The sequence below is a fragment of the Mauremys mutica genome, chromosome 10 (assembly GCF_020497125.1).
Source record: "Mauremys mutica isolate MM-2020 ecotype Southern chromosome 10, ASM2049712v1, whole genome shotgun sequence".
Taxonomy (NCBI): domain Eukaryota; kingdom Metazoa; phylum Chordata; order Testudines; family Geoemydidae; genus Mauremys; species Mauremys mutica.
In genome coordinates this window covers 44,888,279-45,032,457 of record NC_059081.1, presented here as the reverse complement: position 1 = coordinate 45,032,457, position 144,179 = coordinate 44,888,279, and the positions used below count along the sequence as shown (strand labels likewise).

The 144,179-nt window shown below is 41.3% G+C and overlaps 1 protein-coding gene and 1 long non-coding RNA gene across 6 annotated transcripts; one reads left to right on the top strand and one right to left on the bottom strand.

Moving 5' to 3' along the window:
• The first annotated feature begins 38,070 nt into the window (after window positions 1–38,070).
• On the top strand, window positions 38,071–53,849 carry LOC123378659. Its single transcript, XR_006582694.1, has 3 exons — window positions 38,071–38,630; window positions 41,844–41,960; window positions 53,531–53,849. It is a non-coding gene; the product is annotated as an uncharacterized LOC123378659 (long non-coding RNA).
• UBE2E3 (ubiquitin conjugating enzyme E2 E3) lies at window positions 48,117–133,013 on the bottom strand. 5 transcript variants are annotated; one of them, XM_045032727.1, is made up of 6 exons: window positions 132,934–133,013; window positions 131,127–131,329; window positions 128,466–128,516; window positions 52,240–52,372; window positions 50,492–50,639; window positions 48,117–48,757 (listed from the first exon to the last, which is right to left on the bottom strand). In XM_045032727.1, exons 2-6 carry the CDS (start codon window positions 131,318–131,320, stop codon window positions 48,660–48,662), a joined length of 624 nt encoding a protein of 207 aa, XP_044888662.1. In that variant the 5' UTR covers window positions 131,321–131,329; window positions 132,934–133,013; the 3' UTR covers window positions 48,117–48,659. The 5 variants fall into 5 exon arrangements, with proteins under 5 accessions (XP_044888662.1, XP_044888660.1, XP_044888659.1 ...); XM_045032725.1 differs by lacking the exon at window positions 132,934–133,013 and adding an exon at window positions 132,426–132,826; XM_045032724.1 differs by lacking the exon at window positions 132,934–133,013 and adding an exon at window positions 131,929–132,278.
• Between the last annotated feature and the right edge of the window lie 11,166 nt (window positions 133,014–144,179).

The following is a 144,179-nucleotide window of genomic DNA, read 5'->3' as shown; positions in this document are numbered from 1 at the left end:
AGGGTGACCAGATGTCCTGATTTTATAGGGACAGTCCCGATTTTTGGGTCTTTCTCTTATATGGGTTCCTATTACCCCCCCTCAACCCCCATTCTGATTTTTGCTGTCTGGTCACCCTACTGAAGTCAGTTAGAGCCTTGTGTGATTTAACACCCCCATGACTATGGCAAAATGACTATAACTGGAATGCCCATAGTTATTTAAATAATAATTGATTTGAGGGCTTTGGTTCAACTCTTTCTCAAACTGGTTCAATAGTAGGTGCCCCTTATCTACATCCAAGTATTATTTTCACCATAATAAACTACACATTTTGGGCCCTGATCCTGCAAACATTCATATATATGAGTATCCCCACTGAGCTCAGTAGGAATACTTATCTGCATAAAGTTACTCCCAAGAGTACCAGATCACAACCTTAATTTGCATCTAACATCATGTGAGATTAACTTGTTCTTTACAGAAACATCTTATGCTAACGTTTTTCCTTGCAACTTTGACTCACGTATTTCCGCTCCTACCCTGGTTTATAATTAATGGTTTTCAAAAGCCATTTTCAAACAGCTCAGAAGAATCTCCAGATGGAATAAACACCAAGAGGGAAACCACAGGAATTTTTAATGGTTTAAAAATATTCCAACAATCTATAGCTAGTGACCTAAAGCAAATTATGGCAGACAATAAATAAATGGAGTTCTTAATGAGCCAAAAACCTCAGCTGGCGTAAATCAACAAATTGAAGGGATGGCCCATTATCTTCAGTTTAAACTATTGGCTTATTAGCAAAGGAAAAAACTGTAGAACACTGTGGAACTGTGAATCATGGTCTTAGTACTGGACACACTGTTTATTGCTGTAAAAATGCAATTTCAAAATTCCTTATCACTTATGTCTGTACAATGAAGGAAATATAGCTCATCATATAGCTGAGAATGTGCTTACTTTTCTCCAAGGCATTATTTCCTCATTTAAGAAAAATAGTTGTGTTTTTTGACAGACCTGAATAATATCAAACTGTTTTTTCAACCTCATGAATGAAACTGTCTATCTCTCTGCTCCCTTGGCACTTCCTGTTGTTCATATCAATAGCAGCAGGAGGTTGTACAATAGAATCAGCGTGTCTGTGTTTAGACTGTTAACCTTAGTCCTGGTCTAAAAATGTGACAATCTCTATTATTTCTCTTACATATTTTCCCCTAAATGCTGCAATGAAATGTGGAAGCTCTCAGTGTGCAGGACCAGGGCCGCCCAGAGGATTCAGGGGGCCTGGGGCAAAGCAATTTCAGGGGCCCCTTCCATAAAAAAAAAGTTGCAATACTATAGAATACTGTATTCTCATGGGGGGCCTCTGCGGGGCCAAAGGCCTGGGGCAAATTGCCCCACTTGCCCCCACACACACACACACCTCTGGGCAGCCCTGTGCATGACAGAAAAATATTGATAGTTTTGGAGACGTCAGATGCAAGCACAATGCTGGGGTGGAGGCAGCTTTCCCACAGAATTCTGCTTGAGTGAGCTATCTGATTAGGAGCAAATATTGCCAGTTTCCAAATCCTTTCACTTGCTACTGAATTCAAATTTGGACCTCAATGACTAAATGGGGGAAGGACAGTGTGATAAATCACTCTTTCATCAATTACACTCTCCCTCTTCAAAACTGAGGGAAAACTTACAAAAAAAAAATAATAATGTAGACATTCTAGATAAATTTTACTAATAAGCAAGTAAAATGAATCCACACATTAGAAAAGCATAGAAAGGTTTATACGGTTGGTATTTAAAATCAATAACCACCCTGAAAATGTGGGAGTGTTCAGATCCGGAGCTTTGTTTTGGGTCCATTTCTATTTTAAAATGAGAGACTAATAAGGCATTACAGTCATATAGCACCATTCATCTAAGGGCCTCCATTTTGGTAACTCTTAGTTACAGAGAGGGCTAAAGATTCGAGTCCAGACCATGCCCATATTTAGTTTCTCCTACTACAGGGTGGAAGTTCACTAAGTAATTTCAAGAGTCAGAAAGAGCACTATGGGCTAGTCTACACTTACCGTCCGGGTCGACGCGGTGAGTTCGACTTCTCGGAGTTCGAACTATCGCGTCTGATCTAGACGCGATAGTTCGAACTCCGGAAGCGCCGCGGTCGACTCCGGTACTCCACCACTGCAAACGGCAGTGGTGGAGTCGACGGGGGAGCCGCGGAGTTCGACCCCGCCGCGTCTGGACGGGTGAGTAGTTCGAATTAGGGTACTTCGAATTCAGCTACGCTATTCACGTAGCTGAATTTGCGTACCCTAATTCGAACCCCCTTTTTAGTGTAGACCAGGCCTAAGAAAATGTTCTTTTGATATAACTCTTTTGCTGTCTATCTTGTTCAGTATTCCTAATCATGCAGATTCATTACTCTACTCACATAAGCAATCTCCTGGGACTCAAGTTAAACACACACATCAATATTTGCAAGGTCACAGACTTGAAATTTGTCAATTACTCTTCTGAAGTTTTTTTACTGTATAAAGTAGTAGAATACGTGCTGCAAACTCCACCTATAATTGGCAGCCTACCATGCACGCTGGGTTAGTTTCAACTCTGAAGTTTCTTTAGCATTAATGGGAATTTTGGATACATATCAAAGGAAGTCTCTTAACTACCTCTGAGTATTTACATGTTTACCTATGAGAATAAAAATGAAATATCTTTACATTTTTAACACATTGTGATACATACATCATATTACATCTGGATTTGTCAGATTGCTTTATGTCACGTGATGCTCTGTAACGTGATGTATCTAAATGCATATCCCAAGTCATACCCAAGACTTTAATTTTTTTATTTATTTTTTTTAAACTCCAGCTGCCAATTTGGGGAACCTGGCAGAATTTGTTCTGTCAATTTTCTATTGAAACAGATCAATTCTGCTCACTTAGCGTTCTGTTAACTGAAAACAATTCTGTAAGTTATTTTGTCCTGCTCACATCTGACCCCTGTAGGGTCTAGATTTAAATTTAATTAGATGCAAAAAAGTACAAAAGAACACTCAGGAAATGCAGCAGTTCATAATGCATCTCTAACCTGACTATCTTGTACATACCATATGTATCTGTATGTATTTGCAGTTATTTCTTTTCTGTCACTTTATATTAGGCTAGAAATTTATCTGTATTAATGTTAAGTATATACCATGTAATAATATACAATATTAACATCCTTAACTTTTCTATTTCATTGCTTTCATACTGTTTTTAATGCGAAAACTATTTTTTTTTAGCTTTGTAAATAAAAAAAGAATTGCCTGGGCTTAATAATAGTTAAATGATCCCAGTAAGCTGCTGAGGTTCATACTTCTCTGAGATAAATGAAATGATGATGGTGATGGTGGTAGTGGTGTTACACTTTTGCTGCTGCAATTATTTAGCTGGAGACAGTGTTCTGAAAGGCTGAATTAACGGGGCAGAAGCACATAATGATACATTTTTACAGCAATATCATGGTTACTGAAAATGACAGAAATTGAAATCTGTTTTAAATTAAAGCTTAACGTAGCTGTAAGTATCCAGTATATATTACAAATTTTGGGGGAAACCTTAAAAACACAATATTCGCTTTTTTCACTCGTGACTTTATATGGATGATTTGAAAGCACTGGCTTTTGTTTTAGAAGACTGTGCTGCGTGTGTTTCTATGAGATTTTTGCAGTCTCCTGCATGCAGTTTGGCTCAGCAGCAAGCCCAAAGCCTGTCATTCTGAGGAGAGAAAACACGCATTGTGATGTCACAAAGGGGGCTTCACAGGGCTCTGATAAAAATCTCAGCAGATGAGCTGAGTGACTTTTTAAAAAATTCTCGATAACGTTTCTATTCGACTAATCTCTTTTCAGATCTAGCAGTGGGCATAATCCATAACAGCAGTACACATTTGTCAAGATTCAGGTGATACAGTTCAGCCATTTGTGAGTTACCTCTGAGAAAAGAAGTGCTGCAAACTCTTCCTGCAAAGTAGTATATCCCTTCCCTGCAGAACTAAGAAACAGTTTAATCTCTCAATTAAGACTAATCATGGAGAGCTGCAGTCCAAAAGACGTCTTTTTTTTTTCAAAAAGAAAAAAAAAGTAAATGAAAGTAGAGGGTTGTAACTGACACTGTTACACTACATTAACTCCGTTGTTTGCTACCAAATGTGCTAACTAGAATATATGAATTCAGCATGGATCAGGGTTAAGCAGCACAGGAAAAATGTGAAGATACAGAAAACATAAACCTGAGCTCCTAAACTTCTTTTCTGCTCTTAGTAAAATAGTCTCTAAAAAAAACGTGAGACAGAACGTGAACTTTTTCCTTCTCTGCACATAGGACATGGATTTCATTATCATGATGATTATGGTTCTCTTTATAGCTTTACTGATGTTTATGATAAAGAGTTGGTGATAATTCTGTGGTTGGGAAAGTGGTTTTCTGTTCCCTAACAGCAGTGCTGTCTGAGCAGGGTTCAAGATAATTCATCTGTCATGCTAAGACTGAGAAGACAAAGTAAGTTCTGCAGCAGGCAGGCAGAGCTTTCACCTACTTTACAGTGAGGACCTTATTCGGCTCTAGCCAGCACTGCGAGGATGAAGGACACTGACAGATGCATTATTTGCCCTGCCGGGAATCTTGCTATTCTGAACAAGTTTTCAGTGGGCAGGCCCGGGGAGTGCACCCTACAGGCACTCAGAAGAGGAACAACCGATGACCTGGCTAGAGCATGCTGACGACAGTATGAGTACTCTCCAAGGAGCCTGACAAGTCATTTAGCCCACCACATCTAGTGCAAAATTTCTGGGGGATGCCAGTGCCCTGCTCACCATGTTAGGGGAATATCCAGCAGCTTGTGCAGAGGATGGAGGTTTTCTGTATATCTGTACAGTTCCTCATCACCCTCTCACTTTGTCTATCAGCAAAATCAGATACACCAAAGTAACCGAGCAGAATTTGGCCCAAAGAATCTTAAGCAATGTACAGTTTGAAAATGTTTTCCCTGAGTGGAAATAGAAACCTCGTGATGATATTTGTGGGGCACTCAAAGTATTTTAGTTCCCAGAGCCTTACAATCGAATGTGTTCCAATGGGCTGCTCCTATATTCTTTAGATTTCCACTGTCTCCAGAATCATAATTACCAAGTTCTCAGGCTGTGTAAAGGCAGAACTTCACACTCCCAGCAAAATTCACACATATACTTCCCACTCATAACCTCCTCTCCTCACCTCCCCTCACAAAATCTTTCAACAGGATATAGACCCATATATTTTACTACTTAAGCACAATTCCATTTTGCCTATGTTGTGCTCATTTGCACCTCTAACAGGCCACGCTGCAACCATAATTTGCACCTTTTAAGAAAGGAAATTCAGCTGCAGTTGTACTTGGAGAACAGGAAAAGGTGTTACTGTTCAAAAGCTGTCAAAATATGAACATACTCAGGGAAATCTATATGAGCGGGACTGTGGGGCAGTGTGTGATGACAGCCTCTTGTTACAGTGCACAGCACGGGTCCCAGGGGTCACACTTCTGAGGCGGCTGAGACACACTTGCTGCATTCCAGGTGTCTGCACTAGGTAAAACAATCTCTTCATCATCCTGTTTTCTCCGCAATACAATCAAATCCATCATCTCTTTTGCTATTTCCTTTTTGTTTGCTTTGCCCCCTCCTCCCCGCAGTTATTTGCAAACTGAAAAAAAGGCAAGTGTTTCAAAAAACCATACACTCTTATCTGCTGGTGGTGAATCATGCTGACAGGTTGGAATTGTTTACATCAGACAAACTGTCGAAAGTGCTCAGTATCCAAACCGTAGAATGGAAGAGGCTTTCAAATACAACACAGATCGGATTGGAGCGTAGTTCATCATTTGCATATTTCATAGAAGTATTACATGTACATGACCATCCTGTTTACAAAGATATTTGGTATCTCAACAGCAGAAAGCTATTAAGAATAATGTAGATAATGGGGCATAGTGGATTCTTTAATTTCTTCTATCAGGTGAGATACCACAGGCTAAAGGATCTGCATTACATGCAGTGCAGTAAGTTCCATAAACATTGCTCCATATTGGTTTTTTTTTCCGTACAGCAATTTTTAGCGATGTTCTTGACAAAGGACCCAAAGGGGCTTTATGCCACCTGTATGCTTCCTTGGGCTGGCTATAGTTTCCAGAGCACAGCACACTCTGGCCATGCTCCCAATGTATCCCTTGTGCCAGAGGGGAAGAGTGGCATTGAGCTGTGTTGCACCCTCTAGGGACTTTACTTATTCACAAGTGTGATTAAGTTATTTCTATTCTACCTAGACAGCCAACAAAGATGGTGTGAACAGAACTTAGACTGACTCAGGTGAACGGTGCTCTGTAGTGCTCCATTTACTAAAGGAGCTGAGTTTCAGCTCAAGTGTTGCTATCTGACATGCCCTTGTAGTTGTTTGATGGGAGTGCTAACAAACAAATAAGTTTTGCTTATGTCAATCGTTTATTGTGTTTCTCATCCAAATACACAATACAGGAACTTTTTACAGTTGTGAAGATTCTCACAAGAGGCCAGTAGAACACAATGTGGGTGGGTGCTTACTTCATTAATTTGTATATTGCCTTCCATCTGAGGATATAAAAGCACTTTACAAACATCAGTGCATTAATCCTGTGCAGAAAATAAGAATTATTCACATTTTACAGAAGGAAGAACTGAAGCAGAGAAGGGTAAGGGACTTGAGCAAGATTAAATGGTGACTTAACAGAAGAGCCAGTAATAGAACCCAGCTCACTTGACTCCAAGTTCTGTACTTTAACTAATAGAAAAATACCTCTTACTCCATATCTAATGTATGTTTAAGAAAAAAATAGGCTAGGCCGTGTATTTATAGTTAAACAGTATCATTGCTACATTGCTGTTCTGAGCTGGACATCATGTGACCTTGGCTACTCTAGAAAGACAATAATCTGATAGAATTTCATTCCTTGGTTTTTCTTATTGGTTATTAATCCATTAACTTTGTGAGGATTTTGACATTGTTGTAACATTTCTAACATTCAAACAAAGTTCCCACAGTGTCTCATTTTGAACCACATCACCAGCCTTGTAAACAGCAGTGGAAAATTAATGTGACTAATATATTATTATTTTCACACTTCACTTTCACCTTATTGAAATGTTATCTCAACATGGTTTTTTTGCCATCAGCCATATTGAGTCATGCCTTGCCAGTGTGGGGGGTAGCGGTGCAGCAACTCACCAGCACGGAGCCTCCTGCTGGTTGTCTTGGGAATTAGCTCTCCAGCTCCAGAGCGCCCTCTGCTGGCCAATGTCCCGCTTGCCGCTGGTCCCCATTCCCTCATGGACCCCGGTTCCCCTTCCCTTGGGGTTCTTCTCTCTACAGTACCCCCACAGTCTCTGGGTCTTCCCCTCCCAGGGGAACCCCCAACCCTCTATCCCCATTTTGCCTCACAGGCTACTGCCAGTCATCATCTAGCCCCTGTTCCCTCCCAATTGAGCTATCCTGCAGGGCTGGGTTCTTCCAGGGCTGGGTTCTTCCAGCCCCAGAATCAGATGAACACACACACATTAACAGAGCGCATCTGGGCAGACCAGGTCAATCAGCACTCCCAAGCTGACCCCTTATATGTCCCTGGACTCAGTAGGCTGGGTCTGTCAGCACTTCCAAGCTGCTATCCTCATATACCCCAGGTTCAGCACGTCCCTATCCTCACTTTCATGTTACAGTTATTCTGGTAGTAACCCACATGACGAGCAAACCCCACTGGCTTTTTTGGGCGCTGCAGGGATCTTTAGCTTAGGTACGAGAAGCGTTGCTGCAGAGTGAATGGGGAAGCCAAAAAAACACCCCCAGGGGGAAAGAGAGAGAGAAGCAACCAGCTTAACCATGAAAGTTATTTATTGCCAGGTAATAACCATACAAGGGGAGCCAAACAAACAAAACAGTTATAATATTAAATCTAACTTAAATTTGATTATAAAAGTCAGGTTTAGAAAATAATCAGTTCCTATTGTCTAGCCTGAACAAGACAACTTTGGTATACTCCCTTGAGCCATCAGTTTACCTATAAACAAATCTAGTGTTCTCCCTTGAACCATTGTTCTTTCCCTACAAAACCCCCTACCCATGCACAAGTAAGTGCTCTGATACTTCGATCCAAAATCTGCATCAGTTCCATTGGGACTTCATCTTCTCCTGACTGATTGTGCTGGGAGCTCTGCCTGTCTCCAACACTCCGGACCCTTAGCTACTGCCACCACCTGGGACCCCTGATCAATTCAAGCTTCGCGGAATGGTGAGAACCCAGCTCTCTCTCTGTCTTTCTCAGTATAGCCTTCTGACCCAGATTTGTGTGATCAGTTATAGTTCCTAGCTATGGGCGGTGTACCTTCCAGGGAGCTCACAATGCAGTTAGGCAGCTTCAGTATTTTGGATATCAGTAAAGGATTTATTACTAGAATTGGTCTGATAACTGCTGAGCTTGATGTGTGCAGGTGTGGATTCATTAACCTCTGGAGCAGAGATTCCCCATCGTGCAGTGTTCCCCTGCAAATGAGGCTAGGGGAGTTTCCTTAATCCTGTCACCCTTGTCCGGAGGGGTTTAGGTGTTGTCTTCCACTGCCTTTTCATTGTTTTTTGTAAGTCTTTCTTCTGATCGACTTTGGTTGAAGCAGAGGCTGGGGTGGGGGGAAGGTCTTTTGGGAGTCAGACAGGCTGGGTACTGCGCCCTGGTTCCCCAAGAACACAGAGCTGATAGGTAACAACAGTAAATAGAGTTATTCTGGTTTTCAGCCCCTGACAATCTGGCCTCTTATATGGGCCCTCTGCACTGGGTTGAAATTCCTTTTTATGATTTAAATATGATCTCATATTACACTATTGTAAAGACAGCATAAGCCCCGAATGAGACACTGTGAGACTGATTCTCCACTGCTTTGCACCTTATTTAGCTATTTTGTTTTTGCAGTATTTTATACCCACTTTGCAATCATTCTCCAGAGGTGTAAAACACTACACAAGATGTAAGGCACTGGTGAATCAGTCCCTTTATAATTTTATGATGTTAGGTGTTATCTCAAATGTATTAAAAGCAAATATGCAATCGTTTTTTTCCCAGTATTATCCAAGATCATCTAAAATAAACAAACTTACAACAAATGTGTGCTGTTATCTCAAAACATAATAAAATTTATGTTGAAAAGTGTTTATTACAAATTGATACAGTGTAAAAGCTTCTCTCGGATCTTCTGTATGTAAATCCCAGTATACCCTACAATGCTTCAGGGAACCTGTAAGTTAAACAATGAAATCACAATGTTCTTTGAAATGTCAAACATAGAGAAAATATTCAGTCTCTATAGTCTGAAGCTTTAACTGCTCTGCATAGGTAGGAGCTACAGTAATGTTGCAATGCACATTGACACTTTTCTGCATGACACTAAACCCAGTCATTGATCCATCAACAATATTTTCTTAACAGTTCTTTGCAGATGACATTTAGTACTGTAAATAAATCGCCATATTGGTGATTTATTTAAAACAATAATCTGCAGTGAAAAAGTTTCTGAGGGTATTCTCTAAACTCGGTAAAGCAGTCCAGGCTATAGCTCTGGGCTCTATCTGTAACTGACTGAATCTGTCAATCAAAAAGGGCTGCAGGCTCTCTCTTGTCAGCTCTGGTCTGTGTAGCATGGCTTCATAGGTCTAGGATGTACTAAAGTGCCATCTACGCAAATAGATATATACACAACACTTGAAATATTAAAGATCTATTTGACTATATATTGGAAATAAAATTACCATAATTTTGTTCTCAGATTCAGAAAAGACTGTTAATATTTAGTGTTCATTTCACTATGTTTGTGTAATTGCTCCATTTTTTCTTTCATTATTAACAGACCATATGTGTAATTAATTAGGGCTGCAGTCTTTTTTTACAGGTCTTATTTGGGACTGCTGTGCACTTCTGCCTTTGGGACATCAAGATTGGGCAGCCCTTACACCATTGGGGTAGCAACACTCTTCCATAAATGAAAGTATTGGTTCCAACCAGCATGAGCTTGGTGCTGGGGAAATACACCAACAGCTGCCCCAGCTCCAGCTCCTGACAAACTACAATATCCAGCTGTTTTACCAGAATAATTCAGAGCTTGACAGTGATACTTGTGGGATAAAACAAGCAGCTCATAAAGAAAAAAATCCGATGTGGTGCCACTCACTTTCCAAGCACAGACCAGTACATGCTCAGTATCTGTCTAATCCTCTACTTTCTCACTTCCCTGTTTTCTAAGTCACTGGGGGCAAAATAGGTCTAATTTGTTTGGATTAGAGATTTTGTTTAGCTAATTGAGATTGCTGGTGCTGGAAGACAGAAGAGCAAAACTTTTCAGTAACCAACATAGGATGTTGAATGTGGTTTTCTGCTCATGTACGCATTCTAAGGCCACCATTTCCTTTATCTACAGTAAGCCCTTGGTCTCCTCCCCCACCTTTTATAAGGTAGCATTCCCCTTTGCAATGTTGCTATGGCAACCTTTGCTCTCCTGTTGAAGACAAAACATGCTGTTTCCTCACAGACCACCTTTGGTGCTGTTGTGTACAGGCAGGTAGGGGGAATGTTGGAAGATACAGGTCTAGATCTAGACAGAGAGAGCCTTTTTGGTTTCCATGATTGCTAATATCTCGTCTGTGACCCTGACAGCTCCATATACTGTGCGTAGACAAGTAACCCCAACTGGTATGTAAGTCTTCACATCTCTGGAAGCAGTTTACCAGCAATTAATCTACATCAGTAGTAAAAAAATCTCTTCAACAAGGCAAGACCATCAGAAATTTTGGGACAATAGCATCTTTATTAATCAGTCCGGGAGCTAATATTACCACCTTTCAACAAGCTCCTGCTCCCTTTTGGAGAGTCATTGGGGCTGAGGAAAATATGTCTTGCAGACTGCAGCAGTCTCTTCTTGGAGCATAAAAGCATCTGGAGAAATCATTTTTCTGCAAAGCAACTGAGATTTATTCAGTTTATCTGGTGTTTATTTCAGGCTGTTCTGCAGATCTGGTAGGAGTAGACAATATGCAAGAGTAGACATTTGAATAGTTATACCACTAGTAGCAACTTAACTTACCTTTTCTTGCAGGACTGTGTGAGGATTGTCCTGACTTGAATCAAGTTTGTCAATGCCTCCACCATGCACTGGCTAAGGTTTTCTTAGGCTGGAAAGGTGCTGAAGTTAGGACTCTGCTGACAAGATGCTAACCAATGCATCCATCACTTTTGAAAAGGAAGCCTCACTTAAAATTTGTCAATTAAGTAATTTTTGTTAAGTTTAATGAGGAATCATAAATGTACCTCTTAATACTGATATAAATCAAGTTAGAAACACTGAGAAGTTAATAGACTTATAAAGGAAAAATGAGCTTTTGTTGTACACATTAAAAAATCTGGACATCAGTAGAACATTTTGAGTACCCATTAATTATAATTAAATCGATGTCTATTGCCTAGTAAATACACCCATCAGACTATTTGCCTCTTTTATGTGTGATGGCTCAGCCAGTAGCACTTATATCCAGAAAGACTCCTGGGGTCACAAAGCCTATATCTACATTTGTGAGCCTTCCTGTCCACTTCAATACAGAATTATGGAGGTTTGTATGACTGCAGATGAAACCTGTGGATAAGATTAAAAATTGGGGTTATTAATACTATGGTGATAGGTCTCCAGGTAAAAGTCAAAGATCTCCTGGCAATTGCCTTGTGCAACTTTTTCCTCTTCTTTGAGTGATTGCACATGTCCATTCCAATGTAGGTATGTGTGCACCCTGAGCACAGTTGCTGTAAAATTTTCCCTCTGTGGTATCCATTGGAAGGATGCCAACAAAAAGCTCTGGTGTCATAATAATAGTGGCATCTCTGTGGGGAAGAACCAGAATGACTGTTTGCCTCCCTTCTCTTCTGGTATGTTTGCCAAAGCTCCTTTATTTTCATGTGGCACTGCTACATGTCCCTGGTGTGTCCCTTCTCCCCCATGCCCTGTGCAATCTTGGCATCGATGTCAGCATTTCTTCTGCTGTATCGGAGCTCTGCCTGCACAGACTCTTCTCCTCACACAGCAATAAGATCCACCACCTCCTGCGTACTTCATCCTGGAGCACATTTGCGGCCTTGAGTCTCCATGATCAGCTGTGCTGGCGAGCTCGCCAGGTTGATCAAACAGGAAATGAAAATTCAAAAGTTCCCAGGATTTTAACAGGGGAGCAGCTGTTTCCTGTGTACCTGGCTGTTGTGCAGTGGAGTTAAAAATGTTCTCCAGAGCTGTCACAGTGGAGCACTGTGGGAGCTCTTAGAGGCCAATTCATTCAAATTATACAACGCCATGTCTTCATTATCCCCATGTCGACTCGTGGATGTCAAATCAAGCACTATACCTCTTGCGGAGGTGGAGTACAGAAGTTGACTTTACAGGCCACTTAGGCAGAAGGGACTCGGTGCGTAGACACATACATTATTAGATTGACTTAACACGGCTTATGTCAACCTAAGTTTATAGTGTGTAGACCAGGCCTAAGAGCTGAATACAATAGACTAACCAGAGACATGAGACAAAAAGTGAAGAGAGATAGAAACAGTGGATAAGTGAACAGTGTAAAGAAGCAAAAGAAGACATTAACAGAAATGTAACATGGGGTTGTATCGCAGATAAGGTGAGTGGGACATACGAGTTCAAGATGTCAGGAATCAAAGAAAAGTTTGAAAAAATAATTGAAGATGAACAAACAAAGAATAAGCAATGGAAAGAATAATTACTTAATATTTATACAGTGTTTTAAACATGTAAAATGATACATAAATGCTAAACATTGGCAATTCAGTATGAGCAGGGTTAGGTTACACAGTGATAAAAGGGTTTGAACCTTCTCTACACCACAGCTTTCATCATTGTGACTAACAGATGTGAAAGTAGAATGAATTATATTGTAAAAATAAGAATGGATTAAAGAAATGTTGTATGTACCTTTAAGCAGAAATAAGAAATGTTGAAATACAGGTGCCAGGAAAAGAAACATTAGGCATAAAAAATGGTGCTAATGGCAAAACATTAACAGAAGGTCGGTAATAGTTAGTAAGGAAATAAGATATGCATGCCTAGCCCAGGTAAACTTATCAGATTCTGCTTCCTTTGTTATCTTGTTAAGTTCTCACCCTTTTATCTGTATAAATAAGATAGTTTGTGTCTTGCATGGTGCTCACATTTTTTGGGTGTTATTAGCAGAGTGCTGTGCTAATAAAACAGAGTGGCCTGACAAACTGTGAGTCCTGAGTCTAACTTTGACACAGAGGAGCCACTTGTTTTCCCTTGTTAGATTTGCAGGCTATTTCTATTTGTTTAAAAAAAAAAGGCTGAAAATTTACTGTGATTCTATTTTTCCCAACATTCTGAGAGGGCTCCTCTGGAAGCCAGTATTATCCCATCACTAATTTCTAGCCCCTTTTTCACTTGTCTTACACTGTTTTATGAGTAGTAGGATGGTACATTAATACCAGCTGAATCTACTCCTTAGTATTCAAAGTGCAACCACTGACATCTCAGCTTTGTTTCAGTCCTCTGAAATTTCTTCAACTAAAGGCGCATGCTAGGCCTGGAATAGCATTTACCTGCCATTAACTAAGGTGGGTGGGACAATGAAACACCTTTAACACAACCTAAATGCTAAATCCTACCTTCATAGACATGCTCTTCACTGCCACTGATATCAATGAGAATGACACATGAGGAGAAGGACTGCTGTTGGAGCATGTCAGTGTTAATATGTAATTAATGGGAAGGGTTCCTTTTGAAGCCACTGTGATTGGATGTATAACAACAGGACAGAAGGGCCCAGGTGGCTTCATTCCGCTGCACCTGTAGAGCCTGCTCCAATTAGAGGAGAAGATTAAATGAGAGACAGACAGTTCATAAGCAGGCAGACAGGTGAGAGACCTGTCTTGGGAGCTCCCAGTAGGAGTACTGGCTGCAGGAGAGAAGGCTACAAGCAGCAGCTACCCCAAATACTGGAGGAGGGACTAGCCTTTCCCTAGGACTAGGAAACCCTTCACTCTGACTGCAGGTGGATCATATAAAAGGCTTTTCACTATGCCCTGGACTAGGAAAGTAAGTGGAAGAAATGGCCTAGGGAGGCAGCCCTGAAACAAGCTGTGGTGTTTGCTATTACTGCCTCCCATAGAAGTCCTAACCCCAGCTCCAAGAAACCTACCCATGGGATCCCTAACCCTAGGCCGGGGAGCCCTACCCATGGGATCCCTAGCTCCAAGTACTCTCCTGTGATGGTGGGACTGGTGACCCAAGGGTTAAAGAACAGTTCTTGGCCAAGAGGCCATGCCCCCCATGCTTGCTGGGCATGCTCCCAGTAGAGGGAGCATTCAAAAGGGAGCAGCTCAGCTCAGTCTGAGCTGACTGAGCAGGAGAGTGGTTGAATACAACAACCCCTGCTGGAAAGCTGCTGGGACCAGAAGCACCCGGATAGAGCCTCCTAGCTGCACCATAGGAAGCCAGCCAACCAGAGAAGCTGAGAGGGATGGCTTGCTGTTGCCAGCAGAGGCGCTGCTGGAGACAAAACAGAAGGTACACAAGAGATACCCCATGTCCAATCCCAGAGATATTGCCATAGTGACTGGGACAAGGGTAGGAAGCAACCAAGGTGCTTAAGGGTATTCGGACTTGAACCCTGTTTCAGGGTACCCTATTTTGAAGGACCTTGGGTCAGAAAATGGTGGAATAGGGTGTGTCTAGGTTCTCATTCCCTCCCCATCCTTGAGGCTAAATGAAGTGGCCCCTTGAACATTTGCTGCTAGGACACTCTATCCTAGGTAGTGCTGCTCAGTGACTCATACCCTTGAAACTCTCACCGGCAAGTATTACACCATGGAGTATCGCTATTAGGCAATCCTCTCAGCAAGGGAAACCCAGACAAACCCCGACACCTATTTGTACTAAACGTAACTGAGAATGCCAGCACCCTGCCTGTAGCAACCCTAGCCTGCTGGAGGGGAGGCGGGCCCGTAGCAACTCTAGCCCTAGCACCACGTGCCCTACCCATGGGAACCCTAACCCTATACAGGGGATCCCTACAGGTAGAAACCCTAATCCTAGCCAGGGGAACCATACCTATGGGAACCTAACCCTAGCTCCATGTTCCCTACCTGTGGGAACCCTAATGCTATCCAGGGGAGCCCTACCCGTGGGAACCCTAACCCTAGCTCCATGTTCCCTACCATGGGAACCCTAACACTAGGTCAGGGAGCCCTGCACGTAGGAACCCTAACACTAGGATGGGGAACTCTACCTGTAGGAACTCTAACCCTAGCTTGACGTGCCCTACCCATAGGAACCCTAACGCTAGGCTGGGGAGCCCTACTCATAGGAACCCTACCCTTAGGAAGCCTAACCCAAGACTGAGGCATAAGAATCCTACTTGTAGGAACCCTAACCCTAGTTCCACATGCCCTACCGTAGGAAGCCTAACCCTAGGCAGGGAGTCCTACCCATTGGGAACCCTAACCCTAGGCCAGAGATCCCTTCTCATAGGACTCCCTAACCCTAGCTCCATCTGCTCTATCCTTATGAACCCTAAGCTTAGGTCAGAGAGCCCTACCAGTGGGAACCCTAAGCCTAGCTCGTCATAGCCTTCCCATAGGAACCTTAAGCCTATGGCTGGGAGCCCTCACCATACACCCTAGCTTTAGGGTAAGGAGCCTTACCCAGGGGAACCATAACCTATGGGTAGGGTACTTGGAGATCAGGTTTCCTATCTCTAGCCTTAAATACCCTGTCCAGAGGAACCCTAACCCTGGGGTGGGGAGCCCTATTTATAGCAACCTTAACCTCAAATTCAAATTCCTTACCCATTGGAAACTTAACCCCAGCGTGGGGTGCCCTACCCATATCAACCCTAACCTGTGGCCAGGAGCCCTAACCATATGCATCCTAGCTGTAGCGTGAGGAGCCTCACCTACAGAAGCCATAACCTGTGGGTCATGTGCTTGGAGATCATGTTTCCTAGACACTAAGTACCCTGCCCATAGAAACCCTAACCCTAAACCCTAACCCTATCTGAAAGTACTCTACCAATAGGAACCCTAATCCTAGGTGCAAGATACTGGGTGAGCCTCAAGGGAGGGCCTGGGTTCCTCTACCAATTACTATCTTGTGAAGGAAGCACAAACTCCTTCCCTCCTCGAAGGGTGGGATAGCCACCTGAGTGCAAACCTGCCTAGACACCCTAGGTACATACTGGGTGACTTTTTGAAGCTGGTGCCCTGCTACCTCTGACTACCCTGCTATCTTTAGAGAGCTATCTCACATAGAGCTAGCATGTGTCTGTCTGTGTGTGCTAGGAATTGCAGGCCTAGCTGCAGTGTAGACATACCAGATGTCAGGAGTGGGGATAATGTGTTATAATCCACAGTGTATTTCATTTTGTCACAGTGGAACTGGAACCTGGGAAATCCCCTCTTCCCTAATATACAAGTTTTTTTAGAAAGCAGTTCAGCCATCTCTTTTAAGAAAAAGTTTGGAAACGAACTGTCTCTTTTTGGAAAGCTATTTTCACCATTTGGACAGAGTGTGCTGCCATTTTTATGTAGTGTTGAGTCATTGCCAATTAAAGCGGAGTTTAAAGGAAGAACCACACAATTAGTGTCCAATAGTTGGTTCTCATTTTGCTGAGTTCCACATGAAATTAATACAATAATAACCAGCATGTATTTCTTCATTTGTTTTCCCTGAGCTTACATTTTCCTTCCCACTCCCTCCGCAAGGAGACCAACTTAGAGTTCCAAAACCATTGTCCTAAATTAAGTAAATGAGAGAGATGCTTGGGATGAGGGACAGTTTAGAACCACAGCCTCGTTAACCCCTTTAAGTCCCCTTGTTGGTGACAATAGGAGTCAGAAATGCTGCATAGAAATTGCTCTGATGTGTGTAGAGGACACATTCAAAGGGAAATATAGGTTCCAAGCCTACAGTTTTTTCATGCATGTCCAATTGGCCATATAGGCACCACTTCTGTCAATATTACATATATGTATGTCCAAAAGGTCATATGAGTGATATGCTTGTGGATGTACCATAGAATCATAGTGATTATACTTGGAAAATATCTACTAATCCATCTCATGGGTTTTCCCTATTTTACAGTTACTAATAATTTGCTTCTATATTTTTTTAAAGCGCCAAAGAATGGGGCTTTAATCACCACCCATGTAGACTGCTCCAGAGCCTAATACAAGTAGAGCTTACTGTCAGGAAGGCTTTCCTAGCTTTCACTTCCTTTCCTTAATTTCGCCTTATTCCTAATTGTACCCACATATATGCCCCAATGACTAATTCCTCTTCGTCCTTAGACCTCTGATCCTGCATGTGCTTAACTTTATTATCAAGAGTAGTCCCACTCGAATCACAATAATAAAGCACATGCATAAATGTTAGCAGGAAAGAGGCCTTAGTGTTTACGTTCTTCAAATATCTGTAGATTCAGACTATTATAATCTCCTTTGGCATCACTTCACCAGGCTATACCAGGCTTACCTGGTTTAATCTCCCCTTCTAAAGCAATCCATCCAGAACCTTAATCATTTAGTCCCTCTTCTTTCCAACTTTCAGTATTTTTCTGGCAATTAGGTACGCACTGCTAATATTCCAGGTGTGGTTGCACCAGATCTGCACTAAAGGACAATATTAAGTAAGGCTCATTCATACCGATGATGATACATTCACCAATGTACTATTCATGTCTAAAGAGCTGTACAGACGTGGTTCCATAGTACATACCAGGCATACACAAAGGACTGCTAAAAATAAAAACAAACAATCAAGAAAACCATTCTCATGGGTGAATGCTACATGTCCATTTTCACATATACGCCACTGCGTAGATGTGCAGTGTTCCATAAAAGGAAACATAATCTCTTTATATTGCAATAAATCCATTTCATAGGGTATATTTGAAAGAGTAAGACAGTTTATATGAAATCATCTTCCATAGCGAAGAACTCAGAGTTTCTAAACAATGATGGTATTTCCATTGGTCTAAACCAGGGGTAGCCAGACTATAGCCTGCGAGCCATTTTAAGCCGGGAACTGCAGGGGCAGTGCCTGTGGATGAGGCAGCGTGCAGAGCTACCTGGCCGCGCCTCCGCATAGGAGCCAGAAAAGGGACATGCCGCTGCTTCCGGGAGCCGCTTGAGATAAGTGCCACTCAGACCCTGCACCACTAACCTCTCCCCATGCCCCAAAGCCCTGCCCCAGTCCTGATTCCCCTCCTGCCCTCCGAACCCTTTGGTCCCAGCCCAGAGCACCCTCCTACACCCTAAACTCCTCATCCCCAGCCCCACCCCAGAGCCTGCACCTCCAACCAGAGCCTTCACCCCTCCCACACCCCAACCCCAATTTTGTGAGCATTCATGGCCCACCATACAATTTCTATTCCCCAATGTGGCCCTCGGGCCAAAAAGTTTGCCCACCGCTAGTCTAAACTCTGAAATTTAATGTTTCAAATTAATCTTAACTTCATTTAAAATAAGAGCATTAGAGGAACCAGAGCTTCATGGTATTTCATTATGCAAAGAGGTAAGCAATAAATAAATAAGCAGTACATTAATATTAAATTAACAGCACAATAATTACTCATTGGGTGTAGGCAAAATTAAATCCTCAAATAAATACTTATTTAACCCTCATTTTTCACATATGCCTATTGCCTTTATCAAAAGTAGATGACTTGACATTACAATCCACACCAAAACCCAGACCAGCTACAAATTCAGGCACAAAATCTGTTGAGATCCCTGTTGTTTGGCTGAAATGTCACTGAGCAAAAGCACAAAACCCATCTTTGTGAGCTCTTGGCACTGGCTCAGGCCTTGCAAACTACAGTGTTCAGAATATCTGAATGCAAACCATTATTATTTTGCACATTATAATATACTTAAGTACTGTGCTAGCTCTTTAAACAGCCTCATCTAGATAATCAATGTAGCCATTCTACTGAAGTGCTATCTTCCTGCTGTGAGGAAGCACAATCCCCCTTACTGCCACAGCTCCCTGCTGACTTGTTTTACAACATTTAAGCAGGAAACTGTTAAACCTTATTTCTTTCTTTTTTTTCCTGTGCAGACCAAAATCTGCTTTCCTGCTGCTTTCTCACTTGTCCTGAAACTTGTTAAAAAGTCTCCTAGCTTCTACCCTCAGTGCTGCCCTTATTTTAACCCTAAGTAACGGTTATCTTATTTTTACTCAGATTTATAAAATGACTCATTGGATAAGACAAAGTGTGAAAGCATCTGGTAAAAGAACAGATTTCCAATGAGTCGAGGTGAAAAGGTCACTTGTGTCAAATTCCCCATAGAAGTAAGAAGCCAGCCACTTCAGTTCAGTCATTTATAAGCCAAAGCAAGTACATTTTGGGTATTTTCCTTTTACCATCAAGGGAGCTAAAAATAGAAAGGTCAGATCTTGAAATACTGTATTGTCATTTCAAGGCATTTCTATATGTTTTTTACTACCTCTCATCAACTGCACTTTTGGAAAAGCAAGAGAAAATGGTGATATGTAAAGTGAGGACAACCTAATCAAGCTGAATAAGTATCTTTAATAGACATTACATTTTACAGCTAAAAAGCTGATATGAGTATGTTTTTATGAGTCTTAAACTTTACTTTGACATAATGGGTAAAGTTAAAGCCTGGGGCTTTTACACTATTATCAGAGGCTCTGTCAGTGAGAGCTGTAACCTAATTAGTTTTGATGCTGCAAATCAAGAAAACCACTACTGGTTATGACCTCTGCCAAAAGCACTAGAGAGCCAGACAAATGAAGCTTAAGATGTTATTAGTCGTTCTGTTGCAAAGTTCCAGATAAAATATGACAGGATGTTGTTGCTTGACTTCGGCATCAGATCTCCAGATGGCACTCTGCATTGGCTTGTAGCAAGGCTCATAGGGATGCTGGCACATTTTCTCTGTCAAAATGAAAGTTTTCTAATTACAAAGAGATAATGTGAAGAGATGCAAACTTAATCTCTTGAACAAAAGGTTGCAAGCTGTGTAATAGCAGTTGAGGGGAGAGATTTCACATAGTTCAGTTGCTTTAAATACTGCAGTTCAGGAAAGCGTTGTTACCCTTCATAATAATAATAAAAAAAGAAATCAGATGCAATTGACCCTATTTATTAGAGTGTCTTCTGCAATATACACAGTGGTTCCATGTAATTTCTAATAGAATTAATGGACTTGATCCTTCTATCAGTTACATTGGTGTAAATCAGGACTAACTCCACTGAGTTAAAATAGTGTGAACTGGTGTGAAAGTAGAACTGAGGTCCCACCTGTGTTTTATATTAAATGGCTTAAATTCACTTGTCAGAAGACAGCAGAGTAACCATTGTTCTAGCCAGCTGGATGGTACCGCTAAGTAATAATAAGCAAAGAAAAAAGAATCTGTGAGAATGTAACACAAGTGGTGAGGCTACAGAACTGGATGCTGAGATTATGGTAGATTATCTTCATGGTTATAAGACATTATCAGGTAGGCTGGAGATGTCAAACTGCCACAGTGATGGAGAGATAATGGTGATGCTCTAATAACCAACAACACACAACCCTATTTAAAAATAATTATGTGATGACAACAGTAATGTAGGTACAGTGCTATAAACCCCAAGATAATTAAAGTACCCTCTGCTTGGCCAGTCTAAACAACACAGTCATTGCCAATCCCTTTCTGTCCATTTGTAGTCGAAAACTGATACAAATACATTATACCAAAGAAATGGAACAGATGTATGTCCTTTTTTGAAATGCCATTAGGGACAGTGCATAGGCTGAATTAGGCAAATGTCTTAAAGAATATCATTCCTGTAGATGCAACACAAAACTGTTCTATCAGTTAAATTTCAGATTCTCTAAAATACAAATGAAATCTAAATAAAAGTATTGTGGAGTACCAGATACCAAATGCCTTCCACACTAACACTGCATTTTTTTCTGGATTTATAGGAATATACTTTGGGCACTAGCATGCGACAATACAAGTACAGAAAAAGAAAAATTAGTTTCCACTCTAAAGAACTTTAAAATTCATAGGATAAAAATAAGGCTACTTTCAGAGATTCAAATAAAAAAATCCCAGAAATATTTCTAAACACAGAAACTGGAATTAAAATAAAAAGCTTATGTATGTTTAAAAAGGTGAAAGATCTGTAATAATCATTAACCATTTTAACCATATATATTTTGTTTACTAATGTAAAAAACAATGAATATTGTGATAGGGGTTGTTGAGAAGACTGAAAGGGCTTCTGTAGCTGTATTTCCAACATTTCCATGGAAACTCAGTTCGAAGTGTTTATTTCTGAAAAATCAGTCTCAACCATAAAGCAGGATTATATTTTCTCAAGCAGTCTAAATCAAAACATTTTAAGATGAGTAAATCATACAGAAAATGTAAGCAGGGCCTTCTGAGCACTCCCACAGCATCTTCTGAAGAGTTAACATTTTTTTCAAATAATGAGCATTTTAAAAAAGTCACAACATCAACATAAAATAGTGTGTAACAGCTGTTGTAATGCTCAACATCAATTTTATGTACACTCAACTACTAAATAGAAATCACAATGACATCCCTTAGGAAGCATGAAGGGACCCAAGTGTATAGCAATTTTGAAATTGAGGTACAAAACCAAACAAAGCCCTAACATGCAAAGTGCTTCTGGTTACATTCCTGCAGCACCATCTAGTGGTAAGACTGTTCCTAGCCTGACTTTCTCTGCAGAGACAAATGAGAATTTACTGAGCTAAAGATACCTTTTTGTTTACCAGGTTTGATTGTTTTGTTAGAATGACTTGATTGATTAATAGGTTTTATAACTGAGCAAATCCCATGAACGATGCTGTTAGAAAAAGTAAACTGAAATGTCAATGTGAATTACAGATCTTTAGTTTGCTCTTTATATAGCATGTGTTGTGCTACTAACAAAGGCATCGAAGTTACAATTCTATGAATACGTATGATTTTGTAAAGTACAATGAATACATATCCCTTATTACAGAATTGCAATATGTTATTTGAACTCTCACTCCCACATGAAGGACTATGTAATCTTTGCTGTATTCTAAAATGTAACGTATTCTTTTGTGTGAGCTGGGGGCAAGAAGCTGAAAGGATTGCAAAAAGGACAGCAAAAAGACCACCCACCCCCTCAGACTGCTGAATTTAAGTGCAGCAAGATAGGGGAGATGAGCCTTGAAGAGGTTGGGGGGGATGGACGATATAGTACTTGAAGAACAAGGCCTGCAGACACACCAGAGTCTGAAGATGGGTGGGAGAGCTTTGGGTTTGGGGTTAAAGAAGTCAGGGATCTGGGGGGCAGATGGAACATAGGAAGTGAAGGCTGATGAGGAAATAGGAGCCAAGGGACCAGCATTTTGGGGTAGATGCAAATCTGAGGGGGCTAGAGAGAGCAAAGCCTTTTATGAGAATTTGGGTGAGCTGTGGCTGTGCGGATTGAGAAAACAAGGCGTGGAGCCTTTGGAAAGCTAGAAACCATGGAATCCAGGAATCAGGGAGTTGAGTAATTTGAGAAGGGATAGCCTTGTTCCCTTCGCCTCACCTTGAGAAGCTGGAGCTGGGGGAAGAGAGGATAAGCCTCTGCCCTCTGCTTTTGGCAGCAGATGATGGTGTTCAGAAATAGGGGGGGAAGGAAGCTGCTAAAAGGGGAGGTAGAGACCAGGGACCTCAGAGAGCCAGGAGGGAAGTCTCTTCTCTCTCTCTCTCTTAGGTAACTGCAAGTGAAGCTAAGCAGTGACAATGAGTTATATGAGCCCTTGGCACCTGTGCTCCAGCTCCACCAATGTTCGAGGCCAGATCTCTCCCCTGCCCCCGCCTGCCGCCCCTCTTTGCCTCCCCCAGAGCATCCCTCCCGGAGCATCTCCTGGCCCCATTGGCCGCCCCAGTGCACCTTCCCCGGAGTGTCCCTGCCTGCGCCCTTGGCAGCAGGCGGCTGTCCTGCAGCTCTTTGCTGCGCTCCCTCGCTGGCCATTGCCGGCTACAAAAGGGAGCGGCGCTGGCAGCAGGCTGAGACGGTGGCCACAGCTGCCTCCTGCTGCGGAGAGGAGGTGCACATATGATGGCAGCCCTGCCCTCCCCTCCCCGCCCCGGCACCCACCACAGGGGAGGTGATGGGGCTTCCTGGACCTGAGAGGGGCCTGGCCCCTAAGAGCATGTGCAGGGATGGTGTCAGGTGAATGTGCTGCTGGGGGGGAGATGGCTGGGAGGACTGTGGAGTCCTCCTCTCTGGCCCCAACCCACGGCAGCCTGCCTGTACCCCAAACTCCTCATCCCCAGCCCTGCCCCACCCCAGAGCCTGCACCCCCAGCCAGAGCCCTCACCCTCCCGCACCTTAACCCTCTGCCTCAGCCCTGAGCCCCCTCCTGCACCGTGAACCCCTCAGTCCCACTCTGCAGCCCTCACCCCCGCACCCCAACCCTCTGCCCTATCTTGAGTCTCTCCCACACCCCAAACCCCTCATCCCCAGCCCCATCCCAGAGCCCTCTCCCCTCACCACACACCATACATTGTGCTATATAGGGAAACTGTTAAACCCTTACTGTTTCCAGTCCATTTTTATATTATTTTTAAAAATATATATCAGCTTACAAGGCAGGTATGGCTGGGGGGTGGGACTTGGACCTATTCTGGACACTACCAAAAATTCTACAAACCTGCCGCCCCTGAAGGTAAGAACAGGAGGAAAGGGGGCAGTGGGGTGAGGAAGGAGCCGAGTGCCTCACCAGCTAGGGATGCACCAAACCACGTCTGGAAAAGAACTTCTGTGCCTGTTCAGTCCAACCCAGCAACAAACTCAGAGACCTTTTATTTAAATCACCCCAAAACACATGTGGGGGATCAAAGGTGAGGTTCTGATTCAGGCCCATCTCTTGTTTCATTGTGGGGTATTGGCTGTGTACATGCAGGCTGCTCGTGCTGACTTTTCCAACATCCTTGTCATTACAATGTTTAAAAGAATCTATTGATTCTATTTTTTGATACACCAATAACTGCCATGAACACTAATGGGAATAACCCCTGCACATGAAGAGAAGAAGAAATCTCTCTGAGTGAGATGATGGGCATCATTTTGTAAATAAGTGTTAGAATGGGAAGGGATTATAAAATGTATATTCATAAAGGCTATGAGCAACATTGTTTTCTAGGATAGTTAGTAAAAGTCACTAATAATTTGCATCAGTATTCTGGCCTTCACTGCACAACCCTTATTCCCCCTGATTCTGAGGAGACTTTTGCCAGAATAAGAACTGCCACATCAGCCCCACTGTATGGAAAATAATTGGTTAAATAAAAGTAGCTCAAGTTCCACATTATTATATCTAGGATCTGATTCTGCAAGATGCTGCACACCTTTATTTCCCACTGACTCCAGTGAGAGCGGAGAGTTCTGGGTAACTCAAGGAGGCATCCAGCTTCTACCAGGCTTGGGCTCATAGTCTGTGCTGCCCAAAACTTGGGGTGGGTGGTGTTAATTTGAAGGGGTCTGTAAGAGCATGCTCACTTATTCAGAGTTACATTTGTTCAGCTATCTGAAGTTTATCCTTTGGGATTTCAGGTTTAAACCACAAACTGGTCCAGGTTCTCTTGGAATTCGGTCCAAGATAAATATGATGGTAGAGCAGGTACAAAGCAGTGTAGTAGCAATAGTATTTATTTGTATTGTAGTAGCACCTAGAGACTGGGACTCTACTCTTCTAGGCTCTGCATTCACACATAACTAAAAGATAGTGTCTGCCCCAAAGAGCTTCCATTGTAAGTATAAGAGGAGAGATAATAGGTGGATATGGGAAACAGACAGAGGGATCTCAAGATTAATGCTGTGACCATTATGATTATTATACTAAGTAGCAGCCACAGCATATCAACTCCCTAGCCACTACTGAGTATTTTGAGGCACCTCAGTATTGGTGAAGTTTCAGGAGAGAGTTGAAGGATAATGGATCCTATGGGCTTTTGCAGAGAGTTCCACGCATAAGGGGTGGCTTGGGAGAAAGCACGGAGCTGCTTGTTGGAAAATTTGCCAAACACACAAAGAAGAGACGAGTCAGGGGCTGAGAGTTCAATACAGTATAAGTGATAGGGTTAGGTCTACTGTAGAACATGTAGGGCCTTAAAAGTGAAGACAAGTATTTAATGCTTGAGGTCGTGGAAAAGGGGAACCAATGGAGGGATGCCAAGAGAGGATGACGTAGTCAAAGTGACAAGCCAGTAGACCATTTTTGTATCAAGTGTCATATTGCCTCAAACTGATAGTTTAAAAGGCAAACAGACAAGGACCTGGGGCTGCTCCTGTTGAGTGCCTATGGGGGCAAGATTGGGTGCACAGTCCGTGGGTTAGTGTTCTCTTTATTTCAAAGAGGCATTCCCCAAAGAACAGTTATTAATTTAAAATTACAGAAAAGGAGAAGGATATATTTCTCATTGCAACAGCAGGATGTGAAAGTCTCAGATACAATGGAAACAAGACAGAAAGGCAGGCACTAAGGGTATGAGTAAAGAAGTAGAAAAGCTGCAGAATTAGTGAGGAAACTCAAAAAGGGTGTGTCTGAGAAACTCCAAAATATCTAAAGCAGAACAGTATAGAGGAAGTGCTTCTAGTTTCATATAGATGTTTGTGAGAGCAAACTGGTGGTGGGAAAATATTGTTTAAGATGATACATTGAATGATATAATGATATGTTTATGTGCTGAATGGAAGCTTCCTCTTAGCAATTTTGGCCAGGCTTACAGAAAACTTTGCCTTTAGTCACCCCTCCCCACAAAATTTTCCAGACTCCTGCCTCACCTTCCCCAAACAAAACTTGATTCTTATTCACTCATCACAGGAGCTGGTTGAAAATTTTCTTGAAACCTTTCATGGGAATGAATTCATTTTGTCAGAAGTTTTCACATGAATTATTGAAACATTTAATTTCATCAGATCAAATCACTTTGTTTCAATGTTACCATTTTGACTTCTGTGTTATAATATATATAATCTATGTCAAAATGATAACACTGAAATAAAGCACTTCAACCTTATTGAAGCAAAACATTTAATAAGTCATCTGGATGTTTCCATAACACAATTTTTCTGAATTTTCTTTTCATGAGAAATATTGAAATTTAAACTTTTCATTTCAATCTGAGATGAAAGGACATTTTGATATGCCAGAATTTCCAGCAGAATAAAAATTCTGAATTTCAACCAGCTGTACTCAACATGCTATATTAACATGAATGAATAACACAGCCTCAGTAGTTGCAGAAAGGTCTATCATGAGATAATTGTCCATATAAATTGAGGAGTGGCAACAATTAACTCTCCAGCCTTTAGAGGGTTGTATGCATATTCTGGTGAGTTTTAGGAATTATATAGCACTTTACAAACATTTACTTTCTAATTGTCATACCCCCCATCCCCACTCCAAGAGTGTTGTTATCCCTGTATAGGAACTTGTCCCACCCCAGTCAGCAAGGAGTTAATGAGCTCTTCTGGGCACAAGTAGCTCCAACCCCATGCACCTGTGAGGCCTGCTACACTAGGAAAGGGCTGGCTCCTTAAAATGGAGGACCCAAGCCCAGTGAGGGGTAGCACCTAGAGGGAAGATCACTAAGTTCTCTGTGTCCATAGAGCAAAGGCTGCTGGCTATGAGAATTACTGGAGATTCACTGCTGTCTGTACCCTCTGGTTGAGTAGAGGGACCTTCTTAACTCCTCCTCCACCTTAGAGCCCAGGAAGCTCAGCCTGGGCCTCTTAAACTGATTAGCAAACCAACCCTATCTCAGAGATGATTCATGTGGTTGTCTTGCAAGGTGAGGTGAATGGGATAAACCTGGAATCTTTGTGGGCTGTAGGACTGTTCAGCTTTGCCTGTCTGGTTTGGACTACTGTCAGAAGGCAGAAAAGGAACTGTCTTGCTGATACTTGTAGCCAGAGGCACATAGGTCCTTCTCAGACTGACTATACAGCAGCCCTTGTGAAAAGAAAAAGGTGTTGGGGATGAAAGAAGCATGAAGGAAGTACCCAGAAGCCAGCCAAATGAGGTACGCTAGAAGAAAAGAACGTGACAATCTCCATTTACAGATGTGGAAACTGAGTCACAGAGAGGTTAACATTTTCATCATTTAGTTGTATAAATGTAAGCATCTAAATCCACAGCTAAAGTTTCTTCTGGCCACAGTGAGGGGCAACTCAATAGTATGAGAGGCAGTAAGGTGTACTGGTCTAGGCACAGAAGTGAGAACAAGAGACTCCTGACTTCTGATTCTGCCTCTGATACAGACTCCCATGCTGTGGGACACGTTGCTTAACTTTTTGCTGTAATTTCCCTAACTGCAAAATGAGGATGATAATATTTACCTACCTCACTGTGGATTGAGAGGGTAGTTAATGTTCGTAAAGCTTTAGTTATATGCTGACATTCACCAGAAAATGCACAGTAGCTGGGCTTGTTTATCTTGAAAAGAGTCATTTGGAAAACATTTTTCAGTGTGGTCTGTTTTAGGAGCATCCTAAAGTTTCTTCCCCTCCCTGAGTCAGCCCTGTGCATAGTAGTGTGAACTGGATTGACAGGAGGCAATGACCCTTGAGTAGTGAGGGAGGGTGAAAGAATTTTTCTCAGCCTCACCCCAAAGGACTAAATCCAACCCAGAAATCCCATTGTGTAATAAAAGCTACTTTTTTTTTGCAATGTTATAATGATATCATATTAATTCAGAATAATTATTAAAATTCCAAGTGTGCAGTAAAACCAACTGACAGTGCTTACCTTAATAGGGAGGATTTTAAAGTGACCAAGCCCTCATGTCAGAAAATGAGAAGCTTTTATGTGAATTAAACCCCAAACATCTGCATTAATCTAACATTAATGGTCTGATTTATAGATCAAAAAGCAAGGAAGTTCAGAGTTGCAGCTAAAACTACTAGCTGTCACTCTGGCTGTATTTTAATCTGTTGAGCCAGTGTATTAGGAACATGGTCACTGCTGTACTAAAATAGACTAGACATGGGCCTGAGCTACAAAGTTTAGATACATATCCAAACTTTTCTGAAGTCTGGGGAATTTTAGAGTTTCACCTCTGGTATTTGGGTCAAGCCCATTTCTGGAAGCAACCAGTTGCCCCTCTAGCTACATGCTGCTCATGGTGGATTGCAAAATGCCTATCTAGCCTTCCGACCTGTAGGAAAAGGCTAAACTCACCCAAGGTTTCTTTGGTAGAATGTCACACTAAATGTATAATCCAAATTATGGATTAAGTGCTGGCAATTTTTCACAAAAATCTTCCATTCATTTTTAATTATAATGACATTAAATGTACACGAGAGAATGTAAACTGTTACTTCCAGAGAGCTGACTCAACTGGATTATTATGAACATTCCTAAAACAAAACTAAAGAATATCAAAATTATTTGAGTATATTGAGGCCCAGAGATATTTATGCAGCCAGTCATTAAAAATATATCAATAAAATATAGATTTTATTATAGAATTTTTGATGAGACACATAGCTATTAACATCTTCATAACTAAATGATATACTTATGAAGAAGGATCACTAATTGATGGTATGGTATGTGCTTTCAAAATATCACACGTCTTGTGGTTGCAAAGTCCTCTGAAGCGTGAACAACAAAGTCAAACAGTGTTATGACAAAGAATGATGGGTAATCACTGTCTAGCATAAATCTATTCATTTAAAAACATCTACATTTTAAATACTTTTTTCCTCTCTTGAAAATATCCTTAAATGAAAACTTACCTGAGAGTTGTGCTTGATCCATAATCTTGTTAATGATCAAAATCAGAGTTTACAAAAAAATAATTAAAAACTACATCTATTTAGTCAGTGAGTCAGAAGGCAAATTAATGGAGAAAAATTAGTTTAAACGGCTCGCTAACACACACACTGACATAAATCATATGTAGTGGTGGTATTCATGTAATAAATTGCGTGCCCGTGTGGTAAACTATGGAATCATATGATACATTTTGTTTCATGCAACTTCAACCTTCTCACCTGCACTCTGCCCACAAAACTAGCTCCCCAGGATTATTTCTAGCATACCAAACCAGAGAGGAGCTTCAAATGGTTCCCATTTTTGTTTAATGACCTTCCAAAGATCTGTTTGCCTTCTAATTGTGGCATTTCCCACTAAAATGATCACCTGATCAAAGCCCAGGACAAGGAATTGTCTAATAGTTGAAACATTTACTGTACCAAGCAAGATTTGATTAGTATAAATATTCTATTGTAAAAGTGAAAACAAAATGTTCTATATAAACCATGTAATTATGTTAAATGAGTCTTTGCAGTACACTGTACCTTAGCAATACTTTCCAAAATGTTATGTCCTGATGATTCATAGCACTCATCGGTGACTGCTTTTGGAGCAGAGTGTATGCTTTAAGGGCTAGGTGAGCCTCAAAATATTCAGACGACTGGTTAGGAAAAGCATCCAAAAGTCTGGATATTTATCCAAATTAGCTGAATCTACTGGTACTGAAGTATTGGGCTAGAAGTCATTCTAGAGCAGATTCTCACATGAGATTTGTCAGGGAGTGCCAGGACCAGGAAGCAGTGTTCATTAGTTAAACTGAAATTTAAAAAAAGAGGGTGGGAAAAGAAATAAGCTGATTCAAATTCCAAAAAAGGCTTGATTTTTTTAAATTTTGGGGAAGGATCTGGGTTATACTTTATCTAAATCAGTTTGCCCACCCACAGGACTCAGTCCCGAAGTGAAATTCTGACTTGCACTCCCTGTCTGCCCATTTTTGCATGTTCCAGTTTCTATTGTTGCAGAACACACAGCACTTCACCTTTCAAACTGGAACACACAGGCTATGAGAGAATTTATCATAAAATACATAACAAAATTATAATGTAATGGGTTAAAAATGTCTCATAGCCTAATGTTGTACACATCTCTCCACATTTTAGTGGTGTATGTCAAAGAATGAAAGGCACAGAGCTGTATGTCCTGGTGCAAATGGAAAAATGTGTATAAAACAGCAAACAAAAGGTAGCCAAGACACAGAATATATTGACCTCCATTCATTGGAATCTGCTTTCCAGTTTCTGAAAGAGACTTGGGAACTCGATATTGAAAATACTGTGTACCCAAAGGCCAGGAACAGCTGGAAATAACATCTGTGCATGTGCTTCAGATACAAATCCAAATACACTTTTGAACTATAGAGAGACAAAGTTGACATAGACCAGAGACAATGTAGAATGATTTGCCGCAGACTACAGCACAGGTATAACACAAATGTATACAATGCTGTGAATGAATACACAATTCATACTCTAAAGAAAAGAAATTATAGTTGTTTCCACATAAATCCACTACCATGCTGGAGGAAAAACACACATGGTTTGTACATCCTAGCAATAAGTGCTGTTAGGTCTTTCTGTGTCTGGATAGGAATAAACATAACAGTACAAATACAGAAGCAATAAAGCATAACAAGATGTGCATTAATTGCAGGGGGTACAGAGGAGAGAATATGTAAATATGTACCTTGAGTGCATTTATGAGTTATGTAGTTTAAAAGCTGAGAGTTCAGCCACCAAGGACCATAATAAATTTAGCTTCAGAAATGCACAATCTGGCATGAGTTACTTCTAATAAAAAGCAGAAATGATATTTAACACAGGGAAAAAATGACCAACATGGTGCATTGAAAGAAGATCGTAGACATAAGAGTAGAAATTTGAGATGCTTGACAGCCAGTCAGGAGGATCTACCTGTGTCCAGGGTTCTAAAGATAACTTGTAATTTAATTGCATGCTATTAGGAAGCAATACAAATAGATAAGATACCTAATATAACTTCTTATAAGGAAACCATTATTTGCTATTTATATAGTACCAACTGTGTGCTAGATGCAGAGCAACATAATGTATGAAGACAAGGGCATAGATCCCTAGATTTCAATGGGAATTAGAGCCTAAATATCTTTGAGGATCTGGGCCAAGGTTCCTGTCCCAAAGATCTTACAGACCCCAAATGCAGGAAAGTACATAAGAATGTTCTTAAACTTTAGTGAGTATACAAGTGCTTTACTTAAGAGGGATGCTTAACTTTACAGGTGAGTAGTCCCATTTGAATTGAGTACCCCTTTTTTTTTTTAAGTACCACCTTTGAATTTATTTTAGCAGTGCAGGAAAACTAGTATATACTTTTTTGACTATTAGCACACATACTATGTAGTACTTCACACTACTTTGTTTCTACAAACTGTGCCTTGACTAGCCAAATAAATCTGGGGCATTCATTGCTTCCGGAGGTTGGTAATGGGCCTATGTGATGTCATTTCAAATTCTGCCCAGGTTGGTAATGTCTCTTTACCATGTGAAGATGAAAGGAACCTCTCAGTTCAGATCCTCAGCTGGCATAGTAGTAGTCTCAGCACCTTTGGTAGCACTCCCAGCACAGTGGAAAGAGTCTATAGGCATGGAGACTGATTGATCTCTCACTGCTACAGGAGACCCTTTGGGTCAGAGCCGAAGCACACTGGTGTCACTGTGCGGGAAAGGAAGCTTGCACTCTGGCTTGTGCTGTGCTTGTTCTGAAGTGAGCAAGAGGAATTCCGCCTCCAGGGTGGTCAATCAGCAGCTGTCAGCAGCACTAAGTTCAATTACATATTTTAAAGTGCTATGCATCAGTCTTTTTTAATGAGTGAATGTAGTGCTCGCTGAAAGAGCTATCGGACAGGCTAGACAACTGGAATCCTTGCTTTGTCCATACGAAAACCTACAGCATGGATGCTACAATGCAAGGTGTTCCACATTACCCCTGCCAAACACACTTCCATAGCTAGTCGTAATTCACTCTCTGTGTCCATTCTGTCCACTACATCTCTGCTCAAACTGCCTACTCAACAAGGCTCCTAGTTACTAGAACTGTGATGATGATGATACTTTGCACTGTTATAAATATCGTAGTGAGCCAAAGTCTTCACCTTTTGGCTCTTTGGTAATTAAATCAAAATGAACTGGTGATAGTCATTCAGCTTTTAGGGGACAAGTTTCCATCCTTATTTCAAAACTATGGTGTGTGCTTAGCAGGGCAGATGAGCAGGGCTGAGCGTGGGGGAAATCCCTACCTTTCAGTCTGGGTTTTTAAAATCATGTGGTCATGTACATCTGTCTTTTCTGGTTGGACACTGATTTTATATTACATGTTTTAAATGAAATGCTGAGGGGCCCCAATTCTCCACTCTGTTACCCCAGCCTAGCACCATGGATTTCAATGGAGCTCTGCTGGTGTGACAGAGACAAAGTAGGCCCATAAAGCATAATAGCACTCCCTGGCAGAGAAGAGCCTGTTTGTTTATTTGCTTATGAACACAGAGGGTGGAATCCTTTGTTTTCCTTTTCACCTCAATTTTTTTTTTTTTTGCTGAAAAGACGACAGTCACCAAAAACACCACGTTCATGTCTTATCACAGGAAGCATTTAGAAAATGTGCAGCAAGCAAAGCAATTACCTATTTATCAATAACAGATCTCTGCCCTGATCCCTGAAAGTTAAAGGGCCAAATTCTGTGGTGGTAATGACTTAATCAGAACTCCCACTGAAACTGATGGAACTTTTGCTTAAGTAAAGGCTGGGGAATTTTACAACCTAACCAAATCATGACATTATGAACAGAACAGCTACCTTTGCTAATATTTTAATGTTCTAAGATGTATTATTTTTCTGTCTTGTACAATTAGATCCATAGTACTGAGGCTGCCTGGCTCTAAAGAGTATGAAAGTGACAAATTAAACACTATAATATTTCAAAAATAGTTTGGTTTGTTTTTTTTAAAAAGACCCTGCTGCTTTGGTTGTAAAGGGTGTATTTGCACTATTTAGGAATGAACAAAGTCACCAAAACTCGGGTGTCTTTATAGCGTACCACATTGCATCATACCACCATTTATTTAATATAAATATATCCATATGTCATCCCATTCCTTAAAACAGGTTTCTTCACTTTTCAAAAGCTATTGATCCATCCTAAGTATTTTCAGGGCACCTATCAGCATATTAGCAATTAGTAATAAGCTTTGCTATGGAGATCTCCACTGTGCATTCATTACTGGGATCTACTCTGTGCCTGTTTAAGACTCCAGCACAAGCTGCAATTTCCATTGTCTCCCACACCTTTATCTGAAGGTACACTGAGTGACAATAGTCCACCCTGGAGGAGATGAGTGAAGGGATTGGTGTGGCTAGGTTCTCAGACAAGAGAAAGGAGGAGTAGGGTTCCTAGCAGGATGGAGGTGAAAGAAGGTATTTCCATTGTTCAAAATTTGGTTCTGAATCTAGTGAGCCCTAAAAGTGCAGTGGTAGAGGAAGATCAGTGTTTGCTAGCTTATGTTATACACCGTCTCACCAGCAACACTTCTGAGCCAGCTCTTAAGTCATCATGGTGTTAATATCTTTCAGGCATTGTAACATTTTTCTGACACTGCTGAGCACAACTGCAGGGCAGAAGACATACAGCTGCATGTCATCAGAGCTGTGTTGACAATGGAGCCTGATGTGTCTCAAACCTTTGACGCTGAATTATAAGCAGAAGATGAGAATAAACACCTGGATAAAAATGCACTGAGGTTCTTATAAAACCATTGATCCATATACAGAATGCCCAATGGAATCAATAGGGAAATATTTTGGCCAAAATTTCCAGACTTAGGTGTCAAAAGTTAAGCATGTAAATCTGTGTAAATATGTGGTCTCTTTCTAAGGGTTCTGAGCACACACATCTCCCATTACTGTCCTCTTGCAGACAAAGGGCCACATTTTGCTCTCAGATACATTGGTGTAAATCTGAACTGAATGGAATCCTGTTCCCTCTTGTATCTCTGCCCTCCCTTCTGTAGGAACTCAGGTAGGAAACAGAACCCACAACCCAAATATTTAGTCTAAGAAAGTCTATGACATGAAACTTAGGCCATGATTGTGATCCCACAGTGATTTAACTCCATTGATTGCAGTGGGGTTACTAGTGATTTAACATTTTGTAAGTAAGAAGAGAAACAGCCCCACAGGTCCAAAAAATCTAGTGTTACATTGTCATAAATCAGGCGTTACTCCATTGGTTTCAGCCTCACAGCAATGTAACTAGGAGAAAAATTTAGCCCATGAGGCTGCAAGCTAAGACTAAAGGTTATATGCTCTCATCACTGCTCATAAACAACTTCTACTGATGTGATGTGGGAGCATGGGTGGAGTAAGGCAGTAAATGGCCCATAATACTTATATGCTATATATTTGCATGATTATGAAGGCCTGATCCTGATCTCATTTAGAGTTTTTTAACATCAGTGTAACCCCATTGGCTCCTGAATTAGTCAGGTAGCAAAGCAGCAGAATTGGGCCATGAATTCAACGCAACTTTCAGACTATGGGCCAGATCCTTTGGCCCCACTTCCCCTGCCCTGAGCAGTGCCAAGCAGGTAGAAGATTCCCCAGGAAGAAGGAAATCCTCAGTGGCTTTGATTTAACTGTTTCAGTGCCATCCACTCCTGGTGTAGTGTGTGAGTAAGGGCAAAACTGACAGCATGAGGCACAGATGACTCATGCCTGCCAATAGTGAGGGGGCAGAGTGAGGGCAGCAGGCTTCAGCAGCGTTACTGAGCATGCTTAGTCCATGTACGCATGCTCAGGACAATCCAAGCAGCAAATCAGGGAGACGGGGCATGACACCATGACCCCTGCATGTCCCCCTCCCACATGTTGCCTCTGGCATGAGGATGATGGAGGAGAAGGGGGCCAGCAGGAGTGCACTGGGCTCCAGCTGATGCTGGCCAGTGTAATGCCCCCAACATAGGCGCTGACTCCATGAGTGCTCCAGGACTGGAGTGGGAACTCAGCACCCACCGGCAGCCAGCTCCTCCCCCTTTCCCCCCCCGCTGTGGATCAGCTGTTCAGTGGCATGCAAGAAGTGCTGGGGACAGGAAGAGGTGAGGGGAAAGGGCGGAGCGGGGGCAGGAAGGGGCAGGGGTGAGAGCTTGGGGGAAGTGGTGGGGTGGGAGTGGGGGTGGGACAGAGTGGGGGTCGAGAACCCCCTGGGATCTGAGTAAGTCAGCGCCTATAACGTAATGGTCCTCACCAGTGTTATGCCGGCTTGAATGGCACTCTAGGGGCCATAAGTTAGAGCCATCTTTGCTTCCCCCACCCATCAAATACCCTGAGCGTTGGCACTAAGCTCACATCAGCTGAATATCGAGCTCAAACTTTCACATTAGTCAGTTTCTCATAAAAACAGTTGGGGAAATAGCTTCCTCTTTCAATTTCTTAGAAAAAGGAAGAGGTAGAAAAGCAAAGGCACTACAAGATGAGCAACTTTTAGTTGTTGCTGTCTTCTGAGTCTGATCCATGCCAGCATTTAATACTTACGCTAAAGAGAGTTAAGTGTGCAGTATATGAAGTATCAAGGGTACTCTCATCTGATGTTTGCAGAGTGCTTGGCAGCTGTAGTAGTAACTTGAGCACACTTTTGAAGCAACAGCAGTTCCAATAGCTTGTGTCTCACCACAATCATCATAGTGTTGGAGAAGTATGGAAACTTCTGCTAGATTTAAGACACAAACAAAAGAGAGGCAAGGCCTTAACCTGTCTAATGACATTTGACTCCTACCCACCTCCCCAGTAATAAGAAGAAGAAGAAATCCCAAGCGACAAATAAGGTCCTTACAGCCAAAGTTAGTGCCAGGGACAATAAGTGAGCTGCTAATAGAGCATTTGCTATGATGGGCCCTGAACTTCTGCATTCCCTCTTCAAGGTCCAGAATACTTCCAGCCTCGTGAAACCCTGAAAAGTTAATCTCTTTCCCAGGGCAAGAGGAATTTTTGTGCCAAGAACTGGGTCTTGGGGACTGCAGTGGTTTTGGTTTCTTTTTCTGGCTTTGAGGAAGTTTCTAGGTTTATTTTTCTTTGCATTATCATGTGGCAAAGGTTCCCAGGGCTGAGAGTATGCATGTATTTAGTTGGTGATTATCCATTAATGTAATGGAGTTGTGTAAATCCAAATAAACAAACCTAGCATAGCGGCTTCCAAGGTGAGCAACTACTTTGATCTGCACAATTTTGGTTTAACCCAAAGATTGTTATCATGTTGTGCATCATTTGAAGGACAAAGAAAAAGTATCAACAGTGCCTTCTCAGACTGTTATTCTAAACCCAACCACACAGAGGAAGGGGAGAGAGGGGGAGGGAGGATGGATGGATATGCATTTGCTCAAGGCAATGGAATACCTTTTTAGGTCTTCCAGGATTGCCAAAAACAGTAAAGCATAATCCTATTTAATCATTATGCTGCAATGTTTGAAGGTGAGTATTACTTTACTAGGATCAATACATTCACAGCAAAAGGAGTTAAGATCAAGGAAAAAATTGAAGCCAAAAGAAACTAGCAACATAATCATAGCTGCACAACTGTGTTACCATGAGATGATCATTTGAAGCCTGCATTTAATCTCATGTATTGTTTTTTTTTTCAAAGTTGTGGCGTGCATGTTCCCACCAAGTGTCAGGACACAACGAAGCCTGAGCCACAGGTGCCTGCTATAGAATTCTGGCATTCGATAGATTTAGATCTAGTATGCCCTGGGGCATGCTCTGATTTAAAATAATTCATCTCCAAACAGAAATAAGGAACCAGGATCAAGTTGTAGATTACATGGCTCACTGCCCACCGGATTTCTCTTACAAATCCCTTGATACACTCTGTCTCGAGCAGGAGACTGTATGTGCCATAAGCTAGAAAGTCCTGGATCCCTGCAGTGCAATTTGTGGGACTTGGCAGTGATTCTGTAGGGATTCCAGCATTTTTGTAGAACTATGTTGGCTCTCGAGTGTAAATTTGAGCAATTTGCATAAATGTATAACCCTTTGCAGTTTGACTCTGTAATTGGCTTCAATAAAGGCCCTACCACAGGCAACACCTTAAGACATCTACAGTTTAATAGCTTCACGCCAGGTTCCTAATGTAAATGAATAGGGCAAAGAAAGCCTATACCTGTGCTGTGGTGATTACACAGGCCTCACTTTGAAGACTGCCTAAATCTGATGGTGCAAGACTTCCTTTACAAAGTGTGTGATTTACACTTTGAGGCCTGAAAAATCAATGGTCGCTTTAATCACTCAGTTAAAGCCTTTGCAAATCATTAGCAATTTGGTGTGTTTAAAATATTTAACCTTGCATCATAAGTCAATGTATTACGCTCTGGAATGGCTACTGGAGAAAAAGAGAGCCATATTAGTCCCTGATAGCTAAATAAGCAAATACACCTCTACCCCGATATAACACGAATTCAGATACAACACGGTAAAGCAGCGCTCCGGGTGGGGGTGGGGACTGTGCATTCCGGCGGATCAAAGCAAGTTCAATATAACGCGATTTCACCTATAACGCGGTAAGATTTTTTTGGCTCACGAGGACAGCGTTATATCGGGGTAGAGGAGTACATCATCAAAGTGGAAAGCCCCTTAGAAACCTACAAGTCACCTATGTCAGCTTTTCCTGATTTATAATGTTTAGCTGAGGTCACTCTTCTAGTAACAAAATATAAATCAAGTGCCAAGAAAATCCCTGTTCAGTTACACAGTAATAATTCACCATGACTTTCGCTGATTAGAATAAACTCTTCCAAGATTTGAGCATTGGAATGGAACATGGAGAGTAAGGCATAAAACAACTCCAGTGAAAGACAAATTGTTATTTAAAGCACCTTAACAGGACTTGGCTAATTTCCAGATGGCAGATATGCATGAATGTGTATTTAATCCAGGCAGTTTAATAGTTAATCTAGTAAAAAAATCAGGAAAAGATTTACTGAGAGCCAATCAGGGCTGAGATTGGAGACAGCCAATCAGGGCTCAGCTTGGCCATATATAAAGGCTGCCTGATGAGCAGGAGGCAGTCTGTCCCAGACCTTCATTGGGGAAGGTCTGTCTCCAGAGCAGGAGATTAGCACCTGGGACAGCGCAGTGCTGGGCAGGCTCCGGGGAGCAGAAGGGAACTCCAGCCCACTACCTGCCAGGCTGCAGACCCTGAGGGAAGAGCCTAGCTGGTGCAAAGGGGGCCAAAGGGGAAGTGGCCCAGGGACAGCTGGACAAGGAGAGAGAAGGAGGGCAGGGAAGCTGCCACTAAAGGGTTGGGACCCAGAGTAGTGGGAGGGCCTGCTTCCCCCTTGTACTGCACCTGGCCATGAAGTAGGGTGGCCGAAACAATCCAAATAAACTGCAACTGGCCCTTGAAACAAGGGGATAGACTTTGGAGGCTGTGGTTGGCTGCTGAGGCCAGTGCAAGGACTGTTGCTAAGCCCCGCCCCCCCAAAGGGGGTGAGGAAGGATTAGGGGGCACTGCCAGAGGGCAGTGTCCTGAAGAGGAAGACACCGGTGAGGAACAGATGACGGATGGGACAGCACCAGCAGAGGGCACTCCCCATGGACTGAGCTAATTCCTGGAGGTAACCAGCAGGAGGCGCCACAGTGGTGAGTCCCATCCCTGTCACAGCCTTCTTGGCAACAGGGGCCCACTGACTCATATCCAGCTTCTCGTCCACTGCTGTAACCCTTAGGTCCTTTTCTGCAGAACTGCTGCCCAGCCACTCAGTCCCTCGTCTGTAGCAGTGCATGGGATTCTTCCGTCCTAAGTGCAGGACTCTGCACTTGTTCTTGTTGAACTTCATCAGATTTTTTTTTGGCCCAATCCTCTAATTTGTCTAGGTCCCTCTGTGTCCTATCTCTACCCTCCAGTGTATCTACCATGCCTCCCAGTTTAGTGTCATCTGCAAACTTGCTGAGGGTGAAGATATTGAACAAAACCAGCCCCAGGACCGACCCTTGGGGCACTCCACTTGATACTGGCTGCCAACAAGACATGGAGCCATTGATCACTACCCATTGAGCCTGATAATCTAGTTAGTTTTCTATCTACCTTATAGTCCATTCATCCAGCCCATACTTCTGTAACTTGCTGGCAAGAATACTGTGGGAGACAGTATCAAAAGCTTTGCTAAAGTCAAGGAATAACACGTCCACTGCTTTCCCCTCATCCACAGACCCAGTTATCTCCTCATAGAAGGTAATTAGGTTAGTCAGGCATGACTTGCCCTTGATGAATCCATGCTGACTGTTCCTGATCACTTTCCTCTCCTCTAAGTGCTTCAAAATTGATTCCTTGAGGACCTGCTCCATGATTTTTCCAGGGACTGAGGTGAGGCTGACTGGCCTGTAGTTCCCCTGTCAAGGCAGGCCTACGCTATCCATCTGCAAAGCCTTGACCTGAATAAGATGATCAAAATTCTTCTCTCCTATATCCAGGTTTCCCTTCTCATCCATGCTTTGCCTTGGCTGTTGTTTCAAGGCAATTGTTTTTCAAACTAGACTATTTTTATTTGATATCATTGCATTTTTATTGGTACTGTAGCCAGCTGTCAATATTCCTGTGACAGGGTATGCCAGACACTCAGAGCTCCCTGCTGGAGGCCTCCTGGCCCTGCCACACCTTCCCCAGAAACGGCCGGGGAGAGGGTCCTCTAAACTGCCTAGAGTGGCTGTGTCCCACATAGCCAATCAGGGTCCAGCAGCTTAGTATAAGAAGAGCTGCTGGAGCTGGAGCATGGATGGTGTGTCTGGCTGATGGAGCTGCAGAACCCCACCCAGGCAGTGTTGCCAGAAGCTGTGGAGCATGAGAAGGAGTCCTGGTTGCTGGGACTCCATTAGGGCCAGGCCCTGAAGTAAGGGTGAAGATGGTGCATGGAAGTGGCCCAGCAAATTAGAGCACTGGTATGACACAGTAGATGGCTGCTACCTACAGGTTCCCTGGGCTGGGACCCGGAGTAGTGGGTAGGCCTGTGTCCCTCCTCGCCCCACCCATTAGCCACCGGGGGAAGTGATCTGGACATTGAGGTACCCCAGAGGGGGAACTGAACTGTAGTGGCCCATCTGGAGAGCTGTGACCAGAAAGGCCCCAACAGGCTGAAGACTTTGTTTCCAAGGAGGGAGCCCTCGGGCACTACTCTATCCTGGAGCAGGGGAAAACTGAGAGAGAGGGCAGGCATATGCATTTGGCCAAGGGGGTGCATGTGATAGGTGTGTGCACCCCGTTACAATTCCAAATATCGTCTCTCTTTTCTGGGATAAAGATATACCCAAAGCAGATGGGTGTACAGTGTTAGGTGGGATGGTCAGACCAGTACCCAAAATGTTTTGTTTTTCCCATCCTCTTGTATTTATAAGAATATTTTTACTAGTGTAGGTTTCAAACCTGTTTTATGAGAATGGGTGAGATGAGTATTGTGCTGAAGACCTCTATTTAATAAGGCTGTAGCAGGGTCTTCCCATTCTGAACAAATTAAAAAATACTTTTTAACTGAATTTAGTGCTTATGGAGGATGACAGACTGACAGCTGTGAAGAATAAAGCTTTCTGCTTACTAGGAGGCCAGGTAATGCAAAGGCAACAGGAGTGCAAGCTTCATCACACCATCCCATCAATAGGCCTCAACCTTGCTTTGGAGAGAGTCCCTCAGGAGCCATTCAGTTGCCACGCCCATGTAGGGTTACCAGATAGCAACTGTGAAAAAACAGGATGGGGGAGGGGTTATAGGTGCCTATGTAAGAAAAAGTCCCTTTAAAAACAGGACATCTGGTCACCCTATGCCCATGGCAAACTGGGCCTGTCTGCTGGCCCTGACAGCAATTGTGCTCTTATCCATGCCCACTAGGAACCCCACGAAGCTTGGCTATCACACAGCCAACATACGGAAACAATTTCCAGGCAGTGCTTACTAGGTATCATTGAACTGGTGACCTGGAGGTGAACCTTGCACTATCCCATTACAAATTACCTGAATCCCCAGCCTTCTACAGGCAGCTTTTCCTTCCAAAGTTATATTTTATATTCTATTTACAAAAAAGCATTTGGAAGGAAAGGCATGTAAGCTCAAGTACCTTGGCTTCTATAAAGCTCATTTCCAGGAGAGCCAGTGTGTTACATAACTTCAGGTGCTGTCAAGTATATGGCTCTAAACTGTGTTACGCTGACATCTAGTGGAGATTTATTTCATCTAACATGATAAAACTGCCAATTATTCTAAAAGAAAAGCTCTTACAACTTGATTAATCCCAACAATGGGGAATCTCCAGGGAAAGCCTGTTCTGAGCAAAGGCAAAACCTTCTAACCCTTTCCCCACCTCTGATAAATAACTAAGTAGCCAGAGATCTCTCTTTCTTCCTGACTCACAGAAACCAAGAGCAAATAGTAGGATTATCCCCCTCTCCCTCCTCCCACCTCTCCCCCATATTGTATGGGGAGTTTCTGGCTTTTCCCTTTCTCCCTTCATGTGCACTGGGGCCACAGGGCCTTCCTTCTCAGCCCTGCATCCCTAGCATATTTGGGGGTGGGGTGGAGAAGTGGACTTGGCCATTCAAATACTCCCTCAAACTGGGAATGTACAGACAGGTACTCTACCTATGACTGAAACACCACCGTCTATGATGCCAGTATGTGAACCTCTCAGTGCCCTTATTAACTAACCCCACCCCTCCCCAGCCCGCTCACTGATCAGGATGTACCTGACATGCCCCAGCATGTAATGTTATTGTAACCCCCACCCACATGCTCAAAAACCTCCAACCTGGTCTCTTAAAACAAAATGCTGTTTTGTTTTTAGATGGTAACTTATTTTTTACAATCCCCAGATCACTTCCTGGTGGAAGCCAGGAGATGCTTTGAAAGCTGATATCTACCTGGTAAAGCAGTGGACAAAGAGCTGATGGGACATTGCCAGAGTTCCTCACAATTCCTCAAGGAACCAGGTGAGGTGGAGGTAACAGAACTTCTCTTTCCCTTTCACAACCATGTGGAAATGAGGTGTTGGCAGGGGCAGGTGGCCATTTCTAAAGCACTTCACTAAAAGTGACAAGGGAAGAGCCTTCTCCTAAATGTGCCAGGAACAAGGTTCTTTCCCAGCCGGTAACAAGAAGCCAGACCCTCCAAAGGTGTTTAGGATACTCCCATCACAGCACCGAGGAAACAGGCCAGTCTGCAATTGCTACAGGAGTGTCCTAAGTCAGTTAGAAATCACCCTTTCAGCTGATTAAACAACTGTTGTTGAGGGGCTCTGATGAGAAGTCTCTTTCAGTCCTCATCACCTAGGCTGAAGCAATGAAATTGAACTATGTTGGGTTAAAAGAGAGGGCTTCTCAGGACTGTAGAGGGTCCCTGTCAGAAAATGAACTAAGCCTAGTGCCATTCAGAAAATCCAGCTTCAAGGCCAAAATGTTCAAATTGGGCTGTGTAAAATTCTGAATGGATGGCCTTATTTACGCACATCTCCCAATGAAGTTAGGTCTGAAACTTTGATATAAAACTCATTAATGAGAAACTTACAAAATATTTCATTTAGTTGTGCAACTTCCATGAAAGTTCAGGGGATCGACAGGACTATGAAGACCAATGTTTGATTTGTCCTAGCTTTACTTTTTAATGCAAAGTTCAGTGTATTTTTTTTTAATCATCATCACTTTTTTTCACATAATGGCCAGCTTCATATTATTATTTTTTGACTCATGTCAGTGAAAATCCATAGCAAAGCTAACAACCTTTGGATTTTGCTAGCTATCTAGTCAGTGTATTTGACTGCCTCTGACACCTTTCATGTTCAGGACTGCAAAGCAAGTAGTCTCCATATCTAAGTCAAAAATATATCTCAAGAAATATAGAAATCTGCCTAGTTTTGATCCCTCACTTAATACTACTTCCCTTAAAACAACAATCCATTTTCTGGTTTAATTTTCCTGAGCTATTTTAGAAATGCTTGGATCAAATATTATACTGCAGGCAATACAAAATTGTGGTATGTTCGGTGAAGGTAAATTAGTTGCTTATGTTATAGACCAAACTAGATAAACATCTTTGCAAAAGGTAACTCATAGCATAATCATCAAGGAAAACTGCTATGTAATTTTGATTTGTGCTCTAACATAAGGGAAATAATTCAAGTCATATTCCATTAAAATATCTACTAAAACTATTTGTGCATTTAAAAGGTAGATTATATGAATGTGTTTCTTAGTGCCATTAAATCCATAGTTATAAAACAGTTTAACTGGAAATCAACAATGGTACTACTGAATTAAAATAAAAATGTTGTTGCATATTTGTAACAAATAATTCTGATAATGAACAGTTAGCATATTTAGCTCCAGCAAAAAAACTGAAAAAAGAAACATAAAATAGCAAGTTGCAGTCTGATCCAAATTTTCATAAATATAAAGGACATCTAAAGTACTGGAATATACAAGTACAAAGACAGGCTGCTGCAATCACTGGCTGAAAATAATCCCACCACGCACAATTGTACTTCAGCAGTTTCATTTAGCTTCTATTTATTGTCCCTATATATCCTTTCCTACTGCTGCTGAGTGGTTCCTCAGATAAATCTTAGATCACTGATGTCTAACTCAACGGTTTGCTTTGGGGATATGTCCAGTTGGTGCATACCGGAAAATGGTCTCCCACAGGACTGAGGCTCACCCTTATTAGCTACCTATATCAGATCCCAAAAATCTCATCTATGATAGCTCATTCAGTAGAGCCTGGAATTTTTGCCATCTGGAGCTCCTCTTGAAATGATGACCTGCCGTTTATTCTGTAGAGAGAGACAAAGCCCAGATTGATGACATGAGCTGGCTGCTGTTTTCACCTGGGCCATGCAGAAGCGGGTTGATAACTTGCTATCAGGGACCCTTTCTGTGCAATGCAACCTTCCCAGCATATGTTGTTATTACTTTGTAAAGAACATATTACCCCTACAAACAGCCAGTACCAGAAAAATACAAAATCTCCCTTCTGGATTTCCTGGCGTTCCTTGGAGAGCTAATGCCCATTTGACAGACAACTGCCACTCAGTGGTGGATTAGCCACTGGGGCAACGGGGCCCAGGCCCCAATTGGAAAGGCTTGGTGCCCTGACCCGGTCCACCTGCCCACCCGCCCAGCGCTCCTGCACCCGCTTCCTGGCAGGAGTGCTGGGGGGCTGCAGGCAGAAGAGGTAGAGAGGAGCCCCCACTTGCTCTGGCCCAGGGCCCCACAAAAATGTAATCCATCTCTGCTGCCACTCAATTTTGTATCTGGAGTTAGGGATAATGACAACAGGCACAGTTGCAGGATGTGTTAGGGCCAACAATGGTCCAGCTCCTTGTTTACTGAAATTGCTGCACCTCAAGCACAAAAGTGCAGTACTACAAACATTCTAGCAATTATCACTCACCTCCACAGCTGGTCAGGGTATTCTGAGACCTCCAGCAAAGGTTGATAATGGCATTTTATATCTGCAACAGACAACTCCAAAAGCAACTCCAGAGATGCAACATTTTATAATATCTGATTTCCTATCTATGACAAAGGTTACATAAGTACTGTAGTATTTTTATAGATCAGTAGAATCCCATCTTTCTCCTACTACAATTACTGCTTTCAAAGCTGTTGTATTCTGTATGCATGGAATCCACTTCTCCCATATTCATCTCCAGTAGTCAGGCTGTATTGAGGACAAGCAGGTGGGTTGGAGATGTGCAATCCATCCTCCAACCCACAGCCAAGGTGTGGGGATGGGAGACAATGCTCTTAGCGAGAGGCAGAAGTAGCTGCTGCTTCCCCACACAAGTTGAGCCCAAGGGACTCTGGGGCCACAGGATTAATGTGAAGTGTAACTTCAGTTGCCAGCTCCTTGGCCCTCTCCCTTGCAGCTCTGTGGTGGCCTATGCAGGATCAGCAGGAAGCCCTTTGGAGCTGCAGAGATATGCAGGTAAATGTTTAGCTAAATCATAAATCCCTTGAACAAGTATGTCAATGCACCATTATAAGATGACTGTGAAGGGCAGGATTGTGACTTGTTCTGTACCCACCTCACAAGTCACAACATGGGGGAAGGGGGGAGACCCTCCTGGGGCTGCAGTTGTTCTCTTCTCCCCCCCTCCCCCAGGTAGGCTGGCAAAGGGCAGAGCCTTGACTCTACCCTGCATGATGCTCTCCCAACACAGCTGAGCCAGTGCAGAGTGAGAACAAATCTGCACCAGCTAACAGGCTAGCACAGACCTCTTCCTAGAGGGAGGAAGGAAGGGAGCAGATTGTGGCTGTGAGCTAATTCAGTCTCAGGCCTGCTTGTGGGGCAGTGCAGCTCCGGGCCGATTACATTCTCACAATCTAGCCTCAAGTGATGTATTTCTGATCATCACAGAGCATTATGGCCTACACTGTATTTGAGCACATTCCTTTTAGCTAGCTGATGTTTTACAAGGATAGATATCATAGACCAGGAAACTGCTGTCTTATGAATAATTCAGGAGCTTCTGTAAATATACAAATAAGGATATTTTAGTATATCAACAGCTTTCTGTTCCTTTAAATCTATCATTTTTTCATGGGAAACTGAATACTACAGTATTTCTGAAAATGCCCTGGGCATAATTTAGAGCAGCTCCAAAGCTGCTCTAAGTTATGTTGCCTGCAGGCAGAGGTGGTGACTGTAGTGGACAAGAAGCTGGCAGAGTGCAAATCTCCATTTGCCCTGGCATGCACCTTTCTTTCCCTCCCTGCCCTCCAACAAGCTCATGCTGAAAGGGGTGGCACAAAACTGCCTCTACTAGTTCCCTGTGTGAGGATTTCCTGTGATGGGGAATCCCTGACTGCCCCGTTAGGGTAGCTTTCCAAATGGTGCAAAAGAGCTGGAACTAGAGCGCTCGTTGAGCTCATTGTGTTTTACTTGCAAATCATGTAGATTCTGGAGAGGAAACAGAAGGTCCAGAAAAGGAGGAGGGGGAATTTTGAAATGTTAAATATGTTTTTTGCCAAAATGTCATTTGTGTTGACATTTTCCAGCCAGCACTCATAGCTGGGGATAGGAAATCAGAGAACTGGATTTTTAATAATAAAAGCATGCATAGCTACAGTGATTTGCCAGGAGAGATTATTAGCACTAGGAGAGCTAAGAAAATGGATTGTTATACACTTCAACTTCTCGTTTGATTTAGCATTTCAAATTGGCTGTAGCAGTTCTTGGATACCGTCAGGACTGGAGGAGATTTCTCCCCAACCCCAGGGAAACAGACACACGTGCTCATTTAACAACTAATTGATTTATTTAACAGTACAAATTTTCTTTCTACTGCTTGGTTTAGCAGAGAGAAGTTGAGAAACAAAATTAGCTTATTTTTAAAGTTTAAATGTTTACACAAAACCAACCTTTACTTCAGTAAATATAAAATTTACACACACAAACTACATTAAAAAGAACAGAATCATGACAAACCAACAAAAGGATGGGAATTCAGAGAAAAGGACCAAATGTCTAGGAAGGATAGAATGGGGCAATGTTAAGAAGGCATTCCACCTGTACACCTAGGTATTTGAAGTCTGATGTGTGATATGAAACCAAGTACATTAAAATAAGAATTACATCTCTTTTATAGCATATCTTTTGTGATTATAAATATCTGAATTCTGTAGGTCACATATTTAACATGAGAAATATATATTTTGCCCCTTATTGGAAATTCAGTGGAGTGTTGTACATGCATTCTTCTACGTACAGTGATCTTCAAGGTCTTTGAAGTCTCTCTCCAGAGTTTAGTTATCTTTTGTATGTAGCATCATTCCTTGGTTCTTAGAAGCATATTTCTTTGCCAATATGTATTATTTCTCACTACGTACAATGCTGTAGTGAGAAATTAAGGTTGCGTTCAGCAGTGATTCCCAGTACTTTGTTCACTTGCACTAGTTTATTACCACACTAAGATCTCCACTGTATTGGCCAGTTCCCTAACTCTTACTCCCTGTTGCCTTTCACAGCTCAAGCTCCAAATCCACCTCACAGCTCCTAAATATATCTAGTTAGAGATATATGGGATATATAGTCTTTTGAGCCACCTTGAGGAAACTGTACAAATATTTAGAGCAGAGCAAATGACACATGCTAAAGGCCACCTGACCCAAGAACAGGGATTTAACAGTGATAATTAACTTTAGATAATCTTTAAATTCTTCCACTGCTTTGATACTAAAACCTTGAAATTCTGCTTTCTATACATTTAATGTACAGAACATCTTAGTCATGGAAGAGCTACGTCTCCAAAAACACAAGGCCACATAGGAGAGAATTACTTTTAAAACAGGAGCCAATTCGTCAGTTAGTTTTAAAGGGATCAATGAGCACTTTAGCTGTACTCTATTACTCAAGGGTCATCACTACAGTGATCAACACCCTAAAGAGAAAATTAGTGACTGTACTTTTCAAACTGTATAGAACATACTTGCATTTTTGTTGCACACAAGATTTCCTGGTGAGAAGCCTAAGTCTCTTCTAACTTTCAGTTTCACTTGCAGTAATGCACTTCCCCACAAGTGTTTCCAATCTCTTATCATATCATATAATCCCTGCCTAAATCTCCTCTATTCCCTTTTTTCCCAGAGAGCTGACAAAGCATCCAAGTGGGCTTTGGAAGACTCTTTTCAATGGACAATAGCAGTTCTCTGGCTGGGCGAGCCACATTTTTGCCATTAAAATTAAGAAATGAAGCTTCAAGCTATCAAGAGCCTGGCCCTGCTCCAGTTGAACAAATTAATGGAAAGCTCAGATTGACTATTATGAGAGCACGATTGGGCCCATATAATGTATCCACAGTAACTGCCATAGCAACCTCTCACTAACTGCTCTCATTTTAACTTAAATAACCTTGTTAGTTTAAAAAAAAAAAACCAAAAAAACAGGAAAATATTTTCTGTTTAAAAAAAATCCACTGGAAAATGTTTACTTTTAAACAATCCATAGGTATACATTTAATAGCAAACCTTTGCTTGTGTATATTAATTTACCAGATGATCCATCGGGACCTGTGATACAATAGCTTTGCATCACTGTTATATTTAAATTCACTCCCATTCTAATTTAAATTAGGAAAACAAAGAAACTGCTCCTTGGGGAACATGTTTATTGTGTTTGAGATGATACACTGGGTGCTCTCTGAGCTACAAAGGGGAAAAGGAAATCCTTTCATTACAAACTGACAAAGGTGAAAGTTAAAACAGTTTTCACAACAGCATGTACCACATATTGGAAATAGATCTGGGTTTAATACAAATGACATAATTCCTAGTAATCTACAGCTACCTTTAATAACTTCATACAGATAATGAATTAGGCTAAAATGCACTATAATATTTGGTTGACTTCAGGAACAGTATCCTTAGTACATCACAAAATACATTTTGATATCCCAAAGAAGCAAGACTTGCAAGTAGGCTTTTTAAACATAACTAAACTACAGCTACAAAGTTCTACTCCTGATAGCATTTACCTTTTTTAGGGGGCAGAATCCCAGTCTTCAAAAGGATAAAAGCAGAGAGTAGAATCAGTATAACATATACACAGAAGTCCGTATTGTAAAGGCTATAAAGATTTGTTGCACACTGTAAAGTTGCCTCCTGCACCCTCACAGAGCACAAGTAGTTTGTCATTTATGTTGCATATCTCTTGGTCCACTGTCTGGCTATCCTGTCATGTTCTGCTCTGTTGGTCAGGTACTGAGTGGCTATGCTTCCGACCAGAGGATCAGCTGTAATGGTTTGGGGTAAAAGGAGAGGAAGATAGGGAAGAAAAACAACATCAGAAATCGTTCTATTAAAAAAGGAAACACTTTAAAAATTACTTGCTTCCCAGTACACTCTCTTTGTTAGGCCAGAAAATGCTAGGCTTTGTAGCGGAGGTCTTGACACACAAGCCATTTTCAAGAACAAACACCTAAAGCAGAATGAATAGGAAGGATTTTAATCTGTTTTGATTATCTGCAAGCGCCAACATTTAGTTTATTTAAAAGACAGACAGACATCTGTGTTAAAATGTTATAGCTTTTCATTTTAGCTGACTGTCTGAACAACAGCTACAGGCTAGGAGTTGTGTAGAACTAGAAGCAACCCATGAGCCATTTGTGTCTGGAACTGCTTGATATTATGCAATGTATATATAATTTCACACGTTTAAAATGTTAAACTTAAAAAAAGAAACTTCACATGCCACGGGAGGCCAAACTGCTCCTGTGCAGATTAACACATCACCAGTCAGAGGTGACAAAAGCATGGTCTGAAAGATTTCCTCATGACACCCTTAAAAGAACAGTTGGTTACTTCCAAGCTAAATTTTCATACAGTCGCACCAGACTCTACCGCCTCAACTGGAAGCCCATTCTCTGTAAAGAACCTCCTCACTGGTCCCTCAGAGTATGTCTACACTGCAAAAAAAACCAGACCCATGCAGCGAGGTGCAGGTATTCAGGCCCCAGCAGGGCAGCACCAGGGAAAGAGCTCTCCCCCAGTCTCATTCAATTTGAGCTCTGGCTCCCTGCCCCCGTCAACTCACTCCCAGCTCAACCCCTTTACCAACTTGAAATAAAAGAGAAGGAAAAGCAGGGGAGCTGAAATGTTGTTTGTTTACAGGGATAGGATACACCATTAACACTTCACCTTCTTTGCTTTCCCCTTTCCTTTATTTGAAAACGTCAGAGTGTAGCTTCAAATGAACAAACATGAAAACTTAGATATTTCATAGAGTAACTGTATGTACTAATTTACAGCATTTTTTTATGAATGCAAAGTGCTGGATGCATAGTGCTGTGTATAGTAATGAATTCAAGGCTCTTTCATGATAAAACCCTTGACCAAATCCTGCTCCCATTTAACCTAGTGTAAATCCAAAATAAATCCATTGATTTTAAAAGTATTGGGCCGTATTCCTTCCAGTTTCACGGTCTTGGAGTTGTTTGAAACAGTCACCTCTTACAAATTTTCATTTTATTCTCTTCCCCTTCCCTCCCCGCAAAATATATTTAAGGAGGCTGAACAGGAAGCTGTTTTTCATATAGTGGTCAAGTGGTTAAGGCAATGGACAGGGAGTCAGGAGATCTGGGTTCTGTTTCTGGATTGTCCACTAACCGGCTGTGTACGCTTGAGCAAGTCATGTCAACTCTCTGTAACCCCATTTCCTCCTTCTGTAAAATGGGATAATGCTATTTACCCTCCTTAAAGACGGATCAGTGAAAAGAGCCATATGAGAGCTAAGGGCTGAAGTGCAGATCTTGGCACTGCCTATGCAAAAGCTAGAAAATCTATTACAGGGAGCAATCTTGCCATGATACAAGTTTAGATGGATTTAAATAAAACAAGGGGTTTTAATCTCTAATCTCAAACATCTATTTTAAAAATGACAGAATTATTCAGTAGAGAATCATCTACTGAATTACTTTTTGCAGCAAATGAGCAAGAGTTCATGCTTGGTACATTTAGAATTTGCTTACCAGGATTGCAGTCTGTCAAGAGAGAACAAATAGACAGCAAAACCTTTGAAATAGTCAAAGCAGGGCTCCAGTTGTCTTTCAGAATATCCAGACAGATGACTCCCTGACTGTTGATGTTGCAGTGGTAGATTCTGGTACGGAAAGTAACCTAAAGTTACAGACAAAAATCATTAAATGCTATCTATGAATAGCCTGTCCCTAGCTTTTGGGTAGCAGAAGTTTTGAAGGATGCACTCTGAATGGAGCAGAACTTCTGCAGAGACCTTTCTCGTTCACTGCGTATTTTGTAAAATGCACTTATTAAAAAAGTGCACATTTTGCTTCATTCATTGTAACTCTGCGGGAGCCTTGGCCTCATTCACTGCACATCTGGTAGGTAAATCACTTTTATACAGACTCTTTGGCATGCACATAGTCATACATAGTACTACAAATACAGCGTGTATTCAGTATAAATATTATATTGTGTTTGAGTAACAGTTTGATCGTGAGCAAGACTATATTACAATTATTGCAATGCATACATATGAAAAAATGGCTTGCATGTGTAATCTTAGCTTTGTCTTTTCCTTAATTTTCTGTACCTAACTGTGCAACCTTAGTATCTATTTAAATATTGCTTTTTAGGGAATGTATAGCTATTGTCATCTTCAAAGCATTTTGCATACTAAATCATCATCACATCCCTGTTAGGCGGAATTACTATAACACATTTCTACTGCAGTAAGTGCCATCATCCTTCTGTTTTAATTGATTTCAGATTAATATTCGTATAGTATGAAAATGGTTTCTGTACAGAAACAAAATGAGTGAGAAATATTTCAATGCATTAGTTGCAGAAGGCACAGTTTATGCCAGAGATGAGTAAAACATCCATTTTCATTTTACTGTACTTTGGGGGAGACATCTCAATGTTTCATGAAACTCACTCAACTCACATAATAGTATAATCTTGATGTGGAATTAGAAATATTCTGCAAAAACTCTTCGTCATTCCATGAAAACAAACTTATGTCAAAGAACATTATGGTTTCTGTTTTGTGCTTTTTGGGAAGGCTGAGAATGCATTATTCTTTATGTTGTGCCCCAAGGAACCAACATACATAAATAAATAAAGATACTTCAATGTGCAGTGGCAGTCAAAAGGGCAGATCTAATCAGTTTCAGTTACACTGACATTTTTTAATAATGGATACTATCATAGGATTCTTAGCCAACTGGAAGGTACAATAACATTTTTTTTAGTTGAATTTATTCAGTTCTAATATCCTTACTTTTTGTTACTGATTGCTATGAAACTTATGTGTAAAGAGAAGATATCTTTTATTGGAATTAGTTTTTCACCTATTTCTAGGGCTACCAGATAGCAACTGTGAAAAAAGGGGACAGAGGTGGGGAGTAATAGGTGCCTATATAAGAAAAAGTCCCCCAAAACAGGACCGTACCTTTAAAAACGGGACATCTGGTCACCCTACCTATTACTCCTGACCAATTACTTTATAATTATCACTCAATTGACCACTAGGAAAGTTGGGGAAAAAACCAGTATGAATTGTGAAGCAGACATATTTCTTGAAATTGTTTGCCAAAATTTTCAAAGGTGGTTTTAGGGCATCTTTTAGGACATCTTAAAGGAGCCTGATTTTCAGAAAGTACTGAGCACTCATCTGAAAATCGAGGCCTTTCTCCAAAAATCACTAGTAATTTTTTAACATCTTGGTTACTATAAATAAAAACCTTACCCTTACCTTTGGTGGCTTGAATGGATAATCAGATGAAAATGTGATATCCAGGAAAAAAACACCGCCTTCATATACAGAACCTGGGGGTCCAAGTATAGTGGATCTCCATTCATAAATGTTATCTCCTTTAGGGCCAGCACTATTTTGAGAGAGAGAGAGAGAGACTCAATTGTACCTTTGTGAATAACATCTGCAGTGATTCACTTTTTACCAGTTATGTTTAATATCAATCATTTACATGACTTTAGCAGGTGCCAAGCTTCTCATTGACTTCAGTGGGGGATTATTGCTTAAAACTAGGCATTGTACATAGGTACCTAGCTGAATCAGGACCTTACTCCTTTTGAATGTTCTGGCAATGTGGTGGATTCATTGGACTATCACTGTATTAAACACAATTCCCATCTTTGTGTTTTGGAGTATTTAGCTGCAGTAGGCTTCTGTGTTCTGTCCTCCCAGTTACATGGAACATAAATATAAAAAAAATTATACCTCACACCCACTCACTGGCTCGGGGGCATTAGAAAAAAATTGTCACAATTTATATTAAGGGCACATTTATGAATAGTTTATAAAGGGTTAATATAATAAACAATTAATAGATGTTTTGATAAGTGGTTAATTGATTTAGAGATTGTTAGGCTCCAACAGGTGAACAGATTGTTTGTAACCATGGCTTACAGCCATCTGTAAACACCATCTATGGATGTGCTTATACCCAACTGTAAAATATACTACTCTAGTCTGTAATATCTATTAACCATTTATAAAATTATTTATAAAAGTACCTTAAAGTGTGATTAACAAGTGTAGTGTTGAGCTGTTACATGTTTACTGTCACTTGTTTAGGATAATATAGAGTAAAATTTTGTACTCCCTACACTGGAAAGTTTAAGGTTCTCTTGTGGGGGAGGGTGATAAGGAATTTAATCTATTGTAACACAGCACCCCCAAATTAATAGGAACCCCCATATTTATATATTTGTTACTACATGCTGTATATTTTTAAAATGGTTATATTACAGATGTTTTCCTCAGGAAGGAAAGAGCATGTTATACAAATTTTCTAGCAACTGAATTGATGTCAATATTACAAAACCGTTTATGAAATAATGAGCTAGCACTTTCCCAACTGCTGGGATGTTAGAATTAATGCTATAAAAATGTGAGAGTCCGTCTACATCCCTTCACAAATATCCAAAACAAAACCCTTTCTCCATAAAGCAGGCATTGATTTCAAAAATATAAGTAAGCCTCTACAAAACCATAATTTAATGTTTTGATTTTACATTTGCAGATTCCTCTCTTGATGAGATCCGCGCTGATGGCTGTGCAGAGTAACATAGCTTGAGAAAGTGGCAATACGAGCTCTCAAGTCTTACTATAAACCAGTTTCTTGCCTGCTTTAATACACGGAAGAGGAACTTTTTCATCATCACCATCATGCATCCACACATCCTATGTCATAAACATGGAAGCATTTTTAGTCTTAAGATGGCATTCAAGAGAGAGCCAAATGCTGATTTTAACTATGAATTCTCTTCCAGTTATAATTCATAGCTTCTTCCTTTTTGTTAATCAGTGACTGTTTTATGTATTAAATAATTAGTCTGTTTGAGGCCTTTTCTTTATATTGCAAAAATAATCAGGAATTCTAGCTAGCATTTTTAAATACATTTTAAAAATAATCTCCGGTGCTATTGTAGCTATTGTCCCTTTACCAAAAATAAAAGTAGAGAACTTCCAGGTTATAATTCTTTTCTTTGTTGAAAAGAAATATTAAGGATAAAATTGGGGCCTGTAAACCCAGACACGTGTCCTTTTGATTTGTATTGCACGTACAAAGGAGTTAACAAAAACTGCAGATAAATTTTAGAAGAAAAAGTGAAAACTGTGGAGGAGGCTGCCAAGCCATAGTTCTTAATGTTGCAGTAAATTGTTTGTACCTCACATCGCTACTGTAGATTATTCCATTCATGCTTTCTAAAAAGCAATTAGCATAAGAACTAAAAATACTGGAGCAATAATGATAATATTTAAAACCCACCCAGGCCACTGAAAAGTTTTAATTAATTCTTGATATTCATCAGGCTTATCGCTAATTAATATTATGCTTGGAAACTAAATTTCTATGAAGCGATTCAATTTCAGCATTAGTTGACTAATGGTTATTTTATAGTCTAATGCAGAGGCTAGTGTTCTTGCCTCATGTGTTAGCTACCTTTCTCTCACACCACTCTAATAACTGGATGGCATTCAATCAGATTAATGAAATAGCTGAATTACAAGAGCGACATATTTCAGCCAAATGAATCAGTCACAATTAAGTACTGCTATGGGGTCTAGCTTTGAGCCAATCTGGTATTCACTCACCATCTCGGAACAAGGCACCTATCAGTTAATAGCCCAGCACCTAAGTGCAATAACTCTCCATTTATTATTTAGTGTTATCTTCTATGCTACTATTAGTCCTATGTAAAAGGATAAGGTTACATGTGGGGAGGAGAATGCTATTTTGAAGGTTAGAATATTCTCCCCTTTATAAAAGGGGAAGAAAGTGCCCTATTGGTACAGTATTCAACATCCCTCTCACAGCTGAGAAAACACTGCTACAACTTCAGAAATAAGATAACACTATAACAGTAAATATACTCAAAGGAGAAAATTGTTAAATCAAAAGGCTGGTCATTGCATTACTTTTAACTGAGGTTTGGGAAATTTGTTACAACAGTTGGAACAGTGCCGCATGCTCCAATGGTGGGAGAGATACTTTAGCTTCACTAGTGACTGAAAACTCCAGCAATTGTGACATTATTGATATGTGGAAACCATACTAAAGAGTGTAATACACAGCTAAGACAACATAACAGGCTATTTCCAATCAGTTTTTTTTCTACAGCACATTCAAGCACTAAATACTGAACAGCTGCTGGCTAAATTTACCAAGCTACATTTTATTCTTTTCTCTACCTGTCGAAAAAAGCAACACTCCCCCCCTCACAGTGCTGATGGAGTATGACTGACACAAGGATCAGCAAACCAGAGACTAGAACCACTCACAATAGGATCAGGGCACCAAGGATTTAGTGATTAGAGAGGTTGTGGAGAGCATTGAACCCAAAGGCCTAATTCAGCAAAGTGTTTAATCCTGTGTCTTCATGTAAAAATGCAAGTAGCCCCATGGCCCTGATTCTCCACTAGGTCAATATGCAGCTTAGAGATAGCGGAGCACGGTGGCTGCAGGGAGCCAGATGCAGCTCGCTGACTCAGGCCTACTCAGCCCTGGCAAAAGCTAAGGGGCAGCCCTCACCTAGGCCAGCGGAAGATTGGGAGTAGTGGAGATCTGCTCTGGCACACAGACATCTACGTATTCTAGCTATGTAGCATATCTGTGCAGTTAATTGCTACTGTCTTGCTGCCCTACCACATTAGTTGCCGGCACATCCAAAATTCAGTTAACACACTTTAATAATGCAATATTATTATTATTTGCAAATAGGCTAAAAAAATCAGACAAAGGAACAAAGCAATCACATTTTTTTAAAGTGATGAGAAATCTATGCTTTAAAATTTACAGAAAATTTTATTTTATAGGTTAAAAAAATTGATTAGTGCAATTAGAGATTTATTGCGAAAATAAAGTTAACCAAAACCAGCTGCTCCTTAAATACCTGCTGCTTCACTGACGGGAAGGACCGTGACACAGGGCATGTTTACATAGAAGCTGGAAGGTGTAATTCCCAGCATGGGTACACATACATGTGCTAGCTCTGCTCAAGCTGCCTAAGGGCAGGTCTACACTACTGCTTAATTTGATCTCACTTACATTGTGCATGGGTGTGGAAACACCCCCTCCCCCCGCCCCCCCGCAGTGAGATAAGTTTCACTGTCTACAGTGGCACTATGTTGGCAGGAGACACTCTTCCGTTGACAGAGCTTACGCCGCTCACTGAGGTGGAGTAATTACACTGATGGGAGAGCGCTCTCCCATCAGCATAACATGTCTTCACCACAGCGGTGCAGCTGCGCCGAAGTAGCCCTATAGTGTAGACTTGCCCTGAGTACAGTCTTGCCCGACCTCCAGGTACAAACAAAGGGTGGCCAGCCCGAGCCGCCACAGCCACTCTGCTATTTTAAGGTGCTATCATGTGCATGGGAATTACACTTCCCTGTAGACGTATCCGAAGACAAGACAAGGGACATATACGTATCTTATCTGAATGACAAACGGAAGCAATATACGTAACAGAACCTCAAGATGAGCACACATGGCAATCAGGGTACTGTGTAATCCTATGCCTGTAATCATTGCTCTCGCATACTCCTTTCCCTGGCCATCCTTTTCTTGCAGGGCATCTAAAATTAGGCCTTGTCTATACTAGTCTTTTCTCCCAAAAACTTCCTGCCAGTGCTAAAACCAGTGCAGCTCTAGTGTAGAAAAAGTGCCAGCAGTTTTATTCTCATGTCTTCTACATCTGCTCTGGATGAGTTAAGTGATGAACACAACTGCAGGAGCCTGGAGACCTATCTACACCAGTACTTCCATCAATGCTATGCGTGTGAAGTTGCCACATTGGCTGCAAAGGTGGAAAACTTTGAGAGAAAAATGTTAGTGTAGATACATCCCTTGGCCCTGATCCTGCAATGACCTTTGTGTGGGTGCAGGGGACTGTCTGCACAGAGAACAGGGTTTTAGTGCTTGGTTCTGCACCACTGATGTCAATGGAAGCAGGAGCAGGCTATTAGCTTGTAAGTTCTTTGGGACAAGAACTTGGTCTTTTTATATGATTCTGTAAAGTGCCTAGGATACTCTGGGACAATTTGAAAATAAACATAAATATAATTTCTGGTATGAATTTGATCTGAGATTTGTAGCACTACAAGACCAGTGAAACAAACGCATCTCTCGTCAGAATGCACCTGTCTTTCCTTATAAAGTGTGAGAGTTTGTACAAACACTTGTCCAGAAGGTGGACTGAGCCTGAGATTTCAACAGGAGCTTCCCATGATTGTACCAGTTTTGGACAAGAAACTGAAAAGAAACAAGACTTGTAATTTCTTCCACTCTTTTTAGGATTCTTCCAGTACAAAAGAGAGAATTCTAGGAAGCTTTCTGCCATCAAAGCCCCAATTTATTTAGCCTATCAGTTAATTATTGTCCTAGGCAAATTATTGTCCTAGTGCACCACAGTATTGATGAACAATCCAAGATTGGCCAAGGATTGTTCATCAATACTGTGGTGCACTTTGTTTCGTAGGAACCTTCAGTGGCATATTTTTACAGATACCACCATTCTGTCTTGATAAGTCATGATGATGATGTATATTTTTTCATGAAATACAGTTCGTATGTACTGGTTTTATATTAATTTGGTGCAAGAGTAGTTGGTCAAATTTACCAGTTTATTATGCACATCAGTGCAAATCAGGGAAAATTATTTTTATTCATGTACTTTTTATTTAATGTTAGAATTACAACATGAATGTTTCAATGTGCTACACTCTTCCTCTCTAGCTTTGATTACCACTCTGAGCCTAATGATCAGGATTCCTTGTTAAGGTTCACTACATGCATTCAAACCTCCCACCTGGAGTCAGTTGCAGGAACTTTGCCTAGGACAATAATTTCTAACTTAACTGGTGCAAGTGACAGTAAAATACCATATATTATTAAGTAGTCTTCCACTGACAATACTTCTCATCTTAAATAATTAGACCTAACATTTAGGCACGATTCATAATTTCATAATGATGGGGTTGGGTAAATAAAAAGGAAGGGGTGTGTGTGAAGGTAATTTACAGCCACTTGTGCAAAGTCAACTCTATGCTGACCTTAATTATGGCAGGTAATGGGGGGCTGTAATATGCAAAGGTAATAATGAGATGTAATAAAGGGAAAAAAGATTGGCTGAATACCAGGAAAACGTCCAAACAATGGGATTTGTCAGACTGTGCAACAGCCTCCTAAGACAAGCTCTTACAACCACAATGGACACAGGGTGACTGAAGAGACCTTTCTAGTCTCTGATTGGAATTCCTGCCCAGCCAGGGCACTGAAAAGTTAAAAAATTCAATAAAGATACTACTCTATAGCCCCACTATGGCTGCCAGAGTAGTGCAACAGCCATAATGCTGATGTCAGGGGAGGCTTCCCCCAGCATGTGGGAATCACTGAGTGGCATAAAAGCTACCATAGCAATTCCTATGCCACTCACCTTTTCAGGCATGACTCCTTTACACTCTGTATAAAGTGCCATGGTTAGAACAGCTCTAATTCAGGGATCCCCACATGTCAGAATAGCCCCTTAGAATGCTGGGTAGAGGTTAGAGTGAATTTAAGACATTCTGATTTATGGTGGGGAGTGGCCTTGTCCCCCGTCAGCTTCAGGCAGCCAATTAAGCTGCAAATAGGGCATATTTAGGCTGTGTGGAGGGTGCTAATGAGAAGAAAGCTCACCTGTGAGGGAACAGGCACAACTTCTATAAAGCCAGGAGGCTAACTACAGTGGCTCAGGTGGCAGGGAGGAGGCCTGCAGTCTTTCTTCTAGAGGTAAGGGAGAAGGAAGGGGGTAGGAGGGAGGAATATGGGAACCCATGAGATAGGGTTTAAGAGGGATGGGTCTGACTAACAAGACTGATGAAGGACAAGCATAAAAAAGCATGGTAGGGAAAATTCTACGGAATAAAGTGGTAGGGTTGATGAAGTCCTAGACCTTAACTGCTTGCTGTAGGGCCCTGGACTTGACTCTGGACTAGAAGGCAGGCCTGAGTTCCCTTGCTAACTAGTGCAGAGTGGTATTGCTAGGGCAGTGAATGAGAAGACTGCCTGAGTCACTGTGGGAGTGATGTAGTCAGGACAGCAGGTGTGAGGACTGAATGATGCTGCTTGTGCAGAGAGACTTTGAAAGAGTCCCCTAGAAGATAGAACCAGGATGTGACCTGACCTGGCTAGAGGCCGAGTCATGAAGCAGCTATACAGAGATTCCATAAGTGACGGGAGAGCAGCAATGGTGGAAGGGGCACTGACCAGGGCGGAGCTAATACCCAGAATTGCCAGATGCCACTGAGCGGTGAGTAGAGTACCCGTTTTGCAGCGACAAAGCCCTTTTTGCAATCTTTGCTATGTTCCATAAGTGCTGGCATTGAAATGTGTCAGAGTAAAACTTTTTTGTGAATTTCAACCCTGAGATATTTAACAGGGATCCAGCAGGAATGGAAGTGAAGTCTGTTTGAAATGCATTCATTACTTACATTTCTGGGGATTTCTAGAGTACTTAGCACCACAGTATCTGAGTGCTTATGTGTAGAGCCCTGCATGGATATAAAACTTGTATCTGCATCCAATCTGCAAACGTGGTCCACAGATATAAAGGGGCTATCTGCAGATTTGTGGGGCTCTACTTATGTCCTCCATACACAGAATGCTATATGGCTTTTATTGACAAGGCCCTCAGATGCAATTTTATCTCTACAACAGCCTAATTTTGAAAGACTGATAGTTTTTTTGCTGACATAGGACTCATTTTTAGAAAAGCAGGATATATAAAGTAGAACCACAGAGTTATGAACTAACGAGTCAACCACACACCTCATTGCATACTTCCAGTTCTAAATCAGGCAACAGCAGAGAGGGGAAAAAAACAAGTACAGTATTGTGTTGAACATAAATTACTAAAAAAAAAAAAAAAGCAAGTTAAAAACAATTTGACAAAGTAAGGGAGCTGTTTGTGTGCTTGTTTCATTTAAATTAAGATGGTTAAAAACAGCATTTCTGAGCTGCATAGTAAGTCAATGCTGTATTAAATCAATGTTCAGTTGTAAACTTTTGAAAGAACAACCATAATATTTTTGTTCAGCGTTCAAAACAACCTCCACTCCCAAGGTGTTTGTTACTCTGGAGGTCCTACTGTGTAATGATGGATCTAATCAAAATGCCTTTTTTCATCATGGTTTTTTTTTAGGAAACTAGATTTAAAGTAGTCTCATCAGTTTCTGCTTTATGTTCAAAAGTTCCAGTTCACTGTGCACTTTATATAGCTGTAACTGTCATTTTAAAGCTGATAGTTCAATGGCAAATGCCTTTTGCCTAAACAAGAAAGATTGTTTACTGCTCTAAAACATCCATAAAGGGAGCATGTAATTGAAGATGCATGGAGTCTAGTTTACTGCACAAACCCTTGCTTCTGTCACTCCTTAAGTATATCACGCCCTTAAGCCTAAAGTCTAGAAATCACTGCTGGAAAAGCCTATTTCTTTGTCTTATGGATCCCCTGCTAATTCAGGCTTGATTGTGAAGTAGCATAGAACTTGTTCCTGAGTATTTTAGCACTGCAGACAGAAACACTCGTTTTTTAGACAATTAAAACTGCCAACCCTAAACTTCTCTTCAGTTAAAGAACACAGCATTGTAATAAACACAGCTGGGTAATTTGTTAATCATTTGATACTGCTGTCAAAGCTACACTATGGAGCTACCAAGTAATGTATTTTGGAAGGCTAATAGTTTTTTCTCTGCCAGAAGACATGGGACAAAGAACCATTCAATTAATTTCTTGCTACTGTAGCTCAGCCTTATTTTCACATTTGTATTTGAGCTAGTTTTTAATCCCATTACTTGCTAATGTTAATCGTAACCAGGTTCAATCTTTTTTCCAAAACACACTGAAGAAATCCATAAAGTTAGAGTTCTTGCCATTTTTCTGTTGGGCAACACAATCCGGAAAAAAATAATTTGGTACAATACAAAATATTGAGTTTAAGCCAATCAGTGTGTTGCTTCATTGTCACTAACAAGGGATACAAAAGTCATTTTAGACTACCCTCCAACAGACTTGTAATTAAACATACTCTACCCCAGGGGTAGGCAACCTATGGCACGCGTGCCGAAGGCGGCACTCGAGCTGATTTTCAGCGGCACTCACACTGCCCGGGTCCTGGCGACCAGTCTGCGGGGCTCTGCATTTTAATTTAATTTTAAATTAAGCTGCTTAAACTTTTTAAAAACCTTATTTACTTTACATACAACAATAGTTTAGTTATATATTATAGACTTATAGAAAGAGACCTTCTAAAAAGGTTAATGTATTCCTGGCACGCGAAACCTTAAATTAGAGTGAATAAATGAAGACTCGGCACACCACTTCTGAAAGGTTCCCGACCCCTGCTCTACCCAAACAGTACATAGTTTGATAATTCTGACAGCCCACTTATTTTTTGAATGTCAGAAGAGAAATCCAAATAGTGGGATCTGTGGTCATTAAAAGACCTACACCAAATCTGAACTTTGACTAGTTAAAAAAATAACTTGAAATCAACATAAAACTCCATTAATGCTACAAGCACATGTTTATAATAAATGTCTTTAAAGAATAATTTCCCCTCAAAAAATTAGTTTAAAAAGTAAAGGAAAATATTTCCTGCGATTTCAAAACATTTTGTAATAGGCTAGTAGCTGACTTTGCTAAGAAGACAATAAAATGCCAGTTCTCATGTCTCCTTACTATCAACACTGAACTACTCTGAAATCTTTCTTTGTCCAAGCCTGTGAAAGCCTTACTGTCAACTCAAGGGCATTTCTGTGTGTGCAATAATTTTTGAATGCAGCCTCTGATCAATTCCAAAGCATGTTCTAGGACAGAGGTGGGCAAACTATGGCCCGCGGGACCCTCCTGCCCAGCCCCTGAGCTCTTGGCCCCTCCCCTGCTGATGCCCCTCCCCCACAGCCTCAGCTCGCTGAGCTGCCCGCACAATGCTCTGGGCGGCAGGGCTGCGAGCTCCTGGGGCAGTGCAGCTGCAGAGCCATGGCCTGACCCGGTGCTCTGTGCTGTGCGGTGGCATGGCTGGCTCCTGTCCTGGTGCTCTGGCCTGTGCGGCTGTAGTGCCGCCAGCCACTGGTGCTCCAGGCAGCACGGTAAGGGGGCAGGGGAGTTCAGGGTGGTGGTGGTGGTCAGGGGGGTCGATAAGGGTTGGGGTGGTCAGAGGGCGGGGAACATGGGAGCAGAGGTTTCAGGGAGCAGTCAGGAAGGAGAAGGGGTGGCTGGGGGGGGAGAGTCGGGAATGAGAGGAGGGGTTGGATGAGGCAGTCAGGGGACAGGGAGCAGAGGCGGGGCAGGTGGATGGGGCAAAAGTCCTGGGGGGGGGCATCAGAGAACAGGGGTGGTTGGATGGGGCAGGAGTCCCAGGGGGGCCATCAGGGGTGAGAATGGGTCAGATGGGGGTGTTGGCCAGGCCACGCTTGGCTGTTTGGGGGGAGGGATAGCTCAGTGGTTTGAGCATTGGCCTGCTAAACCCAGTGTTGAGTTCAATCCTTGAGGGGGCCACTTAGGGATCTGGGCAAAAATCAGTACTTGGTCCTGTTAGTGAAGGCAGGCGGCTGGACTCGATGACCTTTCGAGGTCCCTTCCAGTTCTAGGAGATGGGTATATCTCCAAAAAAATTCCAAATTTCAAATAAGCATGTGATGGGTTGGATCCCTTGGGAAGCCACCTGATGTGCTGAGATATCACTGATTCTACTTGTTCTGCCAGCATGGGCCCCCTTTAACCTGTCTTGCTGAGCCAGGCTCTCAACCTCCTCTAATACACACACAGGCAGGGCCACACCCAGCTGCAGATCCACTCTGTGAAGACTCATCTTAAGTGATTTGCTCCAGCACTCAGATGTCCACCTCCTTTGGAGTGCAGACCCATGGTTAGATTTTGCCCCCTCTCTCAATGTGAAGAGAGGTGTGCACACTTCTTACCCCCACAATTAGAAATTACAGAAACTGGGTTTAATAATAAACAAAACAATTTTATTAACTATAAAAGACACTTTAAGTGGTGTAAGGGGTAACAAACAGAACAAAGCACATTACTAAGCACATGGAATCAAATACGCAAACTAAGCTATTTCACTAATGAAATTGGTTACAAATAGTATTTCTCACCCTAGATATTGTTGCAGGCAGTTTGCAAAGCTTCTGTGGTTCAGAGTTCTAGTAATATTCCTTTTCCGACTAGAGCCCTGTCTCAGTCTGGACTCCCCCCTTGCCTTCCCTTTTGCAGTCTTTCTTCTTGGGCAGACAAGCCATGGAGAGGAAGAGTCCTGTTTGCCTTCCTCCTCGCCCTTAAATAGGATTTACAGAAGGCGGGAATCCTTTGTTTCCCAAACCTGCCCCCCACTTTCCTGACCCTGTAGACAAGACCACCTGATCCTGTAATATCACAGCGTCCGTGAGTCAGTGGCAGTATGGCGCGTCCACAGGAAGGCCAAGCTTTTCACAGCTCATTGCCCTTCCTGATGGGCCATCCACCCTGTCTGGCTTTTCCATTGTTGTACCTGAAGCATTAGCAGTGGGTGTCACCCAAGGTAACATAGTTGAAATACAGATACATAGTCAATATTCCTGACTTCAGATTCAGAAATGATACAGGCATACAAACTGGATAATCTCATTCAGTAAATCATAAACTTTTCAATGATATCTCACATAAGCCGTCTGGCATAAAGTATATCTCAGTTATGTCATTCATATCCTAAGCATATTTTCATAAAGAATATGGAATGACATCACAAAGCAGTCTCACTGAAAATGTCCTTTTTAATTAAAAAATAGCTTTGAACATTTAGTCCATTTACAAAGTTTGGTGTCTATAATCTATCAGTCAGGGTGGTAACATGAGTAGCCTGATTTTCAGGGGGACGAATCTCTGAAGTCACTGGAAGCTGTCAAAACAGGCCACTCGTGCATGTATCTAAATGTGGATTTAGATGCCTAACTTTTAGACACCCAACACTGAAAAAATTTGGCCTAAATATTTAATAAAATATTCTACACATTCTCTTCTGCTGATCACATTAACTGTAATTAAAAAAAAACAAAAAACATGACACATACACCAGAATATCTGAAACTCCCTTTTCCAGACAGCAATGCAAAATGACTCCACCAATGAACATTGTGTTTTCAACACAAGACCCACACAGCTCATTACACCAATCACCCTAGATTATAGTTCAGGTCCAAAGGCTGATTCCAGGAATAAATAATTGAAAGTTGTTACTATTGAGGAAATATATCCCTGTATCCTGACAAGGAAAAAATGCAATGCAATGAACAGAATTTATTTTGGGACTCTGTGAGAACTCAAGAAAGAGACAGTCTCCATGAAGTCACTCTTACTGATATTTATCTGTATCCACATGTCAGAAAATCAACACCCTAGATTCTTGGTAGTACTGGGAAAGGATTGTGCTGCTCTGCTTTTGTTGCAATGTCATGTGGATACAATTACTTGGCTCTCTCTAACAACCTTTATCTACAACAAAACATCTCAATTTTTTACCTCAAAAATCAAACTGTTGGCCTAACCTAAGGGCTTGCCTACATGGCCGGCAGTTTGGACTATGGGAGTATGAATAGCAGCAAGGCTCCAAAGTGCAGCACTGTAACTCCCCCATGTAGATTCTGTGGCCATGAACTATAGATTAATGTAATCTTTGTCAAACAGGATTATGTTAATACAAACTAGAAACCTTTTAATTAGCGCCTGAAAAGTCCATGTGGGGGAGTTACAGAGCAGCACTTCGGTGCATGCTGCTATTCACACCCCCCTTAATCCAAACTGCAGGGCAAAGTAGGCATAGCCTTAGTCAATTAGTGGTTTAGTTATCTTAGTCACGTAGGGCACACTTGCATTTAAATTTAATTCTATTCTTTTGAAAATTCTTCCTCCTCCCTCTTCCCCCCCCATCCCCCGATTCATTTCCACATCCAAGACTAAGCATGGATAAAGTTAACAAAACAGAATAGGGAGAATCTCAATTCATTGGATAAGTCCCTTGAGGCCATAACATCTGACAAGCATCTCTCTGAGTAGCAATAAAAGGCTGGATTCAACAAAATTAAAATGGTCTCTCCATACAAAGAGGGCCAAACAGCCTTTTACCATTCATTCTAAGAGCTATTTTCCCCCACTTCCACCAGCCACCCATGCCTCAGTGAAGCAGCATTAGTTCAATCTTTACAAGGGTTAACACAGGCTGGATAGAATAGTTTGTGCGAAATGATTTTCCTGGTAGAGCTCTTCCTTGTTAAATATAACCCTCAACAACCAACTAAAGTAGGCAATTGTGTGGGAATTCTGAAGGACAAATCTTCTACCCCTTTTGAATCCACTTAGTGCTCAACTATTTGAGGTGATAAGCAAGGAGGTGTGAATTTCTTCACATACTTGACCTTTTTCTATTCTCTCCAGAAGCTTCCTGTTACAGTTCTTCTGCTTCTCCTGTATACAAATCACATATTTTATTCCATGAACAGATATGTTGTTTAAATCTTGCTAGTTACTGATTCAGTAATTTCTCATCAACTTACACATTTTTTGAAGTAGGAACAAGTTAGTTTTCCTGCTCCAAATCCTAATCATTGCAGCCCATATCACTAATCACTCAAGAAAAACAGAATAAATATTAAATAGAATCTTGCCACTGCAGATACCGCCTGCTTTCACAGGTGAATTTACATCACCTTCACAGTTTGATCAAAGCCTGACTGAATAAGTGCAGCATCTAATTTGTTAGGGGTCTATGGACGGAGGAGTTGAATATCAGCCCAATCCTTTGGGGATTAGATTAACAAGAAGGACATGTGGTAAAAGTGGCACAGCATAGCTGTATAGCTGGTTCCCTCCATATTATCTCCTAGAACCTCTGATGGGGTGTCCACCCCACACAAGATTGGAAGGAGTTAAGATGGCCCAAGCAGGCCAATTTAATTCCACGGGCTGCACCTCGAAGAGCAGCCAGACAGCCGGTAGCTAACTGAAAGCAGGCTCAGCTGGGCAGGAACCGGTGAGGCCGATAAGAGCCAGGTAGCTGGCAACAGAATGGGGCTACTGCAGAGATAGGGCAGCCACTCTCTGGGAAGAGGGTTTGGAGCTGGTACACCCAGAGAGCGAAGGGGAACCCGAGGGGTAGGAAGCAGTAAGGGCAGAGAGTGAAAAGCCCAGAACTGCTGGGTTAAGGGTCTCTGGACTGGAACCTGGAGAAGAGGGCAGGCCCAGGTTCCCCTACCAGCCACCAAGAGTGTGCAATAGAGCGATGGGGACAGTGAATCGGAAGACTGCCTGAGTCACTGTGGGTCAAAGGATCCACACTGTGGAAGGGGAAACACTGAGTGATCCAGCTGGAGGGCTAAGTCATGAATAGGATGCTGTGGTTCCTGGAGCGAGATGGGCTACAGACCAGAGAGAAAGTTGAAATGACAGCGTGCAAACCCTGGAAGGGGGCATCTACCTTGAGAACTAATCCCTGGAATGACCAGGATGATGTACCAGCCCAGCGGTGAGTGGAGCACCCCGTGACAGGATCGCCCCCACTGCAGTCCCTACACTACACTATTCTTCCTCCTGCAAGAGAGCAGGATGGAACTCAGTCAGCACTGGTGGCAGATGATTGTTGCTGCAGTAACCCCAGGAGGTCATCCTCCTCTCTCTCCTCTTCTGAATGAGCTGCCTCTACACTTGTAGCTTCTGCCATTCTGGAGAGCAAGACCAGACCAGGAAACTGGTGAGAGAACCCAGGTCTCTTACACGTTTGTGCAGAGCATTAATCTTAAAAGAAAAAACAAACTGATTCTTAATGACCTAGCAAACCTGGAAGTTCAAATGAGTGTGACTATTTTTCACCAAAAACTGAACTACACTTGAAATCAAATCTAATTACAATTAGTATATCTGAGCCAGTTGCCAATGGTTACCAACTAGATGCAAAGGGAAATCCAGATGACAACAGAGATGCACCAGTTTTCTGTAAGTGACTGTAGTAAGTATCCACTTGTTTTAATCATAAAAATAACTAACTTGTTTAGACATTTATCAGATACAGTAGCTAGCTCCTAAATTTAAGCATTGGGAAATACCACGGTGTGTCTGACACCATGTGGCAAAAGCTGGTAAACTCCGACACTACTTTTTAATAAGACTCACCTTATTGTAACAGGAAGACTTTTTTGAAATAGCATGTCTGACACAGGGGCTCTCAGACCACCTGTAGCACAAATTGCAATTTTTAGCAAGTACATTACCATCACGAATACACATGGAGGTATCAATTTAAGTTTAAGAGTCTATTTTCAAATTCATCCCATAGTATAGCTTATGCTGATAACCGCTTGTGACCTTTTTGAACATTCAGATTGTTGGACTTAGGATATCTCTGCTCAATTTCCTTTAATAAGAGAAACACCCTCTGCCTTACAATGTGTGGCAAGAGCCTGAGGTGGCACACATGGATGCTCTGAAGCTCTCTTTGATGCCTCAGCACAGTTCCTTGACTCCCGAAAGCTTCAGAGAAGTGGAATGCTTCAAAGCTGTGAAAGCACCAGTCACTTTTTCTTAAGTGAATTTAATGTTTCAAGATTGACAGTACTTGAAAATGAAGCCTTCTGTTGCTCTACAGAAAAGTGCAGCATGGGTATCAGCAGTGAAGATTCTCCTCAGCAGTCCACGTGCTTCAGGACTGACAGTGGAGGGACCAAATGTTTAAGTTCTTTAAAACAGACAAAAGGGAGAGCCCTGTATACTATACATATTCAGCATATAGCTGTAGGTACCAGGAGTTTTAGTTAGTCTGTTATGATGGCTCTTCTGATGTGGTTCTCTTGGGGGAAAAACAGAGGTCACCTGATGACTTTTTGTCACTAGCTAACTTAATTGAAGAAAAAAGAACAAGAGTACTTGTGGCACCTTAGAGACTAACAAATTTATTTGGGTATAAGCTTTCGTGGGCTACAGCCCACTTCATCGGATGCATGCAGTAGAAAATACAGTAGGAAGATGTATACACAGAGAACATGAGAAAATGGGTGTTGCCATACCAACTCTAACGAGACTAATTAAGGTGGGCTATTATCAGTAGGAGGAAAAAACTTTTGTACTGATAATCAGGATGGCCCATTTCAAACAGTTGACAAGAAGGTGACACTAAGTCTCCCGTTGAGATCCACTGATGTAAAATGCTATGTAAGAACTAGGTATTATTGTAACACAAACAGCAAATATCAGTGGCAATGTGCTCCAACAGACAGGCCAGGGAGTAAGAAACTTAGATTCTTTTGCTAGCTTTGCCACTGACCCTGGGCAAATCATTTCACCTCTTTCTGCCTGTTTCCCCTCCCACCCTTTGTCTGCCTTGTCTAGTTAGATCAGGGGTGGGCAAACTTTTTGGCTTGAGGGCCACATCTGGGTATGGAAATTGTATGGCAGGCCAGGAATGTTCACAAAATTGGGGGTTGGGGTATGGGAGTGAGTGATGGCTCCGGTTGAGGGTGTGGGCTTTGGGGTGGGGTGATGGATGAGAGGTTTGGGGTGCAGGAGGGTGCTCCAGGCTGGGACGGAGGGGTTGGGGCACAGCAATGCAGGTTCCAGGTAGCACTTACCTAAAGCAGCTCCCAGAAGCAGCCTCATATCTCCCCACTGGCTCCTACACAAAGGTGCGCCCAAATGGCTCTGCACGCTGACCCATCCACAGGCACCGCTCCTGCAGCTCCCATTGGCTACAGTTCCCAGCCAGTGGGAGCTGCGGAACCGGTGTTTGGGGCTGGAGCAGCACACAGAGCTCTCTGGCTGCCCCTATGTGTAGGAGCTGGAAGCTTCTGGGAGCTGCATGGAGGCATGGCACATGCAGAGCAGGGCAAGCCCCCAACCCTGCTCCCTGGCGGGAGATCAAGGGCTGGATTAAAAGGTCTGACTGGCTGGATGCGGCCCATGGGCTGTTGTTTGCCCACCCCTGATTTAGATTGTAAGATCTTTTGGGTAGGAACTGTCCCTTACTGTGCATTTGTACAGTACATAGCACAATAGGGCCTTAGTTTTGGTTGTGGCCTTTAGGCTGCTTCCATAATACAAAATTTATTAATATTACTGAAAACTGAAAGTTTCCCCCATCTAAACTTATTTATCTCAATGTAATTACCTGATCTTAATCCACGTATGACATTTGAGAATATGACCCCATTTTGTATACAACAAGGAATTCTGGGTACTTTATGCACAGCAGACAACTATAAGAACATAAGAATGGTCATACTGAGTCCATCTAGCACAGTATCCTGTCTTCTGACAGTTGCCAGATGTCTCAGAAGGAATGAACAGAACAGGGCAATTACCAATGATCCATCCCCTGTCATCCAGTTCCAGCACCTGGCAGTCAGAGGCTTAGGGATACCTGTAGCATGGGGTTGCATCCCTGACCATCTTGACTAATAGCCACTGATGGACCTCTCCTCCATGGACTTATCTAAGTCTTTTTTGAATCCTGTTATAGTTTTGGCCTTCATACAATGCACAAGCTGTGGAACTCATTGCCAGAGGATGTTGTGAAGTACTTCCTTCTGTTTATTGTAAACCTGTTTCCTATTAATTTCACTGTGTGGCCCCTAGTTCTTGTGTTATGTGAAGGAGTAAATAAAACATCCTCCTTCACTTTCCCCATACCAGTCATGATTTTCTAGACTTCTATCATATCCCCCCATAGTCACCTCTTTTCCAAGATGAACAATCTGTCTTTTTAAATCTCTCCTCAGAGGGAAGCTGTTTCAAACCTGTAATCATTTATTTTCCTGTTCTAATTTAACTTTTTTGAGATGGGGAAACCAGAACTGCATGCAGTACTCAAGGTGTGGGCATACCATAGATTTATATAGTGGCATTATGATATTTACGGTCTTCTTATCTATCCCTTTCCTAATGGTTCCTAACATTCTCTTAGCTTTTTGACTGCCGCTGCACATTGAATGGATGTACAACTCAGATATATCAGAAATATAAACCCCTATGAATTAGTTTTAATACTAAAATATTATAATTCAGGTGATATTTGAGAAAATAATACACTGTGTGTGTGTGCACGTGTGTAAATAAAATACATTGTTGTAGTGTAAAATGAATTTGTATTATGTTAAACACCTGGGAAATGGTTGAATTGTTCCATTGCAGATGGAACACTGTATTCAGAAAAAATAGTTTAAGAAAAAGCAGAGTGAAGAAAATGTACCTTCCTCTGAATTCTTTGAGCTCTTTAACAGTTAATTTAATGAAATAGCTCTTTGAGATTGTTCTATGTTGGGGCAGCTGTTGAAGGGCACCACACTTAATAGTACATATTCCGGGTAGGCATGAAAGTAGGGCTTCAAATACACAGGACTTCACTGAACAGCTTGTCAGCCACAGCAGAGCATCAAGAGGCACTTTCAACAGCTAAGAAGTTAGTGGCCAACAAAGAATGTTGTAGTAGAGCTGTCATTGATGGCAAGAGACCAAATGTCCTGCATGCTCATTGCGCCTTCTCTGTCATGAATTGGGGCTATATCAGTACAACTTATGAATTCTGATTGATGTGAAAAATGGCTGCCAGGAGTGTGGGTCCATACTGCTAGCAGGCACACACCAGACAGACACATGGGGGAAATACTTAAGGTTAATGACTGTATTTAACTCTCACAAAGGTAACACAAAAAAAAATGCATTCCAATTTTAGCCTCCTGCCCAAAATGGGAACTGACCAGTAGAACACAAGAGACCAGGAGAGGGGTTAAAATAAAAAAAAAGACATAGGAACAGGGCAGGGTCAGACAGGAAAAGAAAGTGCTGGGCAGCAGAAAGCAAGGTCATAGTAGCTGGATAAGGGGCTACAGCAGGGAGCAGACTCTTTGGGGCAAACAAAGGCTCCTGCCCACTTTCTGGAGCTCAGATGGCCCCAGGGATTCTGGACAGCCCAAAGAAAGCCCTGGAGTTGTCAAGAAACAACTTGTTTAGGGTTTTGTATGATCTGTAGTCTCCTGTGCGTCACACAATTAAGTATAGAAAGGTGTTGGGCTATGTCTACAGAGCCGACGTTAAAGCAATGCCGCAGCAGCGCATTAACATGGCTGTGTAGTCGCGGTTCCAGTGCTGGGAGAGAGCTTTCCCAGCACTGCAGCACTATCTACACTGCCACTTCACAGCACTGAAACTTACACGCTCCCCCCCCCCCCCACGAGTGAAGAAAGTTTCAGCGCTGTAAGTGGCAGTGTAGACGAGGTAGGTGTGTGTGTGGACTGCCCTTACAACTAGTGCGTGGCCCTAAGAGTTAAATTAAACCAGGAGCTTCAAACCTTTTGAGTGGAGCTCTGAGAGAGGGATGTGTCTAAGTAATTGGGTATCTCAGTGTCAGTGCTGGTCCTGGGGCCTAGGGCAGGTGGGCTGACAAGAGGTAGCAGACGGTCAGGAAATGTGGCAGAGAGGCCAAGAGAGGAACCAGAGCTGTAGCCTGCTGAGACTCTAGAAACTTTACACCCCAGGGGATCCAGAGCATAGATGCTTGGATTCCTCTCTTAGCCATCTGAATGGGTGGCTGGCAGGGAGTGCTGCCAAGGATCTGTGATAACCTTCACATCACACGCTGCAGACTCATGAACCATAAGCAATCATCCCTTCCCTCATACACTGCTCATGCTGGCCAGTGCATCTGTTGCAGAAGCCTCCTTCCTGAACACTCTGCAGTATGGCAGAAGGACCACTGCCCTCAAAGCAATCCTCATCTGAAGCATCTGGGGTCCACACAACCTTACATGGCCTTACCATACCCATTTCCCCACCCCAATGGAACCACATAAGCTACACTTTGTTTAGGGTCTTCTATGTCTCTTATTTGGGTTACATAATTTGATTGTACATTTAAATGATGAAAGGCTTAATCGGGGTAGAGTTTTGAAAGGAGACATTCAGCATGATTTATTCTTAGACAAGAGTAAGCTTGATGAATTTTACAACAGTGGTAATTCATTACGTTATGTACAAATTAGATATGATTACTCATTCAACATGTCTTAATATTGTATACTGATATATAGCTCTGTTTTCATAATATTTCAGTCACATAATTTAAAACCCTTGCTAATTTAGGCAAACATTTAGTTAGCAATCCAGTACAACTAGTGTCCATTTTGACAAGCAGTCCAACTAAAGAGTGGTGTGTGTGTGTGTGTACACACACACATAAATTTGCTGCCATTCTAACTGTTAAAACTTGGGCAGTATTACAAAGAAATGGCATTTAAGAAAAAGCTTTGTGCAGCTCTCATTCTACACGCTCATTGCACTTCACAGAAATGAGCTGTTGAGATCAAACTGCACTACAAGTTAAACCATCAAGATCTCCTCCCAATAGTTACATGATTATATAAAACCCGAACTTTATCATAGAAAAAGGCTAATACCACCTCAGTGAACTCTGTCTAACTCTAGGAAATCCTTCTAGAATCTTAGTGTTATAACTTCTGTAATCCATGTGCGACTTGTGTCGGTTGGCCCACCGACCCACTAGGGGACGGTGGGGAGCTACTGCCTCGCTGGCCAGCCTGAGTCACGCCATCTGTCACTAGGGAATTAGCGGAGGGAGGGGTGCCAGCGAGGGTCTGTATAACGCACCCCCCCTTGCGCTGGGGGGGGGGGCGCTGGAGAGGGTCTGTAGCGTTGTCGGGATTCTGCTACCTGAGGCGGGTTGGCCGGGGCAGAGGAACGCAGGCCCACTCAACTCCACTGCGTTCCAGCCCAGGGCCCTGACGGTGGCAGGGCAAGGGTACTGCCACTGGGTCAGCTGGGTCCTTCTGCAACATGCTGACCAAATAGACTCAGCACACAGTGCAGTTCTGTCCCTGGGCTACTTCCTACCCGGTCCCTCGAGCGAGTCTCTCCGGTCCCTCCAGCTCGTCTGGGTACTCAGCTGCTAGCAGCTCCAGCTCCCCCTCCGCATCAGGCTCCTCTAGTTCCTCAGCAGCGGGCAGTCCTGGTAGCCCCAGTCCTTCCTCAAGGTCAGGTTTCTCCTGGTCCAGGGTCTCCCCAGGTGCGGCAGCAGGGTCTGAAGGGAGCAGCCAGCAGTCTGCATCTGCCTCCCTCCCTGGTGCTGCCCTGACTGGGCTAAGGGTCCCGCCCTTTGTACTTCCTGTTCCACCCCTCCCCTTCTGGGGGGTGGAGTAAATTTGGCATGGCTCTGCCCCCTCAGGCTGAGAGAGTGGCTATTTACCCTCAGCTTCGGAGGGAAGCCACCCTGGCTCCCTACACCACTGTACTACTACAGTACTCATCGCCAACCATTCAAGAAACTACACAGACACACACACAAATTTCCTATAGAAGTACCAGGGAAGGATGGTCCTAATTGACAGATTTAATTAACAAGAAGTGAAAAAGGAAAGGTTTATGTCTTGCCTTAATCTTAATTTTAGGAAATGAACAAGTAGTGCCTGAAAAATACAACAGAACAAATTCTCTTCCCTGACTCTATTACCCTTTGTGCCACTCCTGTAGCCAAAAGGGAGGAGAAAGTCCCAATACCTCCCCAGCTAATGATACTTACCATCTTAAAGCTGGTGTAGCTGCCTCCAAGACCAATCCTAAGACATAGAAGGCATTTTGAAGTGGAAAAGGGTTGTGACCACAGCACAGTGCACTCCAGTTATTCCTAGTTGGTATATGGGGGTGGTAACAGCTTGCTCTAAATTAGAGCAACTGCTTCTGACTTTCCCATTCAGTGAGAATCAGTTCCCTGACTATCTGTCCTCCTTAGTACAATGTACAAAGTGGATCTCTGCTCAGGAGAAAAGCTACAACATATTTTTGAAAGTAGGAAAAGGTTGGGGAACTAAAGTCTTTTGAGGAAAGGCAGTTTTCCAAAACAAAGTCAAATAATTTTCAATATCCCACTGATTATTTGTGAACACAAGACTCCTGGTCTCCAATGCTAGGTTTCAACTTTTTTTTTCTGTTCATGAAGCAGAAGTAGCTGTTGTAGATTGAGCCTCCATTTGAGTTGGAAGTTAATTACCAGATGTCTTGGAAATCTCTCCAATCTGCACAACTTAATCCAGTTTGCAATGCTTAACGTCAATGCTTTGGAACCTATTCATTTTCATTTGTGTGCAACAAATTTTCAATAAACCAGGGCTTCTATGTTCTCCCCAAATGTTAAACACTTCAACATGAAAATAGTGAATTAAATTTAGTTTTCTGTACTCTTTGCTCAAATCCCAAGGAGTTTCCGGTTTATGTGAAAATGTATTAATACTTGAAAAAATCCTAGGATAGTTTTGTTAAATAACTTTTACCTAAATGGGACTGTAAAAACGACTGCCAACAATGCTTGTAAATTATATACATGCCTTGCCAAACTTATGATCACTCAAATATATATATTAAAGGCAACTTAAATGGAACATCTTGACGAGGTTTAAAAAGAGAACTGAGTAGCGTTAGATGTCTGCTTCAATGAGGTTGTGCTAGATTAAAGTGTTGTCTACTATGTTTTATTCAAAAGATCTAACTAATTACTGAATGTGATCCAAGAGATCTATCAACTCTTCACTGGGCTATTGCAACTCCTTCAACAAAGTCTAAAGTTCTTACCCAATGGAAGCATAGAATCAGAAGATTTAGGGTTGGAAGAGACCTCAGGAGGTCATTTAGTCCAACCCCCTGCTCAAAGCAGGACTAACCCCAAATAAATCATCCCAGCCAGGGCTTTGTCAAGCTGGGCCTTAAAAACCTCTAAGGATGGATATTCCATCACCTCCTTAGGTAATCTATTCCAGTGCTTCACCACCCTCCTAATGAAATATCCAACCTAGACCTCCCTCACTGCAACGTGAGACCACTGCAACTGTCATCTGCATAACATCTAAGATCTTAGGATGCCTATCTAAAATTTGTTTTTATATTTCTTCCTGATGAATTACCAGTTTTATACACCGATTTCTAGAAATTGCTTATCTTGAAAACCACCTAGAATAATTCTCAACTTTTTCCATACAATGATTCTGTGACAAAAGGAAATGTTTTCAGGAAGGTGGTAAAGAACTCTCTAAACATGTTCTGACCCAGGGTTATGATCGCTATACTGAAAAACCTTGTAGTAAATCTTTCAGCAACCAGAAGAATTAGTTTCATTAGTCTCAAATCATAACATACAAATGGACCCATAGTAGAGGACTACCCAAATTGCCATTCTTTTCTGAAGAACTACTGGGATTGTAAACCACAAAGGAAAACCATACGACTCCTACACCTTCCTCTTTGTCTGCATGTGCCACTGTGACTCCATTATTTGACCTTATTCAATGAATTTCTAATTGTGTTGGTTTGGAAAAATTTAGTAAGGCGCTCTCTCCATAACACTTAGCTTTGATGGGTGGTTAAAATATGTAGTCTTCTACTTGGAATTTAGAAGAAAGGTCTTATTTCAAACAGATGGGCATCTTACCAGGGTCTACTAGAACTAAATGTTGTCTGGTAGGATTGCCCAGTGTCACTTGCAAAACTGTTCACAGGGGTTGTGCACACATGTTCTGCAGAACACAGAGGATGCATGCCCACAACTTACCTAAATGTTCCATGTTTTCCTGCTGCATTATCTTTTGGGGAAAACAGTGAAAGATTAAGGGATGAAGAGTTACTGGGTGTTGCTGAACTTAGGTATCAGTGTTGCTGAGGAAGCAATGGTGGCTCTTAGCCACCTATTTGCATCTCCTTTTCCTGGGAGCAGACAGGAGCCAAATGGGTTCCAGGCATAAGTTAGGACAGCCACAGGCCTGCTGCTCTTTAAAGAGGTGGGTTCTGCCTACTTAGAATCACATTGTTCTCTGGCTCTGTCCCCTCCTTGCTCTGGAATATCCCTTGTGCTAAGGAATGGAAGGAACTAGCTAAGGGCTCCCTGGTATGTGGGGAATCGTTAACTGCCTATTTAGAGCAGCTTTTCGTCTCAGGCAAATGATCTAGCCCACTGTATTTTATACACTATGTAGATATGTCATCCCAAGCAGCTTTGGAAGAAAAACCTTAGTTTTTAACTTCTATGCTATGGGAGGCTGTTGCATAGAAGTACATGCTTCAAGTACTCAAAAACTATACTGGATTTAGATACATTGACATTGACTCTTCCTAAATTTCCTATTGTAGCATATAATTATCTGACATGAGGTCTTTTCCAAGTTAGTACTAGCCTAAGTGCTTAAAATACTGTTATCAACAGATTACACTCCAGAGAATATTCAGAATAAATCAAGCACATAGGCCCTGCCATACCAGGATGAATGGTTATCCCCAAAAATAGAACCACTTAGATTACAATCTTGATTTGAGCTGCCATTGCTAATAGAAGGTAAACTGAAAAATAAAGCAATATTAAGCACAAGCCTTCTACTGCTCAAAGTGTGTCATGTTCTGAGAAAATACCATTACAAAAGGAAAAAAATCCCACCGGAAAACTGACCACTTATGAGCTGGTCCCCTGAAGAGTGGCACAAATTTGCTAATAAAAAAGCATTTAAAAATTCTAAATTCTTCTAAGTGCTCACTTTGATGTTACATTGTTTTGTTGGGTTCTTTTAAATCATATTTCCTCAATCAATAAAGTATGCAAAGAAATGGAAGGATAAGCCGACCATAGGTCTAGTATTCTTTCTGAGGAGAGATTTTTGCTGTTTTGCATCTTCAAAATAAAAGATCAAAATCAGAGCTGGTGGAAAAAATTTAACAATTTTTCTAAAAAAGGAATTAGTGTTTTTCATTTTGTTTTTTCTTGATAAATTCAATTTTTTAAAATTTTTATAAGAGCTTGTTTCACTCGTTCCCTCATGATTTCCCCCCTTTTTTCCACACTGGAAAATGAGGGCCAACATTAAAAAAAAAAAACGTGTTCGAAAGAGTACAGGAATACTTTAATACTATTTCCCCTGCTGGTTTTACATGGTAAAGGGGGGGGGGGTTCTTTTATTTAAAAAGATAATGAAGTTTTCCTCCAAAATTTGAAAAATCTTGCTTCAAAAAAATGTAGGGGGGGGGGAGAGAAGGGGTGAAAGCTGAAGAAAATGAAGTCTCTCAAAGTTTCCATTTAATCAAAAAAACAAACTCTCTCCAGTAACTGCCACAGAGCAGGTACACTGCAGCCTGTATACAGCTCAAGCCACTTTTGTTACAACCAGTTTAGATGACACTGTCACTCTTCTGTCTGTCCCATCTCTGAAATGCTCCATAATTAAAGCCAGGTAACAGCTGAGTTTTTTCTAGTTCCCTGTGCTTGCATGAATAGAAAACTTTTTTCCACAAGACAGTAACATAAACTGAACATTTTCTTCAGATTCCACTGTTCCATGACTTACTGAAACTCCAAAATAACTATCACTTCAGTTCAAAATGTCTAAGTCTAAACTTCTTGTGACTTCATACCCCAAGTATCTCTTGCACAGCTCAGTTAGTACCTTAAAATAAAAAGGTGTAATGAGTAACTACAAAAAAGGGGGTTTCTGTTTTCCTCTACATGGTAATGAAAGATTTCAGTGTCTTTTTTTTTAAATAAGCATGGTTGTGTGACAGAAGGTACGGCTATGCATTTATGTATATTGTAATGTCACTAATTAGTTTCTAAAGCCTCAATTACATTTATTTCATCTCTGGAGAAAGTGATCCAATATTGCTAAGTGTAACCTGTATTATTTGCCTTTTGACAAACTAGCTTAACTGCTTTCATTTAAACTTGCCAGGTAAAGGCAACTCCATTTAAAAATATCACTTCTCTTTCATAAAATATTTTCCATGGTAATTCCAAATGTCTCAGAAGAATACCACACCAATGTAAACCAGTTCTCTGAAATCAGAAGCTAACACAGTCCACATCAGACTTTTTAGGATATCCATTATACAGCATCCACAACTCTTTTTATTCTTTAACCTTGTAATCTAAAATATCACTGAACTGATCTACTCTGGTTGATACATGGAGTATCAATACACATGTTGTTAATGGTCAGTAAACTATCATCTTTATAAAGTGTTCATTAATGATCCTATACTGTATTTCAGTCTCCAACTATGTTAGTTTTTGAGCAACTACCATATCGAATCTCACAGAAGTGAGACAACATTAAATGAGGCCTGCTCTACATTTAAAAATTAGACTGACCTAGCAACATCCCTCAGGGATGTGAAAAAGTTTGTGCCGTGAATGCTGTATCAACCTAGCTAGATCAACAGACGAATTCTTCTGTCAAACTAGCTACTGCCTCTTGGAGAGATGGATTAACTACACAGACGGAAAAATCCCTTGAAAACACTGTGGTACTGTTGACGTTGGAAGCGTCTGCAGTACAGAAGTCCAATCTTCCATGAACATAGCTGCATCTACAGTGGGGATTATGTCAGCCTAGCTGTGTTGGCCAGGAGTCTAGTTTTCCCCCATATGGGCTATTACAAAGGAGCTTTTTAACATTAACAACTATGGAAACTTATGTGACTGGCTCTATAGTATCAGCCTTATCCAAAATCCACTGAAGTAAATGAGTATTTCTCCATTAACTTCAGTAGGCTTTAAATCAGGCCCTACTGGTAAAACTTGCAAAATCACCTGAGATCCACTGACTTCCAGTTGGACTTAGGCTTCTAAATGACACAGGTGTTTTTCAAGATTGGATTTAGGAGCCTAAGAGTCTTAGATGCTTTGGCTCAAATTTTCAACTCTGCTTACAGGTAATTTGTGTTACCACTGTAAATAACAAAGGTATAAGTTAGGAAGCAGGTCTTTCAAAGGGCAAAGTTCAATAAGAGAAGATTGGACACCTCTGCCTTCTACATTCTATTGGACATTCTTCATGCCTTCAGAAGTAGAGTGAAAGGTCACATCTGCTATTGCAGCACAAAGAACAGTCTAGAACACTTACCCTTTTCCAAAGAAATAAAATTACGGCATGTGAAAGGGCCATTCCAGCACTATAAAAATGTGAACCTGTTGCTTATGTGGGAACATCATAGGAGCCAAAAAAGTAATTCTCAGACAGCAGCAGAGGTGGTTTTTTTTTCCAAATCTGAAGAAAACATTATGCTGTTTATATTTTCAGAAGAGGGACACTGCTAAATCTGGTGTCTTTCCTTAAGTCAGAACCAAATTTAAGGCAATGACACTGTTTCCATTTCACTCTTTTGCTCTCCACAGTAAATGAGAATGTGACCTGTCATTTCTAAAGAGCAGATGGGCCACTCTGTAGTGTCCCCTTACAAGACCAATCATGGTACTAAAGGCGTTCCCTCCATCCATCCACCAGTTGTGGCCATAAGCTTGGCATCAACCTACAGCCAGCTCAATAACAGTAAAAACAAACCCCCCTCAACCTTTGGCAGCCTGCACCTTTAAATAAATCAACAAACACCACAACAGAACTCCAAGGCCAATGAAGTGTTTGAGGGTAATACCCTGCTCTGGCCGTGGGGTTCTGGGCTAGCACCGAGGAATTCCTCCTCTGTCCTAGCCTCACCCTGCACTCTTCTGAGAGGAAGCCAGCAAGCCACCCTAACTGGCCTATTGACCCTTGACTGGGCAGTACTTCCTCCTGGCTCTTCTAGCCCTCTGGACAACTGTCTTGTTGGTAACCCCATGGAGTAGATTTTCCCTGAACAGGGCACTGACACCTCCCACGGGGCACTGAGAAAGCCTTATGGCCCCTGTCACAGGCCCATCCCCACAGTCTGTAGGCAGACTAAAGACAAAATTTAAAATTCCATTGTTTGTCTGCACTGGACTCTGTTCTCAGTAGGGTGACCAGATGTCCCAATTTTATAGGGACAGTCACTATATTTGGGGCTTTATCTTATATAGGCTCCTATTACCTCCCTCCCCTATCCCGATTTTTCACAGTTGCTGTCTGGTCACCCTAGTTCTCAGTCCTTCTTAGAACCAGCCATGTGCTTATTTGGGAGTGGGCAGGTGTTAAGCCACTACAGTCTCAGATAATGCACTGTTCAGCCACTGTTACTGGTTGGAGGCTTTGGGTAAGATGAGTGTGGCAACATACTCTAAAAATAGTCAAGCTTGGACTCATCCACCTGAAAGTAAAGAGCTGCAGAGCAGAGAATCTCCCACCCAGAAGGCCCTGCCCCAGTTCTTGAAATTCTTACCAAGGGATTGCTCCTCAGTCCTTTGTTATTGTTCCCAGGCAAACATGGTCACCTGGCCATCTTATTAGTCCTTTGTTCTCCAGCTGGTCAGAACCAGCTGGTGTAGCGCCCCCCCGGTCGTTAGTTGCTAGGTACTAGATGTCCAGGCAAATGTCTGGGCCCAAGACCCAGACAGCTAGGCATTAGCTACACCTGGATCGCTGGGTCTCTGCAAAGAGTAAACAACCTTTTCTTCCCACTCATCATAGAATATCAGGGTTGGAAGGGACCTCAGGAGGTCATCTAGTACAACCTGCTGCTCAAAGCAGGACCAATCTGCAGCCAGATTTTTGCCCCAAATCCCTAAATGGCCCCCTCAAGGACTGAACTTGCCACGCTGGGTTTAGCAGGCCAATGCTCAAACCACTGAGCTATCCCTCCCCCCAGGCAGCTATAAGGGAAACTGAGGCATGCAATAGTCATTCAAAATATTATCAAAAATTCCCAGTCCATTACAACCTATTTATATTGCATATTTTAAAAATTAATCCTACTCAAAACACCCATTCCAAAATCTAGGTATCCCTTCCACCATTTAGCTCTTAATAATCAATTACTGCACTGGTCACTTAATCAATCATCCTTCCTATATAATCATAATCTAATCCCACTTCAGATTAATTATACTGTATTTACAAATAACCCTGCCTACTCACCAAGGAGGAAAAGGAAGAATTTAGCAGTAAGTCTGGGAGGCTCTGGCAAACCAAAGGAAGGGACGGCCTCCTGGAGAATGCTATATATTAAGGAAACCAGAGTAATCTCCATTAACTGCTGCTGAAGTATTATCAAACAGGGAGAGAGGCAGTCTCTCCAGTAACCACATCCTAAAACCCTTAAGACTTTAAAGGTCAAACATACCACACTGAAATCCATCTGGAAGCCCAGAGGCAGTGTGTGGAGCACTAGAGTTATGAAAAGTTTAGTTTAACAGCCATATGCTGGATTTCGGCTTCTGAATGGCCTCCAGGCATACTTCTGAGAAAAGTATATAACAGAATCTAATCTCAAGGTGACTAAGATAAGTGTAGCAGGGTCCTCAAAACAGAAGGTCCCCATCCAAAACAAAAAGGTTGCAAGAGCAAATGAATATAGTTCTTCAACACCGCTGTCACTTGCACAGCTTTAGAGGACCCCTGAATAGATAATCTGATTTACAAATAATGGTTCCTCAACACCAGTCGCTAACTGCAGTTTATCTAGTTTTGATAAATTCCTCCAGGCTAGCGCCTTAGCACTATGACACAATCACACCCTTCCTCCTGGCTCAGCTTCTGGAGTTCTCCCCTCCCACGCTCTCCCAAACATCGACTCCATTCGTTGCCATCCCTTTAAAAACACAATGCAAGTGGGTATCTTTTTTTAAAAACCTCATGCTTGCTCTGCCTCCCAGATATCCTAGTTCTCCCACAGTTCCTCAGACATTGTTCTGCCTCTCTTGCATTCCCTGTCCCGGGTCAGTGGTCTTTCATATAGCACCTCTACTCAGCTTCAGGTGTACTCTTCCTTTTCACTTGAACATGTGCCCCTGAAATGCTTCCAAGTTGCTACTGTTCTTCCAACAGGTGCCCTGAGCTGCCTGTGAAAACAATCTAACTTAGAGATGACCTAGATGTAGCTAGTATCTTCACAACCATTAAAAACAGTAATTAGACAGGCTGAAGTATTTGATCTGTCACTATCATTTATTCTATCAAAGAACAAGTAACCTCTTGTTGGCAATTTAATCTTTTCACAGTCGTACTGGCAAGATTTGGTATAATGAGCCCTTTCTTTAAAACACAAAGTATACCATATGTATGTGACACTTCCCGGGGTACCCAGGGCTGTAAGGAACCTCACCACTTGTCCTCAGCATGAGGAAGTCTTGTTTGTGTCTGCTGTGTGTCAGCGCCCTGATTACACCCGCCTCTGGCAACACAAGCATGCTCCTCCAGTCCTCCACAGGCCTCACGCTCTCTGGCCAGGCTAGTGATAGGCATCCCTCAATCTCGGAGTCCTCTGAGCATTCCCTGGAGGGTTCAGGCCCTTATTCACTGGACACTCAGAATTACCAGGCCTGCTCTTCCCAAAGAAAGTACACTGCAGCGTATTACCTATACCTTAGCACTCAGCCTCACTGAACACACTGTACTTAGAAGCAGCAAAGAATCCTGTGGCACCTTATAGACTAACAGACGTTTTGCAGCATGAGCTTTCGTGGGTGAATACCCACTTCTTCGGATGCAAGTCTGCTTGCATCCGAAGAAGTGGGTATTCACCCACGAAAGCTCATGCTGCAAAACGTCTGTTAGTCTATAAGGTGCCACAGGATTCTTTGCTGCTTCTACAGAACCAGACTAACACGGCTACCCCTCTGATACTGTACTTAGACATATTTATAGTGAAAACAAGAATAAGTTTACTCTGTTGAATAAGAATACTGGAAATAAATGGTTATATTGAAACAAATCGTAACATGCTTTCTAGGGACTGAATTTAACCACAAGTTCCACTCCTATCTAAAGAAGTTTCTTACCCAAAGTCCTCTTTAGTGTTTTCAACCAAGCCTGGCTGAGATTCCTGTTTTTTATTAAGCAAATTTGCTGTCAGTTTACTTCCGAGGTGAAGGGTGCCAGGGTGTCTATTTGAACACCTAAGTATACTACCACAGACCTCTGATGTGCACCTCAAGCTAGGGTCCTACCTTTCCTCCCCCACACACCCATTGTTTACCTCTTCCTGTTACATTTCTCTCTCTCTGAAGATTTCATAATCCTTAACATTCAGTTCGGATTGTGAGTGGATGCTCACCGTGAACCATATAATACTGAATTGACATGTAAACAGGCAGATGGTTAAACATTTCTTGTCTGAAAGAAAACTGTTCTTCACTTTTGCTGGTGATCAGTCCCTAGACACAATGCTAAGAATGCAATTTTCTGCATCTATACGTAACTGCTTACATAATATCTGCACATGCGTTTTGCAATGATATTGATGCCCAGTGACAAAGGGTTTAAGTAGAATCCACATGTGACACACTCTGGGGAGCTAGAATGTAAACACCAGAGGGCTGTAACCCTTATGCACTTATGCCCTCTGCCAATTAGCATCAAGAGGTCCTTAAGTCACACCAAAGTTAAATAGGTCAATTTAAATAATTAAAACAAAAAATATTGCTATTCATGTATTCCTGCTCAAGAACAAAAGAAGGCCTTTCTTTGTGTCTGGTAAGGTACTTCCCAGTGAGCGTTAAGCAGTTTACAATATAATATAGTCATAATCTGTAATGTTTTCACTATCAAATAAGTTTTGAAAGGATCAAGCACTGCCTGTGACTGTTTTTATGTTGTTAACCTCAAGAGGCTATGTTTACGTAAATCTGATATAGTTACCTGAAATAGTTTGTTCTGTTACAGTACTTGCATTTTTACTGACAAAATTTATTTCCTCTTAAAGTCCTTCCTGTTGATATTGAAATATTTCAATTCCAGAGCTGGTGGGGGACTGCTAAGGGAACATTAAGATGTAATGGGTTTACAAACACAGGCAGAAGGGAGAGGAGAGTCTCCCCTGCTTACAGGTGACTAGGCTGACCACACCCCAGCACACCTGTCAGAACTGCCAATCCCGGAGGCATGTGCCGGCAGCTGGGACCAATAAGGAAAACCAGTCCAGCTATAAAGGAAGGAGAACAGTAGGCCATGGGGAGGCAGAAAGGCCTGGCATAGTGGAGGGATAACAGCTTCATGCTAGCCTACCTCCAAGAAACAAACAAACAAGGAGATAAACTCTAGGGTTTGCAGTCTTCCTTTAGGGGCTGATAAACTCATTTTAGGGTAAATTGATGGACTGGGCTAATGGGAGATGAATAGAAGGAGACCAGTTAGGACAAAGCTAGGACCTCTAGAGAGAGAGCTCCCCAAGAGTAGCTGACATGATGTTATATGATTAAGACTTCAGAAACCAGAAAATGTTAAAACTGCATATGCAACCGTACTTCTAATTCCTCCTGCATATGCATTATAATGCTTTAATTATATTATCACCTATTGTCTAGCCAACATTTTTCCAGTTTTTGATATAAAATCTTGTCATACTATCTTCTCCAGTTTACTCCGAATCCATGACAGCTATTTATACAAAGACCATGCAGTAAATAGTTTTTACACAACTTCCTACAGATTAAATGCACCCAAGTAATAGTGAAAATCTAATGGCTTGTACAGATGACTTCAATTTGCAGTTAAATTAGTACCCTAGTTAACTGACTATCCCCAGAAATGTGCATTGGGAAGACTGAGCTGTTATTGAAACAAATTATATAATCCTAACACTCAACAAAATACACCTTGGAGAAGAACACAGGGGAAAAAAAGCCCTCTAAATCAAAGATAACTTATGACATGAAAATGTAAGCATACAAGAAGGAAAATATTACAAAGATGTTACATCTGTATGTCATGTTGGGGAAAAACAGTAGGATCTATTTGAGAAATAATATGTAATGAAAGCTACTGTAATGCATGTGCATCCAACAGACTAAGACTGTACATGTGATCTTGTTTTAATCATTTCCTTAATATTCTCTTAAAGACATGTGTTCTGTAGTAAACTTATCCCCTAGGACTATGAATCTTTAGTTTGTCACATATATGATAACAGAGATCTTAATGCACAGCAGTTTTTAAAAAAAATATTAACATGTCATTTTTGGTTCAGATTATTCACATGAATAGACCATTATATGGACTGTTTGGAAAAGCTATGGTATTTATTTGTAATTGAAACACTTGAGTTATATTTGTGCAGAAAAACATCATATAGACTTGTGCAATAACTAAAAATGACTAACCTGTTTAAGTGTTTGCCTAAAGCACAGTTTTACATTAGTATTAGCATCAGAGAATAGGTTTTTCAAATGGAAATGCTACAACAATTTTAAAACATTGCTTGAAATGTGTTTATCATAGTGCTAAACCTGAATGTATACATTCACATGAATATTAATCATTTTATACTCATTTGTTAAGTGACCCACTAAGTTTCAACTTTTTTCTAAATATAAATCCATCTACTCCTTTGCAGTAAAACTGAACGGTGCCACACCATTTAAAGTCTGGTTTCCAGCACAGTTCACACTGAATTCACAGCCAAATAACATGCATAATACTGGCTTGCTCTTATTCCTCTGGTCATTATATATTTTATATAGATGATAAGAGTAAGAAATTCTTCCTTCCTTTCAGCACATACACAGAGCCAAATTCTGCTCTGGCCCTTGGTGTGGTTTAAAAAAAGAAAGTTTAAAAAAGGTTTAAAGACTAACAAAGCCAGGGAGCTGGTATGAGACAAAGTGGTGGAAAGACTTTGTTCAGCCCTCTCGGCGCTGCTGAGCTCACAGACGGGAATCAAGGGAGAAGACTACTTGGTATGGCTACTCCGGTGTAATCAGTAGCGGAATTTTAGTGTTAAAACATCTTAAATCAATGATTATCAACACCAAAATAAATTATCTGCAATGAAAACAGTTGATCTACTAAATTTAGCCTGCAGAGATGCAAGTGTGAGGCTGATAGCTGATTCTGTAAATAACCTAGTCTCACCTTCCCTCTAATTCAAAAGGGAAAATTGCTTACCCATTTCCTTTTCAAAAATTTCCCTATTTATTATCTTCAGGAACAAATGGTAAGGGTATTACCTGATCATCGCTCTCCTACAGCATCCCACCAGGCAAAACATGGAGAATGGAGAAAAATGAGCACTGACAAGCATAGAATGGTAGGACTGGAAGGGACCTTCAGAGGTCATCTAGTCCAGTCCCTTGCATTCAAGGCAGGACTAAGTATTATCTAGACAAGGGGTTCTCAAACTTCATTGCACCGTGACCCCCTTCTGACAACAAAAATTACTTCACGACCCAGGAGGGGGAATGGAAGCCTGAGTTCACCTGAGCCGCACCGCCGCAGGGAGAGGGGAAGCCAAAGCCTAAGGGCTTCAGTCCCACCACCCAGGGCTGAAGCTGAAGCCTGAGCCCCACTGCCCAGGGTGGGGGACTCGGGCTTCGGCCCTGGGCCCCAACAAGTCTAACACCAGCCCTGGCGACTCCATTAAAAAGGGGCTGCGACCCACTTTGAGATCCTGACCCAGAGTTTGAGAACCGCTGATCTAGATCATCCCTGACAGGTATTCGTCTCACCTGCTCTTAGAAATCTCTAATAACTGAGATTCTCCACCCCCCCCCTTCCCCCGCAATTTATTCCAGTGCTTAACTACCCTGACAGTTAGGAAGTTTTTCCTAAAGTCCAGCCTAAATCGCCCTTGCTGCAATTTTAAGGCCACTGCTTCTTGCCCTATCCTCAGAGGTTAACAAGAACCATTTTCCTCCTTCCTCCTTGTAACAACCTTTTATGTACTTGAAAACTGTTATGTCCCCCCTCCGTCGTCTGTTCTCCAGACTAAACAAACCCATTTTTTCCATCTTCCCTCATCGGTCATGTTTTCTAGACCTTTAATCATTTTTGGTGCTCTTCTCTGGACTTTTCTCTTATCACTTATTTTATCTTTTACAACTTATAATTTGCTATTATCATTATAGAGGGAGCAGAGCAGACTGCAAGTGGTAGTGAACTCAAAGCCTTGGGCCACACCCTCACAAAACTACTGTAACCGAGAGCCAAATTTTGCCTTCGCACTTCAATATGATTACATGCATGTAACAGAGGAGAACTTGGACTTTAGCTTCGTATCACACTTTGCTTTGGAATGGAGGAAATAAACCCTATTGGGTATGTGAAGGGACTAATTTGTCTATAGGCAGCAGGTATGTCAGACGGTGTTGGCAGACCTTTGATGCTGAAGGGCATCAAATGAAACAGGATGTTTACAGAGCAGTTTTAAAAATTAGGCTGCAAAAAGGGGATCTGAAATTATGCAGAAAAATCTGTCCTTGTCTTTCTGAGTCTTCATTTTACTTCTTCCACCTATAGCTTAAGTGGTGGCCTGAGAAGTTTTTGGTAACATGGTCTTCTAACTACAGCAGAGCAATATTACCTGCAGATGTTCTCCCCAAAGAGTTCATATCAGAAAAGATCCTCCTCTTCAATCTGGATGCATACCTTTGTCCAGCACTCTGGACAAAAAAAATGTGCATCCAGATATAAATTCTGTTTCTGGGATAGAAGGACTGTTTAACATTAAGTTTTTGCTCTTTCTGTTTACAATGATGCCAATTCAAAAAGTTTTAGCAAAGAAATACAGGCAAATTCAGTAGTGTTAGGTCCAGTTTCCAGTGATGTGGGTCATCGATGTTGCAGCTTCCTTCTTGTCCCACTTGAAGAGCCTTTGCCCACCATGCCCTGACAGTGTAACTGCCCCCTAAATATTAATGCATGGCATTTACAAACATATGCGATTTGGGTATTTGTTTCATTTCTGCAATACAGGGGTCCATAGAGCTGCTACATCTGTACAAAGAACAGGAGTACTTGTGGCACCTTAGAGACTAACAAATTTATTTCAGCATGAGCTTTTTGCGGATACAGACTAACACGGCTGCTACTCTGAAACCTACATCTGTACAGTTAATCTAGTGGGTTTAAAAAAAAATCAGTAAACAAGTATTTTATCGGGGCGAAGGGCAGGGGGCGTTGCCCCGCCCAAACTGCAAGCCTCGGGCAGGAGCAGAATTCCCCCACCACCAACACACATGGCCCTATTGGCTTGACTGGAGCTGCCCACCCCAAATATAGAAGTCAAATTGCGCCTATGATTTTTATGCATTTTCAGCTATTGCCTCCCAATCAGAAATTCATCAGATTTAAAATACAGTTTCCATTTTCCAGAATCTATTACACTTAGACATCTCTACACTTTTGGATACAAATGGAGCCATGACGACAAGCTCATGGCATCCTGAGATGAGCATAAAGTCAGACATTTAGAGTCTGAAACAGCAGCTCCAAGAAAGTAGTGAACTTCTGTTTACCTCGTAGGGCAGGAACTTTGAAGTCTAATTATGGTCAATTACATTTCAATAAAACTGCTTCACTGTTGAATAACGTATCAAAAACACATCTAGAAAATGGGTTTGCTCAATGCAGCCAAGCATACACTTGGCATTGCCTGATGTTCTGTTCATTTGAATGGTTCCAGAACAAACACACATTCAGAAATATTTAAATAATCTGGAACAGCTGGCTCCAATCTTGGTTTTGACTTAGAAGAGCAAATGTTAAAAACACCAGCCAAAAAAACAAAAACCACATATTAGGGCCCTACTTACACTTAGAAATTCATCCATTGCTGATTAAGTTGGAACCAAAGGGTAGCAAATGGTTTAACTCCTTTTGCAGACAGCCACTTTCAGCACAGTTACAGAAAGCAAGATTGAGGCTTGGTTCTAGCGTAGATAGTGGGGCCATGAAGTTATTAGTACCAGCTCAGTGGACTAAACATAATCAACAATAGCTTTTGACAGCTATTAAGGTGAAGTACTTAAACAAATGTACATGTTAGCCAGCATAAAAATGAAAACAATACCTTTCATAATGTCTATACAGCTATTTGAAAAGTTTTCTACCCCTCTTCTTCTTGAATATTTACACTGTTTGTACTTAATGGTGCCATTAAGCTAAAACCTTAGCTATGCTTGGAAATGTCAAAGAATTTCCATTGCTGCTGATGCCACGAAAGTCACAACATACGCAAGATTCCCAGGGATGGTTTAACTTTTCAGTACGTTTAGTTAACTTGGTGCTAATAAAACACTCAAAGTCACTAGAGCCGTCTGTGCTGCAGTTCTGGCTGGTTATAGTCCAGGTCAAGCTAAACCAGTGGGAACTTTTCTGTGAAATTCAACAGTGTGGCCACAGCCTTGCATATAGTGACAAATCTCTTTCTGTGCTATCAGGAATGTTGTAGTCAGAAGTTACATAAACACATTTCAACATATTATACCATGATATGAAACGACAACTACATTTAAAGTGTGACAAATTCTAATATGAAAAGTTAGTCGATATGCACAGGAATTTAAAAAAAAATGTAGGGTTTGATTCTGTACTTGCTTGGGTAAGCTGCCTGCTTTTCATTGGTGAGTGGAATTTTCAAAGTAAGTGTATAGCCATTCTGGCTATAAACATAACCTGTCAAAGTTGGCATAAGCCAAAGCAGTGTGGTCTTACTATATCTGCACACAACCAGTCTCCTATGCTTTCACTGCGGTTATTCAGAACATCTTAAACAGCAGCAAAATTGACAAATTTGATCCATTTTGCTCTGAAGCTCATTGGGAAAGCTATGAGCAACATAATGGAGGGGGCAAGCAATAGGATTATTCATTGGGGAAGAGTGACTCAATAGAGGCAGCAAGAGGGGGAGAGAAACAGAAACGTGAACTTTGCAGCTTCGGGAAGGCTAGAGTAATGGAAATGCCACTCTCAATACTGCAGCAGACAGGAGGCTTTTATTAGATGACTAGTAGTTGAATGCTGATATGAAAGATGAGCCCGCAAGTAGGGCCTAGGGAAAGCATCTGGTAGGAATCCCAGCAGGGAGAGTTGGCCTCTCACCTGATCATTCTTGCCTGGGCAGTGGTATCCCTTCATCTTTTAAATCTGTCTTTGACTAGTGGGTTTATTTTCTGGTTATTCGTTCTCTGAGAAAGTTTCCAAGCCCTATAAGGGTGAGGCAAAGGGAGTAACTGGTGGATTAAAATGGCAAAAAAGTAAATCTCCCTGATATTTTTGTAAAAGAACAAAAGAGATAATATAATGGAGGAAAAGAATATAGGTATTTAAAAATGACAGCATAAAGTAAAATAGACAGCTGTTTCATTCAATTAAATTGCATGGGGTGTGCCAGATAGTAATTTTTTGCCCTGGTTAGTACATTTACCAGGGCTAAGAGGTATTGGAAACATTTTTCTAGCTCTCAATATGCAGAGAATTATTAAGACTTAATCATACTATTCCCATTTAGCTAAATTCTGCTTTCATCTACACTGGTGTGAATCCTGAGTAATGGCACTAAGTTAATGAAGTTTCTCTGGACACACACACACACCCCTTGACAACGCTTAAGTTAGACAGTTCAAAAAAATCCAATACAGCATTCTCTACAACAAACATGCTTCATCTTATAGCTAGTAAACTAACTGGTAGTGTAAAAAGCAGAAGACAAATTAAAATTAAAATAAATGGTAAAACCTGATAATATGTTCTAATAGCCCTTTAGGTTTAATATTAGTTTTAAAGTGAAAGGTAGTTTTAAATCTCTTAGAATAAGATGATATAAAATATGATCAGGTTAATTTGCTGTTCTTTTGAGCAAAAGCAAAACTGCAATCTTATCATTTGGCTTTTTCAGTCAACAGATTACATCCACAGATGCAGTTACTGTGTTATATATACATTTCACACAATTCTGGCATATTGCTCTAGCAGAGATCACGCACACATTTCTGTACCAGTTAAATAATCTTTCCTGAAATAAACATATCTTTTCAGTTATTGCAAGCTATAAAACTGTTCAAGAGCCCTGCAATAATCTTTTCATTAGTCTGCGATGCTTAAGCATTCAAATATTGAAACATTCCAATATAAACCTTATGAGATGGGAAGAGTATAAATTCTACTCCCCCATTTCTTTAATGAGATCACCTAATAAAATTTTAAACTAATTCTCTCAGCTACCAGTATAATACAGCACTGAATGAGATCTTCCTTTTCACATTCACATATTTATTTAACTTTAAAGCGATATCTGTTGAAATCTTTTTTTAAAAAATTTCTTCACACACTTTCCTTTTTATTTTAAACCAGACTATCACTCTGCCTTGTTAGCAATCCAGTCACTTGACTATGTTGGTATTCTAAGGCTATATCTATACTACAGCGCCATAGTGTAAATGTTTCCTACAGCAATGGAAAGAGCTTTTCTGTTGCCCTAGTTAATCCATCTCTCAGAATTCTTCCATTGTCCTAGCCGTGTCTACACTGGGGTTCAGGCAGATTTAGCGATATCTTTTTCAGACCCCCTGAGCAAGGTAGCTAAGTTGATCTAAATTTTAAGTGTAGATCTGGCCTAATAATCCCACAATAGTTCATCTTGTATCCAGTTTGCATTTACAAAGCAGAGTTTTTGCCTGCCTCAGATTTGGAAATAAACAAAACAAAAAACCCCCTCCCAATAATACCAAACTTGACAGAGCAGCAGATTCCCATAAAGGAGAATGTCTTTTTTTAAGGCTGACACTTAAGCAGTTGTAAGTGCCCCCATCTGGATTAGGTAAGGATCAAGTGTCAGCCTTCCTCTGAGGGTTTTCACAATAGAAATTGAAAATCTTAGCAAAAGGTCTGTATCATGTGTGTTTTGTAGGCTACTACTGGTTAATTGTTTACTTAGCACCCTCCCCCTTACAAATGTTGCTAATTTCAGTCCCCGCTCTAAAGAGTTGATGCCAAGGAGAAAGAAGAAATGAACCAAATGTGTTTAGTACATGTAATATAAGCAGTCCTGGTGGCATGATACTTTCCAGTCTCTAAGGGAAAATACCAGCTGGCTTGCTACTTCAGAAGGCTGCTAATGGCTGATCCATGCAGAGTGTAAAAAGAGACACTCCAGGCTGTCCCTGTAGCGGGACATAAGCAGCAGAACCATCTCACATAAACTTTATATAAGACAGCACCATTTTAGCTCTCACCTTTCTCCCTTGCTCTACCCACAACAATTATGATTGTTTTTACATACCTTAGTTTTATTATTTATGGGAAAGGTGTTTTAATGTACCATTTCTGCTTTGCAATGGCTTTTTTGAGGGTGGGGTGGGGGAAGCAGACGGTGATTAGCTCAGGATGTGTCCATCACGTAATTGTACGATTATAAGGAAAAATCCAGGAAAGAGTCATTTCTTGCTTGTGAAGTATGCTTTTGACAACGGTTGTGGACAGCGCAGCAAAACGAGGACAGACACAAGCATGGATTTAAGCAGCAGGCTACAACTTTTATTAAACTTTAACACCAGAGGGGCGCTACCCACCCATCACCCATACTCTCCTATACCCGGTATTTAATTGGCTCCAATGCAAGGCTTACAGGGCTCCTTATCATATAAACGCCGGTTAGGCTCTCCTCATTCCACCCCCATCCGCCCCGGACTCGGCTCTCCCTGAGTCCTAGCACTCTCCTCCTGCAAGGGCACAGAGCGTGCAGCAGGTGGGTGGAGGCGGCCAATCAGAGCTAGACACTCCCTGGGGGAGGAGCTACCTATTGTTCCTCGGCAAGTGTCCCCCTCTCTTGCTACTGGGACTGTCCCCCTTTCACTGCTGACCCCATCAAGTTCCAGCAGGTGGGTGGCAATTCTCCCTAGGCCACCCCTGTCAAGTTAGTTTTGTGCTCTCTTCCAGAAAGGGGGGAGAGGGTGGGTGAGACAGTTGTCAAAATCCCACTTCCAGGCTTGCTGGCTGGCTTGCCTCATTTGCATGTGGTCTCCAGCATATAGGCGTGACTCCTCTTTTACACTCCAATGATATTTCTGTAAGTGAGTCGGCAGCCTTCTGAGTACAGTTAGGTCAGCTGGTTAACTTTTATCTTCTTCACTTTGCTGTAAAGTCTTCTACCCTTTGACAGTTCCTGCAGCATGTTTAATCAGCATTAGCTGCTTGCCTGCAAACTGACAGCTCCTCCTAGATCACCGTTTCTCAAATGCGTGGCCGCATGCAGCACCCAGGGTTTCCCTGTGGCCAAGGCAGTTTCCTGGGCAGTGGGGGCGGGGGTGGGAAAAGCATCAGTCTCTTCCCTTCCTCCCTGTTGCTCCTGCATGTGCCGCCTCTCTGGACACACGGGTGGGACACACAATGCTTAAGGAGCAAGGTGAGGAGGCAAGCGGCAAGGCAAGCATTGGGGTGAGGAGGCGAGCTTGGGGGGAGGTGAGAAGGCGAGCGGCGAGATGAGTGGGTGGGGGGGAAATGGAGGGGGAATAAGGAGGCAAGCGGCGAGCCGTGTCTGGCTGCGAGTGGGGGAGTGAGGAGGTGAGCGGTGAGCTACCAGTGAGCGGGATTCTTGCGGCAGGCAGGTGGTTGTCTGTGGCAGGGGAGTGAGGAGGCAAGCAGCGGGTGCGGGGAGTAAGAGGAGATGAACGGCAGGTTGGGGACTGAGGAGGGACGCAGGAGGCAAGCAGTGGGTGCATAGTCAGCAGGTTGATCACCCCTTTGGGGAGGCTAGCCCCTGACTCCACTCATTCTGCTTGCACTCCCCCCTGCCGCAGCTGAAGCCCTGAGACCCCCTGCCTCCCCCCACAGGTGAAGCCACAAGCCCCCTTCCTGGAGAAGCCCTGAGTGCCCCTCCCCCCCCCAGCCAGAAGTGCTCCGGGCCGGCCAAAGCCCTGAGCCTCCCCCCCATCCCTCCACCTGCCCGGAGGAGCCCCGGGCCAACCGCAGCTGCGCCTCTCCTCTCCTCCCTTCCCCTCCCCAGACCCAAGCCAGCCAGATATGTTTTTAATTATTATTTGGACTTTTATTATGTCAAAGCATTTTTAAATTTACTTCAGAACTGTTGTACAGACAACCACTTTTACCAAAAAAGGAAAAGAAACAATAAAAAAAAAGACAAGAACGTGCAAAGCACCTTATTTGTGTTTCTATTCCGTTAGGTCCAGTAAAGAACAGAGATAACTGTGCATTATTTTTATTATTGAGTCTGCAAAAAAAAAAACTACAACCCAAATCCTACATAAATAAATTACAATGATTTGGATGGATGGATGTGCATATTACTTTATTAACTATAGGAAAAATAATTTTAGGAAAAAATGTCAGTGGAGCCACCACCAAGAGTTGGTGGCCGCACTCTGAGGCCACCAAAAAATTTGTTGTGAGAACCCCTGTCCTAGATCCTCTTCACAACACAATGTGGTGAGCAGTAAAGCAGCTCAGCCACAAGTCACCAACTCTTAAACCAGCGAGGAAGGAAGCAGATCCCAATAGCACCCACGTGGTCTACAGACATATGATTTTTCTCCTTCCACTAGCAGAACAGATCAAATACACTTGCATTTAGACTATTCCATTCTATAAACCATACAATTAAATGGTACTGATTCAATGGCAATTTCAGAAAAGTAGTTTCTGGTACTAGGGACAAGCTGAAGTTTACCTCTTGATAGAGGTCCAAGCAGAGATAGTCACATGCCTGGCATCAAGGTTTGCAATTAGTAACGTTTTATATGCTATCCTGACAGCCCAACACTTTCCAGAGTAGTTGAATTACACGTGGCAGAGCAGGACTCTTGTACTGACTTAAACTGCTTGTAAAAAGAGCTTTGACCTCCAGCTTTGGTCTCCACATACCCACTAAAAATCTGACTGCCACCATCTGATACCATCCCTACCCACACAGAAATATTCAGTTAAATTAACCCCCAAGTCTGTCTCAAAGCTGTGATTTTTAAAAAAATGTTTTAAAATGAAAAACTGCCCCTGCTTTCATTGGTCATATAACATCTGGAGAAGATGCATCAGCCCAGTGCCTAGGGAACAGAGACTGGCAGAGTCTCAGCAGTGAGGCCCAGCTGAGACGAGGCAGGGAAAAACTGGTGACATGCTAGGCAGAGTTTTATGGATGGCAGTAGAGACTAAACCTGGGAACTAGGGGCACTTAAATACCTCTGTGGATCCCACCCTTAATCATTAGTACAAATTTGCAAAGCTGCACAATTTAAGAAATATTATTTTGCATATACAAGTGTTACACTTACAGCAGTGCATTTGGTCTATACCTAATTTGTGGCTTGTTTTGCCAGAAGTTAATCAATTGACATTAACCCGCACTAAGGTTTAAATTAAGAAACAAAACAAATCAAATCACACCAGCCCCCAGTCCTCCCCTCCATTCTAGAATATGTAACAGGCTTCAAGGGATATTAACAACTTCAATTGTTTGAAGATTCTAGTTTTGAACTGAGTACCCTTTAAATAAAGAACATATTTCTAAAGAATTCCTTTAAAAAATATAAGGGATTTTCTGCATCTCTGATAATGTTTAGAAGTGTCTTTGTAGTACAGAGGAAAATGTGTGGACCAGACAGCAACACCATCCAACGTGCTTTGGTCTCTGGCCCTTTATTTTCCCCTCTGTACACACACATCTGCCTGATGTCTCTTCAGTTTCAGCTTTTACTGCTGAAGTTGCTGGCAAGCACCCTGCTGCAGCATGTGGAGAAGGAAACACTAGTTAGCATGTATCTGGCATGAGCACGATGTTGACATGACAGTGCATGAGACAGGAAGTGCAATTATCCATTAACAAAACAATGAAACTGACCATACACAGAGTGGTGCCTAACACCCAAGATAAACAATTGGAAAAAATATTGTCACTAAACTCACATTGTCTGTAACTGTGGGCACAAAAAATTTATACAAATGTGATTTCCAAGTTTATAGTGTTCCTTTAAGGAACATAAATATAATTTTAAAAATCTAGTATCCTTTGTATAACCGTTTCTCTAGTATTTAGCTACAGGATTAAAAGAAACGACAATAATTTGCATAAAAAGATCAAAGCATGAAATGATAATATAGGCTTAGTTTCCTCAAAGATACTATAGTAATGTTTTGTACAAATTGCTTCTGGAATCTGAATAGGCACTCTGAGTTGATATATTTTGGTTTAGGAACAGTTCCTCCCATAAGGGCTTGTCTACACTGGCACTTTACAGCGCTGCAACTTTCTTGCTCAGGGTTGTGAAAAACCACCACGAGCGCAGCAAGTTTCAGCGCTGTAAAGCACCAATGTAGACAGTGCACCAGCGCTGGAAGCCGTGTTCCCAGTCCTGGAAGCTATGCTCCTCGTGGAGGTGGGTTTTTTGGAGAGCTCTGTAGTAGCCGAGATGCTCAATTAAAAGGAGATGGTCTCTCTGTCTAGAGCAGTGGTTCCCAAACTTTAACAACCTGTAACCCCCTTTCACTAAAATGTCAAGTCTCGCAAACCCCCTCCTAAAAATGAATATTTCCAGGGATTTTCTCCTTTATAAAAGCAGTGATCTTGGAAATATAAAATTTGTTTTTATGACATGCTTATTACACACTATTTATTATTAATCATTACAGTATCTTTATTACATTATGAAAATGGCAACACTCTTCCAAGATCTCACTTTTGTAGCTTGTATCACTTTGAATAAGCTTTTTATAAGACAAGGCTCCTATGTTTCAAAGGAGTATCAGATGTGAAACAGCATGAAGGTATTTAAGGAGCCAACTCAAAGAGTTCCTCCTACACAAGCATTCAGGTCTTGAGCAGTCCAGGCAAACAATGCACGTTACAACAAAGCTTAAACTTGTTCTTCATAATAATTTTAAAAACAATGTTAGCTGGCTATTTAATTTTAAAAACAGCAAAAAATATCCACCTCCCTTTCCATTTCTCATAACGAGTCTTGAAGTTTAAATCTCCTCAGTGTGGTAGATATGCTTGCTTTGATCTGCTTAGCTCTTGGAAGTCCAGGGGCTCCAGGCTGCTGGCCCCGTGCTGCCCATGGTCCCTAGGGACAGCTCTGTCCACGATTAGGGGATTTTTTTTCCCCTGAGAACCTCCTGTAACATTTCGCAAACCCCACTTTGGGAACCACTGGTCTAGAGAGACAGGGAAGGTAATAGGTTGTTTAGTAGGAAAAAAACAAACCCCACACATTAAGGTTTCAAATTTTTGAAAATGTTTTATTGGTTCCAATTCCACTATGAAAACAGTTAATAATACAATTGTTATACTAATATACAATGCCACCTAGTGAACAGAGTACAAAAATTCACACCTCAGGCTTTATTAAAAGATCAATTATTGTAGGAAATCTAGTGTTAGTGGAGCTGTTGTTACATGTAGTATAAAATCCAAGCCTGTAAACATTTTAAAAAGTAAAAATCCAAATCTTCATTTGGTCAAAGGAAAGGAGCCATTTTAGGTTTTAAGGTAAATTAAATTAGGAAACTTACAATATAGAGGGACTAGGGATATAAAATGTTAACCCCCCCCCCCCCCAGTGGCCCCGGGCCGGCCAGAGCAGTCCCAGCCGCACCAGCTGCCAGCCCCAGCCGACCCCAGTCAGCCCTGTAATCAGTTAACTGTTTAAATGAAATCTTTTTAATCATTTAAATGGTTTACTTTTTAAACGATATTTACATCCCTAAGAGGGACAGACATGGTTATTCATATCAGCGTTTGAATGCACATAGTAAGGAGACACAAGGCAAAACTCACCAAATCGTTTTCAAAGAAAGAACAGCTGCAAAAAGTCTATTTTACAAAGCAAAAGATTTTACTTTGACTTTACAATGCTTTTTGAAGTATTTTTTGTGAAGACACGGATTATTTGGAGAATTTATGCAGCTTTATCTAGACCTAATGTTACCCAAAAAAAAAAAAAAAAAGGCAGCACTGGAAAGTTGCTTGCTCTAAAAGGTGGGACAAACACCGGTGCCACCAACTAGCTGTAATTAGCTGCTAATGGAAATTACCAACAGACACAACTAGAAGTTTAAATCAGTAGGTTCTGCTTCCTTATGAGAAAACAAGTTTCAGGCCCGCATTCCACAATGGTGAATCTATGAGCCAATTTGACAAGCAGGGAAAGTGTCCTTTTCTGTGGTCTATTTTAACTATGAATGTGCTCAATATATTTTTATACACTGTTCAGGTTCTCTTGCCCATTAAGCCATAAGGCAAATACCTGGAACAAATAATTAAAAGATGGGGAAAGCTTTCCATCCTAGTTATTTTCTTTTCACAGGCGTGGAGATGGGAGGATGGATAGGACAAGTTGCAAGGTGAGGAGATATGAATAAGGATAATAAGGGTCAGAGGACTTGCATCAGGAAAAGGAGTTTGAACAGAGGGGAGCAAAACAAAACCCCAAACTACATATATCTCATTTGTTTCAGGCTTCGCCCAAAATTCCCCCGATTCTGCGAACCTTTGCATTTTGGCTACAGTCCTGCCCCTCTCAAGTAAAATGTCAGCAATTGCTGTACAAACATTCAATTGTCCTCTGCTCTGCTTTATGGTCTAGGAAATGTATTCAACTAGACATTGTTTTTGATCAGTGTTTGATTATCCCGATATTCAGAGTCACACTGCCCTGTGCTGTCATAGTCTGTGTATCCCTGACCTCTTCTGACAGTGTCCTCTTTCACCCAAGCTGTATCAAGCAGACACTAGTTTTTGAGCTTTAAAAAATAACGGACATGACTCCTTGGCCAATGCTGGTTTGTGTGCGATAAACTCCAGACTCATTAGTCCTGCTCTAATTGAACTTTGTCTCTAGCACCTAGGAATACCTGCAGACCTGGCATGGTCAATGTGTTTCCATTGCACTTTAGTTTCCCAAGACTATCCTTAAGTTGCGGTGAAAATATCTTGCATGCTATCGATCTTCTTTTATATGACCATATACATAACTTAGTGGTCTATTTACCTTTTTGAAATTATAATTTCTCTACAAGCGATTTAAATCTAAAACAGGGGCCTGCCTAAACTCTCTCCAATTCAACAGTGTCCACCAGCCTATCAAATAAGCCCATATGGATATAAACAGAAACAAGTTTCTGTTCAGCTACCCTTCAGCATCAGCACCATCTGTCTTTTATGAAACTCAGTCAATGATAACTTCAGACTTACCCAAGAACTAACTGATTTGGGGGATGTAACACACAACACTAAGGACAATGTTTACACGAAAGCTTACTGGAAGAGGGCAGAGCTCAGTCAAGTCGAAACACAGGCATGGGAAAGTAACCTTTTCTGACATTAGATGGACTGGTCACATTGTAAAACTCATAGAATGTATGTAGATCCTTCTACAATGAAGTGTTGCTAGCTATTATTTTGCTGCACTTCTCGACCAGCAGCACAGTGACAGCACAGCAGAACTGCCATAATCGCTCACACTCCAGATGTCCCATTTACTCACAGCTCCCCTCTCCCAAATGCTCTTTTAGCATCCACTTCTTTTTTTTCGTGCTAATTTTGTTAATTTTTGAAAAGATATTGGGGGAGAGGGGGACTTGTTTCAGAATTCTTCCATCTCCAAGGAAAAAAAATAGACCATTTAAAATAAATATTAAGATATTTTCCCAAAAATAACTCTTGTAAAGGCCATTTTGCCGCAATTCTTTCCTTTGAAACAACCATCTTAATATCTGAATTAGGATGGGACATTGGCTATTTAGATGGGGTATGATTCCCCTCCCCCCCCCTTCTGTTACAGGAACAGAAAAAAGTTTGTCAAGATAATCCTGTCTATGTACTAGCTTCTATTTTTCTTAAACACCACTTAATACTTAAAACTATTAGTATGGGGATTTGTACAGAAATGGGATCTTCGTGGGATCTTCCTTTGCTCCTGTTGCTTATTTGGCACCTGAAATTTTAATGCTATGTTTCATTTCTCTCCTTGTAATATAATCATTACTCCTACTAAACAGATAATAGGCCAACAGGTGCTCTTTCATTTAAAAAGGTGGAAGAAGAAAGACTCTGCTGGAAACTACATGGACCAGATCCTTAGTTGATGTGCACAACACAGCTCCCAGAGCTGAGCTGATTTCCACCAGCTGCTGATTTTGCCCATGAATTGAGATCCTTCCAGACAAATGCTCCTTTTGGAGAGATTAGCAGCCACATGAAGGAGAACAGGGAAAATGGCCTCAGATTCTTGCTTAGTCCAAAGAGACATAGGAAATTTAAGCTAAATGTTGCGTGCATTCATTTGGGGTGCCTGGTCCTCTCACATATTCTGGCCTCACCCTGTTTGCCCTGAGTATCGTGGCTGGCTTTGTGGGCTATGAGCCTCAAATCAGAAGTCAAATGCTGCTATGAGTAGCATGAGCCCAAGGACTTTCCCAAAACAAAATACATGCATTGCCAAGTATTGCCTAGAGAGATTATGCCATGGCTTTGCCTTCTTAAGGCTCACTGCATTCAAAATGCCATTGAACCCCCAGTGTGCAGCTTTCTCCACTGGATCTGTCAGGGATGAGTATCCCTCATAGGCTTTGCTGTTCTCCTTTCTGACTTTTCAGTTTATATACGTTTGCTGCCTTCTAAAGGGCAGAACAAAAGGAAATATTTGACCAGTAGTTTGAAATGCATTCCTCAAATGAGAAATTACATGGAAAGCGTATAGCTTTAATGAATCCAGCCCAGGAGGAAAAAGGTGTCAGAATCACAGTTTAGTATTTTATCTTGAAAATATATGTCATGACAACTGAGGTCTGCATGTCCACCTCTACAGGAGAAAGCTAAAATAATTACCAACACTTCCAACTGAATAGATCATCTCAAAGGAGAACATAAATTCTTACTCACAGCACTGGTTTACATTTGAAATATTTTCAAAATATTGTTTTAGCTGGGTAGAATAGACCCCCATAAGATCTGACACACAGCAAACAAAGGGCTCCAATTAAACAGCTGGCAAAAGGCCAGAAAGAGATAAGGGCCCAGGCTGTCACTTGCTAGACAATATATATGGTTATTTTGGCAGCCAAAACAGAATGTGATCATTGAGCCATGACACATTAAAAAGGCACATAATTTTAAAAGGAAAAGGTTCCTGAGCGCCTAAAAAACAGAAAACATTTGTAGTGTGCCTATACCAAACCCAGATGCAGAAGTAATGATGGGATCTGATTGACTGCAAATCAGTGGTTCATAAAGTCGCAGATTCCAAGGCCATAGAACTTCCCCAGAATAATTACTAGAGCAGATCTTCAAGAAAATCATCCAGTCTTAATTTAAAATTATCAGTGATGGAGAATCCACCATGATCCTTGGTAAATGGTTCCAATGGTTAATTACCCTCACTGTCAAATATTTATGCCTTATTTCCAGTCTGAAATGATCTAGCTTCAACTTTCAGCCACTGGATCACGTTATGCCTTTCTTGCTAGACTGAAGAACCCTATGAAGGGGTTAAGGTGAAACTCTGATCCCAGGGACCCCCAGCCAGCTGAATCTGCAGAGCATGCTCCAGCTGGAGGTGGAGCCAGTCAGCTCAGAAGGGGCCTGACTGGGTAGAGAGAGAGGCCTACCCTGTGGGCTCCTGGAGATGGGTGCTGCAGAAACCTCCTTCTGGAGAGAAAGCACCTGTCTGCTGAGCCCAGAGGGGATGACAGCTCAAGTATTTTCTTTTCTTTTACTACTTTAGGGCAAACTGTAAGACTTTGGGCTTGGCTACACTTACAAATTTGCAGCGCTGCAGCAGGGTGTGAAAACACACCCTCTCCAGCGCTGCAAATTGCGGCGCTGCAAAGCGCCAGTGTAGTCAAAGCCCCAGTGCTGGGAGCGCGGCTCCCAGCGCTGTCCGTTATTCCCCACAGGGAGGTGGAGTACGGACAGCGCTGGGAGCGCTGGTGCTTTGACTACACTTAGCGCTTCAAAGCGCTGCCGCGGCAGCGCTTTGAAGTGCTAAGTGTAGCCACAGCCTTTGGGAAGAGAGTGGGTGGTAGGAAGTATCCCAGGAAGGCAGTCTTAAGGCACTCCTGGGTACTGGACATTGGTACCTCTTACAGGGCCCTGGGCTGCAGCCCAGTGGAGTGGGAGAGCCTGGACTCCCCTACCAACTCCCCCTTGTTAAGGGCCCAAAAAGCTCATTTCTAGACATCCTTTAGGGCAAGAAGAAAAGGGCAGAGACTGTCCGGGACTGGACATTCATGGGGGTCAATAGATGACCCTGTATCTTCCCTGAAATCCTGTCACACTGGGGAGAGAGAAGACTGATTGATGACCTGACTGGAGGGTGGTCAACCCCCATCAAAAGGCAGATGGCCAAAGGGCATGATGATGGCCCAGGGGAAAGATTAGAGTTGTGGTGAGCAGAGACCTAAACCCGTACCCCTAGGTGACGCTACCAGCAAACACTGCCCATCACAAGTCCATTATTGTTCCCCACGTAGATACCTATAGACCATAATCAAATCACTCCTTAACCTTCTCTTTGTTAGTTAAATGGATTGAAGTCTGCCTGTAAGGCAGGTTTTCTAATCCTTTAATCATTCCCATGGCTCTTCTCTGAAACCTCTCCAATTTATCAACATCCTTCTTGAATTTTGGGCACCAGAAGTGGACACAGCTTTTCAGTAGCATTTCCACCACTGCCAAATACAGAAGTAAAATAACCTCTTTAACTCCTACTCGAGATTCCCCTGTTCATGCATTCCAGGATCATATTAACTCTTTTGTCTACAACCTCATACTGGGATCTCATGTTCAGCTGATTATCCACCACAACTCCCAAATCTTTTTCAGAGTTACTGCTTCCCAGGATAGAACCCTCCATCCTGTAAGTAGGGCCTACATTCTTTGTTCCTAGATGAATACATTTACATTTAGCTATATTATAACGCATATTGTTTGCTTGCGCCCAATTTACAAAACAAACCATTGATGACTGCAAACTTTACTCAGTGATGACTTTATGTTTTCTTCCAGGTCATTTATAAAAATGTTAAATAGTGTAGGGGCAAGAACCAATCCTGGCAGACTCTTCCCTCTCCCCCAAAACACACTTGCTTGAAACAGTTCTCTACTTTGAGTTCCATTTTGAGACCTGTTAGGCAATTTTTAATCCATTTATTGTGTGCTATGTTAATTTATCATTCTAGTTTTATAATCAAAATGTCTTGTGGTGTTTTAATCATCTACATACAATCAAACAAAAATGTAGGTATAAAAGTCCATGGAGAAAAATTATCAATGCTTTACCTTCAAAACAAGAAAAACCTACAAAACTGGATGTTTTTGTTTTTCAGTGCATTTTAATGTTATACTCAAAGACCAAGATTTTACATAGCTGAATTTTTACTTCCAAAATTATAATCCATGTTAACTTGATTTCAAACTAAAAAAAAAACAGAAACCCCACAATTTTTCTATATACTTTGAGTACTAAAATAAAAAAAAAACTTTATAAACAGAATACATATCTCCTAAATCACCTTTCTGCTACAAGGAAAAATGACTGCATAATGAAGTATATTATGATGCTTTGATAGCAACAGCTGTTTGGAAAACAAAGCCCACAAGCTTTATATTTTGTATGCAACATTCAGAAATGGCACTGTCTTACTGCATGCGTGGTTTTATTAAATAATTTAAGGACATAACAATGAACAAATGTATTGAATAAAGACATGATTTTACATTAACCTCAAATGCTCATGTAAAGCCTCCCTATAACTGAGCTGAAGTTTACATGCTAATACTGCTGCATTTCTTTCTGTAATAAAGTACTCAAAAATCTTATCCATCCTCAACCCCACTCCAAAAAAACCCTCAGAATTTAAGGTAGTCCATGAGCTACAACTATAAACATGTGGCATGACAGCAAAATTAAGCTACAAAGAGCTAAATTAAAAAATAAATTTAAATTAATAGAGATATCCTATCTCCTAGAACTGGAAGGGACCTTGAAAAGGTCATCAAGTCCAGCCCCTTGCCTTCACTAGCAGGACCAAATACTGATTTTGCCCCAGATCCCTAAGTGGCCCCCTCAAGGACTGAACTCGCAACCCTGGGTTTAGCAGGCCAATGCTCAAACCACTGAGCTATCCCTCCCCCCTTACTTCCCAATCTTACTCTAAACGTAATACTGCACTAAAAATGTATTTAAATGAACAGTCAATAATTCATCATGTGTATTCTGTAACAGTAGGGCATTGTCTACACTAGAGAAATTAAAAAAAAACAACCCATATCTATTTTTTTCAGTTTCAGTCCCATTAGGGTTAGCAACAGTGGGACTACAGGTACAGATGGACTCTGAAGTCTCCCTACAATGCTAACACCAATGGAGCTGAACTGCTGCAGGTAATGGTGAGAAAGTTTCAAAAAAATTCCCTGGCACAGACTAGAGCAAGCACTTAAAAAAAAAAAAAAAAAAAAAAAGCAAATCATCAGTTAAGATATTGACATTCAGACCTTCATTTCTCACATCCCACCTCTCAACTGTCATTATGCCCAAAGCTGTGCAGACTTGCTCCAGAACAAACTCCCTTCCAGTTCCAAACATTCAACAATCAGTAACATACCTCATCTCTAACAACCAGAGAAGGCTAAAACTGCACATTTATAGTAAGGCCAAAATAAAGACTCCGGACTGATAGCTGGCTTTACACGACTTAAAGTCTAAGCACAGCACAAAATTATAAAAATTCTATAATCTACTTTTTACAGTATGATAAAGAAGTATCTTTAACAACAGTGATACTAACTTAAATGTCAACAACAAAGGAAGTGGAAAAGATCAGGCATGAAAGCAGAATATATATATTTGGCTGTTTGCTCTAGGAGATGCATCAGACAAATTTTACTCTTGAAGTATAACGGACTATTGAGAGTTTCCAATGCATATGAACAAAAAAGTAAAAAATAATGCTAGTCCCAAGATTTTTTTCCCCAAAGAACTTCCTTTTAAGAACACCAACCTGAAATATCACAATTCCTGTAGAATATTTTGGATCCACCAGGGTAGATAAAAATCGATTTAAAAAAAAATATTTAAAACATTTAAATCGGGGTCAGCAACCTTTCAGAAGTGGTATGCCGAGTCTTCATTCATTCACTCTGATTTAACGTTTCGTGTGTCAGTAATACATTTTAATGTTCTTAGAAGGTCTCTTTCTTTCTACAAGTCTATAATATATAATTAAACGATTGTTGTATGTAAAGTAAATAAGGTTTTTAAAATGTTTAAGAAGCTTCATTTAAAATTAAATAAAATGCAGAGCCCCCCAGGACCAGGCACCGTGAGTGCCACTGAAAATCAGCTCGCATGCCGCCTTCGTCACCCATGCCATAGGTTGCCTACCCCTGATTTAAATAAAAAATAAATATGTAGAATCCATGAGACTTTATCAAAAACAGAGTTAAAGGGTTCTTCTCTATATTAAAAAAAAAAAGAATCAGGGAAAAAAATCTAACTTTTGATGTCAAGCTTTATAAATATAGCACAGTAGGTCAGCCCGAGTAACAGGAGACTGTCTCATTTTCAAAAGACTTAAGCGAGTAGCAGGGTTGTCGGGTGTCCAGTATTCAACCAAACACCTGGTCGAAAAGGGACCCTTCCCAGCCCTCCCCATCCTGGTGAAAATGAGCGAGTGAGTGAGGGTGGGGGAGAGTGAGCAACAGAGGGAGGGGGAAAGATGGAGTGAGCAGGGCAGGGCCTCAGAGAAGGTGCAGAGCAAGGGTGTTTAGTTTTGTTCGGTCAGAAAGTTGACAACTCTAGCGAGTAGGAACTTAAGCTCCAGTCACTTTCCCTTAGATATATTTCAAAATTTCCCCAAGCTGACCTGAAATAATCAGTTTAATTCAGGGACTACAATTAATCCATCTGTTCCTTTAATATACCATTTTGTTGTAAATGTGAAACGTTTTGACAAGAGCAGTGTATGTATCCAAAACATTTAAGGTTGTTACTAAAAATAAATGCATATGCTGTTGTGTTCAATTAAATTCCAGTTATCATCCTATTGCAGCTTGACCCAAATCATGTGCAAAAATTCTCTCATAAATAAGCACTATATCATTCATTTTCTAACATACTAAAATGTACAATTAATAAAAATCTGAAAGTATTAAGCTACATAATTGCTTAAATAAATGTATTTAGGTACCGTGTACTCTCCTAGGTAGCAAAAAGATGTACTAAACCTGGTGAAAAGGCTCCATTTAGCTGTAAATCAGCATGTTTTAATGGTTATGTCACCCAATGAGACTGCATCGTTCTTAAGAAAATAACTGCAGTACAAATGGAAAAGCTGATTAAAATCAAGACTTTGCACTGGGTGATTTAAACAGCCTTGATTTATACCAATCCACCCTGGTATCCATTATTGTTTCCAATAACACCTAATATTATTATCACAAAGATTAAATAAACATTGTTTGTTTACTTTGCATAGTTGACACCACTTTATACATAATCAATTTCACTACTTTGAAGATGGCTACTTGCACTTCCTGTCACACGGATTGCTAAGTAAAGCTGTCTACCATCAGCTGAAACAAGACCTGATTCAGGAAAGCACTGAAGCACATACTTAATATTTATTTACATGCTTAAATGTTTTCCTGAATACGGATGGGTGAGATATATACCTCAAGACTTCCTGAAGCAGTGACACAAACTGGAGAAGTAACAGGTAGGTGTATGAATGGAGACGCAGAGGAGGGTGGAAGAGCTATAGTGTTGCTCATAGGCCTGCCCAACAATCCTGCTGAAGCTCAGCAAGGGAGGGGAACCCCCCCCCCCAAGAATTAAAAAAAAACATTGGCTGCTCTATTTGAAAATTAATGCATTTTACAAAAATTAATCATTTTTAAAAAATCAAGTTGACAGTGACCTTTTAGCATCAGGAACCCGCAATCATGATTACATCACAGGGGAAGCAGCAAAGAATCCTGTGGCACCTTATAGACTAACAGATGTTTTGGCGCATGAGCTTTCGTGGGTGAATACCCACTTCGTTGGATGCAAGTAGTAGAAATTTCCAGGGGCAGGTATATATATGCAAGCAAGAAGCAAGCTAGAGATAACGAGGTTAGTTCAATCAGGGAGGATGAGGCCCTGTTCTAGCAGTTAAGGTGTGAAAACCAAGGGAGGAGAAACTGGTTCTGTAGTTGGCAAGCCATTCATAGTCTAATATCTAATTTGTGTCCAATATTTGAATGGCAATATACAAAAACCTGTAGGAGAACACTTCAACCTCCCTGTCCACACAATAGCAGATCTTAAGGTGGCCATCCTGCAGCAAAAAAACTTCAGGACCAGACTTCAAAGAGAAACTGCTGAGCTTCAGTTCATCTGCAAATTTGACACCATCAGCTCAGGATTAAACAAAGACTATGAATGGCTAGCCAACTACAGAACCAGTTTCTCCTCCCTTGGTTTCTCTAGCTTGCTTCTTGCTTGCTTATATATACCTGCCCCAGGAAATTTCCACCACTTGCATCCGACGAAGTGGGTATTCACCCACGAAAGCTCATGCTCCAAAACGTCTGTTAGTCTATAAGGTGCCACAGAATTCTTTGCTGCTTTTACAGATCCAGACTAACACAGCTACCCCTCTGATACCTGATCACAGGGGAAGTGGCAGACAGTAACTAAAATGGACTGATGTTTGTGATACTACAAAAGATGAATATCACATTGAATTCACTAAAATCAAACAGCTTTCTACTATTACAAGTGCAGAACAGAGTCATCCAGAAACCATGGAGCAGCAATGTACTGAGTTGGCGCACATGCCCAAGCCAGCCAGTGAAACAGATCAACCAACACAGTAAGCTCTACACCAGCAGTTCTCAAACTTCATTGCACCACAACCCCCTTCTGACCACAAAATTACTACATGACCCCACGAGGGTGGGCCAAAGCCTGAGCCTGCCTGAGCCTCGGGCAGTGGGGCCAAAGCCGAAGCCCAAAGGCTTCAGCTCCAGGTGGGAGGAGGGAAGGCAAAGCCAAAGTCCAAGGTCTTCAGCCTCAGGTGTGGGGCCCGTAACCTGAGCCCCACCATCCAGGGCTTCAACCCTGGGCCCCAGCAAGTCTAATGCCAACACTGGCAACACCATTAAAACGGAGTCACGACCCACTTTGGGTCCTGACCCACAGTTTGAGAACCACTGCTCTACACTGTAAGAGAGAGCAAACAGTTAAACTAGTGTATTGACATAAATAAATGTAATCTGTGTATTCTTGGCCTCCCTAAGGAAGAAGAGATATCCGATCTGCTATTTTAAGCAATGGTTGGGGAAAAAAATCTAAATCTAGATATGGAAAATGAGTCAGGGTCCACAGAATTAATGGGAAAGGCCCTTTACTAAACGAGGAAGATGCAAAAACTGAGATTATGAAAGAAGTTTAGTAGCTGACAGGAAAAACAAGCAAGCGTTTGCAGAGCAAAGATTTTGTTCATTCTGGATTTTGGACTCTACTCTTACTAAGAAGAGACGCTATCTAGCTGTGAAGAGTACCTTCATGGAATTAAATGTGATGATTCACTTTTGTAGTTAAGAAGTCTTTAGAGAAAGCACAAAGGAAAACAGTTTTGGGACATGAAGGAAAAAAAACAAAACATCAGCCTTACTGAGCAAGACAGTACGTGAGGAATGTGGATAAAGCTGTGCTGGGAACAGTCAAAGGAATAATTGATATATAATGTAACTGAAGAAGAATGTGAATTTTAAAAATGTTAATTTATTAACATCTATCTAGGGGATCAGAGAGCTGTTTCTTGTTGTGGCCATGTTAATTCAATATTACATTTGGGCTTTTCTTGGCTGTAATTGCTATACAGACTTGGTCTTAAAAATACAAGAAACTATAGTGTGCAATAAAGCAAAGCACTTTTACCTGCTCAGCACTGTGTTCAACAGCGTTTGTAAAACATATGTACCGGTATCCTTCCCTCCCCACAAACTGGAATACACCATTGGAAATTACAACACATCCAGCAGTGTAAATCCTCTCTTCAGTATTCATATTCTGGCTGGATTTCCTGGTGTTTTAAATTTATCTAACAGAACACCAATAATAATAATAAAAACTTTAGACTTTTTATTATTTTGTTATATTTCACATTTAAAAAAGAAGACCCATGCAAAAAAGCTTGGAGCACCATGACAATGGTTAATTTTTATTTTTTTTAGACTATAGTTTACATTTTATATTTAACACGTTTTTATACATTTTTTTTAAAATTTGCTTTACACAATTTTTGCTTTTAGAAGTTTTGCGTTATTAGGGTTACAGCTTAGCCTGACAATTGCTCACAGAGGGGACTGTTTGCATTGAAATTTCCTTTAAATTCCTGTCTGTTTTTGCTCTACTTCCACAACAATCCATCTAGCAGCATTAATGTATTTGTATATTAGAATTAATTCTGCAAACCAGAAGCATTAAATAATTAGTGGTAACAATTTATAGCAGACAGTAAAAACGAAAATAGAAAAACTCTTGTAAAGCTTCTTTCTACCTATCATACCCAGGAAGAATCATACCAAGGAACATCCTTCTTCCAAAACCCTGTTTTAAGGCATTCATCTCAATTACCACAGCACCATGTCCACTGCATTATTAGAACTTCTGCAAGAAATTGGAGCATCTCTTATCACACTTTCACTTCTTAGCCCTTTCAGTTTCAGCTCCTGGGTGCAATTTAGTGCAGCCACTTTGCATTACCTCACTGGCAGAATTTGGCCATACAGCTATCATATCTGGGTGACAAGGATCGCTTCTCAGCAAGATACAGGTTCATAACAGACTCTACTCTGTTCTGCCAGTGTTAGAACATGGTTATGGGACCCCTAGGAAGCACTAGTTCCTGACTGAGGTTTCAGACCCTAAGGATAATTAACAGCCGGTATAATTTAGACCAGCCCCTCTAGCTGCTGTAACTTTACACGAGTGGCCCCAGAATCAGAGTGCAAATGTGAGCTTCCCTGTCCTTTTCTGACCTGCTCTTGATTGCAGTTTGACTAGCCCTGAGGGTCTGGGCTTTCCAATGGCTCAAACAATATTTCCGAAGTGCCATAATGACTGATACCGTTATAGAGTTTTCTAGCATTCTACACAACTAGCAATCCCTATTGCACAGATTTTACATATTGAAGGTATGAGTGGGTACAATACAAGACATATTATAAACACAGCTTGTCAAATTATTCATTGCAAATAACATCTGTTGCAAATCTAGCGCTATTTGACCTCTTGTTTCTCTGAATGGTGAACACTTAGAAAAAAACAAACACAAACAGTTTACACCAACAACGGTATATGGACTATTCACTACCTTATTTATTAGATGTGCTGTATGATTGTGTTTGCTTTATAATTGGACTACCGAAGGTTTCTAAATTAAGAAACTTCTAGAACACATTTTTGGATGAACATTGGTTTGTGCTAAGACTTGTGGAAACCTGCTATTCACAAATATGTCCACAAATACCTCAGACGCCAAACAGTAACATTCATGGGCCTAGCAAATTACAGAAAACCAGTCTCAGCACTTATATTTGTGAATCAGTTTAAAAAAAAAAACATTTTACCACCTCAAGTTCTAAATCTAGTGCAATGTAGGTAATCACAGAAGTGGGCGGGTGACCATTGTAGCTGGAAGGTTTCCCAGATTAGTTGGCTTTTCAGGAGGATTTTAAATGGGAGCTAGCCAGCTTATTTCATGTATAGAAGTAGGAACACTTTTACTGTCACCCTTCCTTCACCCAGAGGAAGAGTCAATTCTGATGACTCAGATCATGGATTCTTTTATTCGGTACCTGAATCAGAAAATGCTTAGTCTTCCATGTGCAAAATCTGAAAATGCCTGTTGTAGCAGTAAAGTTAAAGAAAAAATTAACTAGAGTAAATACTGATGTAAGGCTATTAACGCAGTTGCAAGTTTGTGCAACAGCTAAGGAAACAAAGCAGAGAGTTACCCTAACCCTGCATTACAATTCTGCCCAGTAAGTGGTAGCCCTTTAAAACTTAGATTTAAAAATTTTATTAAAGCTAATGTTAAAAAAATATATAATACATAGGTTGGGAAAAGAGTGTCTGTACATCTGGGCATAGTGCTTAGATTATCCACAAATACAAAGTTAGTTTTGAAAAGTCATCTTATACACAGAATAAATAATCAGCAATAACCTAAATGTAGGTGAATAGATTTAACAATACAGTTTAGATGTTAGAATCCAAATACTTGGGTACATCTCTCATGAAAAGTTGCACAGAGATTTGGAAAGCAAAGTATATCCATGAGTGGAGATTGTCCCTCAGTACTTGAGAATTAGGTTGGTTGTCCATTTAGAAAATACAATCCATGAGGAAAATATTTGCTACTTTCCTGACTGTGCTTCTCATCGGCACTGCAGCTCCATTCCTCCCTTAACAACACAGAAGATATACAAAAAAGTAACCCAGGATAGATGGGGATAGAAGGGCCTTGTCCATGCTCTAAGTGATGTCTGATGGTGTGGGAGGGATTTAGACTCCTCTACTGATTGAAACACCCATTTAAAACAATTTCTGAAGTATGGATAATCTCCTCTACAATAACTGATTTGCCAGCATAGAGATATATCCTGTTGTCCTTTTTTATTCTCCAGCCTCAATGTATTTCAATGGTGAGTTCTGCACATAGGTGTTCAATGACAGGTATCGCCACCTTCCCAAGAATTCAGCAGCCAAAGAATCTGGCACAACATCCACACACTGCCTCAGAACTGTGTTCCAGATTGAAAGATTTAATTTGTGTTTGTAGGCTTCTAGCCCACATATTTGTGAAGACAGCCTAGGGAACGCGAGCCAAGTACAAACTGATGCAATGGTGTCTACATGAGTCTGCAGAAAGTCTGAAAAAAATCTCAGATGTGAATTGCTAACACCTTCACTTCAATGTGTTAAATTGGAAACCACAAAGTGGCAGTTTAAATGTCAATTTCACTTGCTTACCATTTAGTTGAAACATCCAGGTAAGATGCCTGTCCCGCCCCCATTTCCTGTCCCAACTGCTTCCCTGTGTACCAAAATCTAAACTGTCCAAGAGCTTCTGCTTCCCCAAACAACTTCTCTATATAGTTATGATAGTTTGTTAGTACAAAATCTCCTGCAGAATGTGGGTATGGCATAGAGTAAATCAAATCTAATACCAAGACCTATAAAGTGTACAGATTGCATTAATCATTTACATATTGAAGTAATAAATTTTAAAAACATTTAAACGAAACTTCAGCAGATCTTCCCATCAGCCTCCCTGCAGTGCTATTGTAACCTACACACCATCTGGGTGTGGTGTTCTGTCCCATTTAGAGGCACTGACACCACTTAGGCCTGGGCTAGTGGGGTGGTTCAAACTAAGATATGCAACTTCAGCTACGCTATTCGCATAGCTGAAGTTGAAGTATCTTAGTTCGACTTACCTAGCTGTCCTCACGGCGGCGAGTCAACCACCATGGCTCCCCCGTCGACTCCGCTTACTCTTCCTGCCGAGGTGGAGTACAGGCGTTGATTCAGGGATCGATTTATCGCGTCTACATAAGATGCAATAAATCGATCCCTGATACATCGAACACTACCCGCCGATCCGGCAGGTAGTATACACGTACCCTTAGAGAGAGAGAGATAAAATGAGTCTGCACTACAGCCTTAGCTAATAGCCGGTTGGCTTTTGGCTGCTGTGGTAGAGGTTCATGCACTAAGATCCAGAGCTCCCGGGTTCAATCCAGCCTGCTGACGACCAGGGTCTGTCAGCATTACACTGTAACATGCAGGGACATAGCTGCAGAATTCAGGTCCAACTTATTGCAGAGTACCAGGGACCCACAGACATCACAGGGGAGCTCCTCAAATCCAGAGAGTGAAATTAAATATACAAATGTACTTCTCATGAGGGCCTGTACCCAGACATTTAGCAGCAGACCTTTGCAGTATGCCACTGCCACTTTTATCCACAGGAAAAGACTCACAATAGCATAAAGGAAATGGTTGGTAGGGGATTTTGAAAATATTAGGCTTCTAAAATAAAAAATAGTTTATATGGGATCTACATAACATTCCCCAAAGATTAAAGAACTGACAGCAAATGCTGATTCCTCTGTGAAGCCCCTGCATGGAGCTTCTTTATTGCAACATAAATGCAGCAGAAGGAGAAGACTAAAATGTATTTAAAATGTTTTAATTGAAACTGCTATAAAAAGAAAGGGCAAGATAGATGTATTTTGTATGTTAAAAAGAGTCAGAAAAGTAAATTCTAGTGGTTTATATGCTTTAATACATTTAAAGAACTCTTAATATTGGGAACAGTCTTATATTTGGTAGACAAAAAGTAAGTACGGCCTCAATCCTGCAAACTCATACACATGGTTTAATCTTTATATCCTCCAGGAGGTTGACACTTTGTGCAGTCATCCACCCATATATATATATAGGCTTGCAGGATCAAGGTCTAGTTTTACATGTTCCCAGACACAGAAGGTGCAACATGAAAAGAGCCACGCCCACAAAGTTTAGGTCCCAGATTTAATCTACTTTACAACAGTTAGAATCTACTGGGGACCAAATGACCTATTAAAAAAACCTCAATTTTTATTCTTTTGCAAACTTAGGAACAATAATTCACTGATAGCCCAACTTAACTAAGAGATATTGTGATACATCATTAATATAAAGAGTCTTTTGCCACACTATATTGCCTTCTAAGAAGAATATGTTTGCAGTACAAGAACTCTAACACGCACCTGAATGCCCTTTTTTTAATTACTTGACTCCTACCACAGCAGGTTTGTGGTCTTATAGGGATTTTTTCCCAGCATGCTTTGTGGGAGGCTGGCCCTTTATATTTGGCAGAACCAGCCAGCTGCAGGCCTAAAGTGGCCATTTACAACTAGCAACTGCACCTTCCTCTCTAGAGCGGGTAAGACCTTAATTCCATTACATTTTCTTTTTTATTGCTAAGGAGCCAACATGTTTGTCAAATGGCAAAAATGACTAGAACTGATAATTATGCTAATCTGGAAAAATTACAAACAATGAAGCATAAACAGACATTGAAAACATTTTAAAGAGAACAACTTCCTTAAAGAATTTTGTTCTAAAATTTACTTCTTCCAGAGACTACTTGCTTTATTTAAATTTTGATGTATTTTGTGTTAGCAGTAATACTTTATATGACATTTCTGCTTTTGTATTTCTCATATGTGTAAATGAACCAGTGCTATTTTTCTGCTTTGCTCCCTTTCAGCAATCTGCCTCTTAGATGCAAAATTCAATTACCACTCTTGGGGCCAAACCAACAGCTGGTGTTGTTGGATGCAATTCCACTGAGAAACTCTTATGCCAGCAGTGAATTTGGACTCTGGATTTAAATATTAACCAAATCAGACAGACGATTAGCTAGCGCTTTCTGCAGCTGAAATTCACTTTAAAAAAAATCAGTTATGTTTCTATTTTATTCCCTCAATACTATAAATGCCACATTAAAGACTTGGAGAGAGGAGAGGAGGGTGACACTGGCTACTACAATAACTACCATATATTTCTAAGTACACAGTTGGAAGAAAACTACTTTTCTGGCAAAGAGAATTGTTTGTAGTCATGTACTATGTTTGTACTTCAATGTTAAGCTTTCCCTGTAACGTCTACTGCCCAAGAGCTATTGCCTGCATAGTCTTAGATAATACAGTATTTTTCCTTTCATGTGAGAAATTGTGTGCCCACTCAGAAACTGTATTTGGCATAAAGCAGGTTGAATTCACCTAAGTTCAGTTTCATGGGAATATAGCATTGGTTACATTTTTCACTGTAGATGGATTCTATTCTACTAACAAAGACCTCATCTTCACTTTTCCTTTAGACAGAAAATAAAGCTGGAAATCAGTCAAGCAAGCCCTCTGTGCACAGAGCTCCAACCACAGAAATCAAAGTGGGTTTTGTGTACTGAGGGTTTGTTGGATTGTGAAATTTGGTATACATATCTTAGCCTCCTCCTATGTATTGCAACCTGTATGAAAGTCTGCATGGAGATGAAATGAAAAACACTAGCTGATCACCCTTTGCTTAAATAGAAGCTATGCTAATAGCTGCTTCCCAATGAGAAATGTCAGCAGACAAATGTATCTATATCTCCTTTCATATTACTACTAATTATAATATACTTGTTCAGATTCATTTTTTGCAAAGCATTTAAAATCCAAATTCTCTTTAAAATGCAAACAAAAGTAAACATTTTTCCATTGATTATTGTAGACTATAGAGAGGAAAATATCAAACCCGTGCTATAGGAACCATACAGGAAAGCAGAAAATGAATGGAAAAAACTGTTCTTTACACACAGTGGCAGATTAAATTGTGGCTGTTTTTTTGTTATTTTTTTTAAATCTATCTTAACATTTTCACCTGGTGGGAAACCTTCTCTGAATTCTACTGCTTCCCTCCTGTGGGATGATTCTCCATTGGATTCTCCTCACTGAAATTGGAGCTACATTCTCCTCTCTAAGGGATCATTCAGAAACCTGAATAAAGCCCCCATCCTGCAATCTGATCAGGATGAGTGGCCCTTGTGTCCATGCAGAGTCTCACTGATGTCTCAGGTCTTGTCATCTTCACTGCAGGGTGAGCTCAAGATACACCTTGAGTGTTGCCCCTAACTCAGCTCCTGTCCCAAATCTTTAGCTCAAGTTCATTGGCACTGTAAACTTGAGGCGGCTGGCCCATCAGGAGGTTTGGGTTTGAAGCTCAAGTGCTGCTGGCACTCAAGCTAGTGATGCAGTGGAGACGTATCTACTCTGTGATGCTAATCCAATCAATTTTCTGTGTGCAAAGACTGTAGGACTGGACCCAGTCCCTCCCCCTGCCCAAAAGGGGTGGGGGGGAGGCAAAAAGGAACAGAGGTCAAAATTCCCCAAAAGCAACCTATTTGGTATCTTAAGCTCTTAATGGGGAATGCAAGAAGTATTCTGGGGAAGTTCTTTGGCCTGTATTATACAGGAAGTCAGACTAGATGATCACAGTGTTCTCTTCTGGCCTTGGAATCTGTGAAAAGAGATTTGCTGCATGTTGTTCCATTGTGTGATGTAAGGACTGGAAACATGTATTTGAATAATTTTTGAGGTGTTTTTTAAATTACAGGACTTAGTATTGTTGCTGAATGATTATGCTAAAGATGTGATAATAAATGTTATTATTATAGGAAGGTTCAGGGAGTAACACTTTGTTCCTTTGATATGCTAATTTAAATCCTAAACACAGTGAAAATATTCTTCACTATCTCTATTGAGAAGATCCTTAAAGAAGGTTTGGTCAGTCTCTACAAGACATAGTACAGTATATAATCAAAGAGTGGTTACAGCTCAGGCCTGAATCAGAAAATAAACTGGGGGCTTGTCTACATGGGGATACTCAAGCAAATTAATCCAAATTAACTAAAAGTGTGAATTTAAAGTAGTTTAGTTAAACTACATTAAACACCTGTGTGAGGCTTTCATTCACAACTGAAGTGGCCTTAAAATAAAGGGAATTAAGGCCACTTTTTATTCTGAATGGAACTGTCTACACAAGGGTTCAATGAAGTTTAACTAAGGCACTTCAAATTCACACCTTCAGTTAATTCAGATTAATTTTCTTAAATGTTTCCATGTACAGAAAGCTTGAAGTGACAGGAAGTGGCAACTCCAACTCTCTGAACTGAGATTCACAGGCAAAACAATCTGATGGAGATGTATTCAGTGTGCTCAGACCTGACCATATATACTGTTTATTAAACAGTAAGTGTGAAAGACTGCTGATGTTGATTAATACACAACTTGGGTGTAAAATATACAGGATTAATCAGTATTATCAAAGTGTCTGAAGGGCCTTTATGTAAACTATTAAATGAGTATTTGAAAAAATATTTTTTTAATGCTGAGAACACATTTCTTTAAATTTTAAAAATCTTATCAAACAAAATAAGATTAGATAGTTTTAACAGATATATTTTTAATCTGGGACTTTTCTTCCCCCTCCCCTCCCGGAGCACTGTTTTACCACATTATATCCGAATTCGTGTTATATCAGGTCACATTATATCGGGGTAGAGGTGTACCTATGAAGATTGGCACCAACTTTATGAAGCCTTTGACTAAATTATAGCTATATTTCAGAGAATATATAAAAGGGAAACTGTGGATGCTGCTTACATAATAAGGGCCCGATCCTGCAAACACTTATGTATCTATTTAGCTTAACAAAGAGAGAGTGTGACTTGATTACAGTTAATAAGTACCTACGTGAAGAACAGATACTTAATGAGGGGTAATCGAGCAGAAAATGATATAAAATGATCCAATGGCTGACAGTTGAAGCTAGGCAAATTCAGACTGGAAAAAAGGTGTAAATTTTTAACTAAAAGTAATTAACCATTGGAACAATTTACCAATAGGCATGGTGGGTTCTCCATCACTGACAACTTTTAAATCAAGGATGGATGTTCTAAAAGATCTGCTGTAGGAATTACTTTGGGGAAGTTCTATGGTCTGTGTTATACAGGTCAGATTAGATCATAATGCTCCCTTCCGGTCTTGGAATCTATAAACTATAAAGCTTTACTTCCATAACTAGTCCTGCTGGCTTTTATATTTCTTCAGTCTATCGTAATTCACTATTTCTCTGGGACTACTCATATGAGTGAAGTTAATCATGTACAAAACTCTTTGCAGGATCTTGTTCTATACCTTGCAAGGTGCTAAACTAAACACGAAAGTACAGGAAAAAGAATAACCGCTCAGAAAAAGATTTTGGAAAATAGTTGTAGTTACCAAACCTCTGCACAGAAGAAAGTTTAAGTGGAAAAAGACTAGGAAGTTTTTATACTAAATACATATATTCAAGAGGATAATGAATAATTCCTTAACAAAAAACTGTATTGCTGAGAACATGATGTATGTGTTTCTTCCTGCTATATTTTGGAGCCATCTTCCACTCTCCAGTTTATCAAAAATCTATTAAGTAATAACACACTTATTCTATAGATTACATATATACTGGTACTCCTTCCTCAGATCCTGTGTGTGTTTTACACCTTACTGCTTAAGTACTCCCACTGACTACTCACAAAGTAAGGTAACAGCTGCTCTGCATGAGAAAAGGTAACAGAATCAGGCAGTTGGTACAAATGGGCAAACATATTTCATTTGTGATTGCTGCACTAAATTATCTCACTCTTCACTGGTTTAGTCTAATTCTACAAAATTGAGTCCTTGTTATAAGAAAAAAGAACTAAACACAAGAAATTCCTTGAGAGAAGTAGTTATTAGAGCTGAATTAAGGTTATCATTAGATAAATATATCTTTAAATGGTTGCAACCCATTGATTTACCTTCTGAAGAGATTAATGATGAAGAAAGTATCTCAGATAGAACTGATAGTCTATCATTAGAGCTGGACCAATGCTACAAGTATTTAAACGTTTGTTTGAATAAGAACTGTGTGTGTTTTGTGGAATGTGACCCCTTTCCTTAAACAGTCACATTTACACGAGCAAAATGTTATTGGTAAGAATGTATCCAGAAATATACTGTTGGAAATAACATGCAAATATATATTCACAGACCATACTGAAAGCTTTGCTTCATATCTTTGTTTTTCTGGTGCCCAACTGGTATAGTAATTATACGAAGGGTGGGGTTTTTTTTTTTGGTTTTTGTTTTTTTACAGCGGTAAGGAAGTCTTCCTTTTGGATGAAAGGCATTGTATAACTGATACTGTATTCATTTTTGGCTGCTATTTCTTTGCTTTTGTTCCCCCACCACAGAGGATCCCTAACCCCAACAAAGGCATTTTGGTGGATCTTCTCATTACACATTCTTACATGTCCTAATCAACTCCTCTCTGTACTAGGAGCTGTTTAATGTTACAGTTCAGATTTTCAGTACCAAGTGGTATCAAATAATGTAATACAAACATGAAGGTTTTTGCCAATCAGAGGAAATAAACAATATAAATGCAAAATTAAAGGACAGTTACTGTATCTAGAAAGCAGCACGTCTGAGAAGGATGATGAAGGATAATGAGTAATAACTAAATTAGCTTGTAGTGTGAAATTCCCATCAAAAGCTAGTGCTATTCTATGATATGACTCCCTTCTATAGTCATACACTTGTGTACCTAGGAAAGTACTGGTGCTGCTTTATAGAGTCTTGATGTGCTTGTAACTAGAATACGCACTCTGCTCTCACCATGATATGTAGGTAAACTAAAGAAAAGACAAAGTAAAAAAACAAAAATGATACTGGAGGATAAAACATAGGAGGAGAGATGGAGGGAATTAGATTTATTGAGAAACAAGATGACTTGGGGGATCAGATCACAGTCGATAAACAGCTTCAAGATAACACACATGAAGGAAAGGATTTATTCATAGCCTTTGAAAATGGTAGGACAAGCAGGTGAAGTTTTAAGATAAATATCAGGAACATTTTTAGCTTTAAGAACCCTACTTGTTTTAGTCAAGGCACCATCACTACTGGTATTTAAGGCTGGTACAGAAGATATAGTGGAAATTATATTGGGCCAGATCCTGACCTGAGGTTGAGCAGAAAGGTGGCTTGTAGCCACCTCTGCCCACACACCCCAGTCCTAGGAGACTACCAACAGCTCTAAGGGGCCACTACAGCTGTCAACCATCAGCAGTGGCAATGTCCCCCAAGCCAAAAGTCAGAAGGAGGGTTGGTGGTGGTAGCATTGTGCTAACAGGTCAGGAATAGATTTTACTGAAAAATGCACTGAGGGGATCAAACCCAAACAGTGATTGCCCTACTGTGGGCAGATCTTACTTTTCACAGATACCTTCTGTACTTTGACAACACTTGTATAACCTGTAATACCAGTAAGGTCCCATTGAACTGAGTGGCATAGAGCCGCAATGGCACACAAGAAGCACTCCTCTGTAAAGCTCCATGAGAATTCCTAGTAGATCTCACTCTCTCCCACAGCTGAGCCCTCTGATAAGGGCAGAACACAATTATCCTGGGGCCAGCATTCCGCTCCCTTCTGATCACACAATTCAGGATGGGATGCACTCATTGGCTTACCAAATGGACTCATGAGTAGTAAACTGGCAAGTTTTAACACCCTAACAGAGGGACAAAGGGTGCCTGAGAACTAAGCAGTGGTACTGAAATACTGAAAGTACCTACTAGCCAAAAGCTGAAATACTTGGAAAAACCAGAGTCCTGCTGCACTGTACTGCAATGCATGCTACAGTACTACCATTACACACGGTAATATAACAAAACACAAGTCTCTTGTTACTAATTGTATAGTATGGGCCAAAGGCAGTCTTTGGCATGCAACTCCCCTGTTTATAGACACATGATAAACTGTAAACCGAGTACGCTGCCGTTATTTTAATGTAGACACACCTATGTTCACAGGTACAATTTACATATCACTCAAATCAACTAGATGAAGGCAGAGACCATATGTAAATTTCCTTCGCAAAAATCCTTCACATTTTAAAATATGAAGTTTATACACTAATTTAAAGCTAATTATACAAGCAACATAACTGAAAATCTGCATGTAAGAGCTTATTTCAAGGGACATATTAGTAATGAAGTAATCATAAAACGAAGGTAACTAAGGAAAAGCTTTATTTAAAAACAAAGCTTGGGAAAACTTCAAAGCAATTCTGTACACTGATAATTTAAAATGAACGGCTCACAAATGATGAATTTTGTTGCGAGTTTAAGCAGGGCTAAGGACAGCTTTTGTTGCAGTCTATCACCTTTCTTGTATCAAGAAACTATTACTGGGAAAATCTGTTTGTATCTATAATAAGTAGGAATTTTCCCTGGGATGTCCAACAGCTTTTACAAATTCAAACCTTTTATTTAAATTTCTAGACCTACTGTTGCAAAGAAAATTCTCCAAATCTGAAGTGTGTTAACCATTGCTGTGCTGTCTTCCCAAGCTTGCAGAAAGACAGCTCCAGTGCTGCTGCTGCTACTTAGAGCTTTCCCAAGCTGCTGAGTGAAAACTGTTGGCACTCAGAAAAATGTGGACATCAGTGAAACAGAGAAATTTTATTCTGCTACTGTTTGGGAAGCTATAACATGGACACCAGAGCTATTCATTGAGTTGGAAAATCGAGGTTGCACAGGATAGCAGACCCACTATTCATCTTCCTCAGCCAATACATTTAGGGAAAGGTACAGGAGCAGAGCTCCCCCCACCTCACACCCACTTTTGCAGCAACAAAAGCAGCAGCACTGTGAGAACAGATACAGAAGGAAAATGTTCCTACTCCTTTTCAGCAGCCTGAGAGATGAGGTTTCAGATTTAATCTGTTGTCTCATAGCCAGAGGCCGATACAAAAGATGGAGCCTTCAGCAGATTACAAGGATAGCATCTTGGTGAGACTTTTTCAACAACTGGGAAGGGAGGAGTTGACTGTCTGATTTGGGCATTGTCCTTGGACACTTCCATTTGCAGTCTTTGCCTAGTACGTTTAGGCCTCTAGCTATCAGGTGTCTGATAAAATTTGTAAGCATTGGGTGTGAGGACTATGCTAGAAAAGCAGTGCAGAGTTCTGAGACTATGGCTTGGTCTACCTGTTTAAATTGCACCTGTTTAAATTCAAGCTGTTTTTAAACCCAATTAGTTACACTAGGCCGGACAAGCCCTGTGGTGGACAGTCTTGTTTTCTGTTCCCAGTCAACTGAAGCTAAAACCAAAAAAAACCCCAACTGTTAAACTGAAATAAATGTGTCAACATAGGCCTTGTGCAACGCCAACAGACCTCAGTCGCTAGCAGGTGGGATCGAACCTGAGACCTCTGAAGCTTAGGCCTGGTCTACACTAGGAGTTTATGTCGAATTTAGCAGCGTTAATTCGACTTAACCGTGCACCCGTCCACACCAGGAAGCTAATTAGTTCGACCTAGAGGGCTCTTTAGTTCGAATTCTGTACTCCTCCCCAACGAGGGAAGTAGCGCTAAATTCGACATGGTTATGTCGAATTAGGCTATGTGTGGACGGAAATCAACCTTAGTAGCTCCGGGAGCTATCCCACAGTGCACCACTCTGTTGACGCTCTGGACGGCAGTCCGAGCTTGGATGTTCTGACCAGCCACACAGGAAATGCCCAGGGAAAATTTGACACGCTCAGGCGCCTTGTGGATGTTCTGCAGGACCGCAGGCAGGAGGACAGAGCCCCCCTGCACTGTATCTGCAACCGCCCTCCCCCGCCACAAAGTCCCAAACCTCCCCTCACCTAAAGTAACAAGAAGGAGGGGCGACAGGGGCCGTGAAAACTGTCACTGCACCCCTGCAGAGTGCACAAATACAAGAAGGCTCTCATTCCCTAAATGTTGAGAAGTCCTTCCCTTCCTGGCTCACCGAAGCCCCAATCCCAGTTTCATCCCCTAACTGTGTAGCTGATTATTAAAAATAGTTTGCTGTTAATTACTATTTCCGTCAAGTTTTTCTACAGAAGACTGTCTGTGAAGGGGGGTAGGGGAAGGGGGTTGTTAATTGCATAGGACAGTCACCTTTACCAGGGTACAGACACGGGGGCAGGATCAACAGCAGGTCACACACACAGTGCGGTCAGTAGGCACCCTGGTCGGTCTGGGAGGTGTTTTCCATGTTCTGTGTGGGTGGGGGGTATGTGACTTTGTGGCATGGGAGGGCAGTTACAGAACTTATGCAGCGGTCCTTGTCCCGGACCACAGAGCCACGCAGCAGGGGAATCTGTAACCGTCCTCCCTTGCCACAAGGTCACGTAGCCCCCGCACACAGAGTCCCGAAAAGGAGGGATGGCAGGCTCCGTTGTAACAACCAGTCCGGCACTGCAGACCGCTCTTGGAGCAGGAGCCTGTCATTCCTCGAGTGTAGAAGCGGTGTTAACATCACTGCACACCCTACCCACCACAGTCTGCGTCCCTGTTTCAACCCTTTAACACGAATTCATTAATAAAGAAAACGTTGTTAATTAACAATATTCCATTAACTTTATTTTTAAACGTGTGTTGGAAGGGGGGAAACGTGGTGAACGGGGTATGTAACCGCAGAAGAAAGTCAACAGTAACTGAAGCAGGGGCAGGTTCAGCTTCTCTGTAAAGAAACTGAACAGTCACAAGTTACCCTGCTCCCTGAGGAACCTAGCTTTCAAAGCCTCCCGGATGCACAGCGCTTCCCGCTGGGCTCTTCTAATTGCACGGCTGTCTGGCTGAGCATAATCAGCAGCCAGGCGATTTGCCTCAACCTCCCATCCCGCCATAAAGGTCTCCCCCTTGCTCTCACAGAGATTGTGGAGCACACAGCAAGCTGCAATAACAATGGGAATATTGGTTTCGCTGAGATCCGAGCAAGTCAGTAAGCTCCTCCATCTCCCCTTGAGACGTCCGAAAGCACGTTGAATGATGACAGTTACCCAAGACCACCCTCGACACATTTTCCCCCCCAGCATGCATTGTGGGGAAATCCCAGAATTCAAATGGGCAGCGGGGACTGCGGGAACTGTGGGATAGCTTCCCACAGTGCACTGCTTCCAATGTCGACGCTTGCCCCGTTAGTGTGGACTCACAAAGTCGAATTAGTGTCCTTAGTGTGGACACACAAATTCGACTTTGTAAGGTCGATTCCACAAATTCGAATTAAGTTAAATCGAACTAATCTGGTAGTGTAGACATACTCTTAGTGCATGAGATTCTACCGCTAGCTAATGCTGTAGCACACTCAATCTCTAGCTGGGCTAGGTGCCACTAAGGGAGGGCAGAGCGCCACACCAAGCAGGCATGGGTTACACTTGCACCGGTGTAACTAAATCTGTTTAAATTCAGATGTTAGGTTAAACTGGTGCAACTTTCTTCCATAGACAAGCCCTGATTAATTTTGGAATGGAAAGCAGGAGAAGAAAAGAAACAGGAAAATGTGCCCTCCAGCTATTCTGGACCAGCAGAGCAGCTCATCAGCAATTGTGGAAAGTTGCTGAAATTTATAGCATCCTAGGAACTGCTCTAAGTTGTGCTAATGAGCAGCAAGAATCCAGAAAGCACAACAGTGACACAAAGCCAGCCTTCCCCCATTCCCTTTCAGCTGCAGCTTCTGAGCTCCACATTTCAGAATTGCAGGCTCAGGTGCATCCTTAACTAAGGAGTGGTGACTTCCATTCTAGAATAGCTTTGTGCTATGCACTAAAAAGTTATACCAGGCATGCATCAAACCTATAAGAAAATCTCAGCAATATGGATTTACAATGCATTATGTGAAAAAGAGCCTTGTAATACTATTCTGAAAATGTATAAAGGTGAGATTTGGCACACTTCCATGCCTTGAAGCATGTTTGAGCATTTGGCCATGGTTTGAAATAGAGCTGCCTAGATGCAATGGGGTAAGAAGGGCCTTTTTTAGCCTTGCTTTATAGTGTGAAATACACAAAAGACATTAAATACAACACACTGCATCAAACAGTAAGGTACTGAGTTAAGCCAACAAAAGCAAGAAAAATTTGGCATTAAGGTTCTCTGTCTTCAATCTCTCTCTGTGTCCTAGTATTACAGTATATCTTGGAATCACTCATCTAAGACTCCTGTCTTTAGACACAAGAGTGGTCTTAAGGATAAAGTGGCACTTAATTTCCTTGCATTTGTTGCTTAAATCTGAATCTTTATTTTAACATAGATTTCTGGAGCCCTATCCTGCCATCATTGCATTTGGGGAAATCCTACTGATGTCAGAAGTTCAGAGTGTGACATGATTTAACAGGATACAGCCTTTACCAAGTATCTTAAATAGAAACCAAAGGGCAACCCTGAGCACTCAAGCAATGTGGATCTCACATAGGACTTTAGCATGTTTACAAAACAGATGCTGTAGATGTGGCTGTGGGAAGGTTTAACCAGCCAGGGGAAATCCACACATTTCTTGTTCGTGAATTTAGGTCTACCCACCAGTCAGACACGAGTCTAGCTACAAAGGCTAGTTTTCTTAAGCTTTTTTTTAATTTGTAATTTTAGTGCATTTCATATTTTGTACTTAAGTAACTTTTTTTACCCAATGCTACAAATGGAATAAAAGTGTATTCTGGTTTGTGTTAAATCAGACAGACGTATGCACGTCAGTGGCTGATGTGCTAATACAGACCTGCTCAACATGTAGCCTGGGGGCTGCGTGCGGCCCGCGGGGGGGTGAGTAGGTGGGATCATTGTGCGGCCCGCGGGGGGTGAGAAGGCAAGTGGCGGGTGAGGGAGGGGGGCTGAAGAGGCGGGTGGGCAGTGGTGGGGGGTGAGGAGGCGAGCCGGGGGGTGGGGGGCTGAGGAAGTGAGCGGGGGGGGAGAACAGGTGAGCCGGCGGCAGGGGAGAGGGGGCTGAGGAGGCGGGCGAGCAGTGGGGGGGGGTGAGGAGGCGAGCCGGGAGGGTGAGGGGAGCTGAGGAGACGAGCGAGGAGTCAGTGGCTGACCTGTTCTACTGATCTGGTCTGGCTCCCATCCCCTCTCCAAGGGTTGCAGCTGTCTGGAGGTGCTGCCTTCCACGCCTTCCTCAGTCACACCTCATTCATTCAACAGGGCAAGTGATTACAAAGTTGGGGGAAGATCTTATTCTACTTCCAGCAAAAAGACATTTTTCTTTTACCTTAATTATACTACCTTAGGGGCCCGCTATAACATATTACCAAGCAGGGGAGGTTCTAGACATTTTGCCGCCCCAAGCACGCGCTTGGCATGCTGGGGTCTGGAGCCGCCCCTGTTACCAAGGTTCAATACTGCTGTTTCGGTGGGGCACCGCTGGGGAAGGAGGGTTTGTTTCCGCGGGGCGGGCGGTGTTGGGGGAGGGGCGGCGCTGGGGTGTGTGCGTTGTGTTTCGGGGGGCCTTGGCGGCAGTGGTGGGGGGTGTCGGCAGGGCTGGGAGGGTTCGGCCCTCAGCTGTTTTCTTTGAAGTAATATGGCCCTCGCCGCTTTACGAGTTTGTGCAGGCCTGTGCTAATACCTAAAGCCATCATCCTGTCTGTAACCCTGTATTGCTGACAGAGCTGTAACAAGTGGATAAATTTAGGCCAGGTAAATGCAGACCAGATTTACTTACTGAGACCCTTAAGTGTCTGCTGAACATTGAATATTCATCAGCTATACAATTACACTTAACATGAGTTACATGTTTTAAATGGCATAGAAAGCAGTTTGTACAGTACCATGCTCAGTTATTGAGCACCAACTAAGCATTATTCCATGGTGTATTATCCCCAACAGATTTTACCAAAATTGTTAACACATTACACAAAATACATTACACAATGGCTAAGTATCATTCAACCCTCATACTGCATCCTGTTAAACACTAATACTTTTTCTTTCACGTAGTACTATCACCTTATTAGAACTAAGGAATTTTAGAAATCTAATTTATTTTTACCATTTCTGCTTGTACAGTGAGTCATTTTTGTTACCATTCAATTTTGTATTACGTGCTGCCATGATGCTGCAATATTATGGTTGCAAATAAGACAGGCACATTTTCTAGTCAAATTGAAAAAAACCACTTCATTAACATTAAGAAACATCTTCAATGAATAGCAAAGCTCTCTAACTTTTTAAACACACATACAACCTATATTACAGGCCTAAAACTAACTGACGGTCCGTCCCCCCCCCCACCCCAATCTCCAAGAAATTGCATTTCCCTCAAATATGCAAGGAGTGATATAGCATTTTGTTGCTTATTGCACGCAGAGCAATTAAGGTATATCATGCACCTGCTGTGTCAGTTTGTGCTGCCAAATTTGTGCTATAAGAAGATATATGATGTCTTCTGCTTCACTGTTATACATGCAACAAAATGCTGCATTCATTTCCTAATAGAAAAGCTTTTTGTAAAAAAAAGAAAAAAAAAACTGTTTTAAGTTCCAATCCATGGTACTCTTGGAGTCAATGGAATGCTCTCCCCAAATTGTTCATCCCAAAAATCTGACCCGTCTCCAGAGGGATGCCAAGGTCTTTTTCACATGTATTGCTGATCTTACACAAGGTGGAAGGGACTTGCCAAACAGTTGCACTGAGGGAAATGGTGCACTTTCTCTTTAAATATAATACGTATGTGACACATAGGAACAGAATTATAGATTTCTTCACTGGCCAAAAATATTTTTTCTGCATACTCTCAGAGAAATTCAAATAATTTTAAACGTTTTTGTTTATTTTTTCCCAAGTTCTAAACAATGGTTTCCTTACTTTGGTTGGTCATATCTACCCTGAAGACTTTATCTATGTAGATATACTTAAACTGATACCAGAGGAGCAAATTTTCCCAGAGGCTAAATATGCTCATATCAGACGTTACAGCAGAGGGTAACTATCACCTTCTGAAAGTCAGTTGTCAAGTAATGTGCCCAAAATGGGTAAAGAGCAACACACGCTTTGAAATTAAAAAGTGAAGTACCTCTGGCTTATTTCCTTGTAATACCCTTTCTCCCATCCCATGCCACCTTTTGGTCTCTGATAGCACTAACACGAAGGGGATGTAGAACTGGAGAGCCATACAGCTTTGATCAGGGAAGACAGTGACCATACACACATATACATAAGACTATTACAGGGCATCCATGGCATGGACCTCTCCGGATAAGACACCCTGACCGTAAGAGTCAAATAAAAGAACAAAGCTGTGATAAATCCCAGTCATCCAGATAAAAATATGAAAAAAATACATCTTTACTGAATTGTAAAAACTCCTTTTACCAAAGCCTTCCAACTACTCAATATACCAGAAAAGCGAAATAAAACTCCAGAACATTTTCAGTATTCTCACATATGAGCAATGCTGGCACTGCACAGTATCTGTTAAACTAAGTACACTTTATGCACAGGCAGCCTGCTGAAATATGTATAATAGAAAGGTAACATTAAATTAGGTATCTTATTTAAACTTAAGAAGATTTATTATAGATTTCAACATTAGATGCTTACAGTCAACATGAAATCTTTTTTTAAAATAAATATGGCATCACAGCTGATAATTTTTCAGCAAGTTTTAAAGAAGTTAGTTTATTCAATTGTTACCATTTAAGTTTCTTATGGATTGTGCACCACACTAGTCTTAATTTTCTTTAAGACTGCATAAATCACTAATCTCTCATACACTCTAATTTCATTTTCTAAAACTACCAACAGTCTCTCACTCCACTGGGGAATTTCCTTAAAACACCATGTATCAAGACAATACAATCTCTGGCCAACAGACAGAAACTTTAAATGTAATACTTCAGCTTTACTCTAAACCACTGTAACAAGATGAAAACTGTAAAAAATAAATCTCACACAGTTATTTATCTAAATTTTAGAGCATCGTAACATCACTTTCATATATCTCAGCACACAAAAGGTAAGTTAAAATTGCGTACAAGCAATAACTTCAAAGCTTTAGTACATTTGGAAGTTTATATAACGCTGACTTTAAAATACACAATGAACTTCTACAGAAAAATCTACTGAACAAACTCTACCATTCATATCAATCTCAATGAGACAACTACTACATGTACTTGAAAATCCAGACTTTGATACATTATCAAATGTTCCCAGACAATTGTTCAATTTACCTTACACAATGTTTGTATTATAGTTGTCCACTTACAAACATTAAAGAACTGCTTGTCTGTTCTGCTGAGCAAACGTCTCTACCCATTTTAATTTCCTATCACTGTCCACAATTTAAAAAGTTGTTACATACCTGCAGTTAGGAGGAGGATCAAGGGTTATTTCAGCTAGCTCCTTCTGAATTCTGTGGGTGAAATGAGAACAGACACAAAGCATCTGAGATAGTCTATAGAATAAATCAGGAATTACACTGCCCTCTACCACCATGCAGTTAAATGCAAGACTGGCTGTGCCTTCAGTAATGCTAACATGGCTGCTTCCTCTTTGTTCTCAGAGGCATAACCCAAATCCTATAACAGAGAAACTTTGCAGCTTTTTTTTTACTTGATACAGTAAAGAAACAGTACATTTACACCTGAGATAGGTAGAAATATCCCACAAGTACTCATAAAAGTAACTATTACCCATATCTAAATGCTTTTTACCAGAGAGATTTTCTTTTCAAGCTTATATGCAAATGAGGGGGGGGCTATACAAGCATATTTGACAATGACTTTAAACCAGTGTACCAGAGCTGTAACTGAGACTGAATTAACAAGCTATATTGTGAACAAATACATGATTTTTACAATATTTTACATGCTACTTCATACAGTATTTAAATAGTGAATCTATAAACTTCCCAAGCTGCTTTTATTACTGGAATAATTCTTGGAGAATCAACTTTGCTTCTGTACACACCTTTTGGTACATCTCCTCCCCCAAGACAATACAGCATTTTTGCTGTTTTTATATAATATTAGTAAAATAAATCATTATCTTAATCAGAAATAATCCATGATAGTTTCACTGTCTCCTTTGAAAGTAGTTATAGAAGTGTTGTTAATATCCAGAATATTTTCTAAACTTTTTATCAAGTTATCCAGAAAAATACGCCTGGTTTAAAAGGTATGTATTAAATTACTTCTAAGACTAAAGAAATTTTGTTTCTTGCTGCTAATTGTCTGTACACCAAGAGATACTTTTTAGAAAAGAAGGCCCATAAAATAAGACTGAACAGCTGTCAGTATGCTAATGTTTCCAATTCAAAGGAGATCAACAGAACCTGATCCTGAAAGACCTTTCAGGAATAGTCCCATTAAGTTCAATTAGATGACTCAGAACTACTCAAGATATGTGGAATCAGACCCCATCATGATTAAGGAAAGTAAAGTTGCACGGAAAAAATCAGTGGTGAGATTTTCTGTACAATACATCTCAAGCTTTTCAAAAGGGCTGGCAAAAGCATTATCTTAAACATATACTACAAGTTATAAAAACAATCAAATACTTTAGCTTCTTTACTGAGGGTATGTCCACATGACAAATGGTACAGCTGTAGTGTCTCAAGCAACATTCCCGTAGTAGTGTACACATTTACTACAGCGACAAAAGGGGGGTTTCTGTCACTTATAATAAATCCACCCCCCTCAAGAGGAGAGAGCTAGGTCAATGGATTTCTCCCACTTACCTACCTGCATCTACAGTGGGGGTTAGGTCGACCTAATTATGTCACATGGTACAAAATTTTTCACAGCCTGGCCCCGGTTTCAAGTGTAGACCAGGCCTGATTTAAAGTATCTACCTTAGCTATTACTAATTTAGACCTTTATTTCTTTACAAGTACAAAAATCAGTGGAAAATACAGGTAGTATTCTACTTATGGCTAACACCTTAACATTTCAAGGAGTATTTACTGAAGTGGAATATAAAACTCCTGAGGTCTTTATGAAAGGTTGAGCTATAGTGTCCATTCTGAATAAGCAAAGCACCAAGTTGTTCAATAGAGAACTGACTCTAAAATTTAAAAATCATTTTTCCACTGTTACGCTTCAGATCTATTTGCTATTGGCCATAATGTAATATGTATTCCTAAGGAAAAGTGAATTTAAGGGAAAGGATTAATAAATTGTCTTATCTCAAAAGACCACAACAGATCAAGGGATTTAAAGTCTGCCTGTTTCACGTGGCTGAAGTTAAAGAAAATTATCAGTGTGCACTTACTGAAAGCCAGTCTGACCGAAATTTTATATGTAAATACAGATATTTATCAAATAGACTACAAGAGGTTTGTGAAGTTTTTGACACTTAAAGGTAGAGGCTATATATTAATCTCCAGAGTCTGATTCTGCAGGCCCTATTAAGGCAGTCCTACTGAAGTTGCTAGTTTTTCCAAAGGAAGAACTACAGAATAACACATTATAGTAGGTTACTGTGTATAAAGGATATATTGTATGTTGGCATTAAAAGAAGTTATAGGTACAATCCCAAAACCATCTATTTTTGTGCCAGTGAAGTTTTTGTAAATATTTTTATATTCAATAGCACTGATTGTCAACAGTACACACAATCTATTGAAATACACCAGAAGGATGGTACTCTACACAAATAAAGGAAGAAAGGCTAAGCCTTTGAACTCAGGTGAAAAAGATGTTTATAGTTCTCATACTACTTGCAAGGATAAAATTCATGTTAGCGAATAAAAGCTTTTAGAAGCCAGTATTTTAATTTTTGAAGTTATAAAGTGTCTCTTCCAAAGACATGTGACAAGTTTATTTAATGGTTAGCTTACTAACCGTCGCATTATTGAAGCTATTGATTGACAGCCACCTAACTCAAAAAAGTTTGTAATTCAGTAAACGACTCCCTAATACAGCTTTGCAAGAATCCGTCTGTCTTAAAAATGCTGTATAAATATTATAGCTCAAAACATACAGTGATAGAATGTTTTACAATCACTTCTTATAGTCATTACCTTTTAGCACTAGTGGATAGCTTAGCAGTAGTTTTGCTGGATAGTTTGGTATTTTTCTTCTGTTGGGTTGCAGAAGGTTTTCTTTCTTCTTGCTCTTCAGGTTCTGGTGCTGGTGGGTCCCTCTGATCTGCATCTGAACTACCACTGCTGGTACTTGGACTTTCATCATCTGACCTTTGCCTGTCACTGGACATTGTGGTGAACTTTGGGGGGGAGGGAGGGGAGAAAAGAGAGGGGAGGGGAAAAAAGCATAGTTCACTTTAGGTTGCAGTTTGACAGTTACAAAGTAATATTTATACTTTTTTATATAGAGAGATCTCCAGTTTTTTAAAGCCCACTCACATTTTTTTCATACTTTAGACAACATATCAATTGTCTACTTTGTTGGAAGCCATGAGACAGGGATTTTAGCAGGGTCCTTCAGGCAATGAGCATTAATAACTTATGACACATTGTAAGTAACAGACCTGCTGAAAATGTTTTTTTTTAAAAAGTCACTAATACCCTGTAAATATTTACACTGGAGCACAGTATTTTATTGGGTCCAAGCAGGCAGATTACCCCCTCTCTCTGAGACAATATATTGCCAACAACACTCCGGCTGATTTCAGATTGAAATTTACACTCACTCTGTCTCTTTGTATTTAAAGGGCCGTGAGGAGGAGTGATTTTTTTTTAAACACTATACATTTAAAACAACTCAGAAAGCAGAAGCCTCGGTTATTTACAGGGCCAGCAGCAAGAATTGCATTTGGTCTCCACAAAGCTCCTGGAGGGGGAAGAAGCTTAATTAAAACTGCACCTTCTGCAAAGCTTTCAACGCCACCGATCCTTGATCAGTTTCTACAAAACAGACCGACATTTTTAGGGGAAAAAATTATATAGATACACGCGGGAGGCACACAAATTGGTGGGGGGGGGTGCTGAAAAAGAAAATGAAGCTCCTAATAGGAAATTGCAGCAGGGTTGAAATGCAGCTTTGCACACACACTCGCCCTCTTCTCCCCCCGCCCCCCCTCCCGGCTTTGTGGGGAGAGATCGAGCTCCCAGCGAGGAGGGTACAGAGGGGTTGTTATGGTAGGAGGCTCTCCGGGATCAGCATGGTGTGTGTGCACCAAGTGAGGCGTGAACTCAGTCCCGGCTCCTCTCTCTCCCGGCCACCGACAGGCAGCAAGCGCTGAAAACAAGAACAAAGCTCCCTCTACCAACCTCCCCCCCCCGCGCCGCCTCCTCCTCCTCCTCCCCCCACCGAGCTCGCCCAGGCTCCTGCTGCAGCCACCTAACCCGCTTCTCCTTTACCTTCGCAGGCGTCCTGTCCCGGTGTTAGGTCGGAGGGGAGGGATGGAGGGGGGGAGGGAAGGGGATACAGTATCGGTGGAGGGGCTGGAGGAAGCCGGGGGGATATAAAGCAGCAGAGGAGGCTCTGTGGCCGGGCAGTGTGGAACATTGAGAGTCGGAGCAGGGGGGAGAGACGGGGGGAGGGTGCAGTGCGGCTCGGTGGCCGGAGGGTGGCGCTGGCGTGTCCCCTTTTTGCAAAGCGGGCTCCCGCGGCGGGGCAGGGGGTAAGAGGGGAGAGAGAGAGAGAGAAACGCGATCTTCCCCTCGGGGGAAGGAGGCCGGATGGAACAGGGAAGAGCCGAGCGTTCTATCGCCTCCGCCCCCTTGTGTCGCTACGTTCGGATTCAGAATGTTGCAGTCAGCAAAGTTCCAAACGACATGGGGGCGGGGGAGGGGGTGCTCGCTCCCTGGCTGGTAGAGCGCGCCCCCCTCTGGGCTGGGGCACGCGCACGCTCTCTCGCTCCTCTACCTTTGCCGGGTGCGTACGTTCTCCCGGCCTGGCCAAGGACAAAGAGTTGGTCCCTGTGCTGCCCCTAAGTTGGCATTGGCAGCCTGGACCTTGCTTGTGTGTCTTACTAGTGGCTGGTCCCGTCCCCCCTCCCCCGATACAAATACCTTGCAAGCTTGCAACTCCCCAGCAGCCACTACGGGAGGGAGATCCTGAAATTACTTCAGTGCCATGCACAAGTGTGCAAAATCCTGCTGGGGCCTCGCCAGAGCAAGGAAACTGGTTTGCTCTGCTTTTGCTGGCTCCCCCTCTGTTACTCACTGCTGTTTATAGGGATGGTCACTGAACCTGCGGTGTAAAGAGGCAGGTCACTCAGGAGTAAATGTATGTATCTGGGCACTGGAATTGGTTGGGGTTGAATAATATAGTGCCTTAACATATGTCATGTACAGTCTGAGTGAAAACTAAATCCGGCCAGGTTTTGTCCTCAACACCAAATCCCACTGCCTCAAATGTTCAGTCTTTCTTACTGCACCAACAAAAGCTGGGCCCCAATGTGCCCCAGCACAGGAGTGCCTCAGAAATCCAGGTCCTTCTGGATCCAGACAATTTTTGGGCCCCCAGCCCTGAGATTAAAAATGTGTAAATAGAGAAGATGTTTAACTGCTCTTACTGCCTCTTAAAATTCCAGACCTTGCTGTCCCCTAGCAGCACAGTCCCACAAAAACTCTGATTCGGCATTGGATCCATCTGGATTTGGACAAATAATGGCCACAAACCCAGAAACTGTACCATCAAAATAGGCAAGAAGTGCTGCTGCTACCTTTCCACCAAAAAAAAAAAACAAACCCTAAACACTCTAGTACAAGAAAGTTGTAAAAACTCTTAATTATTTGGCACCAGTGCTGCAAAAAGAGGTGGAGATATACATTTCACAACTATATAAAACAAACAAACAACAAAGTTAGTAATATGTATTCAAAATCCTATTTATTCTAAAGTACTGGCAACAGCATGCTGATCTGAGATACTCCATAAATGACCAGCCATACAAGCTGTACAATCTTTTTTTTAGGGAGGAGAGGTGTAAAGAATAATGATTACAATATATGCCAACTGGAGTATCATTTTACAGAGAAGCTGGTTTAGGAGGGAGAGTCATTTCCTTCCCCTGTCTAGTCATGCATAGAGTAATTTCTGGTGGTTACTAGTCCACTATATGATGTAAATAACTAAGCGCAATCAACAGCTAGAGTATTTGTATGTGACAAAAGTGGGGATAGTATGAATCTAGCACAAGAATGATATAAAACTGAATATTTCAACCTTGTGCAAGAGATGATCATATTAAAAATTAAATTACCTTGAACTGGAAAATTGATCATAGCCCAACAATATTGGTAGAATAGATAGTAGCTGATGTGGATGGGTGAGAATGGGATGGGAAAGGACTGTTTAAAATATTGTATTACTTGAAATGTTTGTGCAAAGACCAAATACAGTGATTAACAAGAAATCTCTTTTGAAAAGTGTTGCCAACAAAACAGTGCACATGTTTAGCCAAATGACTTAAAACTACTGTATTTTCTTAGGCTTAATGGGAACAAGGAGCCAGAGTGTGTACTCTGTGGTCTAAAAGGAATAAACAATTGGATGTGTCTGAGTTGACAGTCCTCTAGGTAACTGAAGTTAGTACAAATGAAAAGTATGCTAAAGGTTTGGTGGAAGAGTGTAGTGATGTGATGTGAAGAAATAGTGGAGGTTTGTTTGTTAAAGTACGCTATGGAGAATTCCCCGCTCACCACTACAGGCAATTTGCCCCTGAGGTATGCTGTAGAAAATTCCTAGCATAAACAGTATCTAGTATGATGAGCAATCTGGGCATAATTAGTAAAAGAGAGACATGGCAATATCAAAATCTAACAGTCAGCACTACAAGGCTTTTGTTAAGATGTGGATGATGCTACAATATGGTGCTTAGTAGATTCAGAGAACTTTGAAAGTCTCTGAAAGTCAGGATTAAGTATTTTAAATAATATTTTATTATAGGTGAAAATGAACAATACATCCCAGTTATCCAAAGAAGGATAATTATGAAATGATAATGCAGGTTGAATATAATTAGACTGGTCAAAGGTTACTCACCATATCAGCTACCACATACTGGTTCCTGTTTGGCTTTTAGGATGTAAAATGAAATGAAAATAAAAAGAGAGCCCGTTTAACAGGGATTAATTGAAAAGACAAACTGGATGTGATTTTCAGCTGTTTGTATCTTCATCTTCAAACAGATTTATTATAGCAACTTGCTGATGTAACAGATATTTATTTGAATGAATATTCATTCCTTTTGACATCAAGTCCCAAGGGATGACACTTTCCTCTTAAGAAGCTGTGTTTTCCTCTCGCATGTTGTTTATTATTTCTATGTTGTCAGCTGACTTTTTAAAAAAGGGATTACATTAAAAAGGTATATAAAGTAGGTTAGTGAAGAGGTTATTATACAGTCAGAGCCAGAGGGGAAAATGCAAATTTTGTTAACAGTAATACGAAAACAACGTACCATGAACTTGGTGATTAATCTTATTCTTCATAATTTGACATCAGCCTGATCACTACTGATGTACCTATTACGTATGTTCTTTTCCATCAACTCATTACAACTATGAGAAAAAGCTAGCATTGTGAGGTGCAATGGGTGTAAAGCTCAACTAAGGACAGTTCAGATTGATCTGAAAAGTTCAGGACACTTGCCTGTGAGGGATACCTGCATTTCCTTTCCACAAACATTGAATATGTGCATTGGGTGCTGTTTCGTTGGATCCTACCATCAAAAGCACTGTTCCTGGGCAAAATGGAGAGGCATCAGGTATGCTCTCATCAACTCCTGTAGATATCCTTTTCAGAAGTTCAGCTTTCTGGACATGGCTCAGTGGCTATTGTGGCAGAACACAGATGTGTAGTTGTTATTTATGCATGCTTTGGGCTACACGCGTGTGGGCATCCCTTGTAGGATTAGGAACTCATGACTCAGTCCCCCATCCCCTCGATTTGGCAGATGGTGCAGTAGTGGAAAGTAACTAATTGCCTGACACTTTTGTCCCATTCTGACAGCAGAACCAGCAGGGAAAGCAGTTTCCCCTTCAAGCAGCAGAACTGGGAAGAGAAGGACAACTCATTGCTTGACTCCCCTACCTCTAATAGCATAAGGGCCCACCAATGATAACAGAATGCCAGGGTTGTAGCAGTTCATCTTTAGGAACAGCTTCCAGTTGGGTCTTTATTACACCGGAAGGGGAGTGACTTATGTGACTTGGGTGAGGTGCCGAGCCATGGAAGACTTAGCGAGTGGCAGACAGCCTGCAGGAGGTGCTGGAGCCGAGGATACTGGTGACAATATGCATGGATGCAAGCCGGGGGGGTGCTTCAAGGGTGAGTGTGCCCCATCTTAGTCCCAAAGTCTAATCTGTCTCGTCTATTGTTTCATTCGCTTTTATGTTTGCAACTAAAATGTGATGAGCTTTCAATAAAGTGATCCTGGCTGCTGCTGGGGCCCCCAGTAAATGAGATGTGGCACCGCAATATGCGCATCTTTTTATAATATTTAATAAATATTTAACTCAACCTGCAGTATCTTTTCAGGCGGGAGAGTTGTGTGACACTGCTTCCCTATCAGCACACATACTATTCATGAGTATGTTATAGTCCTCTTGAGGTTAAAGTTGCAACTATAACAGAAAAATTAATGTATTGAGTGGCTGTCAAATGCTCAAGTACAACTTTAAAATGCTTTAGTATGCGCATCCTAAGTTAGCTGAAAAGATGTTCTCATATCTTTTAAACAGCAGTGGTTCAGAACACTAGACAGAAACAAACTTAACTGAAGCCACCCTTATTTGCTTATTTTCTTTGTCTAATCCTGCCTCGTCAAATTTGAATTTCGGATGGTTGCCTTTTACTTTTTCTTGTAGTATTTCTGCTAATGCCTATAGTGACTATTATGCAGTGGTGTGTTTTTTTGTTTTTTTTTAAAAAGGATTAGTTGATTAAATAAAAATAAAGGGCACTATTTTAGATTAGAATAAATAAGAACATGATGCTACTTTCAAAATAGTGGGAAAAATATGCTGATGAAGCTGCTTCCGGACACCTTCCATCAAAAGATTATTTCACTCTATACTATATCTCTGATTTTGAAAGCCATAAATAACTTCTCTCGTGGTTATTCTTACCCCTGAATTACTTTGTTGTTTAATTTTTTTTAAATGGATATCATGATTTCTGAGTTCTGCTTATTTTTGTTTCTATTTCATCCCTGGGTGAGACTGGTCTCTTGGCCTTTGATGATAGCATGAACAGGACTTTGACTAGTTATTTCCCTGTGACTAGTTCGTATTGATCCTAGTGCAAAAAGAAAATCATTAACTGAGAAATTTCTTGGACAGTGGAGTTGCTCTCCTGTGACTGGGGATTGAACTGGGACAATATGTGGAGGCCAAGATTTTTAAAAATAGGTGCCTAAAGTTAGGTTCCCAAATCCACTTGAGTGCCTAAGGAGATGGCCTGATTTTCAAAAGTGCCAAGCACCTAACAGCTCCCAGTGAGGTCAGTGTTTCATACACAGTATCTCCATCTCAGCATCAGTCCAAGGATAAAATAATTTTGGAACCCATGAGAAGTCAATTGAAATTGTCAAATCATGTTCACTTTGATGAAAATTTTAATAGATTATTCAATGTATGATTTTTCTACTATTTGCCTAGTCTTTCCTCTCAAACATACTCTGAAGTGGTGTAATATCTAGATAGGACATAGCTCTAGCAAAAATGCTTGTGTGATATTTACCTTATTTTTATAAAGAAAAATTAGCAAATCTTTCATGGAGATACACATGGCCAAAGTCATAGTGATCAGCCTAGAGAGACGTGGCAAAGTATAGTTCCCATTGGTGAAAACTGTCACATGACTCAGAATGTGTGAAATTCTGCAAAAACAAACAAAACAACAACAAAACCTATTTAGTTTCTTGCACTGAGGAAACTGCTGACTCTGTCTTTGAAATTCCTACACAGTGCATTTTTAGAATCCTATCCAACAAATAAATGAGTATGTGAAAGAACAGTTTACAAAGCTCCAAGTCTACTCACTTTCTTTCTATTATTCCTTATCAGTTAAAACATGATTAACAAACTCAAAAGGCACAATACAGATGAGTAATATATAGTAGGTACAATATAAGGTCCAGGGTTGAAAGTTAGTAGGCTAAGGTTATATTCCCAGAAGAAAAAGAAAAAAAATAAAGGGAACTGGGTGGAAGAATAGCACCTTTTACTCCACCGCTCCTCAGTACTCAGGAATAGATCTCCACTAGCTGTGTCCTTTACTACAAGGTGGTAAAGATACCCACAGAGGTAGAGCAATTATTTCATTTCCTCAAAAGCTCTTGCATGAAGTAATTGTGTGTGTTTCTATGTTTGTGCAGTGCTTACACTAACAGAGCTCAAATTCACGCTGCTTCATGCCTGAACAAAAAAACTGTTTAGCCTCTGACCCTTACAGCTGGTTGAGAAAGTCACTCTGACTTGCCTTATTAAAATCAGGTTAGATGACACCACAGTTCCAGACTAACCAAACTCATCCCAAGTTGCCACGCACAATACCACCAGGATGCTCAAAACCCAGGATATACTAGCTGTGCTATGTCATCCAGTAATGCAAAAGAGGCAAGGAAAAATAATCATTTGAGTACATCCATGTCATCTGAAAATAGATGAATAAAAAACCTGCCTAGGAATCCTGCTAATCTGTAGCTCTCCCAGCAGGAAAGGGTTCCCAGGAGGCATGTTGACTAATATGATGTTGGGGTCTCCAGGGATCATCTTTCTAGGAGATTTCAGCAGCCAGGCAGATTATGCCCAAATCTGCTGTCCATCATGGATCTCATAAAGATGATCTCCAGTTCAGCACATAGTTTTGTCACATTCTTAAATTAGCTCATTGGCTTATAAGTGGGCTTTAGGAATATAATAAGTACACCTCTGCCTTGGTTGGACTATTCTACCTCCTTCAAGCAGACACCAACACTCATATTTATAAACAAGAAGGTTCAGCCATCATAGTCCATTCTTTAAGTTTCATGCACACAAGTACCTTAACCAACCCATGAATCGAGAAGCCGAGGAATTGGGAGACACATGGCTACACAGTGGCCACTAGCACTGACACTCTTGCATCCTTATCCCTGACAACCGGGTCTGCAAATTGCCTTCAGTCTCTAATGGTTTTCATGAGCTGAAGTAGGAAGAAAGGAAATTGGAGCATGAAACACAATCATGACATTTGCAGAAACACAATCATTATAGATAAATCTACTGCAAAAGTTTCCTAAATTTTACATTGCAGACAAGGTAAAAGTTAAGAGATCCTTTCCCCTCCTCTATCAAAGCAGCTGAATTGTGCTCTGTCAACCTAGACTGAATCCATTGCGCTCCAGAAACTAGCTCAGTACAATGTAAGGAACTGACAATATACTTTTCAGAGAAGATCAACTGCATATGGCAAGTCCTCTCCAGATGGCAGTAATCATACACCAACCTCACGACAGAATACACCTCTCTTCCCGTCACACAGATTTCAGCATGTTCCTGGGGTAAGGCAGTGCTGAAAGAAATCAGTTACCACCTGTGATTTGGACTCATGGCCTTTTTTGCAGGTAAAAGATGCTCAGAAGCACCTGGCAATGCTGCTGAACAACTGTCTACACCAACTGTGAAGAGGGGAACCTACTATCTACCCTACACTATGCTATAGTTCAGCTAGTTGTCTCAAAACCATTTTGAGATCCAGCAGTCCATGCAAATTACATCCTAATGTCAAACCTCACATTTTTGGGTAACATAACACAGAAGCTAATGAAGAACTACCTCCAAGCACGCTTATCCACTAACAATATTTTAATTACCTTGCTGAATTGGGGCCTCAGAGAACTTCTAGCCAGTGTTCTACTTACTATACTGGCTCCCCCACAGGATTCTGGGTTAGTTTCAGAATATCATTGTTAATTTTCAAAGTTCTCCATGGAACATGCCATTCGCTGGAGTGCCTCTCATTCTCAGGCCGTGTTCTTGTCTGCCATCCGCTTTCTTCAGGAACAATGAAGCTCTTAGCTTTATGGGGAAAGCTCATCAGATTTCTCAGGAACAGCGTTAAAACTTTCAAATGCCTTACTGGAGCAGATAAGAATGACTACACAACTCACTATCTGCAGAGCAAAGAGCAACAACCACCTTTTTAGATTTATTATGCTCCCTCATGGCTTGAAGCAGCACTGAAGAGAAAAGTGGCAGCACTGTAATTAGGGTTGGCAGAATTTGACTTTTTTCTAATTTTGATGGATAATATGTGTTCATGAGCAGTTTTTCCATTTAAATTTTCAGTTGTGGGAAATTATGGGGGCTCAGATACTGGTGGGGGGAATTAGGACACTAATTATTTAATGACAGTAGACATGGAGATTCAAAAGGTAAAGCTTTATAACCTTTAAAAGACAACTTGTCAACATTACATGTTAAAATCTACAAAACAAATATCCTTAAACTAATAAGTTCTCAAGCAGCAGTTTTCTTACTTTGCTTATCTGTAAATTTTGATTACTGTAGATGGAAATGTTTTCTCATCAGTTTGTGTATGTACAGTGAAATCAACGTTTGTCGATTTTAAAAAAAGAATCCTTCCAAAGCCTAGTTACAAGAATCTAGACAGATAGCCAATAGCTAGCATTGCCACATTGTGACCTAGGGGAAGCCACTGAACCAGTCTGTGCTTGAGTTTCCACACCTGTGGAGTGAGGAGGATAATCCTTACCTGCGTCACAAGGTGCTGTGAGGCTAAAATAATTGCTTTTTGTGCTTTGTGTTCCCCAGCTGAAAGGTGCTACAGAACTGCAGTGTATTACTCTGACACCTTAGCTATCTATAACACCTGAAGGGAGGGGTTGACCAAATTCTAACCAAACTCATTGAAGGGCCATGTTTAAAATGGAAGAGTGTGCAAATGAAATAAGAAAAGTCAAAAATAAAAGGGGGAAGGTTTGTTATAAAATAATTAGTATAATTTTAAAATAGGAAAAGACTTGAGTTAACACTTTCCTAGCAGTTTGTTTGCAGCGATGGCTGCTCGCCCATCACATCACATTAAGCACCAGGGGGCATCAGAGACTACTAAGGGTCTTTGTCAGAAGAATCTCTGGAAACAGAACTGAAATTTTATTTTAAAGACAAGGTTGGTTGCTTTACCACTAGAGTGAAAACTCACTGCTGGCCTCTCCTAGTCACCATCAGCACACACTTTACCTGCTGCAGGACAAGAGAACTACTTTGCGGCTACTGCGGTCACAGTTAAGATAAGATTGCAGGAGTTCCCGAGGCAAGTGCACAAAAGGGTGCAAGGGGGATGCAATGAGTTTTCCTCACTTGCAGCTCTGAGATGGGCCAGCCATAATTGTAGCCAGTATGTTGTCCCTGTTAGTGTTCGCCTTCTCCAGAATGGCGTAGGGAGGCGGTTGTACTCATGGCCCCATCCCTCTGCACAGTCTAATGGAGCTAGGCAGTTATGAAGGGGGAAAGGCATGCTGCACCCTCCTAAGGGGTGGTGCAGCAGCTGTGTTCAGCAAGAGCTACGGAGAGGCACCATGCCTTCTGAAGCTCTACTGTGACACATCACCCTCTACTTAATGGCACAATCTGGTCCTTAGTTAATGTTAAGACAGCATTTTGACCATGTAAAGTGTTACACAAGTTGCTAAATATTATTTTATCATAGACTAGTACATAACCCAAAGAGCTACGGAATTAAGATTGTAATTGAGAAAACAACCAAGAAATGGAATGTTTTGGGGTAAAGGCTAAAAAAAGACTTACCGGTACATTCTTTAAGACTATGTGGACTCTAAACATATACTCACCTCCACTGCATGCCATCCAGCACATACAAGGGGATGTGCCATTACAGATTCTGTTAATATACAGGAAACAAAATGTCAGACTAAATGGTCAGTTTTCAACATGACAAAAGGGTAATAACAGGGTGTCTGAAAGAATAGATTTATCGGTGATGTGGGAAAGAGGGTGAATGGAGAGGTTGGCCACTTTGCCAGTCACATAAGTGTCACAGGGTGGCTGGCCCCTGTAAGTGAAGTGGGTCCAGCTCCCCTGTGCCTGCCTGGGTGTGGTCTAGGTTGACTTGATTAAGAAGGTGGGGCAGCATCTGGGGCTAATAAATGAGACGAAGACAGCTATGACTGGGGAGTAGGTCAGTGTTCATGTCACACTTCCCATCGGTACCCAGCCCGGGCCGGGGAAGCTAATGATCCAACCAGTGGACAAAATTTGGTGATGAATCCTGGTCACATGCCATCTGAGGTGTGTTGTGCATATGCTAAGAAGAAGTAGGTCTCTGGAGGGAGTTGCTGGAACTCACTGTGGAAAGCTGAGGGCAGGAGACCATCAGAGGGGCAAGCCTGCTGACAGCCTTCAGTTAGATAGCCAGGTATGAAAAGCTGAAGAGGCCTGAGAGCTAGAAGGCCAGCAGAGTGGCTAGCTTGCTTACCTTTCCCAGGCAGAGGCTTGCAAGGTGGCTGTTCTGATGAAAGAACCCAGGGTGGTTGTTCCAATAAAAGAATAGGTAGGACTGAATGGAAAGCCCAAGTACAGCAGAATAATCTGGAATTGGGTTTATGGGGACTGTGCACTGCACATGGGATAAATGGAGTGTGTTTTAGAACTTGTAAGGACTATTTCCACTCTGTGGAATAATGCATTAGCCTCTGGTAGGTATAATATTGGGTCCAAGAGAACTTGTGGTGGAGTCTTAAAGGAGCTTGAGAGTGGAAACTGAGGTGGTGACCGTGGTATTATTTCACCCCGCTGCAAGGGGGTGCTCAGAGGTGAGGGGGTTATTTACTGGTAGATAGGTAAATGAAAGTTATAACTTCACAGGGACCTAGCAATGGTAGGGGGAACGAGAGGCAGGAGAGGAAATGAAATTGTTTTGACAAATACAAACTGATAGATCAAGAGGAGAGATAGTGATGCATGATGGGAGATGTAATCCAGGATTGGAACTTTTTAGTTTTGAATGGAGACAAGATAGAGAAATAAATAATGAATGGTGTGAGGGAGCTACATATGGCATTCCTATACAAGAATGAGATATTGAAAAGCAACAAATTTAAACCTAATTAAAGGAAACAATTTTTAGCAGTGAATAAATATGCTGTGGAACTCACTGCCACACAATGCAAGAGCTTAGTAGGATTCAAAAAAAGGTTTGACATTTATATGGATAAGGGGAACATCCACAGTTGCATTAGGGAGGATTAATTTTTATGATGGGATATAAACTCTTGTGCTTTATGGTATAAATCAGCCACAAACTGATAAGGGTCAGGAAGAAACTTCACCTATGAATAGTTTATTCCATAATTGTCCACTATGGGGTTCCTTGCATTTGGTCTGAAGTATATGACACTATGATATGGTACTGGACTATATGGACCTTTGTTCTAAACTGGAAAGGCTATTCTATGTCTTATTATCTTAATTAGGACAAATATTGATACTAAAATGCTTGTTTAGGCACAGACAAATACCCATGTCGCTAGAATCTATGGTGCATTGTTGGCTCCTCAGCTGTGTTAAATCACTGTTCAGTTTACAGATATCATAGTTGTACGGACCTGTGACCAATGAATTGCCCACCCCCTCAACCAGTACTAATTCGTCACATATTCAGCAATACATTTTTATTTTCCAGACAAGTACGCCGCCCCACTGTAAAGTTAGACATAGCGTTGTATGATGACTTTGCCATATATTGTGGGGAGGGAAGGGAAGCTCACCATTAGGCAAGCTACACGAGTAACTGTACAATTTTATATATTGGCAGCGGCTGCTATCACAGCTAAGATGAGGTTGTAGCAGTATGTGTGTATATGTATGTGTGTATATGTATGTGTGTATATATAATATATATATATATATAAAATCAGCTCTTTGGCATTGCTCAAAGGACACATCCAACTGTACATTAATTGAGCCTCCTTTTCCTGGTTGACCTCTGAATAAGATCTATATTTCAACTAGAGCTGATTCAAAATGGTCAATTTTTTTCACAAAAATATTAATGGAAAATTATTCCCATTTTTTACATATGAAAAATGTCAAGATTTTTTAGCCAGCTCTAATTTCAATGGCTACTCCAATGTACCC

Bases quoted from the DNA above. Each gene is read 5' to 3' on its own strand.
- UBE2E3 (XM_045032724.1), bottom strand. From the start codon at position 131,988: ATGTCGGTCTGTTTTGTAGAAACTGATCAAGGATCGGTGGCGTTGAAA. The intron at 52,373-128,465 runs GTATGTAACAAC...CTCTCAAAATAG, and splicing joins GATCCTCCTCCTAACTGCAG to TGCTGGCCCTAAAGGAGATA. The intron at 50,640-52,239 runs GTAAGGGTAAGG...CTGTAACTTTAG, and splicing joins ATCCATTCAAGCCACCAAAG to GTTACTTTCCGTACCAGAAT.